Source organism: Zeus faber (genome assembly GCF_960531495.2).
Source record: "Zeus faber genome assembly, chromosome: 15".
Lineage (NCBI taxonomy): Eukaryota > Metazoa > Chordata > Actinopteri > Zeiformes > Zeidae > Zeus > Zeus faber.
In genome coordinates, this window is record NC_137194.1 from 21,587,946 (window position 1) to 21,690,445 (window position 102,500).

Consider the following 102,500-nt stretch of genomic DNA (forward strand, 5'->3'; position numbering starts at 1 on the left):
ATATATATATATATTAGGGCTGGGTATTGTTTTAAAAAATACGATACCAGCCCCAATACCAGTACCCTTAAAGTGATACCAACACCAATAGAGTACTTCATTCATATTTTTTCTACTATACACATCATTTCAATGGAAGCATTCAGTTGCGAAAAATGCCACCACTCCTCCTCATCCATATGATTTTTGCACCCGTAAATTTTGAATGAATTTTTTTTAGATCTGGGTACAAAAAAGATTGAATGCAGGTATTGACTAGAAAAGTTTCGATACTATTTGGTGTTGGGTTATTTCAATCGATACCTAAAAGCTATTGAGTACCAATACCTATATATATATATATATATATTTATACACGTGTAAAAAATAAAGTGGAAAAAACATCTCATTAAAAGAGAAAAAATAGCTTGGGCGAAAAAAACAAGCTGAGACTGAAACCCATGTTGTAACACTGTTTTTTGTTTTTTTCTTGAAGACATGATCACTTTAGTTAAAACACACACACACACACACACACACACACACACACACACACACACACACACACACACACAGATACACGTACACAACGCCGTGCGCTTCTTTCTCGGAGGGCTGCAAGACGAGGATGCTGGCTCCCAGTGGCTCCTGCCAATTACACCAGCCACTCCAGCCAGCCGCCCGTAATGAAGGCCCCGGCATGGGAGTGGAGGTGGGCGGGCAGGCATCGATTCCCCAACCCCGTGAGGGCACAGCTGGGGGCCCGACAGGGGGAAAGCCTGGAGACTTGAGGAACCAGACCTTTCTTTATTCTTTTTCTTTTTTTTTTCCCCACCACATATTATGTTGCTCAGGGAGGGAGGCCTCACCTCCCCCACGTCATCCTTTCAACCTCAGCTCCATTCGTTTCCTGTCAGTTGTCACCAAACGCTCACTCCCCCTCCATCTTCGAACTTCATTATTGTCACTTGCCAATACGCAGGCATGTCCACAAATAGTTCTGCAAAAAGAAAAGCCTGTTTAATTTAAGCTGCCTGATAATTATTGTCACATTTTACTAGAATACTAGTTTGCAAGGCTCAAAATGAGCATCCTGACCTGTGTTGTATCACTAATTGCATTTTAGAACTCATGTGAAGGTAGGCTCACTATCACCAAGCAGGCAATGCTAAAAAAATAATCAAATAATTGTAAATAATGTGATATAAGCTTCTATTTAAATTTGCAGTAAGCTGTGACGCATTCAAAAACTTCATTTAAGTGCACTCACCCAAACTCACTCAAAAGCCAATGCGCCCCCCCCCCCCCCCCCCCCACACACACACACAACTAAACAAACATCTGCTGAACTTTCTTCAGTTTTGCTTATTCATTTCATTTAAATGTCTTATTAGGTGGTATGGAGGGATCACATGAAATCTGATTTCATTTCAATGGGTTCAATGGTTAGAAGGAGGATTTTTTTTTTTCCTCAAAATTGCAAAGTATTACATTTAAAAAGAAACAGTGGATGACATATTTAGGTTAACCGTCTTAGATGCCTTTTCTCTTTATCTTTTTCCATTTATGTCATACATGCATGGTCCTCCTGCAGTGTCATGTTGACCATCAGCCATTGAGAAGGACTGCTCCTTTCTCTGTAAGTTACTTACATAATTTTAATATGTCGTAAAATACATTGTCAACATAACGCATCAGGAAGTCTTTGATATAAATGTAAACATTTGAGTTCTTTGTGTTATATTATATTATTATAATAATATATATTGCAACAAGTTATAAAAGCAATAAATACATATAGCCCCCCAGCCAGACATATAGCCAGATATCTTGTATGCCAAAGCCTTTTAGTAACAAACACACAGTACTTGCAGGTGTAAATGAGAAGTAAAAACTAAATGAACGACCCGAGGGCAAACACTTCAAAATGTACTTAAGTACATTCCTCTGGTAAAAGTTACACCGCGCCCCTGCGCTCCTGAGCACATTGTGCATTCTGAGCGTGCCCAGTAGCGCTAAACCTCTGATAAGGTCAGGACACCTCCGTCGTACGCAGCGTCCGGTCCTCCCCTGGTGATCTGCATGCTAATGCCACTAATTGCCATTTCTAGAGTGGGATTAGCATTCACCTCGATGGACTAGTCCAGAGACCAACACCAGGGCGGACAGATGTGAACAAGCGGTAATGGTAACACCCAAGATCCAAAGACAGATTTCAAGAACACCCTAAGTGTTTCTGTTAGATACAACGGCCATCATTCACTCCAGTAAATGAAGGTGGGATGGACTGGACTGAACATGGACCAAGACGAGTTCTTGGATCCACTGTATTCATAGTTAATCCCTATGAACAAGCTTTTATAATAAGTTTTAGTCAGTAGCTCACTGGAGGTTCATTACTTACTAAAACATTTTGATGTTTCAGTCGGCCATAGAATAAACCAAGTACAGTAGAGGCCACATGTTTCCGAAGACGTGTACATTTTGTTCGTACCATAGAACAAAAATAAATAAATGCCACTATGGGTGGAAATGAAAGAGGCCTACTATAGGTGTCTTTCCCATATGGAATCCGTAACATTGCTGGATGAAAAACATCCGGTAAAGGCAGTAGGTGGTCATTCCCACATTAGCCTTGTGGCAGGTTCGCCTACCACGGGCCACCCAAGTGACGTGTTCGGGGCCCTCCGGCACAGAGACACAGCAGACGGGTGTAAACGGGTGTAAGCACCAGTTTATTGTAGAGAGTGGGCCAGCTGGAACTAGCCCAGGAGCAGATAGACATCTGTCATGACACGGGCTCCTCTCCTGAGTGAGTGTGGGGATGGGGGTTTTACCCGCTAATCAACCAACGCTGCTCACCATTACGGAAAAGTCCCGTATGGAGTCTGTTCCCACATAGATGGACGAAATGATACGACATTGACATCAACATCAACGTCGGCGCCTTTTCCCACATGACACCAATACTTTGTGATCGTGATCATAATTACCGCTTCCCTTCCCCTGGCCGTGCCATCCTTTGACTTGCTCATCGGCAATAATATGCTGCAGCATGCAGAGTAAGCCACGTTCGGGTTGAAGGTGGTGTAGAACGCTTGCACTTTCTCTTTGTTGCTTTCTTATTCTCTGAGAATTTTTCTCACACCAGAATCATCTTTCACACCGAGTGACATTTCGAACTAAATCACATCACTGACACATACATACATAAGATTATTATGTTTGTAGAAAGGTAGGGGAAGGACGTATGTGTTTAGTCTTTGCCTTTTTTTTTTTTTTTGTGGCATTTGGGATTCAGATATTGAAAATCACGTACACCGGGAGCGAAGAGGTCAATTATAACTCAGAGCTCCCGTCCAGGCGGCCGGCGGAAGTTGTAAAGAACCACGGAGGGTTCGGGCGACAGCTTTCGAACGACCGTAAATCCAACATTGTAACTCGTTTCCTTCCATCTCCCCTTTCTAAACGGAGTGGACTCACCGTCGGCGTCTCACGCGGCGCGCCATTAGACGTGACGTCGCGCTGAAATATATTCCCGTCAGAGAAATATGACTGCCTCGGGTTGTACGATCGCGGCGCATAAAAATATTTGCATTATCACAGAAATATCACAGCGTCACTTTGCTTTTCGACCGTGATTAAATTTCTGTTTCCCTTTTCGGCTTGTACAGTAATTGGCTGTGAAATAGTCTGCCCAAACTGCGGAGTAACAATGACCATCGCAGCTGCTTGTAATGGTGAGCGGCCGACCTGCCATTGATCCGGCGTGATGTAATGAGACTGGATGGCCAGGGACAGAGATAATCCATATGGCATCAGGCCAATATAGTCAAGCTCTTGTCATTGCTAATGGTGAATTACAGAGCTGAGTCAATTCCCCCTCACATTACAACGCTTCCTTATTGTGCCATAGTGTCATTTTATTGAATCAAGTGACAAAGTCAGCATTTATGGATCACCCAGTCCATTGAAAGAGCTAGTTAACGTGGAGAAAGGAAAATTTCATTATATGCCCTTTATTTCTACAGTGTGGTCTGAGGAGTTGGAATTTTGCTGAAATACATTGAAGGGGGAGATAGCAGCAAAATAAGAACGCCTCAAAGTCTGTGAAAGATGGCATCAGACCGGATGGACGCACAGGAATATAAAGTAGATGAATGGAAAATAATGGAGATGGAAATTATGTAAAAAAGGGGTTTTCTCAGTGTCTTAACCGCACGTGGGCGTAATCTGTCTTTTCCGTGTCATGGATGAATGCAATGGCTGCTCATCAAAAAAAAATGAATTTGCTTGTTATTTGTCGTGGAGTGAGAATAATTAGGATAACGCTGTGTTGCATCTTTTTAAGTGACTTTAATTAGCTTAGCGCACCAGAGTGTATTTCAGAGGTCCCTTAACTGGGCGGGGCCACACATATACGCAAATACCTCAAGTAACTGCAAACAATGAATGCTAATAAAAGTATAAGTCAGCGCTGAGGAAGTGAGCGGGAAGTGGGAGTGGGATAGCACCTGCTCCGAGGGCCTTTCCAGTCATCGGTGATTGTCTCGGCAGGTTGACAGTCACTTAATGGATTTGAGGTCACCCCATTCTTTAAGTTGCTCTAATAGGACACGCCACCTTGGGTTTCGACTACATTCTGTCTAATTAAAGAGCTCCGTGGAAGTCTTCAAACTTTTGGTTCGGACATAATGGCCAGGGCAATTAAAAGCCACATCCAGTCGGTCGCAGGGAAGTTTTGTTCCCCGCATCAGCCACTGAGCTCAGCTGGCACCGTTGGGTTTGTTTATGGACGTATAGAGCAGGGAGGAGGAGGACGCTGCCGTGGAGGAGTATTTATACAGGTGTAAAATGTTAAATATGGATTGTTCTGACTCTACCTTAGAGCCTTGTTGACCCTTTAATGTGACAGTGGCCTCAAAATGAACAGTCAATCCCACCCCAACATGTATAAAAATACATAATTAAAAAACACTCATTATTTAGCATGAATTCTGCTTGCTCAATAGTAAAATGCTCAAAGTGTGGTGTGGCGTCTTTTGGATATACGGACCTTGATCAATTCACAGACGTCAGACGCAAGCATGTGTGGCACAACCACAGTCAGTTACACACGTGGGTCATGCATGCCTCACATGCACGCCTCAGGTCCACTCAAAACTAGTAGAAGTAATTAAGTGTACTATATATAAAGTAATTAAGTGTACTATATATACAGTATATATATAGTTCTGTTATATTCTGGTAGTTTTGTGAATGCTGTATAGATTTTTTATTTAATTTAAAATTTTAGTTTGATTTTCGATTAAATACAATTATTATTATTTTTTTTCATAATTTTCTATTTGTACCATGCCCAGCATGCAGTCTTTGGAGTTTGCCAAAAACATTTCCCTACATGCTGTACGGTGCAATATGTACAGTATGTGATAAATAAATTTTACATCTTACTTACAATCTTACTTGAATATAGTAACGAAAAAAAAAACATTCAGAGACACAATTAAACCAGACTTGCATCCGGTATTTCAATCAGCCCACGCACAAACGGACACACACATACACACACACACACACTTATCAACGATTGCGACAGCTCTGATTTTCCTACTGACGGGCGTATAGGACCTGTTCCATTCAATGCCAAATTACTTGTTCAACTGAGGGAGAAATGAGAAAGACGGCCACTAGAGGAGTTGTTGTGTTTGTGATTCTGTGCCTGTGCACATGGGTGTATCCGTGTGTGTGCGAGTGTGTGTGTGTGCATGTGTGTGCGTGCGTGTCAGTTTGTTGAAGTTCATCAATAGTTAGTTCCCCTCAGCCAATATGGGTTGACCTTTAACCTGTCGGAACATTCTCGGTTGTATCGACATCTGCTTGAATGCATTCCTTTCTCATAAGGAAAATGTAAAAAAAACAGAAGGAGAAAGTGGATCAATCGAAATAAAACCAGCGAGATTGAATTTAAAATTGAAACGTTGACATCGCCTATTCGGGCATCTTGGGCGCGCTCCGTCCGGCCTGCCGGAATCTCCTCTTGCTCTGAGATCCTTCCGAACAAAGAGCGACTCGGCCATAGCACCTTCCGTCCGTACATCACCGTCTTCGTCCCGTCTTTGGGTGGACACTGCTTCCACATTTCCACTGCTGTATTGTGGCTTTCGCCGCGGCGCTTCACACGTTCTCTTAATAACAGACATTCGCTCAAGGTCTCCTGTCTTTTTTTTTTTTTTTTTTTTTAATCATTTCTTGTTGATGTTTCTGGAGCAGTATATTTCTTTTTGTGACGGGTTGGGGTCACCGACCCCCGCGCTAAACACTCCTGCCTTTTTCGGACGGGCTGGGGATCGCCCCCGGTCCGGATAAAAAAGATGGCGACAGGATATTTCGGGGATTAGCAGCTAATAGGTGAATTGGTCCCTCTCTCTTTCTCTCTGCCTCCCTCGCAGACACACACTCACACAGAATGCAATAAACGAACTCTCTTCACCGTTTTACCCGTTTCACTCGTTTATCATGAGCTGGCCCCTTTAGGGAGCCAGCTCATCATAAGCGGAAGGCCCTCAGCACCGAAATAAGGCACTGTGAGGAAGACAACTCTGCAGAGAGAGATGGAGAGCCCGAGAGATGGAGAGCCCGAGAGATGGAGAGCCCGAGCGATGGGGACGGGAGGGATACTGAGAGGATGGTTTTCCGCTTGTTAAATCAGGTGGGGGCGCAGTGTGACGAAGGGGAAAAGATGATGCGTTTACTATACGCTGCGTGCTCTAAACACAAAGGCTTGTGAGGAATGAAGTGAAAGTAAAAAGAGTGATAGAATGACTTGGGCAGGGAATAGGGGGGATTGTTTGTGCGAGAGAAAAAGCTGTGACCGCTCCCTCGCTCTCCTGATTACAGACAAGGAGGACTCTGCAACTTCCTGTTCCTGATTCTTGTGTGTGCCTAATACTCTGTCACTTCTATTATAGCCCACCGCACTGCCAGAATCACATAAAGAGGCAAACACATATGCGCACGCACACACACGCCCGCACACACGCACACGCACACGCACACGCACACGCACACGCACACGCACGCACACACACACACACACACACACACACACACACACACACACACACACACACACACACACACACACACACACAGTATGTGACAAATAATCTCTTGAACTTGAATTTGAAGTTGAACACACACACACACACACACACACACACACACACACACACACACACACAGCCCACCCACACATACTGTACACAGACAAACTAAAAAAACAACCCCCTTTCTATCTTTATCGTCTAAATATTCAGCTGGAGACGTCACACAATTTGACGTCTTCAATAACAAGATCGGGCTGAAGATTTAGCCCCATCCCAGTTCCTGTCTCACTCGATCTTGGTCTCTGGTGAATATTATGGGATGAGGAGGCTGGTGCTGCTGTCAGGGAATCCTGATAATTAGTCCCTGCAATAAAAAGTATTTAATGGGTCGGTGAAGACCCTCAATTACCTCCCACATGATTGCGTTCCGAGACCTACCACAGAAACTTAAGCGCAAATTGATGAGTGTATCCATAGGTCGGTGTCATAGTATACATTTGATGGTACTTACAGAAAAAAACTATAATGTTTTTGTTATTTTTTTATATAATGGGACCAAAAAAATCTAAAATCTTCTCATGAGATATCTAATCTAGACATTAATTGATATTGAACTCTTGAGAAATTTTTTGTATACTATTTGTACATACTATTGTTGCAATAGTATTACTGTGGTGTTACTATACTGTAGGGTTTCTGCATTTTTTCTTCTGAATACACTTTAGGACAACTATAGCAACATTATAGTGATATTGCTGAAATTTCACTTACGATATCCATATTCATATTCATATTCATTTGTCATATGTAAAATTATTTCAAAATTTTCAATAGTGTGTTCAAAAAGACATAGTAACCCGATAACATCACAGTAATGCTCACTCTTTGTACGGTATTTCCACAGTTAGTATTATAGTGATACTACAACAGAATACATATAGCACTTTGATTGACGATACATTTAGAGGGATGTGAAATACAAACAAGAAAGATATTTCTGATATGACACACAGATACATATATACTGTACATGCATACTGTACATACATACATACATACATACATACATACATACATACATACATACATACATACACAGATACATACATACATACATACATACATACATACATACATACATACATACATACATACATACATACATACATACATACATACATAACCATGGGACACTTAGTCAAAGCTAAATTGATTCTATGTTATCACCACAGCTAATAACCACTTCACAACTACACGTGAACATTAATCTGTCAATATTTGATTGATAGAAATTCCTCATGAAACGTGTGTATCGATTTGGGGGTGTATATTCGGGGGCTGTCTTTTCCACTTGAAGTGTGAGTGTGTTTGGGTCCCTGGGCAGAAGCCAATGCTGGGCTGGTGAGTCACGATCACTGTCAGCATCACAGCTCCGCCGTTCAATCAATGTGGCAACAGACAGGCGTCCTGGCAGTGCTGTGACAGGGACACGAGTCCAGGGAGGAAGTCACCAATACAGGGAACTGTATCTTCGTAAATTATAGATAGTATTAAAGGCAAAAATTTGTTATTAAACATTTTTTTATTATTATTACGAGTGGAACAAGCCCTATAAATGTTCATGTAACATAACAGAGAAAAAATACTTTTTTAGTATTTTACTGGAAAGTTCAACAAAACTACCACACATGATGCAATTTATGTATTATAAATATCAGGAAAAGAGTTCAGAATCAGAACCAGAATCAGTTTATTTGGCCAGCTACATTTTCATATACAAGGATTTTGTTGTGGTGAGGATTGGTGCCTCACTGTACAAAGATGTACGGACCGTGGCCTCGGGAGCGTCTCTCCCATGGCCGTGCTCTTCCTGTGCAGCCGACCTGATCGCAAAGCTATTTTCTCAGGGTGATAAAAGTCAAGTCGCATACTTTGGAGAGATCTCGCTCGACCGCTGCCCTGTGTGTACTCACACCACCGGACTACGCTGGTGCAGTTCTCCTTGATGAACCATGCTATATTATATTTTAATAACAGAAATGAGGGTCTGACATAAATCTGCAAGGAACCAAGCAGAGGGAAGAGGGTATTTTAATAAAATAATCAACGCATACAACGGTAATTATTATTATTATAATTATTATTATTAGTAGTAGTAGTAGTAGTGGTATTATTATTATTATTATTATTATTATTATTATTATTATTAATAATAATAATAATAATAATAATAATAATAATAATAATAATAATAATAATAATAATAAGGAAATAGAAGAATGTGTCAAATTAAAAAAAATAATATAAATAGAGCAGTATAAGATGCTGCCACTGAATTAGAGTTCAAAGAGGTAATCCTGTTTCACCATTGATCTAGTGCAGTGATTCCCGACCTTTTTCATACCAAGGGCCGTCAATTTGATACGCATTGGGTCACGGACCCCATTTGATAAGATTTTTCCTCCTGGACCCCAATCAGAGACGATTTTTATTGTAAGACATGATTTAGTCCAAAACTACAATGCACAGCTATCTATACTTAAATTACGAAATGAATTAATCTCTCTAGGGCAAATTAGTTCTCTGCATTTGACCTATTCTACAGCTATGAGCAGTGGGCAGCTGCAGTGCAGCACGCGGGGATCAATTCCAGTTCTTTTTCCAGTGCCTTGGTCAGGGGCACCAACAGGAGTATTAACTCCTAACATACATGCCATTGATGGTGGGAGAAAACCGAAGCATCCGGAGCACACCCACACAGACTCCACACAGAAAGGACCCGAGACTCGAATCCACGAATCGAATCCATGACCTTCTTGCTGTGAGGCAACAGTGCTAACGACGGGAATACTGTGTCGCCATCGCTTGTGAAACTAAACTATGATCAAAACATTTGTTGCTGTAATTCTCTAGCGGTGATAATGCCTTGTAAATTCAATCATGGTGAAGCTTCACTATTCATCTGATTTTGCTGGGGGCCCCCTGGAATCTCTAGAAGGAACCTAAGGGGTCCTCCGACCCCACATTGAGAATCACTGACCTAGTGCGTATAGCTTTTTATCACTCCTATACCCACAGGCTGTTTCTCTATGTCAAATGACAGCTGATGGTCCATAAAAAAATAATTGGTAAAGTTGGCAAATGCCATTTGTCAGATTTAGGATCCTAAACATGATTTCTGAACTTATTCTATAAATGAATAAATGCATCATATACTGTATAGACAGGTGCATAGGTCAGCCAAACATAAACAAGGCACAGAAGACAGCAGAATTCATATATATGCCACTTAATTACATTATTTTGAGCCCAAATAGATATATTTGTCTTCTTTGGACTAGATGGTGAAGTATCAAAATCAAGGAAGGAGTTCTCTTTTACTGCATCAGTTTTATAAAATTGTAAGAAAATCTGATTTGTATTGTACATACAGTATAATGACACATAATATATGTGTGTGTGTGTGTGTGTGTGCGCGTGTTTTTTTGCGCATACAGTTTTTGAAAATATGCTGGACAGTGATTTTTCTTTTGCTGTTATATCTCTTTGACAGTGACCTTTTACCAAAATCAGCTTACTTTCTCCACAGCTCAATACTGCTGCAACTGCAACAAAAGCCCTAAGTGAAGTGATTTTATCATTTACTCGTCTCACACCCAGATGTGCTCCCATCTCTCCACATTGCTTTAAAAAATATATAAATTTTCCCATCTCTTGTAATCATATTGAACTAAAGACTGAATCAATCAGTATCCCAATTAGTCTGAGGTGCATGGTAAATTTCGGCTTTAGCTGATGTTTTTGTGCCCTTTTGATGAACTGTCTTGTGCGCTGTGTGTGAATGCACGGGTTGAAATGCTCCTCCAGTCTCGTAGTTGAATCTAAAATGAATAGAATCCTTCCCCGTCCATACAGCCTGACCTTCACAACCTCTCCGAGCGTAGCGTGAGAACGCCATGCATCTTCATCCGTGCCTGCGGACAATTAGGTTGGCAGAACAGACGATCCCGTCGGCCCTGCTTTTTACTGTAAACAATGGCCGTGTTATCAACCCGAGAGACCACAGACTTGTCTGATTGCGGGGTGATACGATAAAGTCCAAACTCGGGAGGCATGACAATAGCTCAGACATCTGAACACAACTTCATTAGCAAAGACAAAGCCGAAGTAACAATAGTGGTGATCTAATAGGCTGCGTCTTTATTTCATAACGTAACGAGTACAACGTTATTAGTACGGATACAGGTGCACGTCTCACAGAAGTGACATTGTATTGTCTATATGGGTTAGACTCATCAGGTGGGGAGTGGGGTGTGTCGGACCCACTTTCCTGCGGCGTCTTGGGAATAGGTTTAAGCAGAATCGCCACCTGCTGCGGGACACACATCCTTTCAATGGAGTCCCCGGTAAACAAGACACCCTGAATGGAACATAATAACAGCGCCTGCTGTTTTTTTTTTGTGTATGCATGTGCATTCTTTTGGACAATCGACAATCTGTCTTGCGGGCTCTCGGGTGGCACACCGGGAAGCGCTGTCGCTTCACAGCTGCGGAGGCCTGTGTTTGGTTCTTGTCTCCAGTGACGTCTGTGTTGAGTTTGTATTTTGTCCTTGGGTTTGCATGGCTCTAGTTTCAGTTCACCTCCAAAGATGTATTTGTCAGGGTTATTAGAGACCTAAATTGAGAGTTTCACCCTGTGATGAACTGGCATGGCATTCGGGGTGTCTCCCTCCCTCCCTACCTTACTGTTCATAGTAGTCCAGTGTCTGGAATAAGCGGGTAATACAAATAGCTCGATATTGGATGGGTAGATAGTGGATGGATGGACAGACAGATAAAGGGATGGATGGTGGATTGCTGGATAGGCGGCTGGATGCATGACGGATGGAAGATAGAGGGATGGATGAGTGGATGGATGGATTGATGGATAGGTGGATGGATGGACGAATGGCTGGATCGATGATGGACGATGGATGGATGGATGATAAATGGATGGATGGATGACGGATGACTGGATGGACAGATAGAGGTGGATGGATGGTTCAGTGGATTTCTGGATGGCTGGATGGATGGATAGACAGATTAACAAATGGACGAGCCGATGGATGGATGGATGGATGGACAGATAGAGGGGATGTATGGTGGATTGCTGGATGTATGGCTGGATGGATGAGGGATGGATGACGGATGACTGGCAGATGGCTGATAGAGGGATGGATGAATGAATGGACAAGTGGACGGGTGGATTGATGGATGGGTGGATAGATGATGGATGCATGGATGAATGGATGGAGGGATGGATAGATGGCATGCTGGATGAATGACAGATGGATGGGTAGATGGATGGATGGATGATGGATGGATGGATGATGGATGGATGGATACATGTATGGATGGACGAATGGATAGAAGGACGGGTGGGCGAATGGATGGATGACGGATGACTGGATAGACGGATAGAGGTGGTGGGTGGTTGGGTGGATTTCTGGATGGCTGGATGGATGGTCGGATGAACGAATGGACAAATGGATGGATGGATGGATGGATGAATGGATGGATGGAAAGCTCGATCATTGAAATAAACAAAGCCATTCCAGACAACACAGAGCGGTAGAGCTCCTCATGGACTTATATACGTGCCCTTCATCCAGACGGCTTCACTCTTTAAAAGGTGGTGTGTCGTTCGCTGAGCTCACCCTCCAGCTGTCAGCACCGGGGGGAAGCGTGTGTGTGTGTGTGTGTGTGTGTGTGTGTGTGTGTGTGTGTGTGTGTGTGTGTGTGTGTGTGTGTCTGTCTCCCCCTGGTGTGAGCAGCACACATCCCGGGCCCGTGTCTGACTCGTGAAGCTCACCAATCTGGCTCTTCTCCCTCTGATCAGAGACGGGGGGATAAGCAGCTGCTCCACAAAGGAACAATCAGTAAGACTCACCTCCACTTTGTGAATGCAGAGATGCTGCAAAGCGTGTGTGTGTGTGTGTTTGTGGGGGGGGGGGACACCAATGGAGACAGAAAGACAGAAAATGATGGGCAAAATGATGGGAGATGGAAGAGAGAGAAGCAGACAAAGCAAGGAGCAGGTTGAGCAGCAAGACAGGTACAAAGAATAAACGGTGGCGTTTTGCGTTGTCTTCTCATCCGCAGTTAATTCCATGTGGTGTGTGTTTTTAAAACGGTTGTGCAAGACGAAAGAAAGCCGCTGTGATACACAAATCCAAATCCCGGAGTCAAGAAACCACAGAGAAGCCGTCTCATTTTGTTGACACTTTTCATGCTTCCTCTTTGCAGTTTGAATAATCTTGAATAATTGAATAATCAATTGAATTATGCGTCATTTTTTTTCCTCTTCCGTTATTTCTTGCTTTTTTTTCTTGAACATAACTTGTCAAAGGCGAATTTCATTTTAATTGCAGCGTTTTCTTCCATTTCTAAATGCCACGTCAGCAATTCTGCAACTTATAGTGCCGTGGCTTTGTCTGTCATGGGGTCTTGATATGATTAAATTAATGACATTTATGAATTTAATATGTAAATATTTACTTATATAAAAATTGCAGTAGAGTTACACTTGTAATCTTAATTGTGATCTCCAATAGAACGGAGTCTATTCAAAGGTTATTTGTCTGATTACGCCCTGAACCACACCCACTGTTACATCTTTAACGCCACTTGAATCCCTTCAGAGTCCAAATTCTCAGGCAGAACAGGGTGTTTTCATCGCTCCTTGCTTCAGTGCTCTAACCGGCCAGAAGCTTTAAAAAAATGTCATTGGATGGTTCCTCAAAGAAAATCTTCAAACTTCAAGAACAGTGCTGTAAACTGTAGCACCGTAGATGACATCCATCGCTCTGTGCGCCATTCGGAAAAAATTTGATAAAAGCATTTTTTCGAGAGCGCATCACCTATATATGACATGTGGCATTGACATAAATGACAACTTTCAACCGCACAGGGATGAAGATGAGGATGGGGAAAATGAAGGGATTTGCATGATGTGGCATTCATATCTGGTGATAAATATGCTTCAAAGTGGCCACCGTCCATTCTGTTACGTGAGCTGCAGAGAGTTTATCATTGGATAATATAGGAGGCTGTTTGGGATCACGTCAAGATGGATCACGTTCAGTCCTCACGCGCTCCCACGCGGCCATGGAAACCACGAAGAGAAGAGAATACTATTTGGGGAGTTTGGTCATTAGTACTTACATTTTTGAGATGCAGGTGAAAGTTAGGATTAGAACTGGGGCCTGGACTCTAATCAATGAAAAGCAACAATTCCAGCCTTTTTTTTTTTTCAGACTTTTAAAATGACACAGCAAAGACAAGTGATGAATCCTAGAAGTATATAATTTAATTATATACAGAGAATCATTGCAAATGATTTACATATCTAACTGAAAAGCACACAATGAGGTAAGCACCAAGGATCTTAAATTTTAATGAACCTCAATTAAAGCCATGTGACTGTTGCGCCTGTTAAATCCAATCAAATCGCTTCACATATTTGACGGTCAGATATTTTCGGATGTGCTTAAGTGTCATTATGGGTAAGGGTTTGACACGGTATTGCGCAGCATTTAGCTTTGCATTTAAACCAATTTTCCACCTATAGGAAAAAGTTTTTGTCAAACTTTTCCCCCTGAAACGTCACCCCTTGCATTGCTTCGCAGAAATCAAATATTTAAAACATCGAATCTGCATTTCATCCAGGCGTTGAGACTGAAAGTTCAACTCAATCTACCTCTATTACACCCGGTCCCAGACACTACCTGGCTGTGATGGGGGGGTGGAAGGATGAAGGAGGACAGAGATAAAGGGATAAAGAGGGAGCACAATGATGAGTGAGCGGGAGCATGTGCTAGTAGTGCACTAATCATGGTCCCCGACTGAAGAAACACACCGGCGCCTTGCGGGTTATTGAGAGATAATGGGATTCTCAGGGCAACCAGACACACAGCCCAAGACAGAGATGAAATTTGAAAATAAATAATGCAAAATTCCCTCTCTCGCTCTCTCTCCCCTCCTGTGTGTGTGTGTGTGTGTGCGTGTGTGTGTGTGTGTGTGTGTGTGTGTGTGTGTGTGTGTGTGTGTGTGTGTGTGTGTGTGTGTGTGTTGGTGTGTTGGGACACTAGAAACCCTCCAGTATGATGAGAGATGAAGACACGAGGCTATTAATCGTCTGTGTATGGGAGAAAGAGACCATTCCAGCCTGCGTAGAGCCGACCCATTCCTCTCAAAGATTTCCCTCTAGGTAAATCACCAAATAAAGCTCCATGGGAGAGAAAAAAGAGGATATGGATTTCTACCAGGCTGGCACAAAAAAAAACAAAAAAAACAAAAAAACATGAAAAAAATTATAATAGTCACAACAATAATAATAAATAATATATTTTTTGTTAAAGTATAATTACGGTAAAAATATAAAAAATTCCCATGAAATATAAAAATATTTTATTTTCACTGTACATGTCATGTAACATGGAACATGGAAGAATTGTCAGCCGCAACATTGCTCCGATTTGAATCAACATTCTTTCTAATTCATGCCACACAAGAACAACCGCTATCAAATGTGTGAATGGGGCTGCTCTCTGTGAATAATTGAGTCAATGATGTTCGCGTTTGACGGCGGCATCATTTTAAAAATCACAGCATGGGGCTGTTTACATGTCTTCCACTGCGTTGGCCCTTTGAGAGTGTTTTTTGACATTTATCTGTAGTATCCTGCGAGTCAGATATGACTCACGTTGTCCCTGTCCCTCAACCCGTCTCTTCCTATGCCGCCTCGTGCCCCGAGTCTGGACACCCACTAAGCACTGTGGGTTTCAGAGATTACTCGCCACGGGTCTCGTCCCCGGAGAACCGGCGGACCCCGGGGTCCCGCCTCCGAGAAAATCAGCACGAAAGCATCTTCTTTTGACAGATAACCCGAACCGCTTAACTCTCACTCTCCTCGAGCAGCCGTGCGGGCGCCTCCATTTTCTAATTGACACATACAGTAGGGGACAGCGGAGCATTTTATACACAATCAAATTTTTCTCCAGGGTATGGGCCGGTTTCGTGTTTAAAATTGCGTCCGTGGTGTTGCGTACGCGCAGTTCTTTTTCCCAGAGCTCTCACGTGTTCCTTCAACTTTGCGTGCGGAGTTGAAAGGAAACGAGGTGGTTGGTAACGCCAAAAACCCTTAGTAACTCAACAACAACAGCCTCGTTCTCGGACTCGTGACCCCGGCGTCCAGAGGCTGCTCCCCCAGCAGGTCCTCTCCACGAGTGGGCTCTGTAAGCCGTCACTCACGCCGTGCCACCGTGACCCCTGTCAGGCCCGTGTCAGTACCCCGAGACAGGGCGATTGGAACCTCCCACACACACTCATCCCTCCGTTTGTTTATTTATTTAGTTAGTCGCTTGTTTGTTTGTTTTTTTATTTCCTGCGTCCCTGTGCCTCTTCCGCCCTGTCCTTCGCTCAGCATCACGTCATCGGTGCCTCCGCCCTGTCACTGTCACACGCCTGCACAGGAGTTGTTTTTCCTCCCTTTGATTCCCAAACTCTGAGTGCTCAACTTGGCCCTTTCTCGCCGCCGTGCGTTTTTCTTCTTGTTGTTTTTTTTGCCTTTCTTCAGTTTCACTCTTTTTGGCTGTCCTGTGAACTTTTGGGAACCTTGACATTTCACACAGACTCTTGTCAGGTAGAGATTTGGAAGTGTGTGATGGAGCCTTGGGGAGGGAATCATTTGGGCTAAAAGTTAGCTGGGGACAGCGTTCTCGCCTTTTTCAAAAAACGCTGCACTTGGCGTTCTGTCGGCTGATCCTTTCGACCATAACAATTTATTTGTGCGCGGCTCATGATTAGGGGTCATGCGTTGTACCTTGACAGACAACAGGCCCTGTGCTGAGTCAACCAGGATACGCTGCTGTAGCTATGCAACAATTTAAAATAGTCATCCATTTGGCCTGATGTCTCCCAACTTAGCAAATTACATTTGTACATTGGGGGAGTTTATCATGAGTAAATGAAATAAAAAAATAAAAAACAAGCCTCGGGTCAAGAAAAATCCAGGATGTATGCTCAAGATTCGTATCATTCTTTCACTGTGGCTTATTATGTGGCCCAAGTCTTCTTTCTAAAATCATACTGAACACGCCCGAACACACATTTTTAGGTGTGTGTTTCGGTTTGAGCCGCAAAGAAAGCATGTTTTAATTGTAGCCCCGCAGAGTAAGAACGTATCTGCTGCTACACCTGCTAGTGTCACGACATTGTCACTTCAAAATGTTGAAGTGTAGACACGCGCTGGGCATTTGAACGGCTTTGAAAAACAAAATACACATCTTTTTTCCATCGAATTATTATTTTGCCATTTCTCGAAGTCACTCATGATGCCTGTACTGAGGCTGATGCTGGTACAGACATGTTTGCTCTACCAAACTCACTGAATTCCTTTACTGTCTTAAATATTTAAGGCCTGGCCCAAGCCTTTACGGGGCCCTTCGCAGGTATGCGTTTCTCAAGACACAAGACACGAGACACAAGACAACTGCTACCTTTATATTCCTCAACATTGGCAAGCCAGGTTACCTAAAGCCCTGCATACAAGAGCAGAAATCTGGAAATAAAATCAAAACGATATCGCTATTATAACTGGTAGGCTTGACTGAACTTTAAATGTGTTTGAAGTATTAGACATGACAGTATATTGAAAGCAAGTAATTAAACCATTATACGGCCAATTTGACCCCCGCCGATACCGCCGGTGCCTGAAACCGCGGGATGTAAATCAAGGCTCTGAAGCAATTTGACTATGCTTATTGAATTGCGCTGTAGATAAACATGCTCGGATTTCGTCTTCTGACGAAGGGACCGAAGGGCTCGGGGAGGCGAGTAAGAATCGTTTTTATTTTTATCTGACACTTTCGGCGCTATCCTAAAATGAGAAGCTCTGAGCAAATGCAGGTATAGATAACACCCGAGTTGACTGAGTTGCAGACGACGTCACCGACAGAGCGCTGTTCACTTTGGGTTGATATTGCGGATATTGCACATTTCACACCTTTTTTTTCATATCCCTAATTGTACACTTGTACATGTTTACTTAATATATATATATATATACGGATATGCCATTTGACATATTTCTAAACATCCGTTTTTCGGGGGGTTTGTGAGAGTGCTGTGTTTTCCACGGGCTGGAGTCTAGGTGAGCTGGACATCGTCTGTTTTTCCTGCAGCATTCCTCACGGGTTCCTGATCTAGGACAGCTCAATGCTGTTGAGATGGGCCTACCGAGACCACTATCGCTAAATAACTTTGTTGTTGCGCGTGGAGACAGTGACTCTAGCCCACGTTGACACCTGTGTTGTAATAACGATAATAACTTATCTACATTCGGATCAGGTAGACAATTCCCGAAGCGTTTACATGTTGAATGGAGTGTTTCAGTATCAGGAGACAGGATTACACAGCTAAGTATCCCTATTTGAGGACCAATCTGTATGACTCACTCGCCATAAAGCACCCTTCCCCATGCCAAGCCCATATGGATCGCGTGTTTTTGTTGAATAAAGAACGGCGTCCCTCCGGTGATTATGCAGCGGCTTGTTGCGCACGACGTCGTGACATCAATGGAGACGCGGCATCGGTGGAAACTACACCAGCGGCGTTTGGTTGGTGTGACGCCGGTGAGCCGCGGGTATATATGGAGAGGCACAAATATCTGCTCATCCTCTACAGTTGGCCTTTACGGGTCACCGACCGCTCAGAGAAGCTGGGGGGAGAAAAAGAAACCCGTGCGTAAAGATCATCGCCATTGGTTTTGCGCAGCCCGTGCCAAGGAAGAAGAAGATATCTTAAGACTTCCCAAGTAAGTCTTCATCACTTTGGGTTGTAGGTTTATATTATTTTGTGTGCTTAAGATTCATCTTTATATTGTGTTTGTATTCATGTTTGTATACTGAATCGCCGTTGCAGATAGGCAGGTCCGTTCAACCGTTGCGCGCCGTCGTCTCCACACTCTCCGTCCAACATATTATTTCAGTTTTTTTCCACGTGTTTATTTTTATTTTTTTCTCGTCCTGTTCCTCTCCACGCAGGGGCAGTTTGATCATAACCATGAAGTCCGCGCACCTCCTCCTCCTGGCTTCTCTGGCGGTGTGTAAGTTGCAGAAGTCTGGGGGACAAGCGGTCCCCGGTGAGGACGGGACGGGGGAGCGCGGGACCATAGACGACATGATCCTGCGGAGAGCCGAGCGCATCCTGCTGAGCTCCATCCTGAAGAAGATGGAGGACCAGGACGGCGCGCGTGGTGAGCAAAGAAAACATTTTAGTACTTTGGTTAAAATGTGGTAACTTTGTTAGTAAATTGGAAGTAAACAGCATGTTTATTTTGGGGTTGTTTGTTTTTTCCACGGATCTTTGGAGGATTTCTAGAGTCGACGCTTTTTTTACGCATGCTCTTGCAATAATTTACAATTTCATACATTGAATTTAATGATGGTTAATCGTGTAATTAAAGTAAAGTATTTCCATCTTCATAATTGCAATTATATGGACACACGAGCAAGTTTGGAAATATAATTGCAATTATGGAAATGGAATGTTATATTGCAATGTTATATTACAAGCTTGCTTCACTTATTTGGAGGGTATAGGGTGTATAGGGGCTGTAATCTAACCAATGTGCAAGTCATTTTGAGACTTTTTTTCCCTTCTTCTTATCTCTTCGTATCTCAGAGGGGGTTTCCACTCAGGAGTGGGTGACCAAGCGGCAGCATCCCGGCAAGAGATTCGACGAGGAGTTCGAGAAGCGGCAGCACCCGGGGCGGAGAGAGGAGGAGGAAGAGGAGGACGAGGACGAAGAGGGATACGGGGCTCTCGAGAAGAGACAGCACCCCGGGAAGCGCTCCGCACTGCAGGGACACACCTCCGACAACAGCAACCCCGTCGACCTGCGGGACGAGCTGTCCAAGAGGCAGCACCCGGGGAAGAGGTACCTGATGCTCCCCAGCAAGAGGCAGCACCCAGGTAAGCGCCGGGTGCAGGGCGAGGATGAGGATGGGGATGCGGAGGATGAGGATGGGACCCCCCCGGAGGAGGAAGAGGAGGAGGGGGAGCCAGTGGAGAAGCGGCAGCATCCCGGGAAAAGGTTTTGGGATAGTTCCAGCCCGGATTTTGGCACGAACGGACCGTGTGGCCCTGTGGATCTGTCGGGGTGCAGCAGGACCGGCAGCCTGCTGCTTGACTTGTTGGACACCGTGAAGAGCCGCGCCGAGGAGAAGAGGCAGCACCCCGGGAAGAGACAGGCGCTCCAGGAGGCTCTGCTACAAGAAGAGTAAAATAAACAGGTTGATTGTGTAAAGTAAACAAGTAAATGTAGATTAATTGACCGTAATTAAATGTTTATTATTTCAGATTTTTTGTTTAATATAATTTCACATGTTTATGCCACTGTACTACTTTGTTTAGCAGATAGTTTGGAACATATTCGCCAAATATATAAATATATTGGACCACCTTTTAGCCCAGATGATAGATTTAGTATATTTCAATGCATTGCAAAATATGTAACTGCAGCTGATTTACTTGTCGGACTTGTGCGTAATTGCGCATTACAGCCTCGAATCAGTGAAGCAATTTGAAGAATAAATGTTTAAGAAAAATATCATAATAATAAAATATTGAGAGCAGGACGCAGCTAGTGTTGATTTCTAATAATTGTATGTGTGATAACTGGAAGGATTTGTCATATGGCGAAATGTTGGTGTTTTATTTGTTTTAATTTATCTTTTGTTGTAGCCTCTGTGAGGCTACTAAATTAGGCTCAAACCAGAGCAAACATTATTCATACAAAACAATCCCTAGTAGGTAGTTTCATTATTTTCTACATAGGTAAAATATAATTTTTTTGCCATTGCAAAATAAATTGTGCCACTAATTATTTTTCTACTCAAGTATTATTGCATGGGTTGTTATAGCCTGCTGCTTACATGCAAAATGTGTGTTCCCCTTGCCTTAAAGCTTATCACCAATAATTTTGTTGTACAATAAAATGCAATTGGTAAAGAATTTCTGGTGTGGGCAGTTCCACAAAGTGATAAGGCATCTGTACATTTAGTGTTGTTTTAATAAGTTTATAAGACCAAAGTCAAATCAAGTGAAGGAAGGGCATATAGGCCTATATCCCATGAGGATGAAGAACAGACCAGGTTCCCAAGGGGAAACATTGAAATCTCAAAACAAATACACATGTTGACGAAGAGACGTTACTTGCAGTCAATATACTGTTAACACATTAATATGTTAATTAATAATTGATTAAACAAAAATATTGCAATTGATGTATGAAAATAAACGTATGCATACATAGACGTGCATACATTAACTGTAATCACACCCGGCCACTATTTACTGGTAGTAATATAGCCGACCAAATTGTCAAATTGTACACTGTAACTTTCTTATTGACTGGTAGTAATCCAGTGTGATGATGTACACAAACAAGAGCATGAGGGAATGTTACATGTGACCCCGATCTCGGGTGACGACGAGGTGCGGGCAGCCGTGAAGCGCTTTTCAAATCGATAGGATTTTGGCGTTCTGCTCGGTTTGTCCCTTCGGGCCCGCCGTACGCGGGCTGGTCACGTTACCGGGCAGGGCTGCCGCCGCTGCCGCTGTGTGCAGCCGCTGTCACAATACGAAGAGCTGTCAGCGACGTGGCCGCTTGTCGTGGGGGACGGGTGAGTAAACGCGGTCGAATGCGTCGTTTTAAACGCGCCGAGACGCAGCTGTCATGGAGCCGAGCTCGCTGCGTCTCCGCGGCGTCCGCGGGGAAAGTTTCGCGGTTGGACCGGACCACCTGAAGCTAACGGGAGCGGTGACGCTAGCTTAGTTTTACAGCCGGCGGTGTAAGAGGCTCTCCCAACGGGGCGATAACAGTTATTCTGTCAATGAGTCACACACAACCAGGGGACGAGAAAGACGCTTTAATGGCTCGATTTATGGGGGTGGTGCGGTTGGTTGGGCTGGTTCCTCACGCCGGGGCTGCGGAGACCATTACGCCGTAGGAGGGAAAAAAAAGCCCCTGGAAACACAGAGAAACGGGCAGACAGTGACCAGCCCCGACCCAACGCACGGAAATTCCTTCGTCCTTTCTCACATTGACTAAACGTCGCACCCCCTAAGAAAATTGGCTGGAAACACGATAAGAGAATCTGGCGGTTTTACGGAAATGATCGCGATTAGCTGAAATAATTACGATAGGCGATTATGTAATAACCGTGACAGCTCTAACCGATATGACTATGTCACACCCTCTTTGTTGCATTCGTAAATGCGGCAAATCAATGGGAGCGTTGTTCCCAATGAATGTTGTTTATAATGTGCATTGTGTTCATAACTAACTGGTACAAGTTGATCTAACCTACAGTTAGTCCCATACGACTAGTAAGCCCTTATTTAAATCATTTCACAACAAGATCAGTTATATTAAGTGTAATAACCTAACAAGTAAGGTGTGTGTGTGTGTGTGTGTGTGTGTGTGTGTATACACACACACACACACACACACACATATATATATATATATATATTAGCATGAAGCTATGTGAAATGGGAAAGGGTAGTGGAGGCTAGGTTAAGAGGAGAGGTGGGGATCCAAGAGCGGCAGTATAGTTTCATGCCAGGAAAGAGTACTACAGATGCAATGTTTGATTTAAGAATGTTGATGGAAAAGTACAAGGGGGCCACAGAGCAGCTATGTTGTACGGTTTAGAGACGGTGGCACTGACAAAAAGGCAGGTGGCTGAACTGGAGGTGGCAGAGTTGAGGATGTTGAGATTTTCATTGGGAGTGACAAGGATGGACAGCATTAAGAATGAGTTCATTAGAGGGACGGCTCAGGTTGGACAGTTTGGTGGAAAAGTGAGAGAGACCAGATTGAGATGGTTTGGACACATGCGTAGGAGAGATAAGAGTTACATTGGGAGAAGGATGCTGAGGATGGAGCTGCCTGGGAAGAGGAAAAGAGGAAGGCCAAAGAGAAGGTTTATGGATGCGGTGAGGGAGGACACGCAGGCGGGTGGTGTAAGGGAGGAGGATGCGCAGAACAGAAGGTATTGGAGGCAGATGATCCGCTGTGGCGACCCCTAATGTGAGCTGCCGAAAGAAAAAGAAAGAAGATATATATATATATATATATATATATATATATATATATATATATATATATATATATATATATATATATATATACTGTATATGTGTGTGTGTGTGTATATATATATATATATATATATATATATATATATATATATATACTGTATACGTATACTGTATATTTATATATAAGGCAAGAAATGAAGAGAACAAAACAAACAAATATAGTTGACAGATATACAGAAAAATTAAGTACTTGTACCCAAGTGCATTTAAGATTAACAGCTTGCATATTTTAAGAAAAAAAAAACATTTTCAGGACTCATAACTTGCTTATTTGTGTGTAATGTAATGGCCAATAATAATGGTTAAAACCCACATTTGCTAGATATTTACTTTGCTTTGCTCTAACCTCCAGAGACAGGGTTTTCCTTTGGTGTGATGGGTCTGACATGGGGCGGAGTGCACACCCAGTGGCGGGTGGAATGAAGAGGAGTCCTCCCGTGTGCTTCACCGCTCTCTTCCTCATCGCCATCCAATCCCCGTCATGGCTTCCAGCTACCCTCCCCCCTTCGAGGCCACGGGGGACGTGAAGGAAGGCTTTCTCTGCCCGCTGTGCCTCAAGGACCTGCAGTCGTTCTACCAACTTCAAGGCCACTATGAAGAGGAGCACTCAGGAGATGACCGTCATGTTAGGGGACAGCTGAAAAGTGAGTACAACTCAATTATAGTCTATATTTATTGATTTCCAGCGTAGTCGATGTGCACCTTTTTGAAGGACAATAAAAATGTTTACATAAACAAAAGAAATCGGTGTTCCGAAGTCTTTCTAGTTGTATTCAGCGGGTATTGGCTGAGATTTGTTAGTTGATGGCAAGGTTTATTTATAGTGGGGTTTTTTTTATAATGGCCTGATAGAATTTTTTTATTCAGAAATATCATTATAACTGTATAGTACACATTCTGGAAATACCTCTTTCTCCATTCTGTTGAGTGACATAATTGTAGGTAGGAAATAGATAGTTAGCTCACTTTAAAAATACTGAATTGACTATTTCATATTACCAGGCCGCTTACCTGCAGTCCGGCATACTGTACTATGAATCGTACAAAATCCATTTGAGGGACACAATTGTTGACACATACTGTCTATGCTCTTTCTTCTGTACAGTACACACATTATTATAATGGGAATATTTGACAGTGATTATCTTTCATCATGTTATCATGTTTATGGGTAGCAATGACTAAGAGTTATCATCACATTCATGTATTGAGTGTGTTAAAAATGAATAATAAATACTTTTCCGCTTTACTTGTGCAGTTTAATAGGAAGATGAGTAATATTGGGTTTTTGTAGTTAATGTGTCTTACTCAGGCAGATAGTGAGAGTATGGTAGATTTACAAAGAAATTACCCTAAAAGGAAATGAAAGCTCATGATCTGCCAAATAGATGGGCTCTGGCTAAAATATAAAATAATTAATGGAAAAAATCGATTGAGCAGCTGTTGCACTGGAAAGTGAAGCACTTCATTAAGAGACAGTGGATTTGATTTGATTTGACCTAAGGATAAATTGTGCTTCTGAAGAGGCTGGGATGTACAGGGGATAGGAGAGTAGTTGGTAGGGGATAGTACAGTGTGTGCTAAATAATACTTTATAAATGGTAAGGTACCATGGTATGTCACATTAATGCATTGTAATATGCACCAACCACAACCCTAAACTGGACCAAGTGGACTGTTTGCTGATATCATTTTAATTACTGTATACCATTCTGCACCTTTGGGCAGGCATTATCAATTCAGATAGATGTGTTTAGTTTATGATTGTTTGTGATGTTTAGATTCTGAGCTGCTGAGTGGATTGCAATAAGCCAGGAGGAGTTTGAAGCTTCACCAATATACAGTACATGTTTTGGGAAAAATTAGCTCTTATAACTTAAGGGGCTTGTCAAAGTCTGGTCAAATAATGACGCTATGACACTTAAAAGACACGAGAGAGTCAGAAGTCAATAACTTGAATAAATAATCCCTGGCATATGTCAATCAATATACTGTATATGAACCACATATCCAATAATCCAATATCTGCATCAGATCAAAAAAACTGTGTGACAACACAACATATTGCATCTCTCAAACAGGTCCTGGTTATTACAAAACAAGTCCAAGCACTCACCCTGTACTGCCCCGGTAAATAAATCAAGTTTCTTTTTTAGGAAGACTGCTTCTTTTGGATGTTGCTAAATTGGCAGTTGGATCTAATACTATCAAGCGCTGAAGCATATTAATTATATCCCTACTTACTTGAATGAATAGGTTCACGTTTGACATCAAAATATGAGCACACTGCTGCTTAAATATTTTGCATTCCATATTTCTGGCTCATCTTGCCATAAAGTAAAAGTCTCCCATAAAGCCAGGCTTTTTACAAGCACATGTCTGGACATGTCAAATGAATAAATGTTCTAAGTGGCATCGACAAGACACTTGTCAATTATATTCAGTGCTGTCACTTAAAAAAAAAAAAAAAAAAAGAATTACACAATCGCACAAAAATAAATATTTGGCATAAAAAAACCTACAATTTAGAAAACACAAGGATAACTGCAGCGACAATTGCAATGTACAATCAGGCCGCCCAGGCTTTACCGGTGCAATAAAAAATGGGGGGGGGATTGCTCTTATGTCGAACAGTTTGATCAGCCAATGGAATCTTGGTCGACCAGTGTAGTAAAAAGTTTCATAACCAAAGATTCCATTGGATTAATTGTGTTGAGCCCTGCTGCTGAACCACCCTCTTTCTTGGTTGTCCCAGCCATGTGTCCAAGCCTAGAACATCAACTAGGGCTAATTGATAAATTGCCTAATATTTATTCCCCAGACTGCTACACTGCATCACAAGTTCATTTTTTTCCCCCTTGTTTATTTGCGTGCAGGTTTGGTGCAGAAGGCTAAGAAAGCCAAAGACAAGCTGCTGAAGAGGGATGGAGAAGACAGACTAGAGACCGGCAGCTATGAGTCCTTCTACTACGGCGGAGTGGATCCGTACATGTGGGAGCCTCAGGAGCTGGGTAAGATTGGACGGCTAGATCTGTAAGAGGGAAAACAGTTTCCCCATGTGTTAATACTCACAGGAAGTATTTTGTAGCTGATTGAATATTACATTTTTAAATTTGATCAAGAAATGAGTACAGTTTTTGCAAAATGTTATTAAAAATCAAAATCAATCCAAAGGATAAAGCGATTGCCATGATGTTAATGGTGGTGGAGATGGTTGACTTGTTTTTTAACTTCCACTTTGTCTTGTAGGGGCATCCAGAAGTCACCTGGACTCTTTCAAAAAGCACCGGGCAGCCAGGATAGACCACTATGTCATTGAAGTCAACAAGCTCATTATTAGACTTGAGAAGGTGTGTTAATTACAGAAACAAAAAGTACAATTTTCTTTTAACTACTGTAGAAATTGTTTTTCACAAACAAAACACTACCAACTTACTCTTTATTGCTGTACCTATTTCCTTTCAGCTGACATCTTTTGACAGGACAAACTCAGATGCAGCTAAAATTAGAGGTTTGTTCATTTTCACCAGATGTTTTAGTAGCCTTTGTGTACATATTTATTTGATATTACAAATATCGAATATGAATTATTGCACTTTTACAGCAATAGAGAAGTCTGTCGTGTCCTGGGTGAGCGACTCGGACGTACCATTCTGCCCCGACTGCGGGAACAAGTTCAACATCAGGAACCGGCGTCACCACTGTCGTCTCTGCGGCTCCATCATGTGCAGGAAGTGCATGGACTTTATTGCGCTGCCGTTGGCTTGTAAGTATAAGCAAAAAATATGCCCCGATGTTGGTTGAAGAAGCTTTCTCCCAAATACATTTTGTGCTGGTGTCGATGTTCAAGCCTTCTGTCGGCTGGCTATCCGCAGACAAGCTGACGAGCGGCACGAGGGAAGCTCTTTGCGTCCCCGGAAGCCCCGGTCAGTCGCAGTCCCCTCCGTCGGGGGGCAGTGGCGGTGGCATGGGCTCCAGGAGAGGCAGCATCAGCAGCCTGAGCAGCGTCACCTCCATGCTGGAGGAGAAGGACGATGAGAAGATCCGTTGCTGCCACCACTGCATGGACACACTGCTGAAGAGGCAGCAGAAGCTGGAGGAGAAAGACCACGTCCCCGACATAGTTAAACTCTACGAGGTACGTCGCCGAAAAGATGCAATGGATTCATATCATAGAACTTGTAAGTAAGTTGTATGTATGCCATTCAGGCCCAAATAAGGAGCTCCGGATCCAAAGTTATTTCTCTGTGGGGGAAATGAAAATGGCTTCCACATAATAGTCTCTGTCAACTGTCTGTGTTTATTGCAGGCTTTTCAAACACGGACATTCTTGCCTGTTGAAATCAGTCCCTATTGACAGATTGTGAAATGGGACAAACGGTGTGCTGCCATTCACTGTTTGTTTTCCTGTCAGAGGCTCAGGTTGTGCATGGACAAGGTTGATGAGAGGGCTCCAGAGTATATCCGCATGGCCGAATCGCTCAAGTAAGCTCCATCTTAAGATGCGGTCACCATTGAAATGGAGGAGAAATGACTTGTTCTTTGGTATGAGAGACAGTGGATCGCTCATGGTAATGTTTCTGGGGTTTTTTTCCCACAGTGCCGGGGAAACCACATACAACCTGGACACTGCTGGAGGACTGAGACTGGAAGTACAGAAATACTATGAGCTAATCGATGCACTAAGGTGAGGTTACCTTTATTATTTTGTTTATTATTATTTTATCTATTTATTTTATTATATAGTTTATTATTTTGTCATTTTAGTGAAATGTTTTATATTTAAAAAAAACATTTCCGTGTCTTACTATCAGTAAGAGAATTTTAACACTGGGAATGAAAGAGGAGCTGCCGCCTCATCCAAAGACACTTCAGCTACAGAGGATGGTCCGCTACACGGCAACACTGTTTGTGCAGGTAAAAAAATAATTCAATAGACAGAATGTTAATACGGTGAAATATAGTGAAAAAAACATATTACATATCCTGTATATATACAACAACATATTACACCGGTAATACATGAAATACTTGCTTGTTTTCCTTTTTAATGCTTACCTATCCGTCTCCGCCCGCCATCTCTGCCCTGCCATTTCCACAAATTCTTCCTGCATTATTAGGAGAAGCTTTTGGGTCTGATGTCTCTTCCCACTAAAGAGAAGTACGAGGAGCTTAAGGAAACCAGGAAACAGGAGCAGGAGAAGAGACTCCAACAGGAGAGGCTGGTAAGAAGGGGCACACGCACCGCGCCGCTTATTTCCCCCTCACCCCAACAGTTTCTGAATGTGTCCGTGTGCCGCCCAGGAGGCTCTGAAGAGAAGACAGGAGTCGGAGAGGAACCGTCCAGTCAGCGGCACCAACGGAGTGGTCCCCCAGGGCCCGAGGCCCCCGCGCATGACCAAGGCTGGCGGGTGGCTGCCCTCCGCAGACTCCCAGCACACACACAGCGAGCTGGAAGACCCCCTGCTGCAGCAAATAAACAACATTCAGTCATTTTTACGTCAGGCACGGGAGGCCCAGCGGGCGGATGAGGTCGCCATGCTGGAGGAGAACCTGCGTCAGCTACACGACGAGTATGACCAGCAGCAGACCAGCCTGGCCATCGCCCTCTCGCAGAAGCTGGCCCAGGAGGAAAACCTGCAGCAGGGTGAGCTCCATCGTCTTGAGGCCCGGGAGAAAGAGGAGAGGGAGCAGAGGACCCCGGGCCAGGGCTCCGGCCGGCCCCAGGCCACCTGGGAATGTTGTCTGGACCTCAGCCAGGCAGGGAGTTTCCACCGAGGAGAAGAAGACGAGGCCAAAGGTGAACCGACCCCCAAAGCCGAAAGGAGCCCGCTGTCGTTACGGGCTTTCCCCGCTCTGGCAGGCCAAGAAGAGTCGCCCCCCAGGCTAAGGAGCTTAGGAGGCCATGTCACTCCCCCTGGTGGCGACACACAAAACAGCACCTCTCTTAACCCCTTTGACGAGGAAGACTCCACTCCTGTTGAAGAGAGTCCATCCAATCCCTTCTCTGAGGAGATCCAGAAGGAGGGCCAGATGGCCAATGGAAAGAAGGAATACAATCCATTTGAAGAAGAGGAGGAGGAAGCGGCAGAGCGAGGTGAGGAGGACGGGCAGGCTGGGACTGTGTCTGGCAACCCCTTCGAAGAGGACGACGACAGCGAGGCAGGCAACCCCTTCATGGAGGCCTCTGGGAATTCCCCGGAGGCCTCCACCAACCCGTTTGACGGAGAGGAGGACGAGGGAGCTCTGCCGGACATCGAAATGATAGAGGAGGAGCTGCTGCTGCAGCAGATAGACAACATTAGGGCCTATATCTTCGATGCCAAAATAAACGGACGTCTGGACGAGGTGGAGCTGCTGTCCGAGAACCTGAGGGAGCTGCAGCGCACCCTGCAGGAGCAGAAGAAGAAAAAGCACTGACACCACCCTCCAATAACCTTCCCACTGATCTGCTATCGACAAGAAGGTTGACCATCTACATCACTAACGACTAATAAGCCTGATGAGGGTTAATTCAGCGTCATTTGTCTCAATTGTACAGAATGGATGGTTTGTTTAATCGGAAAGTGCTGCAAGTGGAGATCCTGAAGCGGAGGGAATATTAACAACCGCTCCCTTTAGCGATCCTGACCGTCCCCATTGATGTCAGATGAGTCAGAGTCGTCCATGATTGTGTGGAAACTCTCTTATGATTTGGTTCAACTGAGCTAGGAATTCTATAGTCTATCAGTCTATAGGCTTGAATGTTTCATTATTTGTAAATAATTCAAATCAGAATCAAACTTTTTGGCAAATTGCGCAGTAAGAGATTTGACTGGGTGCATCGCTGCAGGTCATGACTACATTAACATATTTCTGAGGAGCAGAGGACATATTGGCCAAGAGAACAAAATCAAATGAATTTCACTTTTTTTTTATTGCCCTGCTGATTGACACTAATTTAATGTGACTTTAAAGTAAAAATGCTTTATAATTTCATATTGGCCACAACTTCTGGACCGGTTGGCCTTCATACTGTAGGTGTCGTAAATTGAATTGTGATTGCCCCTGGATCGGCAGGAGTCTTGCACAAGGCATCGAGGATGAAATTCTTGAAATGGATATTTTAGCACATGTTTTTACTGAATAATCTGGTCACATTATTTGGAATGTTATTGAAAGATCTTCTGACTCTTTGAGTTTTAAGATATTGCCGTATTAAAAGCACAAGGCACACAGGATCAAGTCGTTGCTGTTCCGTCAGGAAACATTGGTGTTTGAGACGCTAGGGGCTTTCATTCACCTGCATTCGCGCTAAGTGGATAGGCCGCCATGTAGTCACGTTCCTATTTAACAAATACACAATATACAGCATCATATCTATAATGGGATCACCTGCAAAACAGCAACTCATATTTGTCATGAAACGTTTGGTCACTTTTAGCAATGTGCTGTAAGCTGTTGTGTTCAGTTTTTGAAGAGTTCACTTTACAACAAAAGGGAATGCAGAGTTTCACCTTTGAACGCCAACGTGTTGTCCGCTCAAATGCGCTTTGGCTCAAACAATTTCTTGATTTTATTATTTTAGTCGCCACTAGGTTTTGGTGCATTTGTCTCTGGTCGCTTTTCTTGATGAGGAAATGTGCACCGTTCGTGCCGCGGCGAGCCAAGTGAACTAAAAGGTTTTGAAAACCCTTGGCCTGCGTCGTGCATCAGCCAAGCTTCTAGAAACGCTGCACGACGCGGTGTCTGTTCCTGATGCTGATCTGTCCACGCAGTGTCGGCCTAGATGCTACTGGGACCTTTTTTGGTATTTTTCTTTTTTTTTTTTTATGCCAAATGCAGAGCATGTTATACATCTGGATTAACACTACTTTTATAAAACTGATACAGGTGGTCATTGCTCATTGCTTATTGCAGTTACATGCATGTTACTGTTGCCGGGTGAAATGAACACAACCATCTAGAACTCTACAGAATTTAAAATGGATTTTCACATATTTTTCTTTTTTATCTTATTGTGTCTAAATATTTACTACGTCATCGTCCTAGCGAAATGTTCTGCAGGTTTCAGGTTTTTTTTTTCCCTCCCCTTTCAAATCTTTCACTAAATCAGCTCAATGCCATGAAGTATTATCAGTAATGAAGCTGCTAATTTTCTAATACAATACTAACCACAACATCAAGTTTATTATGTAAAAGCTGGGCCGGCTCTTCTCCTTGTGCCACTGGCCGACGTTACATCCACATAACTGTGTTAATCAGCCAAGACAGCCTTTCCATGGCCACCGTTCACTTTGTTACACGTGAAAGCGGCATTGCTCTTCATTAAGAACGTCTTTTATCGCAAGAGTACAGTTGTAAATCACCGTTGGAAGGCTCCACCTCAGCACTAATAAAATGGTCTTTGTTTAAATGTTACTTTGTGGTTCTCATTTCCATTTTGGTACTCACACTCCATAGTTTACCAAGGGCCGTGATGGAGTGAAGGCGTGAGGGCAGGGGGTCGATATGAGAGAAAGATATATTTGATAGAAATCTGAGCCAAAGATGATCAAAAATCAATGTGTGACTGTACTTATTATATGAATATTATATGAGAAAACACATACTGTTCTGTTTAGAAATATGGCTCGTAACAAAAAAAAAGTCTCAATTAGACCAAGTGTCGCCCTTCCTCGTTGCCCACCACGGCACAAACATAGAGCCTAGAGCTGCCGTAACCAAATCCAACATCGCACGCTTCTGTGGAGACACAAATCTCACTGCAGGAGACAAGGAGGTCATTAGCGTACGGGAGGAGTTTTCCACCTCCAGGAAGCAGGAGGTCAGGAGGGCCATCCGCAGCACACACCGCGGGGCTTTGGGGAAAACCTCGTACTCTAGTCCATGTCCATGCACTCCCGAAGATCAGAAGTTAAAGCGAAGACGTAGCGAGAGTTCCCGGAGGAGAGGAGCAAAGACGCAGGCGGAGCAGAGGTCAGCGGCGGCGTAATGAGTCGAATTAGGAGAAGCGCAGGTGGAACAGCCGAGGTGCCGGGGACCGCCGGGCCAACGGGGAGTACGCAGGCATCGCCGGCTATCAGAACGGAGCGCTTTGAGAAGACCGGACAATTTGTGTACAAATGGATCCCGGCGTGTTCCAATAGAGTTAATAACCTTGAAAGGAATCTCGAAAAAGGAGACGTCTACCAGCTTGATAGAAAGGAGTCCTGCACCAGACTCGAGTACAACCTCAAGAGGCAACAAATAAACCTCTTGAATCTTGATTGTGCATCGCAGCAGAGGGTTCTCGTGGGCGGGAGGGGCGGACAACCCTGGAGAATGTCGAATTTCCCTCCACACGGACGTATGCAGGGGGAACGAGGTCGTCTGGGCCGCCAGACATCTTATCAGAGGTCAGAGGTCAAAGGCTGCGACTTAATAGCAACTGAGGCGGGAGACACAAGGTCGAGGAAACAACGTGCTGTGATCAGTTCCCAGCTCAACGCTGCGGTGGAGGGGAGACACTTCCCACACATTCTGAATCTGTCGGAGTAGTTGGAGTGGTTGGACTTGTGTTCAAATAAGCCGCCGTACAGCAGAGATATTGTAAATTACGATAAGGGAAACGGAGAATATCCAATTTAGGATCAGCGGTGGTCTTGCTTTGGTTTTCTCAGACATCATATATACATGTCACATGGTCGCATTTCTAGCCGTCGTTCAGTCTTCCCCGATCAGAACGTACCCAACTTTAAAATGGGAATGGCGAGCCCAGTGACGATGTTTCCGTCACTAAGATAACACTCAAAGCATAAATTTCCGCAACTGACACGTCCGAGTTCCAACCCACGCAATCTGACTCTTTCAGTAAAATCTCCCACCAACTCGTCTGGCTTTTCTTCACGATATGTGACATTGTGGAAGTTCGAATTAACCGCTCCAGTAAGGCTTAATGCATTGTCACATTAATTGAGCTGAGCTGTCACAGGAACACGTCTCAGGGCCGATCAATCACCAGCAGGGATGCCAAATTGATCTTGAAGCTTCGGCTGTTCAGTGGATGATCGCTGGCACAAGATGAGGAGCATCGGGGAGAGGAATCTGGTATAAATCTGTTGCATAAACCCTTTCATATCTTCTAGTGCGTTAGGGAGCACCATACAAATATCACAGAAAAAAAATTAACACACACAGTATATCCTATTTAAATTATATTTTTTTTAAACTTTAGACTGAGTAAAAGGGCAAGTTCTGTCAGTGTCATTTTCGGAGAACTGGACAATCCCCTGAAGACAGATTGAACATCAGTATCCACGCCTCTTATAAGACCCCGCATCTTCATTAGTTTCAATTTAGTTTTTTGCCGTCCCGGCCTCGACACCAAAGCAAGCCTTTCCTGACAACAAAACCATTTGCGATTTAGCTCGAACAGGTTTATGCACCCCGTGATGTGGGTTTATACGGACGACAGAAGCTTAACACTTCAATGAGTTTCAGCCTTTTTCGGGGAGGCGTCTCGGCTGACAAACTTGAAGTGTATTTCTAGTCGATTTACACGCCCGTCCTTCCAACTGTCAACAAGATAATTAACTTCTCTCTCGTCCATATGAACAAAACAAATCGTAATAGCCATTTGAGAAAAATATGTACCAAAGAGCCTTTCATTTCCAACCAAGGTCTTCCATGTATTGTAATATTCAATATATTCTAATATTCATTAGTCCATTTAAATAGTTATGACAGAATTATTCAGTTTCTTTCACCAGGATCCGCCCATAAGGCACAGAGCGAAGGCAGAGAAATGTCAAACAGTGGAATATTACCTTCATCATGTACCTGTAACTGCAGCCGATCTGTATGGAGCGGAGGAAGGACATAAAAGCTGGGAACTGTTCTCTGAAGAGAGCTATACAATGCTTTCTTTTTTTTTTTATACCGGCTCAAGAAGAGAATACAACAGTACCTTAAAGAAATACAAATAGGTTTTCTTTTTTCGAGGGCGGTAATCTGTGGAGCGCAAACGTTATTGCATTTCTGAGAAAGGACCTGCACCTGCTTTCTTCCACACTGGGAGGTTTTAATGGCTTTATTCAAACACATTTTTCATATTATTTTACAAAAGAAGATTACAAAAGACATTTTTCCCCCAAGCGCATTAAATTACAAACATATTCCGTCCATCTGTTCAACCGCTGTGAAGCGCTCAGTCCTGTGAGGCGGCCATCTGCGTGCGGTATTTGCCGGTCTGCTCTCTGGGCAGTGGCGTGGTGCCGGGGCAGGGGACCTGGCCCTCCACCTCGCAAATGCACTCCTTTAGACAGTACTTCTTGGGACCGAAGTTGGCCGGGTGGGACGCCTGCATCTTGGCCAGAGCCTCGGCGCGCAACACTTCTCTACAGGCAGAAAAAACATCCATAAATCATATCGTTGTGAATAATAAAATAAATTAAAAAAAAACACTCCAAATCCAATGGGTGTCAATAAATAAGACATCATTTTAGGTCATGGGCCAGACCAGATATGGACCAGACGGCCCACTTAGAAGTTGTGCTGGGCTAAAACATTTGGAATAAGAAAATAAAATATAAATTCAATTATTAGAAATAAATTTACATTTTTTTCTCTCTCAAAACAGCTCTCTGTGTCTGATATAACTACAAAGTGTTTCGTTTTCAAAATCCACACTTTCAAAGTTGAATTTCACTGTACTATGATTGAGCTGTATCAATAGTTGTACACACACATAAAATACCTGAATATGAATATTTTAATTCAAATATTGTTTTCCCCCAAATCATCCCATCGGCCGTATGTTTGACACCCACTAAATCTAAATGCATCTTGAACACTGTCGTGTCAAGTCATCAATTGTTTTATATTCCATGTTTAATTTCAACAACTCAATCCATGGAAGAAATGTTTACAATTCTATTTCTTACTCTGTTTTCCCGAGAATCTTCTTCACGTGTTGTGATATTTGTTTATGGTCCTTTCCTTCCACATCGACCAGGACCTGCTCCCCATCATCTGGAGGAAAAAGAGAGAGAAACAGAGATGATCAATCCATCACATGATCAATCCATCCGTTTATTAATTTGTAATATTATCAATCCATCGGATGATCAACCCGTCAGATGATTAATCCATCATATTATTCCACTTGATAAGAGCTAAATCAAACCACGCACTGAGGTAGAACTTGAGGAAGGGAGAGGGCGTCATGTTCTTAAACATCACTATCTGCACCCAGGGGTTTTTATACTGGATTTGCGGGACGTTGAAGAAAACAAACTTCCTGCGAAACAACAGAAACACGCGAAAACAACATGAACACGAAATCAACACCAACGCGCCGCAGCGCGACCTCAATCCGGTAACCGAACGGCACCGCAGCCGACGTCACCCGCTGACCTTGCTCCGTCGCTGAGCTCTCCGTGCGTGTTGTAATTCACCGACATGATTTTGACCCTGTTTTTCAATATCAAATCCCCCTTTTGCAGGTACTCCAGCGTCCTCCGGATGGGAAACCGTCCCTTCATGGGCATCTTTACAGCCGTAGTCGCGAAACACCGCGGGGACCTCCGCCGGAGCTCAGACTGGCAGGGGAACTGTGGCGCGCATTGATGACGTCAGAAAGTAAATAGTAAGACGTCAGTAAGTTAATGTAGTAAATACTAAGACAAACCAATATATTAAACAAAACATTCAATAGATCTTTTTTTTTTATCCTACGAAAAGTGATGACTTAGTTTAAAAAAAAAAAAAATGTACATTTTGATTTTAGGGATTAATTCAATTACTATTGTGTTTAGACATGGCTGTCAACATTGTTTATTGTTGTGAGCACTATATGTTTGCTGTTGATTTTCCACTCTGACATTTTATGATTTTGTTTTTGTAGTAAAAAAAAAAAAACCAAGTAATTTGTAGTTTTATTTACTGTCAATTGCTGTTGGAAACCATACACTGTCAATACTGCCCTCACTTGGGACAGTTAAGCTCATCTCTAAGGAGACTGACCAGTGTATTTTCGAAGCCTTCGGGTTCATATTGAAGATGTATGTTGTTATATTGGTGCCTTTGTTACCTTGATGACAAATTCACAGTCTGCAACACGTTTGCATCACATCTTGATGCATGGAAAGTTTATTTCTTTCATAATTTCAATTTTCGTGGCTTAAGTGATCCCAGTCTTGGGGAATGGAATGCTAATACATGACCTCAAAAATCAAATACACATTTTGTTGTCTTCCTTTTGTGGCGAGGTAGAAAATTGGCTAATGACAAACAAGCGGTGCGGTTGGGCATTGTTGAAATTATTGGTCAGTCACAATTCCAAAGAAATATTTTTTAAGTTTGTGAACAACACACATTTATATAAAAAAAGAAAGAAAAAAAACATAAAACATAGGACACGATCCACAAACGCATTTTAGGTTTTATATTCCCTAATATGGTGACTGTTCCTCATTAGTATTTTAAGTCACGACACATAAACCTACATTTCCATTCAGTATTATAAAAAGCATTAAGCACCTTCATGCACAGCATTGCAATAAAAGAACATGGTCTTTGTTTTTAGGGCAGACGGTGACAAGATTATAAAACCCCCTTTAAAAAACATGCATTCATTTTAATGACATTACATGTACATCGGTCAGTTCACATAAGTGCTTTACAAACCGTTTCCATGGACTTTTAACCCAGGAATTACAATACATTATTTTTGAGAACGTTGTCAACTTTTCATCCCCTTCATCATTAATGTTGCTGCAACTGAGCAGTAACATGCGACTGATCCCGAAGACACTGGTACAGCTGGGGCTGGGCTCGAGGATTTTCATTTTTTTTTTTTTTAATCTGAGAAACCTGCCCAAGTACTTTAAGTACACTTAGTATTCAACAGCATAATTTGTTTTCAACAAATGAAATTCTAAGATATATATATATATAAAAAAACAAAACAAAACTGTGCAACACACATTTTTAAATCAGAATGCAAAAGAGAACCACAAAAGCTGATTGGTATACAGTATTAATGACATCCCGTTATGTTTACAAAATTCCATGCATTGCTATACATAAGTAACCCTTTTAAAAACAAAACAGTAAAATATATCGGATTCCATTTAGGAAAAAATAAATCTACTTGATAAATATATACAAAAAAAAAGACAATACAGAAAGGCTGACACAAACCCACCACCACAGAATTTGACTGGAAAACAGCACAGAATTGATTGTCATAAAGGTAACATGAGACGGACGCTGGGCTGGGTATTAAAATTTGATCATAACAAATAGCATCGATACTACAGAGCAGGGTTTCCCCAACGCTTCCCTCAGAGACTCCCTAATCGAACCGGATTCCATCTTATTTAAAAGAAGCAATACTTTGTTTTGCGTGTATATATGAGCGCCTGTTTTGTTCACGGTAGAGAGGATAAGGTAGTGCATGTTATAACATATAGTAATGGATTTTGTTCAAATTTGTAATTGAACTTGTTCAATAACACAATTTTTGAACCCATATTTGAGTTGAGGAATAATATAGTGCTCATTGCTATTATCAAGACATTTGATGCCAAATCTCAAATTAGGTCATCTCCCGTGTCCATCAGAAAATAAATACGACTCAATGTCTGTACAGTAACAGTAGATTGATATTTCATTTTAAAGCTCTGAAGATTCTTTTTTAAAATTTAAAGCAGTATTCACCTCTAACTCAGTATTTTGGTTATGGCAAAAAGTAACCTGTTTCCACTGGCAAATTTCTGGTAACGTTATAGTCACATTTTAGGCAATACCCAACCCAACACATATAAAGACAAACATAAACAGAATCCAAATGTGCATCTCTTCACCAGAGATAATTGTACCAATTCATGTACTGTTCCACATACTTTTTCCATTTATATATAGATATTTGTTATAGTATTTATATATATATCTGTAGTCGTATAATTAAATAACGGTTTAATTGGCTGACCAATGTAGTTTAATTTGAGTATTCATTTAAGCAAATTCAAACAGAACTGATATTGAAACTAAATGAAGAAGAATTAGTTCATTGTTTGGTTGTGTTGTGTGGCAGAAGAAAATGTCAATTTAAATAAAGATTAAGGACTGAGGTTATTTGCCACCCAGAGTTAGTTCCTGTACCTGATTTGCAAGTTGATGTTCAATCAATATCTTGTTCATTTACAGTAAAAAAAAAAAAAAAAAGATTCAATCTAATTTCTGTTCAAGCTATAATAGTCCTAAACGCCTTTAGATTTCAAACAAACGGGTTTTACAGCAGAGTGCGTGTTGTATAACAACAGTAAAACAAACATTGTTTTGCCAATTCTATTTCAAAATGCCAGTCTATTCTGTATCAATGTTAATAATAATAATAATATAATAATAATAATAATAATAATAATAATAATAATAATAATAATAATAATAATAATAATAATAATAATACAAAGTTATTCCACTTAACAGCTTCAAAGTACATTTTACAGTCTGTACCAAGACTTCTTCTCTAACTTCATCACAACATATAAGCTCTGTCGTGACTCTTTGATTAGAGATTGCACTTGTAAGTACATGTATCTGAGATTAGATTGAAAAAACCCTAAAATTAAATACATTATCAGCATAAGAGTACAATAAGGCTTGGATAAGACTAAAACTGGTAAAGGCTGAAGCCAGACGTTATGGTTCATGTATGAGGAATTTGCTTGAAGTGCTAAAAAGGTAGAAAGAGAGAAGCTCCTCCGGCGGGCGCTCCCTCCCTCTCAAAGTCCCAACGCCAGGGCTCCAAGAGGCCCCAGAACGCCGATGAACGCCAAACATTCCACATCTTTCGCCGGGGTCCGCTCCACCAGATCGTCCCGCTGGACCAAGGATTCCTGAAAGGCTTTGTGTGATGCAACAAACCACGGCGCGGGGCCGCGGGCTGATGATGAAGACGAAGAGCGGGATTTAAAAAAAATAATAAAGTTGGGAGCAGTGGGAGAACACGGACTCATTTTAAAAAACTTGGGAGCTCCGGGGGGGGGGCGTCACTCGGCGGGTTGGGAATCTGGGCTGTTATACTCGGCCGTCTCCATCTTCAGGATGTAGGGAATGATGCTGTCTATGGACACGTTTCCTATCAAGCCCGTGAAGAAGAGCTCCTCTGTGATGCTTGAGTTCATGAGGCGCAGAGCAGGAAGGCGCATCAGGACCCGGGTCAACCTGCGGAACCAGCCACATGACATGCCTCAGAAACGACAGATTACTGTTTACACGCCAAAAACAAATGGAATGAGTTAAACATCTATGTGAGGTGTGCTGAATTCCTTCAAGGGGCCACTAAGGCCACAGGTTGAGACTTTTATATAACTACTTGAAAATGTGTACGCTCCATTAAGCTTCAATCTCTCCATAATACCGTTTTTGGAGGCTCATCAAAAAGGAGGCAAAGTGACTTTCAAAATCTGAACAGTGTGTGTTAGTTTTGTTTTTAAACTAACACTGTTCACCTGTAGGTGTCATCTGGATAAGTCTTCTGGACATAGTCCTGCAGCTCCATGAGGGCTTTCTCCTGGAATTTCTCGATCTGGCTGCTGCAGTCCAGGCCTGGGTGATCTGAAACACATGAGGGGCACATCTTTCACTGGATTTCTAACGGCTCTAATGACTGGCATTACCTTCATAACAATATGAGCCAAGAGACTATCCTGTGAAAAACAAAGGGAAATTCTCAGCAACACTTTGTGGTACAATAAGGAGGCCTTTAATTAATCACACATGACTCCATTAATCAGGGCCACGAGGACTGATGAGGATTGGGATAGCGACACATGTTGGTTTAAGTAAAGGACTCATTTGGGTCCTTAAAGGACTCACTCAAAAAGACAACCCAAGATGGCGCCTCGTACGGTCGCCTCGGTGCGGGTTGTTATATCTTATCTTGTTTGTTCATTTAGTTGTTTTTTTTACTTCTAATTTACTTTAACTTAAATTCTACTTATTTAGTTATTGTTTTACACTTATGTTTCATGTATGCACTGAACACCAAGACAAATTCCTTGTTTGTGTAAACTTACTTGGCAATAAAGACTATTCTGATTCTCATTCTCATTCTTCCGCCGAATGAAGCAACAACCATAGCGGCCATGTGTTGAAGCCAGTGTGCGTTTGAGGCACAGCTGGGCTCATGGACACTAGACACTGGATCCAGAAAACCTCAGACTGAACGGAAGTCAATGTCAAAAGAAACTTCCCAGAAAATGATGTACGTATGGAATATTTATTCCACAAGATTTTAGGTCCTAAGTTTACTTCTTCTAGTGAATCTCTTTGTCGTGTTTTGAAGGCATATTATATTTCTTTTCTGAGTTTCCGAGCTGGGTTGCTGCAGAAGTGTTTTCCCACCTGGGCTGAACAGCACGATAGCCTTTAGGTAGGCATATTCATAACTGTCTGTCTCCATCTTTGTCATGCTGTTACAGAACTCCTGCAGCTTCCAAATGTGCTCCATCACCAGCTTCACTCTTTCCCCAGAGACCTTGTCTGAGAGGGGGGGATCGCAACCATTGAACAATCACATTAATTTATTGACCATTATCTTTAAAACAGGCAGATCATATAAATGTGTTCCTGACATACAATCAGGTTTTAAAACTGTGCTAAAACGAATATATACAAAAAATAGTTTGTCATTTGTCTTTTTTTTTATTTTTATCGTAGCGTAAGTCAGAGCGCCGTACCATCCTGGATGCTGCTCTGGAGGTGGTTGATGATGGCGCCCAGGATGGTAGACAGATTCATCATATGAGCACATTGTGCCATACCCAGAGTAAACAACTCATTCCAGCAGGCACGCACCAAACTGGTGTTCATATCCTGACTGAGAGAGAGAGAGACAGAGAGAGAGAGAGAGAGAGATTGAGCTCAGGTATACAGGTACATCTCATAAAATTAGAATATCATGAAATAGTTCAATATTTTTTGTCACTCATTTCAGAAAGTGAAATTATTAGATTCATTACCCATAGAGTGAAATATTTCAACCCTTTATTTCTTGAAATTGTGATGATTGTGGCTATAGATAATGAAAACCCAAAATTCAGTGTCTCAGAAAATTAGAATATTACATAAGATCAATACAAAAAAGGATATTTTAAACAAAATGTCAGGCTTCTGAAAAGTGTGTTCATTTCTATGCACTCAATACTTGGTTGGGCCTCCTTTTGCATGAATTTCTGCATCAATGTAGCGCGGCATGAAGGCGATCAGCCTGTGGCACTGCTCAGGTGTAATGGAAGCCCAGGTTGCTTTGATAGCAGCCTTCAGGTCATCTGCATTGTTGGGTCTGGTGTCTCTCATCTTCCTCTTGACAATACCTCATAAGATTCTCTATGGGGTTCAGATCAGGCGAGTTTGCTGGCCAATCAAGCACAGTAACACCATGGTCATTGAACCAGCTTTTGGAACCTTTGGCAGTGTGGGCAGGTGCCAAGTCCTGTTGGAAAATGAAATCAGCATCTCCATCATGCTTGTCAGCAGAAGGAAGCATGAAGTGCTCTAAAATTTCCTGGTAGATGGGTGTGTTGACAGTGGACTTCAGAAAACACAGTGGACCAACACCAGCAGATGACAGGGCAGCCCAAATCATCACTGACTGTGGAAACTTCACACTGGACTTCAAGCAATGTGGATTCTGTGCCTCTCCACTTTTCCTCCAGACTCTGGGACCTTGATTTCCAAATGACATGGAAAATGTACTTCCATCCGAGGACTTGGGACCACTAAGCAACAGTCCAGTTCTTTTTCTCCACAGCCCAGGTAAGATGCTTCTGACGTTGTCTCTGGTTCAGGAGTGGGTTGACATGAAGAATGCGACAGTTGTAGCCCATGCCTAGGATTCGTCTGTGCTTAGTGGCTCTTGATGTGCTGACTCCAGCCTCAGTCCACTCCTTGGTAAGCTCCCCCAAATTCTTGAATGGATTTTGCTTGACAATCCTCTCAAGGCTGCGGTTATCCCTTTTGCTGGTGCACCTTTCCTACCACACTTTTTCCTTCCACTCAACTTTCTTTGAATGTGCTTGGATACAGCACTCTGTGAACAACCAGCTTCTTTAGCAATGACCTTTTGTGGCTTACCCTCCTTGTGGAGAGTGTCAATGTCTGGACTTCTGTCAAGTCAGCAGTCTTCCCCATGATTGTGTAGTCTACTGACCCAGACTGAAGGCCTTTTCTCAATCTGTGTTCTTGTCTGTACTTGTGTTCTTGTGGACTTGTGAAATGTCATCAGTCGCAGCCCAAGTACTGCTCCAATTCAAAGTCCGGATTAAGGCAAGTCCAGTGCAAATGCCCGGATGAGGACTTGCTCCGCCCATTTTATGGAGGATGCATCGGTGGTGACTTGTGTGGACTGGGACAGCCAAGTATCTCAGAATGCATTTCGCACCATGACCGTCCTGCGTCCTCCCGTCCCCGGGAGTCTGTACTCCCAAGTCGAACTTGCCAAGTCTGAACTACCAAGTCCGCATGTCCGGACTTCGCATACTTGGTATTGAGAAACGACCTGAGAGACCATTTCAAGGCTCAGGAAACCTTTGAAGGTGTTTGGAGTTAATTAGCTGACTAGCGTGTGACACCATCACTTTCCAATATTGTACTTTTTCACAATATTCTAATTTTCTGAGACACTGAATTTTGGGTTTTCTTTATCTATAGCCACAATCACCAAAATTTCAAGAAATAAAGGCCTGAAATATTTCACTCTGAAATGAGTGACAAAAAATATTGAACTTTATCATGATATTCTAATTTTATGAGATGTACCTGTATAATAGGCTGCTTTCTTTTAGCACTTACAACATTGTACAAACACAAAAGAGCTTGTGTTGTTTGAACCAAAAGTATCACTTAAGTACCATCGTGCCAAAAAGCGTTCTCACCCTAGAGCTGAGAAGGCAGGAATGGAGCGTGCCCAGTGCATGGAGAGAAAGAGGAGACGCGACGCAGACTCACAGATGTAGTGTACATTCAGATACTCTGGCAGTGGGCTTGGCATCGACAGCTGAAAGGAAAACAAGACACGCAGAGAAAAATAGAAATGAGGGTTGTCAACACTGACCTTGTATTGCTTTCAAGACCTTATCGAAAAAGGGGCTGCAAGTCATTTGAGCAGTCACCTTAAAGCCGATATGTGCATCCGTTAGCAGCGGCCCCTCCACCTCGATGATGGGAGTCTCCTGGTCTTGACTGATGAGCTGGATGGTGGCGCCAGCGACACACTGCACCTTCTCCACATGGCTGCGTCCCAGCCCTGCTTCCGGGGGGTTCAGGGCTTTGGCCAGGGTGTCAAAGGCACTGCACAAGAACAACAACAAAAACCTCCACTCATACACACACTGAACATGGATGCTGAAATGGAGTCGTTTTCCATGACTTCACACTTGACTGACCGTGTTATCTCGCTCGCAGACTGTTCCTCCTGTTGGTCGTCCGAAGCGCTATCTCCATTTATTGAATCGCTCAGGTTGGCTAGTGATGTCACCACATTGGCTAGCGTGCCCAGGTCGCCCTGCATGGACTCCATCTGATGAGGAAAAACCGCAAACAGGAAAGGCCGTCAACAGGGAAATTGAATACGGTACTTGAAGATATAAGTAGTGTGTTGTTTTTTAGTTACAGTGCAAAAGAAAGATAAACCTTTCAGAATATAGAAATAAAAGGTTTATAGGCATGCATTTTTTCATATATGTAATGTTTCAAATGCAGGCCTAAAATCTCTCGAGAGCAGTTTTGAAATCGTGCAACTCTATAACATAACATGTCAATGCCCAGACAGGTCACCAGTAAAGCAGACTACCACGTAGCAGTAGTGAGGACAGTGAAAGAAAGAAAATGTCTCCCTCTTGGTGTTAGATTCAGTGAGGACAATCTGTTGGCATTAAAGTGGTATTCAAGTGTCCTCCATTGGGCAGGACCCTTTACTGTGTCTCATTGGCTCAGAATTACACCAAAGAAAACATGATGTGTGTCATAAACAAAAAAATATGAATCAGTTCTCCAGTGAACTGTGATGTTGAATAAGTATTTGATTACCTTTGTATGCTTTGCTGTTTTCTTGCTAAATTGGGCTGCTTTGAAAATACCCGTGTGGGGTGTTGTATTGCTTACAACCCAGTTCAAACATTCCATAGTCCTTTTGTCAGGAATCACTCCTATATCCACAATAAAATCTACATGACATAATACTATGATCATTTTGTTTGTTTCATGCAATGCTTAGGAATGCAGTGGCCTTACACACCTCCACAATCGAGTAGACAGGGGGGCATTTGCTGACCTTCTGATGTGATTCTCACGTGTCACACCAAACACTAACATTTGCAGGACACGCCTTTTAGTACTTCAGTTTTTTCCATTTGTTGTGTTGAGAGGCCTATGAATAAGTTGAAACAGATAAAGCTAAAACCAATACCTTAGCGTCTGTGGCCAGCAACAATGCTCCATCTGTCTGGATGACAGGTTGCTGGATGTTAACTAGCATGCCTTGGTCCAACAGACTGGATCTGGACATGATCAAAAAAACAAACAAACATAAAAAAAAAAAAACAATAGGTTGACATGAACACAGTAACAGCCGATTTCAGGTAATAGGAGGGTGATTTACATACGTTGAAACTCTGCACAGCTTGGTACCAAAGTGCAAAACTTGCGCTTGTTTCAAGTTATAATGCCCTTTATTATATTTTTATAAGACATCTTATAGCCAACATAAAAGGGAAATAGTATCAGCCCTTATTATAATTATATATCATTATTATTAATTACTTATTATTATAATAACAATACACACCTGTGGTGTGTAAAAAAAGCAAACAAACAAAAAAGAACATTCCTACACAAACCCTGAATGCTTTATCTATGAAGTTTGTTTGGATGCCCGTCTGTCACTAACCTGGAGCCTTCAGTTTCATTGTCTGAGATGAAGGTCGGGGTGGCGATGAGCGGGCTGTTCAGGTCCTTGCGAATGTAGATCTTTTGAGTGGAGGCAGCGCAGTTCATGTGCTTCTCTCTAGGCGCCAAATCGATAGGCTTCCGCTCGCTCTGCACAGCTGAGGAATTAAAAAAACAGTATTTGACTTAAGTCCGTGAATTGACTAAGTTATTTTAGCTATTGTTTTAATAGGGAGCAAAGCACAGTGTGATACTTTAGGGGAATTGTAAATGAGCGTGGTCACTCTACCAAGTATGTCAACATTTTAATCAGCAATTCAAAAAAATTAAACAAGGATGTTGAGGACGATGGGATGGGGCCAAACTCACACTCCATCTTCATCCCCATTTCAAGGCACTTCCTTAGGCGACAGAACTGACAGCGGTTGCGGTGGTGTTTATTGATGACACAGTCCTGTTTACTGCGGCAACTGTAGGTCAGGCTCTTCCTCACGCTCCTCTTGAAGAAGCCTTTACAGCCCTCACAGCTGACCGCTCCGTAGTGACGCCCTGAAAAAAGAGAGAGCTAGTAGAGATGTGTCACTCTGTACATGCATGTGTGTGGGTGCATGCATGATGGTGCAATTTCTGCGGTACATATATGTTGTTGGCTACGTTATGGCTGGAATTAAATGATGATTAAATAAACAAATAATAAACTACTGAAAAGAGTCATGAAAAGTCTTGTTTTATTGCAAAAAACCTCTTTGGGGTAATCAGTGTTCCGAATTACATCTTAAAGAAAGTGTTATTAGGAGAAGACAATTACCATAAAAGAGGGGATTTGGAAATAGTGAGTTTTATAAGGAAGTACGAGTGAAATATGAAATATCTCTAATAATAATTATAATGTTGATTTATTGATTTCATCATTTTATTTTGAGTGATTTGGTCATGCATAGCCTTGTTGCTGTACTGTAGATTAAGTACCTGAGGCCTTGTCTCCACAAACCACACAGTATTCCACTGGCTGTGTTCGGCTCAGATCCCCTGCCTGCCCTAGTAACCGCTCCATTGACATGGCATCAGTGACAATCTGGAAAACAAAGGATACATTTACGCCCGACCTTCTCATTAATGTTACTCTGGATTTTAATCACATTATGATAGCACTGAAAGGAGATATCTATTACTACCAGGTGGTGGTGGGGGTCAGTGCATGACATTGTAGTTGGGTTTATTACAAAACAAAGTTGTGCTTTGTGGACAAAATTATTAACAACCAGGGAGCTTCAGATGGTATTACAGACCCACAAATATATATGGTAGGGGAAGGGGAATATTATGTTGTTAAAATAAAAAATAAAAAAATCACAAACAATTGCATCAAAATGTATTGTAACATTTTCTATGAAGGCTTGTTACTACGTAGAGACTTTTTTTTTCTGTCATGGCAGTCGTCGCTGTTTACAGACGTCGATGCTGTGTTCTCTTGAGCCTTCATACTGACTTAAACAAGACTACTATGATTAAAGCTGAGTTGATTATAAGGTGCCACGGAATAGTTTTCAGTTTTCACTGAGCCGGTGTGCAAACAAACCTGTATCCTGCCAGGCATCAGGTTGTCTGCTGCGGTAAAGATGAGTTGCTTAGTGTTGCGGCTGTCTGGGGAGGACAGGATCACCTTGCCTGCTCCAGAGCCATCAGCTGTGGTCAGGATGAACTGCTGCTTGGGAGCACTGGACGGGTTCATTGCTGTCACTAACTGGATCTTCTGACCAGTTTGCTGCTCTGTTACAATCTGATACCAGAGAAAAGACAGAGAGGTATTAAAGGTGAGGAAGAGATAATGATATAAAAAGAAAGAGACGCAGCAGTGAAGAAAAAATTTAAGATTAAAGACAGAATATCTGACATCTGTGTTACAATAAGCAACAAACTATTTCTTATGCAAATCTCTCATCTCTCCATGTATGAAAACAAGCTGTCTTCTGTCTACATCGATTACCTGTATTCGTGCAGGTGACGTACTGGACTCAGTAGAAATTACCTTAAAATATTTTGGGGACCTGCTCATCATTGAACCTGAAAAGAAAAAATTGCATCCACGCACGCACGCACACGCACACGCACACACACACACACACACACACAGGCTTTCTTTAATGTAAAACCCATTACACTGACACAAACACAAAGAAGAATATTTAATAACACAAAAAATATCAGAAAAAAAAAGTGGTAGGATCTGCACCATTGAATGACGGTACACCAAAATTCTACGTATTACATGGTGCCAGTCCAAGTGCATATCACTGTATTCTTGAGGAACAAAACATGCGACAGGTTAAATATTTTTTCCATTTTCTGCTTTTACCTCGGCCACTCACTCAAATGACACTGTCTGATGGGGAAGTAGCTTCAGTTTGGTCGTCATGGTTACTTAAGGTCGTGAGTGAGATCTGTTCGTAGGAATGGCAAAGACATATCAGCTTCAGAGGTGGAAATCTTGGAAAGATTCAAGAGGTTTATTCGTCACATACATATACACACTTTCATACATATTTGCAGTGAAACGCCTTAGATTAGAGGACTTGTAGAATATAGTATTTTTATGGTACTGCGTGGCACAACAGTTTTGTCGAGCCAGAATCTTAAAACATGTTCAACATTTGGGTAAAGAACAGTCACTCTTAAACATCCCGATCTCAAGGAAATAATTTAGCTTCAGAAGCTTAAATAAACCCCTGTACCAAATCATAAGGACTGTTTGATAACGCCTCGTCTCTTGATTGACAGTCAAAATATTCCTTAAATATACAGTAGTCGTGATCAAAATACCGATATTAAGGTTTAAGACCTAAGACTTTTTAGTGTTATAGCTCCATCTCTCTGTAACACTCTCCTTCAACATACCAGACGAACCAAATCTGAAGACGAATTTTCTATTCTTTTTATGTTTTTTATTTATTTGAGTTTATAGTATTTTTTGTGAAGTGCTACCGTAACTTCTACTGTACCGTAACTTTAACTCTTTTAATGCTTCGGTGTGTGTATGGCAGTTTATAAGTTTATAGCGGCATGCTAGATAAATGCTTTACCTACTTAGACTTGCAAATAATGTAGTTAGGAACTAGAACTGTGGTAACAAATAGCATGCAGGATGAGAGCAAAGCAAAAATGCATATTGTTGATATTTGAAGACCGTGAGCATTCGTTGAAATATTGCGATGTGTGGGATATTATTGGAATCAGGTTTCAAGTTGGCGCATTGGGCGGAATGAACAAAAGGCTTCTCCCTCCCTTGGCAAACGACAAATCTATAAAAAAAAAAAAAAACCTTCCAAATACAACAAAACACCACAAAATGGAGAACCTGGAAACCATCCAATAAAGAGTGTATTGCAATATTTTATTCAGAATCTCAGTAGACCCGTGACAGTGTACTTGCAGAACGTGAAATGAAGTAGTTAGAGTCATGGCGTTGTTGGTGGCGTTTCTCAAATCAGAAACCAAAGCCCCCAGAAGGCAAAGGTAAAAGGGTCCAGTTCATCTGAACTGCATCGCGCTGATGTTAGCTGCTGTGCTAACTCCGGCGTCTGTGCTGCTGTTGCCCGCTACGCGCGTGTTAGCTGCTGTGCTAACGCAAGGAGACGCCAACCCGGGCTTCGGTTGCTCTGCCCCGTCTCCAACCAATTGATTCTTTCCGCTAAGTATGGGGGCTTCGATACTGAACGGGTCGATAAAGGACAGCATTATACATTTTCGAGTGTATCCCCGAAAGCCCAATCGCGTGACCCGGGGCTTCAGGGAAGCGGGGGACGCAGAGCCTGCTCCCCGACCAGCAGCCACCTCCATCGGGGCTAAAAGCTAGCTGGGGAGGCTAACGAGCTAGCCGGGGAGGCTAACGAGCTATTTTATCGCCCGGTATCATAACGAGCTTTCAATTGTTTTGATTCCAGAAGGATCCGACTTACCTCTGCGACTTCGGCCGGGCTCACGTGTTAATAATTGTCGGTATTTTTATAAAATATCGTTTTGTTTTTCTCCTGTTAAAGGTCATAGTTCGTGACCCCGCTCCGCCAGGCGCGCGCTGAGGTCGGCTTTTTTCTTCTCCTCCTGCGCTCGCGCCCGGCGAGCCTCTCCACAGCACGAGCGCAAGCCAGACAGCATGACGTCACCGTGTCTGCCCGGCGGTGCACTGTTGAACCAGGTTATCACAACATGACAACACCACCACCACCACTGCCGCTCTTCTTCCACCTTAGTCCACATTTCAAGTCATTTCCAAACTGATTTTAAATCACTGATAAGACAAAATCCACGTCTTAAAACACCATAATACGCACGACGTCATGCACAACAAATAATAAGGTTTGATCAAGTCATTACTATTCAAGCAGTGTACCTGCTTGCTGTTGTTGTTGCTGTTGTTGTTGTTGCTGTTGTTGTTGTTGTATTGTTGTTGTGTTGTTATATTGTTGTTGCTATATTGTTGTATTGTTGTTGTTATATTGTTGTATTGTTGTTGTTATATTGTTGTATTGTTGTTGTTGTATTGTTGCTGTTGTATTGTTGTTGTAGTGTTGTTGTTGTATTGTTGTTGTTATATTGTTGTTATATTGTTGTGATATTGTAGCTATATTGTTGTATTATTGTATAGTTGTTGTCGTTGTATTGTTGCTGTTGTGTTTTTGTTGTATTGTTGTTGCGGTGTCGTTGTTGTATTGTTGTTGTTATATTGTGATGTTGTTGTATTGTTGTTGTTAAATTGGTGATGTTATATTGTTGTTGTTGTTGTTTTGTAGTGCCTCAATACAGTAAGCTGTGCACAGTGAGATATTATGAAAAGATGGTCCCATCATTTATTTGGTCTATTCTCTGGTATTTAAAAAGATGGTTTGTATTTGCACATATTCCTTGACAAATTCATTGATATTATGCCAAATGTTTTCTAACTTGGTAAAATGCGTTGATGTGCGTGAAGGAGAGATTGTGTGGAATACAATTCTCATTTTTAGAGTTGAGTCTGAACAGAAATGCTATTCAAGTAAAAAAAGGAGACAGTTGAGTGGAATGAAATGGGCTTTTATACAGGATTTTCCAAAATACACATATGTCAGCATCAAAAATCTTAAAATATTGTGATATAAATTAGTTTGCCATATTGACAATCTTTGGCTTCATTTTCAAATTCAGCAAATATGTACTTGATGTTGACTCAAGCTACTGAGGAAAGAAGCGTTGAAGCAGCGAAAACCACAGCAAAAATCAACAAAAAAAAGGAAAAACACGCACAATATGGTAAAATCAGGAGAAGACGGTCATTAAAAATATATGTAAAATTCTAGACATTTTTAATTCAGCCTAATAAAAAAAAAAAAATTTAAGGCTGGTCAAAAAAAAATCGTATGTTAGTATCACTAAGTCCAAATCCATTTCACAAAGCTCCCATGCAGAAGTAGTGACTGTCTTGATTGTGATGAATATTAATACATTTTCTACCATCTATAACTTGTTTTATATCCATGTTTAATACAACACAGTCAATTAATTCTATTATATAATTATAGGACCCAGAATCGCGATTGTGGCGCCTCCCCTTGCGGCTGCCTGCGCGAGCACCTTGTGTCGATTACGCACATTTTGGTATTTTTTAGTATTTATAGAGCTTATTGTGCGTAATCACCGGGTGTCATGACATTTCACTGCATATATGTATGAACGTATGTATATGTATGTGACAAATAATCTCTTGAACTTGAACTTGAACCAAAACCGTTATGTTTAAATGGGTAATAAAAGGTGCATTGGCGCAGAACGACCATCAGATGTCGGTGAAAGCCCTAAATCCCTCTTCAGACCGGCATTGACCGTCGATTATCGATCAATGTCTATTTTTTTTTTTTTTGTTTCTTTCTTTGTTTGATCAGAAATAGTTATTGTCTTTTCAAGCCCATTTAATTGAATAAAGCCCGAGCGCATTTTGCACATTTCGAGCATTTTGACGCACGATCTATCGAATTGGATGTGATCAGCGCAAATGTAAAGCAAAGACAAAGGGATATGCGCAGGTTTATAATATTATTATGGCTTCCTGACACAGGGCGTGTCCTTTTGCACCGCGGGGGGTGTGCGCGTTCCCCTTTGAGACTAGAGGTCATCTTTCTGTGCTTTGTCCCACTGCACCAACATTTGGTTTCAGCATCATCTGATCAACACCATTATAAAATTGGGCTCTGTAATTACAACATAGCATATATTATTATTATTATTATTATTATTATTATTATTATTATTATTATTGTTATTATTAGGGATGGTACAATATTGTTATTGTTCGGATTTCTATTATTTTTCTTCTCCTTGGCACATTTCAGGTTAAAGGTGGCTGGAACAGGACCACCACTGCAGCTACGGACACGGTTGAGGTGTTAGAACTGCGATGTCGCAGACATCTCCTGGTTCAAGTTTCATCCCAATCGATCCACATATGGAGCAGCATTTAGTGGGGGAAAATGATGAAATTTGACCAGATGTGGCCGAACGTTCGCACATCACCGACAAACCAATGTTTCTAAAACGTCCGATCGGGTGGTGAAGAGAGATGAATTGGTGAAGTAAATAACTTTGTGACATCATCTTTTCCCTTTTTGCAAATATAAACGCGTTCTGTTCATCGAACCCGGTGCCGTGTCTGTCCTTATTTTGCGGCATTTGAGCCGGTCCTTACACGCAAACTGTAGGAGTCAAAAACAGTTCAAAACCTACTCTGTGTTTGTAACCTCACACATGGAGTTTGCTTGCGGCTCATGAGCAAATGGTCTGAATCGTGTCTGTTTTATTTTAGTCCCAAAAGTTTAAAAAGTTCATGAAACGTTTCAGAGGGACAATGCAGTGTTTAATCCGTTTAAATTAAAAAGTGTTGTTGGGAATTTCCACAAGGAGTGATTTCCTTCCACAGAAACATCGTGAGGCAGACAAGTTGAGTCATAACAGGAAAAACCTGTATCAGCTTGTGTTGATAATTCTCTGTGTCGCCTGGACTCACCGCGTCATTACGTGAGTCGGTGCTGTGTTCAAAGGAAACTCTGAAAATGTAACTAATTTGAGATGTAATGGTGACGTATAGAGGCAAGACTACACAAACTGATACTACGTTCCATGGGAACTCGAGAATTTGTTGCAGCTATATTTATTATTATTATTATTATTATTATTATTATTATTATTATTATTATTATTGTTGTTGTTGTTGTAATTGTTATATTATATTATATTATATTATATTATATTATATTATATTATATTATATTATTGTATTGTATTGTATTCTATTCTATTACATTACATTATATTACATTACATTACATTACATTACATTATATTATATTATATCATATTATATTCCATTCCACTCCATCCCATCCAATTCCATTATATTATATTATATTATATTATATTATATTATATTATATTATATCATATTATATTCCATTCCATCCCATCCAATTCCATTATATTATATTATATTATATTATATTATATTATATTATATTATATTATATTATATTATATTATATTATATTATATTATATTATATTCCATTTCATCCCATCCAATTCCATTATATTATATTATATTATATTATATTATATTATATTATATTATATCATATTATATTATATTATATCATATTATATTATATTATATTATATTATATTATATTATATTATATTCCATTCCATCCCATCCAATTCCATTATATTATATTATATTATATTATATTATATTATATTATATTATATTATATTATATTATATTATATTCCATTTCATCCCATCCAATTCCATTATATTATATTATATTATATTATATTATATATATTATATTTCAGTGGCGATAGTGGCGCCGCCCCTAGCGGTCGCCTGCGCCGGCGCTCCGGTTATTCTATCTATTCCATTTTATTTCAATTCATTTTTATTGTATTTTTATTGTATTTTATTCTATATTTTTTTTTTTATCTTATTCTATAAGTATTCCACTTACTGTATTACGTTTTAGGAGTCAGTTAGTCGGTCTATTAGAAAGGAATTTTCTACTTGTTATTTTATTTTCTATTTTTTCCTAGGACATATTGTGTGCTATCACCGGGTGCGTTGCATTACATTTCACTGCATATATGTATGGAAGTATGTATATGTATGTGACAAATAAAAATCTTGAATCTTGAATCTATATTATATTATATTATATTATATTATATTATACAGTGGAATATGCATCTTCCCCGTTGTAAAGCATGTTCTATATATTAATCGCAGACGTTTGAGCATAGACCACACACACGTCTCCACGGGCATGTTTGCATCGCTTTATAAGGGAAGCGCTGCCCCAAAAAGCCGAAACTGCAAGCGTTTCTGCACGATCCGGTCCATCATCATTGTCGTCGTCCTGCTCGGAGGAGTCGCGCACATTTCTCTCTCGTATTTGGACATTTGCGCTTTGGGGAGAAGGGCAGATATCGTCGCGGTGGCGTGTGCGAAATGAAGCGCCACGAGCCTGGCACAGTGTGATGCGGCAGCACGGAGGACCACCGAACCAGCCTCCCCATCCCCATCATCACGGAGGGATCCGAATGAGGAGGGTTCCGCTTTGTGTCCCAAAATAAAGGGCAGAGAGACACAGGACAGACGCGGACATAATGGCAGGAGCTTCTTTATAGGCAAGGAGAGAAAAACAGAGACCGAGAACGAGGTGAGTCTCGCTTCCCTTCTTAAACCGCGATTGGCCCGGCAGCCATGGTGGGACGGGGGCTGTGGATGCTCAAGTCCTGCTTTGGGAAGCGGGGCGGCCGGGTTGCGGTCGCGCCTCTCCTCTGCCTGGTGACGCTGACCGCTGCGCTCCTGGCTCTGCTGTTTGTGGACTCCATTGAGTCCTGGGTCACCTCCATGAGCATGAACACCGTGGTCGAGCCCCACCCCGGGGTCATCCCTCCTCAGAGCGTCCCCCCCACCAGACCCGAGGAGTTCCTGCTCATGCCCAGCCCTCTGGTTTGCCAGCGGGCCAAGCCCTATCTCATCATCATGGTCATGTCAGCCCCTCCCAACCACAGGGCCCGCCAGGCCATAAGGGACACTTGGGGCGGGGAGGTGGAGGTGAGGGGTCTCCGGGTTATGACCCTGTTCATGGTCGGCGTGGTGTCGGACCCTGGACTGTCCAAGTTGTTGATAGAGGAGGCCCGGGAGAGAGGCGACCTGATCCAGGGGCGTTTTGTCGACACGTACTCCAACCTCACCTTGAAGACCCTGTCGTTGCTGGGGTGGGCCCGCCGGTTCTGCCCCCAGGCCCACTTCATGGCAAAAGTGGACGATGACGTCTTATTCAACCCAAGTGCCCTGCTGCACTTCCTGAACAGGAGCCGCAATCCCTACGAACAGGGCGACCTCTACCTGGGCCGGGTGCACCTCCACGTGGCCCCGGACCGCGACCCAGACAGCAAGCATTACCTCCCTGCAGGGGCCTACCCTCCTGCTGTCTTCCCAGACTATTGCAGCGGCACGGCCTATGTCCTCTCCCGCTCCGCTCAGCTCAAAATCTCTCTGGCGGCTGCCGCCTCACCTCTGTCCACCCCTCTGCCCCCCGAGGATGTATTTGTGGGTTTGTGTGCCCATTCGGCCGGGGTCCTGCCTTCACACTGTCCATTGTTCTCAGGTGGACCAGCTGTTCCCTATGGGCGATGCTGCTATCAGGCCATGGTCTCCATCCACCACATCCCACCCAGGGAGATGCTGCGCTACTGGGCTGATGTCCACTCCTCGCCCGCCTGCTCGTGGTTGGGCGTACGTGCTTCTCTGGGAGTTTGCAAAGTCAGGGCCATGCTTGGGACGGCTTTGGGGATGGAACTGGGACTTTGAGAGTCCCCCACCCTACCGGCTCGAAAGGAAGGTTGGACTGTTATGGCCTGTGCCTTGCTTTACTACTGTGAATAGCACAAGCAATTCTCTGGCTGTCCAGCAATACTGTGTGCACTAAGAAAATGTTACTATTTTTATAGCTTGTTTTCTTCTTTTTACATTTGAATGTACTAATGTTCATTTTCAAAATGCATTTTCTGTCAGTACCAAAATAATAATAAGCGTGTTTAGCAGGCGGCGTTTTAGGGACTGTTACAGTTTACTTTTTAATTGCACAAACACACACTGCAGCTACAATATAATGAGCAATGTGATCATTTGTCATATGGTCAGTGCACTGAAGATGAGCTAAAACTAAATGTTATTTAATTGTAACACCAAAGCAAAGGCTACAGCTAAGGCATACATAGTAAAATCCAGCCAGACTTGCTTCAAATGTAGATATTAACATATTAAGTACAAGTAATAAATGCATGTAGTGCTCACAAAGTATCACATGTATTATAGTAGGTTTCACTTCCTGATACATAGAAACACTCAGAAAGTAAACGAAAAACTAATTATTAACTTCAGTAACAAATACAAAATGGATGAAAAAACTTCCAAGTATTGTGCGTTTCGACACCCTGCTTCTGATCCACTTGAAAAATATGTGGCTGGTGGAGTTTGTACATTAAGTTGTCTTTTGTGCCAGAGGGAGATTAGCAGCTGAAGGGTTAAGAGGAGTGAGGGCTGCAGCACGAGAAACCAGATGTGTCTGAACACTCAGGAAACGTCTGAATAAATTCCATCACAATTCAACCACACATTTTCTTCATTATATATATCTGTATAATATCTATATATATCTGTTTCCCATTTGTACCGATAAAAGTCACCCAGATTTTAGCGCAAGTAATTTATGTGTGTTGTTTTCCTTTGGTTCTGTCATTCGGGATTCCCCACTCCACTGTGCGTCAAACAGAAAAAAATTACTTGTTCTAAACAAAAAGTGTCATCGTTCTTTCGTTCTCATGTTACTGTAACGTGGCGATACCAAGACTGTAGGAGTCCAACAGATGCTATCTGTGTGACATCGACATGTTGGATATTAGAGAAACACATCGACCCTAGAAACATGTTTGCTGGGTGAAACAATAACCCTCTAACTGATCCAGAGAATGAATCTAATTACATTTTAGTAATTGAATAGTCAGGGATTAAGGGACGGTCACGTGTATTATTTAACATTTACAAGTTGACCAAAATGTGAAAACCTCTCATTATGCCTCATTCTAAATGTGTTCTAGACAGCTGAGTAAACATATTAAGCAATTATGCCTAATATAATGACGGTTTGGCATCAGATAACTTGTGATGAGCACTTAATATAGATTACGGCCCAAATGAATTGAAGATTTTAATTATCCAAAATGTGATCTCAACAACTATAAAAAAAAAGTAGGCTTTAAATGCAACCTTTGTGACAGATTGAGAACATTTGATTATGGGCCATATATCATATTGTACCAAAACCAACATTCAAGTCTTAGATTTCAAGTATCAGCTTGGTTATCTGAATCAGCTTAAAATGTAGGATTCAAATACAAATGCATTCCAAATAGCCAGAGTGTATGTTTGGTTTATTGGCAGTTAATGTAATGTTTAAATTATTTTCTAATCAGCCAATTGCGAGATACTTACAAGACAAAGATGATGCAACATATCTTGTGGCCTGCTTCGAGACTAGTACTTCCACCTTCCTCTTATTTATCGTTAGCATCATCGCAGCTAACCTGCATAGATACATGATCGTTGGCAGTGACTGTGACCACAGACTACCCACAGGTGCTGCAGATTACTTTTGTGCTGGGGTAAAGATGAGCAAACTTTGCCATGTTTTGAAAATTTAACAATTTCCTTGATTGAAAAGTCTAATAAAAATACACAGAACATTGGATAATTAAATAGTTGCAAGTAATGAGCATGAGGAGATAATTTCCACTCGGTCATACAATAGTACTAAGCGCCACAATGGTCGATAAGAAAGCAAGAAGGCATGGAACACAATCAGGTCTGACTGCATTTTTTCCCCCCATTTCACCAAGGAGTACATTGTGCATTAGAGACTGCATCATGAAAATAGCATTTCGTTTGTAAAATATTTATTTTGTGCTGAAAGGATTTTATTTCTACACACTTATAAAAAAAAAAAAACCAAAACATTTGTATGTACTGAAGTTCAGCCAGGTCCTCTCCCCTAAAAAGCACAGGCATTGGCTGTAAGTACCTTCAATTAGTTAATCTGGCCATATAGATTGAAAATGCTTGCAGCAATGGGGAACAAATGCATTTGCCCAGATAAGACAGAACTGGTTATATAGCTGACATAGTTGGCCTCATTTCCAACCATCACAAATAAGGAACCATGTCTGGATGAGTTCACCAGGAAGCATTCTGCTGGGGAACAAGCTGCATTGCTGTACAGTCTGTTCTATCACCGGGGAAAAAAAAAAAAAAAAAAGGAGCTAGAAGAGGCCTTTTATGCAAAGTTCAAAGGCCACACACAAATAATCTCCCCACGTTTTTTAGCACAAGGGCTCTTTTCTATTTCTTGAATCTGTCTAGGGCAGATCTCTGATCAGACATTGTTTTTTTGTTCTTTTCCTTTCTTTCCATTTCCATTTTCTTCCTGTTCTCCACTGTTTCCCTGATCACATCCTGTGAAGGGGGGATAGTAGTAGAACATTAGTGTTCGCAGAAATTATCTGATCGCTTTTCATATTGGAGGGAAGAATGTTTTAAAATAAAACTGGCAACAAACTCCGGTTGTTATAAGCACTTACTCTCTGGTCCTCATGAGCCACTTTTTTCTTGCGCTTTTCAACGCGCCCAGCCGAACTTCGACCCTTTGTCTTCATCCTCGGCTTGAATTTATCCTTGGCAAGTGGGTCATAGCCCTAGAAAACAAAAAGACATAAAGCTATATGTTAGTTTTATGTTTAAATCAATGTCTCAAACAGATTAATTAAAAAATTACATAATCAGTTTCATGCCAACAATCCACTTACCAGAACTTGCACCTTGTCTTTATGTCTTTCCTCAAAAGTGGCCCGATCAACCTGGCCCAGCTGGCCGGGGTCAAGCGTTATCAGGTCGGGCTGAATCTTCTCTAACAGTGCTTTAACCTCCCATTCCTGCCTCTGCTTTACACTGCGATACGGATTTGCATCCAGCCCGTCAAAGTTGGGTTCACCAGCACCTAATCAGAGGCAGATGAAGGATAAAAAAAGATAAAAATCCATTAGTGAGATGCAACAAAGATAACAATATAATAAAGCTTGTGATAAATAAATCAAGGGTCTATTGTATTGAGTGACATTAAGACTTTTCAATCAATGTTTCAGTGTTAACTTGAAATGCTTATGTGGGTTCAGCATGAAAATGCATGTGGGCATGGTTAGGCAGAGTACCCCCCACCGGTCATTGAAAATTATATTGAGTAATGCCAGGTGTCTCCAACCTCAAAAATTGCTCATTAGATAAATGCATTACGGGTCAATAAACAAACCCTTTATGATTGAAATACAAAAAGGTCCGGTCACATGCACAGTGCCACTACATCACACGCACGGTGACACTCTGCGTCACTTGCAGTTCAGATGACGCAGGGTGCATTTGCAGTCCGGCGCGCGGCTGGTTGTGAGCAAGTCTCAATCAAAACGAGACAGGCTTTGCGACCCCAAATTAGGCCGAGGGGTGCCACAGATTTGTGAGCGAAAACAGAAGTAGCCATCAATCTATATGTATATTGCCGCTTAAGGTAAAATTTACTTGGGTGGCTATATAACTATGGAACTTGCCATTTGAAGCCCTAAAACCAATTTTTATTTTTTTTTTTTAAATGTGGTTATTTAATGGCCTATAAATAAATTCAAAATTCATGGATGTATTCATTATCATTCATCCTGTATTGTGACGACCACCGCAGAGGGCGGGAACAAAGTCCCCCCGGTTCAGCTCGTCTCTGGCCATCTTCTCCACAGCTCCCCGTACGTTCAATTTAATGACACTTCAATTCACATGACACTTGTCCGTGTGATTTCATACAAACAAGGCTATTATGTGGCAGGCAGTCATGCAGACATGTCGACAAGATGTAGGTGAGTCTATAAAGGATAGGAGTATTGCTTCCTAATGATTCAGACCTGGTACCAGCATGCTGGTGAAGCCGTCTCCATGGCCGACACCAAGGACGTCCTCGAAGGGACAGAAGTGGAGGCCCCACACCGCGCCACGCGCTCGGTTTGCCAAGTAAGGCTTGGTCACTGGAGTACTCAGCACATCTCTGTAGATCTACATGAAGATAAACAACAATACATTGTGACAAAATTATGAAAATGGCATTGCTTTCAAAAGGGGATAGTGGTTATTTTCATTTCTGTATCATATGGTTTAAGTATCAATTTATCCCTGCATCTGTACTTATGTCAATTATATCATGATATATGATATGTTAGAGATCATATAAAATACATCAGTAAGATATTTTGGCTGTGTGAATCAGACTGACATGAAAATTCCACTGTTTGCCACTTCCCTGTTTTTGCCAAGATGTCAATGCCTCATTTTGGATGCCAAAATCTTTGTCATGTAATGGTGCATCAGTTTATCGCTGAAATGTCATTCATTCATGATATGGTGCGGAGGGAAAAGTGACCTGGACAATGTCGCCCGTCGCCGCAGACAGCAGCCCCCTCTGGCTGAGTGACAGACAGGAGGCGCCAGCGGGCAGGAAGTAGGACTGCAAGGGCTTGAATGCTCTGATGTCATAAACCTTCAGCTTCTTGTCCATGCCAGACGTCACCATATACCTATGAAGACAGCACATTAAAGCATCACAGAACACTTCCCCCTTGTTCGCTCTAAGTGCAATAATTATCTCAAATCAACTGTTCTAAAACCAATTTAAATGTCACTATATAGCAACTCACGTTCCAGTCTTGTCAACAGTTAGAGAGCGTACGCCACCCTTATGACAGAGCATCTTGACGAGGGCTTCTTTCTGGTTGGGGGACCAGAGGCTGACGGTGCCGTTGGGATGTCCGAGGTGGACGATGGCGTTCTGAGGGTTGTGACACATGACATCAAGCCGGCCTGCTTTCGTGCCGATGGCTGCCACCTCCTTTCCAACAGAAATGTCAAGGTATTGCAAGAAACCTGTGGCACTCTGGTGGAAGAATAGAGTAAAAAGGGTCAAACGAAAAAGGACTCAACACATTACAAGAGCCAGATGAAAGAAAAAGGTGATGGAGGGAACACGCTACACAGATAGGGTTATAGAGCATGGCAATCATGAATATTTTAGATCATGTTTATTAAACCTTTGACAAGTACAGGTGTATCCCAGTGTATGACAAGTTGGCAGTGTCAGACCCCTTTCCACCTCTGAACAAGAGGTTTTAAGAATTGTGTCAAAAGGGGTCCACGAAAAAAAAAATTGTCTTATGGAGCTTTAATTTTTCCAGCAATGCATTTCCCACAAAATTTAGGGGGAAAAAAAATAATAAATAAATAAAATAAATAGGTGAACCTACCGCTGTGGCTAACAAAAAGTGGTAGGGGAGGAACTGCATGCGAAGGACATCGTTGAATTTGCGTATACAATGAAGCTCAGTTCCGTTGGAGTCATAGATATATAACCATTTCTTCTGAGCTACCGCATACATAGCTTCACTGTGGAGCCACCTAATAAGATGGAGATGTAATCAATTCAAAAAGGAGGAAGATATACATAGAGTTCAAAGAAGAGACTTGACTAACCTAAAAGAGATCAGAGGGCTTTGGGTACAAGATATTGGAGACTCACTTCACATCATTGATGGTTTCCATCACATTTATCTCACACATGAGCTGTTTAGTCTGCCAGTTCAGGCAGGCTAAGTGACCTCTCTTTCCACCGAGCAGCAGCTGGCTGTGGAAGACAACACACAGCAGGTACAAGAAATAGTTAAGATTCAAATATTGATCAAAAAATAAAATACACCCTAAATAAAACGGTGTGAAAATGATAACATAGCACCTATTAGACATTCTGCTAATTTCCAACAATTGACTGACTCACTGATAATTTGTGAGGTTCATTGATTACCACCTCCATACAAGTTTCCTGATTGATACAAACAAATTAAGTAAAATCAATGATGGCAAAAACAAAAGTATGAAATTTCCTGTTATTGAATATCCTATATGTCATTAGGGTACACTACTCAGGGAAAAGACAGGCACCAACCTACCGTCCCGTCTTGCTGTAATCAAGGCGATATGGTCCAAATTGGGGCAATTTAAGATCGAAATACTGAAAGAGCAGGAGAAGAAAAGGCAATGTTGACTAAAATAATGAGCCACAGCAGCATTAGTTTCTGCAATTTATTTTACCAAAATCGTGTAAATGCCGACAACCACAAGGATATGATTTGCGCAACCTTTGCCCCAGATGTTATATCCACCGCCGCCGAAATGTCTTCCTGAGAAATGGTACAAGTCTCTTCATCCTCATCACCTTCTAGGAAACTGAAGCAACGATAGAACAATATCGATAGCAGGCAGAGCCTTTCAATAGTCTATAATGAGACACAGCCTTTCAACTTTCCAAGTACAGAGTAAGATGGAAAGTGTGTGTAATAGAAGAATGAACTCACCCTGCCTCCTCTGGGAGAAGGAGTTCATGTCGTGCTGCTTGATTTGAGGCCATTTCCGACGCAGCCTCTGAGTGAGCTACGGCACGCCTCAGTTTGGGAAGACGTTTGGAAGGCTACAAAGGCAAACATACGGAAAAAGCAAAGTTAGACACTGACAATAGTTAAGGCCACTCCATGTGTAATATGGATCACATTGAACTATACTAATAAATTCCTGGTTAGAACCGGCAACACCAGGGAGAAATGCAGGTGTAACAGAAGCACAACAGCGCAGGACAATAAAAAGATTTGAAAAAATAAAATGAAATACCAATAACACATGTACAAACCTAGAAACAAAAGTTAACACAGAGCAGCACTATAGTTATAGTAGATAATATACTAGAGTTATGGTATAGCTCACTATAGTGAGCCCAATATGGACATACGGCAGATATGCTATAATAGCATAGAGTGGCAGTGCGTAGCAATGATCGTACTGATAATAAACTGATTTAGTAAATATGTGCATAGACATTGTATAAATATATTACAAATACTTTACAGAAATGTGGCATTACAGTTATGTCAGCAGTCCTAATAACAGTAAAAAGATAATAGCTCTAATGGTAGTAGTCGTACCACGAATAATATAATTATATCTTTGCAGTTATAATTATATATATAGCTGCAGGCAGTAATACACAGGATCCCGTGTATTTGTTTTAGGTAAGTATTACAGTTTTTGTACAATGCATCACAATTTACTTAACGTATAAACATCAAAGATGGTGGAGTTACGTCTTGTAGTTAGATACAGTGGTGGTCAAAAGTTTACATACACTTGTAAAGAACATATACTGTATGTCATGGCAATCTTGAGTTCCCAATAATTTATACAACTCTTATTTTTCTGTGATGGAATGATTGGAGCAAATACTTCTTTGTCATACAAAACATTCATGAATTTCAAGATTCAAGAGGTTTATTCGTCATATACATACTTTCATACATATATGCAGTGAAATGTCTTTGCAACACACCCAGAGATTATGCACAATCTGTGGCATTTACCACGAATACTGCCCACTGCTCCTGGCTGTGCCCCCGGAGGAAGGACAAGCCAGGATGGGTTAAACGCAGAGGCCTCATTTCACCGGCCACCATCCAAAGCATGTGCGTGCATGTGTGGTAGTGTGGTGTGCTGTGTGACAATTAAAGATTGTTCTCTTGTTCTTTATATTTTTCTCTCTCTCTCACACACACACACACACACACACACACACACACACACACCTTTACTGCACATATCTGTATATACATAAGTCTATTCCTTTTATTTCTATTTTGTATATTACCTTTTTTATCAGATTTATTCTACTTTCTAATTGAATTTCAGGAATCATTTAGTTTAGTTAGTCAGTTAGCTATTGTACATTAGCACATATTGTGCATAATTTCCGGGTGCGTTGCAATGTCACTTCACTACATATATGTACGCTCTTATGTTTATGTATTTGACAAATAAACATCTTGAATATAAAGATCTGAGGAACGACCACTCTCGCTCAACACGACACAAAGCTGTTGCAAAGGTGAGAGAAAAGGAAACGAGAATGAGGAACTTACCAGTTTATTTTTCATTTTCCAACGGAATTTCTTTAGCTTTTTCTTGGATACTGGCGCAGACCCTGGGAACGGGTCAAACCGCTAAAGGACGATGGACAATAAATGTGGCACACAACGTGAGGTGAGTAATCATAAAAGACGTCAGCGAAAAACTGACATAATTAATCATATAGCAGTATTTGTAGGTCAACCCGAATACGTGAGGGCGCCACCACCTTATGGCCACCGCGAAATAAACGCCTTTACCTTGGATGGTAACTTTTCTCCATCGCTTCGATTCCCTTTCTGTGTTCCTGTCGCTGGTGTTTTCTTCTCGCCCTGTCGAACAGATTCTCCGCTCTCTTGACCGTCAATCGCATGTTTGGTTTCAGCCTTGGCCGGTACACCTGAGCCCTTCCAGTAACGCTCCGAAGGCTGTCAGAAGAAAGAAAACAACGAAGGAAAAACCGGTGTCTCGTATACACACATAGACACACAAAAAGTCAACCACAAACGCTTTCGGACAAAAAAAAACGCAGGTTTTACTCAGTTTGATGGGGTGGTGCGTAGGGCTTCACGCTCACGTTAGCAGATTGGCTATCGCTGCTGAACGCCTTCTTTTAATATTATATAAACGCCGATACAAAAGTGACATGTCGCTACATCGACGCCATTGGCGCAACGTTATAGATTGTACTCTTGCTGAATTACCGCTTGCTTTTGTTCCACGTGTGCGTCGCACAACGCTGTTGATCCGGGCGCCGCCATCTTTGTTGTAGTAACTGGCTCAAGCGTTTTTTTATTGTTATGTAGTTACTGATTTTTACTTGATCTACAATATCGACCCACAATAGACCAGTCGTAAGGGGGTGGCAGGAAAACGATTAACATGTTCAAAAAAGCAACACGCAACAAATTAAATTTGATGGAACAATAATAAATATATACACAGGGGCCATTATCATTACCTACGGAAGCCCAAAGAGGCCAGCCATTCCGATTGTTTGGCTTTTTAGGGCTTCCGTACGACGTATCCCCGGTAAAAGCGCTTTGATATATGACGAGTATTTAAAATGCAAACTTTGTTTTATGCTTTTTAGCTGCACCGTACTTGTATGATCGTATGCAGCGAATAAACATATTTAATCCTGAATCAGCTTGTCATAATCAAGATTTATAAAACCTATATAAAAAAAAGGAAGAAGTTACTATTTTGGTAAAATCAATCTTGTTCCTGTTTTCACAAATAGAATATACGTTTCACAAAAACCGGAAATGTTTTTTGAACCGCAACATAAGCCTCTTATCATCATGTAGTCCCGGTTTGACAGGCGGGGCATGAACGCACAAAGAGATCTTACAGATTCTGTTTTTTTTGTTTTGTTTTTTTAAAATACAGTATTTATAGTGGTTGTTCATGATTTCAACCTATGCCCTACAACTGATTTACATTACAGTACATTTTCAAAGTCTTTTTCTTCTTGTTAATGCAAGAAGACGTGTAAATAAACTACACCCCACTCTTACTTCCCTTTTCTCCAACTTCAGCTGTGCTCAGCCGTTTTGCAGCCAAGGGCCCCTCAGTGTCCAATAGAATGGTTCACTGTCCAGATTGACACGATAAAATTTTACCCGCCTGTCTTTTATCTACAATGATAAGGCAGGTGTTTGCTCTAAAAATAAAGTTTATTTTAGTCAGTGGTTCCCAAACTTACTTTTTTTTGTAATGTACTGTACTCTGTAATGTCTAAGATCATTGTTTAGCTGGCATTGGGAGGAAAAAAAAGAAAGTTCACATGCATTGTGTTCTGTATATGCGCTGTATGTATGTTTTTATTTATTTTTTAACATTTTATATAACCAATATTTTTAACCCATTTTTGTAAATTTTCGGAGTAACCGTTGCAGTTCCCCAAAAGAACCCTAGGGTTACGAGTTTGAGTCTGAGACCGACACTGATTTATGTTACCATTTCTCCAAAAATAAGATATACATTTAAATTCAAAAAACAGAAATGTCATGAAAATAAAATTAAAAAAAAAAAAATAAGCACTATATTATAAAATGTATTTAGCTAACTTTGCTCGTAAGCCAGCAGCAGTGTTCGTGTGAGCACTTGCTCATAATACGGTCAATACCTGGGGGGATCAAGGGGTCACCCTCAAGGGTCATATAGTTTGTCTTCAGAGCTTTACGCAGATATGTGCTGTGAATGGTGTCTTAGCTGCTGGATCATGAGCTACTCATCGTCTGACCAGCGATGGACTATTATTATCACCTGGTCCCCGGGCGCATCCACGTATGCTGCCCACTGCTCCTGGCTGTGCCCCCAGAGGAAGGACAAGCCAGGATGGGTCAAAAGCAGAGGATCCATTTCACCGGCCACCATCAAAGCATGTGCGTGTGTGTGTGTGCAAGCATGTGTTGTAGTGTGGTGTGTTGCGTGACAAATAAAGACTCTTTCTTTCTTTCTTTCTTTTCTGCTCGTGGAAAAAATGCACAAATAAAAATGTGTTTACCCAATTTTAAATTAGGAAATTATTATTATTATTATTATTATTATGATTATTATGATTATTATTATTATTATTATTATTATTTCGTTAATTAGTTGTTTCCATTGTTTTAGTCATTTTCTATACTTATTATTTTCTATATTTATAGAGACATATTCCCAGCCATTTCAAGGCCCACCTGGCAACTCTCTGGGGCCCCCTTGTGGGTCCGGACCCTTGGAACTTGGGTCATTCAGTGATTATGTAACCACCAGGCAATGAAGGAAGATAACATGAAAATGGGAGGGAACACCATTCCTCACACACACACACACACACACACACACACACACACACACACACACACACACACACACACACACACACACACACACAGAGTAAGATACCAGAGCGAGAGGAGGACAGGGTTAACGAACTCTGAAGAAACTTTGGCGGAAGGACCTATTGTGGATCTATTAAACACTTCCCCTTAAAAAACAAGGTAATTTGTGCTTACTCAGGATTTATTATTTTTTTTTACATATTTTGTGCAACTACTGTATATACAAAAGTGTTTCGGAGCTGTTTCTGTCTATATGTTTCCTAACATTAGATACACTTTACTCCTAGAAACATTACATACGTACAAAGTTATGCAAGGACCTATCTTAGCTCCATCTATAATGCTTCATCCCACTGATATCCTGCAGATATATAGTATGTACTGAACATATGTTTTTGTTTTAACATTAGATGGACGCATTACTTCGGCCAGAGTTGTTTGATTTCCACGGAGTCTGTATGAGCCACATTTTTACAGACAACTGGGTGAAAATTCAAAACTTTCAGGCCAGACCAGATGATATCCTCATTGCAACATACCCTAAAGCAGGTCTGTCAAAAATCTTGTATTTTTTCTCTTCATGGAGAAAAGGTTAAGGGTTTGCGGTTATGCTGTTTCTGTCATGAATTCTCCTTAATCTCCCAGTATTTGTATTTGTTTTCATGGTCATTTCCTCATGCCATGTCACTAACCTCCATATCATTTCAGATCTGCCCACTCCCTTTTGCTTTGCTGTCACTTCTTTTCAACCTGGTTTCCACCATCTGCAGCTCATTCCCTTGTTAGTCCTTCAGTATAAATGCGAGTCCACTTCCCTTTCAGATTGTTGCTGAGCTTTCCCACACTACTTCCTGATTCCCGTACCTTCCATCCGAACCTTTGCCTCTTTCCCTGGATCCTTATTCTCTGCCTGTTCCCTGCCAGATATGTTTGCCTTCCCTAACCGATCTCCTGGTTTTGACCCCAGTCTGTTTTTTTCGAAAAAAGCTTGGGGACTTTGACTTCTTACCTAATTCTTTTGGTGTTGTGCTTGTGGGTACACATCCGTTCTGAGTCAGTCAGCGTAACAGTACAATCTGGCCAGAAATGAACCCAGCAAACTCAGAGACTCCCAGATGTGAGATGGCGGCACAGGCTAGTGCTCTATACCAACACAACCAACAACTAACCTCCATTGCGGGGGCTCCCCAGGAATCCTCAGCACACCATGATCATCTACCAGTACTCCTGTTTGTGCCGTTTGCAGTACAGAACCTCACCTCTCTGCTCCCGAAAGCGCTTCTGCAGAACCGCAGGTACCTGCCCGTCCTTCCTTGCTCTCTGCTCGTTACATTTTGAACTTCAACTCTTCACATAACCCACCAGAGGTCACGAGTGAGAGAAGCATTCAGACCTCTGCTCTTCGGTGACAGCCTTCTCAGACGGTCTCCGGGGGGTTTTCGACCACACTACACCTGGCCGTGAGACTGCTTGTGGACCTTTTAACCTGCCCCAGGGGAGTCAGCAAGTTATCGACGATTCCATTGAGTTCCGGACCCTCGGAGCAGAGAGTGATTGGAATTCCTCATCGCTGGCCGACAGCTTTTACGTTTTAAAATTGCACATTGGCATGACCGACACATTTTACAATGGGCTCCCTGTTATCAAGGACGAGCTGGTGGCTCGCAATCCTATGGCAGATCTGAACACTCTCATAACAACGGCCATCTGCATCGACGGATGTCTCCTGGAGCAGAGGCGAGAGAGGGCGCTGACCAGTCATTCCTGAGGTATTCCGCGACCACTGGCATTGCCTCCTCCTTACTTGTCAGTACCAACCTTGAGCACACCTAGTGACTCAGCAGAGCCAATGCAGCTTGCCAGGACCAGGTTGTTGTCCATGGAAGGACACCGCCACCGGAGGGAGAACTACGGTATATGGTGACCAGGGGAGTCATTAAATGTCATTAAACTGTCCATAAAAAGGAGGGGCTCGTCAGTCAACCAGAGGGTTCTGGTGAGCTTTGCAATCCACTCCGACACACCCTCCTGTCCCCTGTTACTTGCTCAGCTGGGATTGACCGGGCCATCTTACATGGTATCGGTTCTCATTGACTCTGGAGCTGAAGCTAATTTTAAGGACTCCCTCCTGGCTGAGCAACTGGGCATTTCCCTGAGAGCCTCTGTTGGGACCTCAATCTACTTCTCGTTTCTGGACTGAGTTTTGCAGTCTGCTGGGGGTCGCAGGTTTCCACGGTTTCCATCCCCAGTTCAATGGCCAGAGAGAGAGGATGAATCAAGAGATGAGACCACACTCATCATAGGGAATGGTAGCTCAGGCGGTAGAGCTGGTCGTCTAGTAATCTAAAGGTTGCTGGTTCAATCCCAGGCTCCTCCTGCTAGCATGCTGTAGTGTCCTTGAGCAAGACACTTAACCCCTAATTGCTCCTGATGGCTGCGTCCGTCGGTGTTTAAACAATTGTAAGTCGCTTTGGATAAAAGCGTCTGCTAAATGACTAAATGTAATGTAATGTAACCACACAACGCTGCATGGTTTCACAGAATCCTAAGTGATGGTCATGGGTAGAAACGCCCATAATTCCTTGCCCAGCTCTGGCCTGTCGCCATTCCAATGTTGCTGGCGCTATCAGCCTCCCCTGTTTCCTGAATAGGAATGCGAGGCCCTCATTTCATCTGTCCAAGCCTTCATCCAGCAGTGTCAACGCACCTGGCGGCTGGCCCGTGCCACTCTACTCCGCACCTCAGACCGCTATCAGAGATAAGCATACTGTCGCGAAGCCCCGCCTACACTCTGGGATTTCTACGCGGGTTTCACTCGTCGGGGTTGAGTCCAGAAAGCTGGTCCCACGCTTTGTAGGGGCCACTCCCCATATCCAAGATCATCAACCCAGCAGCTTTTCATCTGGGTCTTCCCTGGTCTCTCCGCATCCATTCCATCTTCCATGTCTCTCGACTCAGGGTGCTTAAAGAGAGCCTGCTTCATTTCTTACCTGATTGCTTTGGTGTTGTGCTTGTGGGTTCACATTCGTTCTGAGTCAGTGAGCGTAACAGTTTCCATTTTTTCTTCATTCTTCTTTACTCTCTCTCTCTCTCTCTCTCTCTCTCTCTCTCTTAGAACCCGATCCCGATCAAGTGGGGTCTATTTAATCAAAGGGTCTGATTTAAACACATCCTTTCCATCCCCTCTCTCTCTCTGTCTCTCTCTCCCTCTCTCTTTCTCAGGAACCACATGGGTCTCTTATATCCTTGATCTTCTGTATTTTGGAGAGACTCATCCTGAACGTCAGACATCGCTCCCGATCTTCGAGAGAGTTCCTTTCCTAGAGATCACCATCCCTCAATTAGCTGCTGGTTAGACAGTTTAATGGTCATGATGAAATTATTTTGACAGAAATGCTCTTTGATTTTATTTCTCTAGATTTTTTATAAATTCACAGTGAAAATGAAAACCTACATTTTTGTGTTGTGTTCTGTATGTGACTATGTGCACGCTCCTACATTTGTATTAAGATTTAAGATAGAGATTCAAGATTCAAGATTCAAGAAAGTGATTATTATAATAATACTGTCAGATCCAATATGCCTTTTGTTATAACGGTATTGTTATTATTGTTCAAAAGAAAATGCGTGTCAGACAAACAGCATTTTTAACTCATAAAAATATAAATAACATAAATAACTTTAAAATATCTACAAGAGCAGGTCCATGCAGAGATGTTAAGAGGGGCAGATGCTCAAACAAAAAAATGAGGCACACAGATCCACATAGCTCGAAAAGTGTAAAAAAGTTTATCGCCTGCTAAGTCTAATTTCCTTTCCACATAGGAACGGACCTGGTTGATAATCTACCTACTTCTCCACGCCTAATCAAAACTCATCTTCCAGTCCAGTTACTGCCCAAGTCTTTTTGGGAACAAAACTGCAGGGTACAGTATGCTTACGTTAATTGTTGTAAAACATACACACTAATGATGAAGCAATTGACCAAAACCAGCGAAAAATATACTGCAGAGTTTTGCCTTAAATGGACAAATCAACACCAGATTGAAGTGAGAGTCTTGCAGCTCTGCCACCTGCACAGCCCTCGACTAAATGGTTTACAAATCGTCCATGAAGTGTGAAGAAAATGCACATGTTCACATAAAACAGTAACATATCAATGTCTTTTATTCCCCCTTCACTAGATAGTGTATGTGGCTCGTAATGCAAAGGACAACGCTGTATCATATTTCCACTTTGACCGCATGAACCAGATCCAGCCAGAGCCTGGAGACTGGAGCAGCTACCTGGAGAGATTCATGGAGGGAAGGAGTGAGTCTAAAGACGAAACAGGAGTCCAAATTAGAAGGCTTACGAACAAATTGAACATATATAACAAGATGTACACAATTCTGTAAATGTTAACTATTTTTCAACCCTTCTCAAATGTTGGTTCCCATCATTTATGACTGTTTATAACTGCTTAAATGCAGTCCACCGGGGCAAATGTTTAACTCCCATGCCCTGTTCTGTGCTTTTAGCCGTGTTTGGATCCTGGTACGATCATGTGAATGGCTGGTGGGAGAAGAAACAGAGTGTTTCCAAACTCCACTACATGTTCTTTGAAGATATGGTTGAGGTGAGAAGGTTTTGTATTTGTTGTTGATTATTTTAGTCCTATCACTAATGTATATATAATATTATGAGCTGTGGTTCAAGATTCAAGATTCAAGAGGTTTATTCGTCACATCCATATACATACTTTCATACATATATGCAGTGAAATGTCAATGCAACGCACCCGGTGTTTACGCACAATATGTTCTAGACTGAACACAATAGGTACCACAATAGGACCCATTATGCAAGCTTTGTGGCAGGAGGGGCACCATGGCACATATCTCGTCAGGGGGTAAAGTGGCACTCACCCAAGGAAGGTACAGGTGGCGCCATGACAAGGTGCTCATAACACTCGTTAACACCCTGGAGCAGGAGAGATGCAAGAAATGCCAACCACATGGGAAAACGACACCATCAATTAAGTTTGTAAAGGAAGGAGAAAAGCCACCAACCACAGCAACAACAAGAAACAGCCTGCTACAAAAGGCCTGATTGTGGGAAATGAAGGTGGACCTGGGAGGGAGACTGCAGTTTCCCCAGGTTGTCCAGACACCCCTGAGGCCGGATGTGGTACTGTGGTCTGAAGAGGCAAAGAAGATCATCCTCATAGAACTTACAGTCCCATGGGAAGAGGGGTGCGACCAGGCCTTTGAAAGAAAACGCCATATACCAGGATCTCTTGCATGACTGCAGGGGGAAAGGATAGCAGGCATGGCTGTTCCCAGTTGAAGTTGGCTGTAGAGGATTCCCTGCCCAGTCAGTGTGGCGAATGCTCACAGCCATTGGGATGACAGGGAGGGAGAGAAAGACAGCAGCTGGTAGGATGGGGGAGGCAGCAGAAAGAGCCTCTTGCTGGTTATGAAACAGGAGGGAGGGACTTAGCTGGAAGCCAGGAGGAGTAGATGGGCAGTGACTTGGCCACAACTGCCGACCCACCATCAGGAGGGTGTTGCGGTTCAGGGTCCTAACACCCAGTGAACGATGGATACCGTCTGAGTTGATGACGACAGCAACTCCTCCTGGCCAAGGCTACATTTACCAAAAGTGAATGAAGGGGAAGCATCTCTAGATGTAATTGTAATCAGTGAATACGCACAATATGTTCTAGACTGAACACAATAGCTACCTAAAAACTGCTACTTGACTAACTAACTGATTCCTAAAATGTAATGCAGTAAGTCGAATAATATAGAATTAAATAAAATAAAGAACTCAAAGGCAATCCAGAGTGGGGGTACAAAATAGAAATAAAGGGAATAGACTTATGTATATGGGATAAGCTATTATGTATATACAGATACGTGCATTAAAGTGGCATGTGAATAAAGTGAGGTAGTGTGTGTAGAGATATACAGTACCGTATGCAACAGTACGGCGCAGCAATACAGCACAGTATACAGTAACCCAGAACAGTGATACAGTATGCAGTACAGTATGCTACATACAGTACAGTAAGGTAGTGCAGCCTATGTGAGTGTCTCAGTGAGGAACCCTGGTGAGTTCAGCGTTCCTTTGTGTTCCTAGAATACAGGGCGGGAGATAGACAAACTGTGCTCCTTTCTGGGTGTGACCCCGAGAGCAGAGAAGAAGGAACAAATCAGGGGTGCAGTGCAGTTTGATAACATGAAGAAAGACAACATGGCCAACTACACGATGGTGCAGTTCATGGACTCTAAGGTGTCTCCCTTCATGAGAAAAGGTAAAAAACAAAGTTAATGATCTGCTCAGATTTGATTTGTCATTTCAGTCAGCATTTATGGTTTATAAATATTCTTTCTTCTTCTTCTTTTTCTTTCGGCTGCTAAATTGGACTTTACTCATCCCTGATTTCTAGGGAAGGTTGGAGACTGGAAGAATCACTTCACTGTTGCTCAGAGTGAACGCTTTGACAAAGATTACTTGAAAAAGATGAAGAACCCCACGCTGCGGTTTCGTACTGAACTTTGAGGTCATGCAACCCTGCCCACAAATGTAACTGGTCTATAATTTATCTGTGTGACGGGGATCACGGTGTCAAGCTTAACTTTTTTTTAACCAACACACGAGTGGCATCTAATGTAAAATGACTTCAAATGACCGCATACTGGTGCTATCAATGTTTATCAATGTGTGTCTCGTGTTATCTCACTCATTTATGTTCACCCAGGATTCAGATAAATCAAATTGTAAAAATCATATAAATCATATAAATCTATCAAGTGTGGCTTTCAATTCATACATGAGCTATAACTATTGGAAAATCAGGATGTGGGCTCATCAGGTGAAGGTGTGGAATGTGCCATGTCTCAGTGTTGATGGACTAATAAGGTAAAAGCAATGTACTGTATGTGTTTAATGAATCAAATTACGTTCTCACAAAGCACTGGACACGCTCCATTAAATATTAAAGAACGAATTGGCCACCAAATGAATCTTCAAATGGTTACACTTTTTATTTCAATTTCTAAAAAAGACCATATTTAATGTTTCCTCATAGCCATCACCATAAGACTAAACCTTTCACTCATGATTTCTATTTACGCTTTACATTTGAACATGGTAACCCTTTCATTTACATGCAGTATTGTGATAGTTATAATAAACACATTGTATCTAACACCAATTGACTTTCTAAAAATAAATAAATATATAAATAAATATGGTTTCACATTGTTCCATTGTTGATTACATTGATTACAGACTATTCATTTGGTTATATCTCATCTTAAATTGCAGTTAGTAAGAACATTTAACCTTAAGAAATTCTTCTCTGTCTTTTATGTAAAACAAAAACATTGTATTTCATTGCTTGAAAGTCGATTTGGTTGGATGGAGCACTGGTCACATTCCAAAGGCTGCTGGACAGAGTACTGAAACCTTACAGTGAGTATGCCGCAGCATTTTTGGATGATGTTATTATTTACAGTGAGAGCAGGGAGGGCCACATGGGGAAAACTAAGGTAGGTTTAACAGCAAACTCAAAGAAGTGCAAGCTTGGTTTGGAGTAGGCAGAATACCTGGGCCTCACAATCTAGGAGGAAATCACAGGACAGGAAGTCACAGAAGCGCAAGATCCAGACAGTTCAGGAGTGGACCTGATCCGTGGCAAAATCACAGATAAAAACTGTGGCAGTGTCGTCTACCACATGTCACCCCAGTGGTGTTTTCAGGGCCCTCGGCCACAGAGACACAGAAGACGGGGGGTTGTAAACACCAGTTTATTGTAGAGAGTTGGCCAGTTGGAATTAGCCAGGAGCAGAAAGACATAATGTCATGACAGGGCTCCCATCCTGAGTGTGTGTGTGTGGGGATGGGGGTTTGAACATGTTAGACCAACTAACGAGCAACAGCTATGCAGCCACTCTGATCCCAATTACCTGCACTACTTTTCCATAGCTGCTCACCTCACAGACTTCCCGTCGCTGATGGAAGACATCTTGGAGCTTTTTGACCACCTCAGCGACCTCTGCCAAGCATAAGGACGAGACTTCCTCCAAGTCTTCAGACTCTGCCTCTTCCCCTGAGGACGCATTGATCAGGTTCAGGAGTTCCTCAAAGTGCTCCTTCCATCGCCGACAATATACCTAGTGCGGGTCAGCAATTCTCCTCCCCAGCTGAACACAGCCTGAGCCAAGCCCTGCTTTCCCTTTCTGAGTCGCCAAACAGTTTTCCAGAACTTCCTTGAGGCCAACCGAAAGTCCTTCTCCATAGCCTTCCCGAACTCCTCCCACACCCGGGTTTTTGCTTCAGTGACCGTCAAAGCCGCAGCCCTTTTAGACTGCCGGTACCTGTCTGCTGCCTCGGGAGACCCCTGGGCCAGCCAAGCCCAAAATGCCTCCTTCTTCAGCTTGACGGCTTTCTTCACCGCGGGTGTCCACCAAAGGGTTCTTGGCTCACCGCCACGACAGGCCCGACTACCTTCCGACCACAGCTCCTAGCAGCCACCTCTGCAACGGAGGTTTTGAACATGACCCACTCGGATTCCATGTCCCCAACCTCCCCCGGGATGCGTGAAAAATTCTTCCGGAGGTGGGAGTTGAAGACCTCCGGGCATCCACCAGGCATTCCCAGTTCACCCTCACTACACGTTTGGGTTTACCAGGTCTGTCTCGCAGCCTCCCCCGCCATCTGATCCAACTCACCACCAGACGGTGATCAGTTGACAATTCTGCTCCTCTCTTCACCCGAGTGTCCAAGACATACGGCGGCAGATCTGATGACATGACCACAAAGTCGATCATCGATCATTGACCTAAGGTGGTCTGGTACCACGTACACTTATGAGTCACCCTATGCTCGAACATGGTGTTCATTAAGGCCAATCCATGACTAGCACAGAAGTCCAATAACAAAGCACCACTCGGATTCAGATCAGGGAGGCTGTTCCTCCCAATCACCACCTTCCAGGTTTCTCCATCGTTGCCCAAGTGAACGTTGAAGTCTCCCAGTAGAACCATAGAGTCTCTAGACGGAGCCCCTTCCAGGACGCCACCCAGAGACTCCAAGAAGGACGAATACTCTGAACTGGTTTTCGGTGCATAAGCACACGCAACAATCAGGGGTACCATATTGCCTTGATTGTCATTGCATTAGGGTCCTTTGAGGGTCGTGGGTCCACTCTGCCTTGGGAGACCCTACCAGGGGCTAATGCCACAGGAACACACAAACCCCTCCACTGCGGTAAGGTGGCGATTCCTCGGGGGGGCTGATGTTGTAGTTCGTAATAATCCCCAGCCCCTGCCACAAGCGTCTGGTGTCCCGGTGCTCTATCTGTCATATCACTCTGTCCTTATACACCGTTTAGCGGTGTCACTGCCCTCCGCAGATTGTACGACGCCACTTTGTAACTGTCCATATTTCCAGATACAGCTGACAAGACCATCGTTGTAAGTGGCCGTGCAAGCATTGTGAGCGCCGTGGATGGATTTATTGACCCACGGTTTCTGGTTAGGAAATATCCGACTTGCACTTGTGGGAACGATGCTATTCGCTAACATAGCTATGAAGCACGTAGCTACTTCCGTAAACTCGGTGACGTCACTGGAACTTGATTGGAACATGTCCCAGTCTACTTCAGTAAGAGCGTCCTGCAAATTGGCCTCTGATTGGTCCAATCATCGCTTTACGTCCCTCGTCACTACTGTTCCACGCACGATGCACGGCTTGTAAACAAAAATTTAAGCAATAGTGGCGTGGGCCGATTTCCTGGAAGCAGGGAGTGAGACGGTCTTGTATCCGTTCTTGTAAGGTGTGTAACAGTGGTCCAAAGTTCTATCTCCCCTGGTGGCACACATGATGTGTTGATCGAAATTAGGCAGAACATTTTTAAGGGTCGCTTTGTTAAAGTCCCCGGTCGCCACCACAGCTGCGTCAGGATGTTTGTTTTGAAGTCCACACAACACATCATATAAGTCCAATAGTGCTGTGTCGGTGTCCGCTTGCGATGGAATATAAACGACTGTAATGATGACTGTGCTGAATGAGTAAAATGGACGGCATGAGATGATCAGCTGTTTCAGGTTCGGTGAGCAGGAGCAGGAGAGATTCATGATGTTGTTGGAGTTACACCAGCAGCTGTTTATCATGAGGCAGACGTCTCCACCCTTGGATTTCCCCGACTCTTCCAACCTGTCGGTGCAGAACACGGAGAAGGACTCGGTTGGACGAATGGCTTCATCCGCACCAGTGGGTTCAGCCATGTCTCCGTCAGGCAGAATATGCAACAGTTTCTCGTATCCCATTGGAATGTAATCCTTGCTCGAATGTCATCCATCTTCTTCTCCAGGGACTGGACATTAGCAAGAATGATGCTTGGCAGAGGTGGACGGTAAGGTTGCGTCCTCATTCTGACCCGAATGCCGCCTCGTGCCGAATGCCACAGCGGTTCCATTATTGTTGTTGCTGTTATTGGTGTTGCTGTTGAGATGCTGATCTCAGATCTCAGTACTGGTGCGTAAAATCTCCGGGGGCCACTCTGGATCCCCAGATAAAAAGTCCCAAAGTTGATCTTCCAGGGAAATTTTTATATCCACGAGTGCATCGCGGGCGTAGGAGATCACTGCCGATGAGTTTTGACATAGTGATATAAAACGGATAAAAATACTAAAATATGCATCAACGAGGAGCGCCTGTGCAGGCTGCCGCTAATGGGTGGCGCCACATCACAATGTGTCGATACTACATATAAACATATAAATATAGTTGTATAAATATAGGAGTAAATATATGATGTAGAAATAGTGAACAACTTCAGACTTGGGGATGAGGCCGTCAGTTCAGATCTGTCACGCCCACAGCCTCCTAGTCCTAGTCCTAGCCTCCTAGAGCATCAAGCACAGGTAGCCAGGTGCTAATCCCTTCTAGGTCCCCACTGCCACTCATTCCTCCTGTGCCGTTCCACACACCTGAGGTCCATCATTCATCAAGCCTTCCCCAGCCTTCCCTCCACTCATCACCAGATCTATATAAATGCAGTGAAATGTAATGCAAAACGCGGTACGCGGTGATTACACACAATATGTCCTAGACAGAATACATTAGCTACCTAGGAAAATTTCTTTCTAATAAACGAACGAACTGATTCCTAAAACGTAATAGTCGAATATTTATAGAATAAAATAAAAATATATAGAATAAAATAAAGTAAATTAAATAAAATGGAATAGATAAAGGGAATAGGCTTACGTATATGGGATAGACTTATGTATATGGGATAGGCAATTATGTAAATACAGATATGTGCATTAAAGTGGCATGTGAATATAGTGAGGTAGTGTTTGTGGGATAATCCAGCAGTATACAACAGTATGGCGCAGCAATACGGTAACACCGAACAACCCAGAGCAGTGACACAGTATGTGGTACAGTATGCTACATACAGTACAGAAGGTAGTGGAGCCGATGTGTGTGGCTCAGTGAGAACCCCTGGTGAGGTCAGCATTGACAGTTCTTATGGCTTGCGGGAAAAACTCCATCTCAGTCTCTCTGTTCTCGCTGTGTGACTGCAGAGGCGCTTGCCTGACCGCAGCAGCTGGACCAGTTCGTTGTTGGGGTGGTGAGGATCCTTCATGATCCTACGGGCTCTGCTACTACACCTCCTGGTGTATAAGTCCTGCAGGGAGCGGAGGGTAGTTCCAGTGGTACATTCAGCTGAACGCACCACCTGCAGGGCCCGCCTGTCCTGAGCAGTACAGTTCCCAAACCAGGCAGTGACGTTGCCTGTCAGAATGCTCTCCACCGCTCCACAGTAGAAGGACTTGAGGATCCTCACCGAGACCCGGAATTTACTCAGCTGCCCGAGGTGGTAAAGACACTGCCTCGCCTTTCTCAACAGAGTGTCTGTTTGTAAAGTCCATGTTTAATCCTCTGTGATGTGGACTCCCAGGTACTTGAAGCTGCTCACCCTATCAACAGAAGTCCCATTAATCACCAAGGGCGTGTGCGTCCTCGATTGTAATCCTCGCCTAAAGTCCACAATCAGCTCCTTCATTTTGCTGACGTTCACGTGTAGGCTGTTGTCCCTGCACCAGAGTGACAGGTCAGCCACCTCCTCGCGGTAGGCCTTCTCATCGCAGTCGGTGATCAGGCCCACGACAACGGTGTCGTCAGCAAACTTGATGATGGTGTTGGAGCTGGACCTGGCCACACAGTCATGTGTGTACAGGGAGTACAGTAGGGGGCTGAGGATGCAGCTCTGTGGGGATCCTGTATTCAGGGTGAGGGAGCTGGACGTGCTTCCCCACCCTAACCACCTGGGGCCGGGCTGTGAGGAAGTCCAGGATCCAGGCACACAGCGAAGTATTCAGTCCAAGCTTCTTTAGCTTGACAGCCAGTCTGGTGGGGACTATGGTGTTGAAAGCTGAACTGTAATCAATGAACAGCATTCTTACATAGGTCCCCTTCCGGCCATCCAGGTGCGTGAGCGTGGTGTGCAGTACCTGGGAGACCGCGTCATCCGTGGATCTGTTCTGCCGGTACGCAAACTGCAAAGGGTCCATGGTGCGGGGGAGGGAGGCGCAGATATAATCCTTAATCAGCCTCTCAAAACACTTCATGACCACCGAGGTGAGGGCCACCAGATGGTAGTCATTCAGGCAGGTAGGAGAGGCGATCTTCGGGACAGGAATGACGGTGGACCTCTTGAAGCAGGGCGGCACCACTGATTCAGCCAGGGAGATGTTGAATATTGTAGTGAACACCGGAGCTAGCTTGTTAGCACAGGTTTCAGTACTCGCCCGGATATGCCGTCTGGGCCCGCAGCTTTCCTGGTGTTCACCCGCATCAGAGCCTTTCTGACATCGTGCACGGACACTGAGAGTGCACGCTCATCCCCAGCGGTGTAACTCCAATTAGCCGGCGAGCTAGGGGGGCTGTTGCCAGACTCAAACCGCGCATAAAAGGAGTTCAGTTCGTTGGCCAGGGAGGCGTCCACACTCGTGGCTGGGGAGGAGCTGCTCTTGTAGTTTGTTATCGTCCGCAGCCCCTCCCACAAGCGTCTTGTGTCCCCCTGCTCCATCTGTAGCTCCACAGTCTCCCTGTACGTCTGTTTAGCGTCCTTCACAGCCCTCCGCAGATTATACGACGCCGCTTTGTAATTGTCCATATTTCCGGATACAGGACCGTCGTTGTAAGCGGCCGTGCGAGCATTCAGAGTGCAGCTGATGGATTTGTCAACCCACGGCTTCTGGTTTGGAAATATCTGAACATTCACCGTGGGAACAATGCTATCTGCTACTGTAGCCACAAAGCTCACCGCTACGTCCGTAAACTCGCTGACGTCACTTGAACTTGATTGGAACATGTCCCAGTCTACTCCAGCGAGTGCGTCCTGAAGCGCAGCCTCTGATTGGTCCGTCTACCGCTTCACTTCCCTCGTCACCACCAGTTCTCGCACGATCAGAGGCCTGTAAACGGGAACCAGAGAGATCGTGGCGTGGTCAGATTTCCCGAAAGCAGGGAGCGAGACAGTCTTGTATCCGCTCTTGTACGGTGTGTAACAATGGTCCAAAGTTCTATCTCCCCTGGTGGCACACTTGATGTGTTGGTGGAAATTAGGCGGAACTTTTTTAAGGTTCGCCCTGTTAAAGTCCCCAGTCACCACCACAGCCGCGTCAGGATGGCACAACTGGACGGTATATTTTCTCTTAAAAGCTTTTGTTGTAAGAAAGATGTGTTTGCCGTACTTCCGACAGGATTTGGTAAAAGTTTAATTTACCAACTCACTAGCTGAGCGCTAAGTTTCATTGTTCTGATTATTTTGGTCTGCACCCGTTGAAATCAAAAATGAACTGAAAACCAGAAAGAAAGAACATACTATAACGCCTGTTTTAGTTACATTGCATTGGCTCCCGCTGTCTCTTAGAATTGATTTCAATGACCTTATAATTGTTTATAAAGCTATGAATGGAGTAGGACCTCCCTATATTTCAGACTCCTTGTCATATGCTGCCAGTCCTTTAAATGTCCCACAGTGCTCCGTAAGAAAAGTTGGGAGGCAGATTTTACTCACTATGCTCCAAAGTTGTGGAACACCATCCCACAAAATATCAGAGGCAGGCTCTGCGGACATCTTTAAAAAGCAACTGAAAACATTAACTTTGGCATTTAAAGCAACACTATGTGACTTTTTTTTACCTAAAAATAACAGCTTCAAAATCAAAACCACAGGAAATGTGTGTTGCGCTTCACGGCACTCTCACTTCCCTGATGTTTGCCTCTGGTAATTCTTTTTTTTTGCCTGGTAAAATTGATATAAAAAAAAAAAGGATACATTTTAACTTGCCGGTCCAAATTTCCAGTAATAATGCTCACACAAAACGTAGCCGCTCCTTCTCTCCAACGGCGCGGACAGGACAGGCCGGTGGCGTGCCCGGCACCCGCAGGGCCGGGATCCCACCTCACCTCAGCTGACGCGCAGACTTTCGTTGCGCCACGGGGATTATTTCACCCTCTGAGCATGCAAGGCGATCCGCCGGGCCGAGCACATCTAGTACCTACATCGTCAGCAGGGGTCGATTCCAGCGCCCTCTCTCCCCACGGCTCCAGGGGAGCCATGGACTGGGTGATCGCTGAAGCTGTGAGGTTCATGCAAGGGCCGCTGTAACCTAGCTGAACATTTCGGACACCGGACAGAGTTTTATGACAGTGGTGTAAAAGTGCAATTGCACTCAAACTGTCACCAAATACCAAAAGTTATATAGTGCTGCTTTAACTAGTATGATTTTCTTACCGTTGTTTATTTTATTCGGGATTCAAGCATTTAGGGCTGAAACCCTGTAGTTCTTGTTTAATTTCTGTATTTCATTTATTTTTGTCTGTTTGTTTTTTTCCTCAAATGTTCATTCATTTTAAACAATAAATTATCATCACCATAAATTCCTAAATGCCTGTAAAGCACTTTGAGCTTCATATTTTTTTATGAAAGGTGCTATATAAATAAAGATTATTGTTGTTATTACTATTATTATTATATAAAGATTATTAGAATGTATTAGTTTGAAGGGCAAGTGTGAATCAGCATATTGCAGTCATACTACTATAAGAAAAATATGATGGCTGTTATCCACCTACCCAATTTGACAAACAGCTGTAGCAAGGAGGAACTTGGGTCATTAAGTGATTATGTAACAGGAAAAGAGGGAATATGGGAGGGGAAACCCATCACACACACACCCACACACCAAGGGGGAACTTGGGTCATTCAGTGATTATGTAACAGGAAAGTGTTAGGAGGTGTGCTGAGTGAACCCAGGTGCAGAGAACAAGGCAGAGGCGAGGTGGCAAAAATAGAGGTTTACTCAAAACAAGTACAAAAACTGGGCAAAAACAAATAAGACGTCTCGGGAGCTTGGAACAAGAGCGTTGTCATGAGGTTAGACAAACTCAAGACTGAGCGCCCGAGGACACAAACGACAGGGTCTAAATAGGGACGACCAAACGAGACACAGGTCAAACATATCATCTAATGAGGCAGGGTAATCAGGAACAGAAATAGGTGAAGCAGAGCAACCTTGAAAAGGCAGTACTGGCGGCATCTAGTGGCTGATGCTGGTAGGACCCGGGCGAACCCTGACAGGAAAGAATATCTGAATATGGGAGGGGAAACCCATTCCACACACACACACACACACACACACACACACACACACACACACACATACACACACACACACACACACACACACACACAGTTAGAGACCAGAGCGGGGGGAGGACAGGTTTAAAACACTCTAAAGAAACTTTGACAGAAGACATATTGTGGATCTATTCCCCTCAAAAAAACAAGGTAATTTGTGCTTACTCGTGGATTTTTTTTTTTTACATATTTTGTACAACTATTGTATATACAAAAGTGTTGCAGAGATGTTTCTGTCTATATGTTTCCTAACATTAGATACACTTTACTCCTAGAAACATTAATCTTAGAAGCAGTTTATACAAAGTTATGCAAGGACCTATCTTAGCTCCATCTATAATGCTTCATCCCACTGATATCCTCATGCAGCTATATAGTATGTACTGAACATATGTTTTTTGTTTATCATTAGATGGACGCATCACTTCGGCCGGAGTTGTTTGATTTCCATGGAGTATGTATGAGCCACCTTTTTAAAGACAACTGGTGAAAGTTCAAAACTTCCAGGCCAAACCAGATATCCTCATTGCAACGTACCCTAAAGCAGTTCTGTCAAAGATCTTGCATTTTTTCTCTTTGTGGAGAAAAGGTTAAGGGTTTGTGGTTATGCTGTTTCTGTCATGAATCCTCCCCAATCTCCCAGTATTTATATTTGTTTTCATGGTCTTTTCCTCATGCCATGTCTCTCTCTCTCTCTCTCTCAGGAACCACATGGGTCTCTTATATCCTTGATCATCTGTATTTTGGAGAGACCTGAATGTCAGAAATTGCTCCTGATGTTTGAGAGAGTTCCTTTCCTCAAGATCATCTGCCCTCCATTCAATGCTGGTTAGAGAGTTTGATCATGATCAGAAATGATTTTGACAGAAATGCCGTGGGGGTTTGTTTTCGCCAGATTTTTCATATATTCATAGTGAAAATTAAAACCTATCAAATATCTACAAAAGCAGTTCATATTAAGTCTTATTTCCATGTAGGAACCGTCAAGGCTGATTATCTACCTACCCCCCCAAGCCTAATCAAAACTCATCTTCCAGTCCAGTTTGTGCCCAAGTCTTTTTGGGAACAGAACTGCAGGGTACAGTATGCTTAAGTTAATTGTTGGAACACATATAAACTAGAGACTAAGCAATTGCTCAAAATCAGCAAAAAAAAATATACTGCGGAATTAGAAATGATTTAAAGGTTGTTAATTATTTTGTTTTCAAAGCTATGATGTTTTGCCTAAAAGGACAAATCAACACCAGATTGAAGTGAGAGTCTTGCAGCTCTGCCACCTGCACAGCCCTCAACTCAATGGTTTACAAATCGTCCATGAAGTGTGAAGGAAATGCACATGTTCACATAGAGTAAAACAGTAACATATCAATGTCTTTTATTCCCCCTTCACGTAGATAGTGTATGTGGCTTGTAATGCAAAGGACAACGCTGTATCATATTTCCACTTTGACCGTTAACTATTTTTCAACCCTTTTCAAATGTTGGTTCCCATCATTTGACTAATTATAACAGTTTAAATGAAGTCCAACGGGGCAAATGTTTAACTCCCATGCCCTGTTCTCTGCTTTTAGCCGTGTTTGGATCCTGGTACGATCATGTGAGTGGCTGGTGGGAGAAGAAACAGAGTGTTTCCAAACTCCACTACATGTTCTTTGAAGATTTGGTTGAGGTGAGAAGGTTTTGTATTTGTTGTTGATTATTTTAGTCCTATCACTAAAGTATATATTATATTATGAGCTGTGGTTCAAGATTCAAGAGGTTTATTCGTCACATACATATACATACTTTCATACATATATGCAGTGAAATGTCAATGCAACACACCCGCTGTTTACGCACAATATGTTCTCGACTGAACACAATAGGTACCACAATAGGACCCATTATGCAAGCTTTGCGGCAGGAGGGGCACCATGGCACACATCCTGTCGGGGTGTAAATTGGCACTCACCCAAGGAAGGTACATGTGGCCGCCATGACAAGGTGCTCATGACACCCGCTAACACCCTGGAGCAGGAGAGATGCAAGAAATGCAACAATTTCGGTGACTCAGTCACTCAGTAATGAGCTGTGGTTCTTTTGTGTTCCTAGAATACAGGGCGGGAGGTGGACAGACTGTGCTCCTTTCTGGGTGTGACCCTGAGAGCAGAGAAGAAGGAACAAATCAGGGGTGCAGTGCAGTGAGTGATGGGGATCACACTGTCAAGCTAAACTTTGTTTGACCAACACACGAGTGTAAAATGAAAAATAAAAAGAATATAAAATGAATGCGCAAAGAATTTCAGTCGCATGTTAAGGGTGTTCCTGATTGGTCGGAAGTGAAGCGCCGTCCACCACGCGGTGCTCTGTGGGTGGGTGGGGGGTGAGTGGCGGGGACAACACCACTCAAATGAGCGGGTTGACCCGGGTTTTATTTAGTGACAGTATGACTCAGATGGGCAAAAGGGGCCTAATTTTTATTTTATTATTTGTCATATTATTATGTTTAATTTATTTTAACTTCCATGCAACTATTTAAGTTCTTAGTTGTAAATGTTATATTCTGAGTATGAAGAATGGGTTGTTTACAGACAAATCTGATTCCAGCACTGCAAAGTAGAGAAGCATATTTGAAGAAGAGGTTTTTGGATATTGTGAACCTGCCTGGAGAATGTTGACATGAAACCACTTATTATACAGCGCTTAAGGGAAAATGAAGTTGTTTTTCTGGTGTCACCAGTTCAAACCGATTGTCTCCATGGTAGACACCTTGCGGATGAAAGATGTCACGATTAAAGAGCACTTGTTGCACATAAACATTGAACTTGTGGCAGTTAAAATCCCTTATTTAAGGAAGTAATAATATAAATAATATATGGACATGCTTCCATGAAACAATTGGGAGTTCTATGAACTCACGGTGCGCATATTTTGGTCACTTGGTGCTTATGTAACTAGAACGTGTAGTTTCTTGATGAATTTGATGTGTTGATAAAGAAGGAGTGACCACTGACGCTGACTTGAGTAAAATAATAGATTTATTACAAAAGAACAGCATCAGACCAGACTTGCCATGGACGTCCGGGAGAGAACCGAGCCGGATGGATTCTCTGTCGAATGAAACTCAGGTGCTTATATGCTTAACCAGAGACAACGTTGACCATCTGATTCCCCTACATAGGTCACCATTCACATTTTCACCTCCCTTATCACCGGGACCCCTGACAATGGGCTCTGTCTCTCTCTCTTGAGACCCCTGGCACCGTCTGTTAATAATTATCATATACGATGGGTATTGTCTTGGGACGCCACATATTCCAAGACACCTCAAATGAAAGGAGGAAAATAATTAGACTGTAAGGAAAAGAGCATCCGCAAAAAACATTTTAGATCTACCGCCATCTCTTATCCCACAAAAGGTCATTCGTGCTCACTGCTGCCGTTTCGTGTATAATGTGCAACTTTTTACAAAGCTGTCACAGAAATGTTTCTGTTTTCCCAAATGGGCCATCTTTTGTTCGATTTCTTTATGTTTCCATATTTATTAATGTACACCAACACGGCGCTATCAATACTTTTTATTTTATTTTTTTAAATCTCATTATTATTTCCAGAAAGTAAGTAAATGTACTATATAACACACTTAATTGTTTGATTTTAATGCAGCCTGTGTGATCCGCCGTCGTGCAGAGAACCGGGTGAAAGTTGGAAACTTTATCACCTCTTTGCAACATTCTGTAAAGCGGGTCTGTCAACAGTCTATCTGATCTAGTTTCAGTGATGTGCTACGCTGTGTTAGTGGAAAACAAAATGCCTTTAGGTGTGGGATATTCCTCGTGGCCGTAGTGTTGATCGACTGATTGTTGTGTACGTTGAATCAAATCCCTCAAAATAATTTATTTACACAATCATTTACAAAAATAAACATGATCTCCTAACCATGACAAAATGTGATTTGTGATCATCGAGCTTTAATACCTGTTTAATAACCTCACAAGTCTAAAACTGTGTATATGTTTGACATATCTCCATACTCCATTCTTTTTACACATTCTAATTGGGTTCTCTCTGCATCCTTTCGGTGAAAAAGGGATTAAAACATAAACAATCTTTGTGTAAATAACAATTATTTACAAATGTATTCAGGGCAAAGAACACTTCATGCTAAACAAAAAATAAAACTAACACCAAGGCTCCAGAATAAATGAAGTAAATACGAGGGGGATCTCCCTCAGGAAGACATTTCGTTTCAGGGACCTTTATTCCTGCGTTGTGGTCAGTTTTTATGCAAGTAAATCACAAAATAACGAGCCAATAAAATACATTTAGAAAACGAATCCTTAAGTAAAGCAACAACAGCAACAACTTTACATCTTTTTAATCTTTTCATTTTACCTTGTTTGTTATCCATTTTTAATGTGAACGAAACATACCAATCAGTTTTCCAGTTTAGTTTTTTTTTTGTCTGTATTTGAGTATTGTAACGCTGTGTGTGTGTGTGTGTGTGTGTGTGTGGGAGGGGGCTGTGTGGCGTTATTTGCCTCAGTTCATCTTATTGGGGCGAGGCGTCCAGAAAAGAGGGATGATTTGGATGGGAATTGGGGGTCAGCCAAAAACATAATTTTTTCTTAAAACATAAAAAAATAACATCCAGGGGCGCCCAACATCTTTATAATCTGTATTCTAAAAATATATTAAAAACTTCTTCAATCATTTTATTTTCTTTCATTTTTTATTTCCCATTCTTGGCCTCGCGTCCCCATGGGTGATTGGCGACCGCCGACTCGGCCGATCCTCACATGGCTCCACATGAGGTGAAATGACGTGTGCAGGTCGTTCAGTGTATACAACGCTGGGTGCCGATGCGTGAGAGACAGTGAAAGGTATGAAAAAAAAAAAAAAAAAAGATGAAAAAGATGAGATCCTTATTTTATTTCCCTTTGGGAACGTTCAGCGATTACAGCGGTCATTTTCCTGTGGCTCGGTCTCATGGCGACGACGAAACACATTTCACGCGAGTCTGCTGCGGCCGCCGCTTGAATGAACACAGAATCTTTTAACAGGACGCCGTGATGAAGGAATGTTGGTCTCCCGCGTTTATTTAAAACCAGATGTGAAGTTGCAGCACAAAATATACAAGAACAAAAAAGGTTCAATGCGTAGATCAAAACAGGATTAAAACCGTACCTCTGTACGGGAAAAGGATGACAGTATTAACTATGGCACATACCGACTTAATGAAACTACTGGAGGTACAACCCTGGTCATAAAGTACAATGATCAACAGCAAGTACTGATATAATAAAAATGGATTGGGTCACTGGAATGCAGACGGCAATACAAGGCCATTGTACTGTAATTTACTGAACAAATTTGAACAATCTTACATCACTAGGAAGGGCTCAAAATCACGCTGAGGAAAACAGGGAACAACTTAGTCTCCGATACACGAATTTGCACGGATCGGGAGCACGAGGATACGCCGATAAGTCGCACTATAATGCTCATGACCTTTTAAAAGCAAACCGAAAAGCTGTCGAAATTCCAAAGCTACAGAAAAAAATAAAATAATTATGCTTGTGGGCAATTGTCTTTTCTTGAGCCCTCCAATAAACAGTGCCTCCGAAAAAAAAAGAAAAATACAATGAAATGAAACCTTGCAGACCTTAGCCACCATTGGTAAAAAACTGGTGGAGTGTACCACGCCCCCTTCCGTGTTAAAATCCCACGCGGTGCCACGATAGTCCATGGGGTCGAGGATCCACGGTCCGTTGATCCCAAATAAACAAAATAGGCCGAGCTCTGATGCCATTTTCTAGATGGATATAAATTCTTCATAGTACTCATCAGGAATGTTGTCTGCACTACTCGATTGTCTTTCACTGTATATACCCTTACCTCTCATATACACGTTTATCAATGAACATCAAAAATAATGTCTTTAGCTTGTTTCATATACATTGTATATTTAAAAGATAGTTCCTTCTTAAGTAGTAAAATACTTTAGTGCTCAATCTTAGAGTGCTCTGTTATAGCGTAATGTCTATTATAGGATGTCTAAGTTCATGCCAAGCCAGTCACGTGCAGTGCAGCACAGCAACCTTTTCTTACAGCACGTACTGTAAGAGATAAGGTGGACTGCTTGTATTGATTTAATGAAAGCCAGAGGAAGCACATGTAGTGACCCAAGTCATATTGTATACGGTTGTAGAAATGCAGTCGTAGGCTTCAGTTGTACACACAAGCATTCTCCTATAGGAAAGTCAAATATGTATTACTCCCAATCTTCACTGTTTTAGAATTTGCTTTGAGCTACAGGTAAAGGCTGCAGCAGCAGTTCCAGGCGTCCACATGCTTCCCGTGTGTAGTCAGTGTCTCCGGCTGATGCTTTCTCTGCATCCTCGTGTATTCAGCTTGATATTAATATGAGGCAGACTAGACCACCGCCCTCAGTGTGTGGATTGGAATAAGCAATTCCCAACAGAATGAGTCACTAGGTGATCAGGATTTTTATGACCAGGTAATGGCTTTGTAGATCTATGAACATTGAACAAGACCTTTAGCTGTTATGTATGTGTATATACTGTATATACTGTATATACACACACACACACACATATATGTATACTGTGTATATACAGTATATCTATGTGTATATATACTTTGTGTATATATATATATATATATATATATATATATATATATATATATACATATATATATACACACACTGTATGTATATATACTGTATATCACAAACATATGCATGGAGAATTACAATGACAACAGCCAATGAAGACCACTACTGTGACTTTACTGTGTCACACTATATGCTGTTATTCTCAGGAATCATCAAGAAAAATTCACTTAATCGTTTCCTGCTTTAAAGCTCGGCTCAGCTAAGGCCTCCAGTATAATAAAGAGATGGGGAGTATTTATATTAACTGTGTTTTAAATATTTATTTGAAATACTTTTGAGTATCTTGTCATTTTTTTTATTGATATCATATATTTACATTATTTATGTTTGATCATATCCAGATACATTTTGCAACATTTTTGCACAAACGTTAAACCAATTATAAGGAGGACCAACTGGAGAGCCATTCTTATACCAGGAAATGTACAGTATATCTGGCTGCAGTGACACTGGAATGACATCATTTGATCAAACAAATGGCTGTCATCGGCAAACAAAATATGCATGGAAAATAAATGAAAGCCATGTCTGTTTGCATTTCAAAAAAATATGTTCTGTAACTTTATCACCCAGGGACCTTTTGTGTTTTTCCTCGGCTTTCCAAAAGGCTCCACTGATAAAAATCCTTTGCAGTGTGAGTTGAATTGTATATGTCCGACTGGCTCTAGGGTACGCTGGCTCTGGTCTACGTTCAAAACAGTGGAGTTGGATGGACACCCACTAATGTGTGGCGGCTGCTGTTTATGTCCTAGGCTGTAGGATGAAGTTTAGAGGTCAATAATTTCGCTGCTGACGCTGACTGAGTCATCCTGGCGGCTAACTTCCAAGTAACTCCGTGACCCCCCCTTCTTTCCCGGTCTCCCGCGCACCCTCTCAGAGTCTGGCGTAATAAATGGCCGGGTGTCATCTCCAGCTTCTTCCGCCAGGTGCCCCGTGGACGTTCTGGCAGGACGAAGTGACACAGGGCAAGACACAGAGGAAGGGACACTCCCAACCCGATCCCCATCCCATCTATGACCCTGGTGGGACGGCGTGGGCGGGGCAGTCACCTGCCTGCTTGGGACACTGCTGATAACACTGCCCTCAAGTGGCATGGAAGACTCTGTCTGGGCGTCGCTGCTCTCTGACAACAGCTGGGGATCACTGTTCCTGCGGAGCCAGGGGCCAGGGCTTACCCCCGAACCCTGGGAGGGTGATGGAGATTGCGGAGACAAGTGCTGGAAAAGGCTGCCTCCTACCAGCAGATGTTCCCTGTGCAGGGCGTTATCAATGCTGCGGCTCAAATCAATGGGAGAAGGAGGGCGCAGATCAAACTCATACAGCGACAGCCCCGTGTCCCTATCTGGTTCTAGAGTGCCACTTAGCGAGCGTTGGGGGGGCCGGCCCAATGCCTGCAACCTCAGGAGAGAGCCTGTGGAGCCATCAGAAACGCCTCGCTCCGCTGAACGACCCCTCTGGTTGCGTCCCCGGTTACTGTCTTTCACGCAGCGTTGCTGGTCACTGGCTTGCTCGTGGTTCTGGTTCCTGATCAGACTCTTGCTTATGTCGGCTCCAGGACGCTCCTGCCCGGGCCAGTTGTTCGGAAATTCCCCTTGGGCGCCCCCTCCCCCTCCACCTCTGCTGCCTCCTCCTCCACCGCCACATCCTCCTCCCCCAACCCCATTACTCTCAGATTTCCTATAGGGCTTCCCCTTCAGGCTCTGGACAATCTTGGACCAGCAGGTATGTCTATGTGTGGAAACAGAAGATTGACAGGGAGACGGCGGGTCTCCTCCTGCTCTGCCATCTCCAGCTGCCCCTTCATCCCTTCCCCGACTATTCTGAGGCCTCCAGAACACCCAGGAACCCAGCAGCAAGAGGAAGAAACCCCAGGCCAGCTCCAACAGGCGAGCCCAGAAGTGCACCAGCCACCAACTCCAGCTGAAGTGCTTCCAGTTCCCAAGGAGCCCATAGAGCCACAGGGTGGCATGGATGTGGAGACCACAACACAGTGTCCCCAGTAGGCCACATACAGCGAGCACTCTCCCCAGGATAACCCCTGTCCTCCTGCTCCCAGTCCAGGGTTTCCGTCTCGCTTCCTCTGGAACACCAGGATGGGGGATACTTGGACAGCGGATCCGTGGGAAGACATAGCAGAGGAAGCCTAGACATAGAGTTAGGCCCCAGCAAATGGACAGAACCTGCAGGGTCACAGGGACGGCAGGGGACAGGGCTGGTGAGAGCAGATCAGCAGCCAGCAACAGGGTGCACTGCAGAACTGCCAGGACAGCTACAAGAGGAGGGCGCTCCAGGGTTGTAGGTAACACACTCACTCCTGCCACTCTCAAGGACAGCAGTGTCAGGGCAGCTTGTGACCACAGTAACATGTGCAGAGGGAGGTTGTACAAGGCGATCACCGCTGGGCGGGGGAGGAAGAGGCGTGTACCATAGGGATCGATGACAAATAGTGCTGACCGGATACCTCCTGCCAGAAACAGGAGGGCATTGGCGAGGGCAAGTGCACCACGGTGAGGACAGTTTGTGCCAGGGGAGAGGGTGAGACCCAGTGCAGCTCCGGCAAAAAGCAGGATGAAGAGGCTGGCTGAGCCGTAGACGTGGAGCTCCCAGGCAAAAGCCAATGTGCGACTCAGATCGTCCCAGTGGAGCAGTGTCCCATTAGTGGAGGAAATTAGGCTTGGGGAGGGCGTCGGGTTAGAGGGCGGAAAGGTGGGAGCTATGTGCGGGTGCCCCAGTAGAACAGAGAGGTTTTTCTGACCAATAATAGACTGGTGGGTGGAGCCTAACCGTCTTTGGCCACCAGGCAAAACAGCAGTGGTCAAGATGGGACTTCTGCCTAGAAGAGAAAAAAAACTGTATTTAATTTTTAAGTATAAAGTTTACAGTATAATGAAAGAACTTTATTTCAAAGCTGACATTTTCTACAGTGCTTTTATTTTTTTATTTTTTTATTTTTTCAAAAGAAGCAGCAAGATCCAAATGCGGGTGTTATTTGTAGCCACTAGAGGGAAGTATTTCACTACACAGTAATGTCAGTTTCTGTCAACTCTTCAAAGCAAGGGTCAAAACAAATAAACCAGCATTTAAGGTGTACCCGTAACATTTTTAAATCATGTCCATTTGAATTCCCCCTATTAATCCTGTGTCTGTATCCCCTGTACTCACCCTAACAGGTAAGATACTAGATAATTAGACAATTTGGTATTCATTAACATTTAGCTTGTAAGAAAACTACCAAAGCAATACCCAGCATGTGAGCGACCGACAAAACAGATACACACACTATACTGGTGGTACTACATGCTGCTCTGTTTTCATCGTTCAACTGCGTTATAAACATCCCTATAAGATGTTGTCAGGTAAGGAAAAAAAAACGTTATAAAGTTGCTAGCTGCAGAAATCTTTCATCACATTCAGCATATTCATAATTGATAATTCCTGTTTTATGTGTCTGGACACTTAACCACACGCAATGTTCCACATTAATAGACTGTGCTTCCAGTCACGCCAAGTGTTCAAGTACAAAAATAAAATCGAAGATAATTGGGGAAAATCTCTCCCTGTATCATTTAAAATAATATTTGGCTCTAACAATAATAAAGAATCCGTATCATTTACTTGATATTGTAGACATGGTAGAATTTACCGTCCAATTCATAATGACATAATGTCTGTGATTAGGTTCACTTCTGTGTCTCGTGTATGTCAAATGCACAAGACCCATAAGGATAACCTCCTAATAATAATTGTGTGGTATAATTGGCTCGTATTACGTAATTTATGAGGTCAACTGTATTATATATAATCCCATGCGTGTCATAAGTATATGAAGATGCTATAAACACGTGACATAGCGCTTGACAACGCACGGTGCCGCCGCTGGAAGTCAGCCACTTAGAAAAGGATGAGTCATTTAAATTGAACATGGGTTCACAGTGTTGACAATCTCGCTCTTTTTCACTCCTCTTTCTCCCATTTCTCTTTCCCTCTCACTCCTCTGCTGTAAATGAGTAAATGTCCGGAACATTCCACCTGCTCAAACAAAGCTCAGGAAACACTCGACGGGTTATAATCACAAGAACATTCATCACCAAGTGCCCTTCAAGCCAGTCCAATACTAATATGACATAGAGGGCGGAGAACTGTAAACACACTGAAAACTACCACCATGACACGAGGACAAATGGACTTGTGCAAGCTCACGCATACACAGGTGGTCAAAAAGGAGAGGTAGTGGAAAAATATTATCAGCGACTGGTAAACCATTTGACAGAGATCACTGGCGCTGTCAACGTCTTGGAGCCCTTTGAGGCCCTTTGAGGCATTAGTGTGAAGAAAGGCCCATAAGGCTGACACATTGACTGATGGTTCATTCCAACACGGGGGACACTTCCTGGCTACATCCCTCACTGCAAATAAATATCCATCTGAGCTGGTCCTTTCATGTATACGTATATGTCCATTTCCAAAAATGTTTTCCCCCTGTCTCTCCCAACACCTTATCGCATGTGTTTTCCTGCAATAACTCTCAACGCCGGCATAGGCCCGCAGAGTACACACAGGACACACACCCACACACTCTCTAACCTTGCAGAGTAACGACAAACACAGAAATAGTCCAGATGCTGATCACATTTCACAGCTGGACACACTCAAACCTACCTCTACCCTTGAGCTTTTACTCAACTCAGATGCATATTATGCCTGTGTGGGTGCACCCACCCTAATATGTTCATATTGAGACCAAACACACGTACACACATAATGGGATAAATGCAGAAACCATATGTAATTAATACGGGCTATAAACAGGAAAAACTTCCCAACCTTCAGTGGAGTCTGCTTGTAGAACATTACTGCGCTCATGGGACAAGAGAATCTATCAGACAGGCGGTTAAAGCCATTAAGATGTCCTGACAGGCTCGTCTGACTGTGTGTCAACTTTTCCTCAGCTTGCTCCTACCGTCTTTTTTTTTTTTTTTTTTTTTTTCGAAATCCAGCTGCTTTTCATTATCCTCTCCATTGTCCACACTTTCTCTGCTCCAACCTCTGTTTTACCACACTCTCCTTCTCCCGCTCCTCACCTCTCTCCCGTCTCTTTTTGGATTGGTTCTTTTTATTGTAGTCCAGCTCTTTGCTCGGATGAGATTGAATTTTTTCACTTCCCAACCTTTCCTCTCATCTCTGGAAATATTTATTTATTTAATATAAATATTTTTACCCCTGTCTACACATTCCACCTCACTTTCACCCACTCAGTCTGCCTTTCCTCAGCTTTGAGATTTACCTGGTTCTTCTCCAAAAAAACCTAAAAAATAAAATAAAAAATTGCAGCTGCGCAAATAATTCCATTCTAAATTATCAAAGGAGAAGGAAATTCTCCAACCAGTTCGCAACTACTAAAACACCCCAAGGCTCTTACCTGTCTTGACTGTTGCCAGAATGGTTGTAGTTGTTGCAGTTACTCCTGTGTCTGTAGCTTTTGTAGGTGGATTGGTTGTTTGGGAGGATGGCCTCGCACCTTCCTGAACAGTAGTGATAGTATTTGTTGTAATTCTTGTCTTCCCTTCCTGAGTGAAAATTTTTGGCTGTGCATTGGTCGGGCTGTTGGTGGTACCGAGCTGTCCTGCTATCAGTAGCTGTTTAACGGTTGTGCCTAGAGTGGTGGTTGCTGCTGGCAGGGATGCAATAGTGCTTGGAACTTGTCTTGGTGTAGTTCTGTCGGTGCCATGGGTGTTCGCTGTCGGATCACACGGAAAAGAGATGAAAGTGACAGGGTTAAGGCACTGTACATAAGCAACAACACCAAAACCACATTATTATGACAGTTATTTCAAAGTCTTCTACATGAAATACATGAATATCTTTTCACCCGTTAATACTGTGGCGTCGTCCTGCATTGCGGGCGAGAGAGTGACTCTTGTCGCAGGCGAAGCAGTGGTGGATGTTCTCTTCACTGTCGTCAGGGCAGAGAGCAGGGGTTTCTCGGTCTGGTTGGCTGCCTGCAACGCCTCGACAACAGTACTTTTAGACGACGGACCTTCAGAAACCATCATCGCTGCCTGTTGCCTAAACTGGGCCATTTCATTGCCAACAGTGGCCAAAGAGTCGGGTGACTCCCCCCTCATATACATCTCTGTCGGAAAGCTACCCGAACCCACCTCCTGCTGATCACCATCCTCTTCCTGTGCCCTCGGTGCCTTCTCATCGCTTCTTTCCTGGACTAGCTCAAACCCTGCAGAGTCAATGACGTCAGTGGAGGGTGTGGCGTTTGGACGAGGGTTCAGCCCTTTCGTAGGAGCTTCACCTCTCGCAGAAGCGCTCATCGAGGCGAGGCTAGCGGTGTCGGTCCTCGGCCTGGAGGCAGTGGGGTGAGTGAGGACCAGTCCACTGCTGAGGTTCCGAGTAGAGAGCACAGATATGAAGGACGCATCAGACTGCGGCGTAGGAGGGGCGCGTCTTTGTCCCTGTTGCACCTTATTGGAGCCGTCCTCTATCACCACTGTGGGGGGTCTTTTGATGGTCGTGGGCCTGTCCCGGAATATAACTTTGATGGGCACATCAGTGCGTCCCCTGGGAGGATGAGAGGTCCAAACAGTCTGATTGGTTGGCTGAGGTGAAGGGTGGAAAGGCAGGTCTAGACGACGGGTGGAGGAAGAGGAGGACCGGATGATAACTTGGGCGAGTAAAGGATTTACAAAGAAGAGGAGGCTGAAACAGGAGAAGGTAACAGAAGCCATGGTCTGCCTCTGCGGGGTGATCCTGTCAACGGTCCCTGAGGCTGTCTCTCTGTCACACCATTTTCACCCTTGCCTCCTGTTGATAAGAAAACACAACACATGCAACGTGTAAGTTCATTGAAAAAGATTTTTACAGAAAGAAAAATGACAAGAACAATCAAAAGCAGCATTGTGAATAATTCAGTTGAGCCAAAGGACACTGCTTATGCATTGTTTAGAAGTCAAAATTACTCTCCATTCCCAATCTCCATATGTTGGATAAATGATATTTAAGACAATTTAGGGCATAGTGAGCAGTAAGAAATGGTGATGGTGCTTATATTGGGGAGTGTTTATTGCAGACCTGCAATGCTGACTCAGAGGGCAGGTCACTGAAACTCCCAGAGGTCTTAGCAGCACTGTTCCGGCAGACACACAGGGTGTGGTGGGGTGTATGGTTACAGAGTATGGCACACATACACATGCGGGCGTGCACGTGCATTGTGCACACATACGCACACAGACACATACACACGCACACACATTCACAGACACTCTCTCTCTCTCTCTCTCTCACACACACACACACACACACACACACACACACACACACACACACACACACACACACACACACACACACACACACACACACACACACACACACACACACACACACACTCTCTCTCTCTCTCTCTCACACACACACACACATTCACAGACACTCTCTCTCTCTCTCACACACACACACACACTGGCCTGACTTTCATCTAAGTTGAATAACACAGGGCTCCTAAACTGACCATGGCAAAAAGCAAAAGGACTCACAGATGGTTTCAATCTGCAACGGCAGATGGTTGTGCACACGTCGTCCTTTACCGCCGCTGTAATAAAATGCTCTTTCGATGAATATCAGCCTTTCGTTCCTTCTATATCTTTAACCACTTTCTTCCGAGAGGTAGGATTTAAATATTTTTGTTATCTTTCCACTGAGCCACACGAGTCTGACAGATGTAACAGTAAGTGAGGCTGAAACCGGGAAGCCCAGTGACACAGAGCAACCCACGGTCCCTTAGGAATTGCACAACCCCATAAGTCAGCGAGCAAAACAGCTGTCACTAATACACATTCACCGTGCATGTATTTCCTATTAAAAAAAGACCCCCCCTGCTTTAACTACCTCATCGTCAGACTATGGCAACATTCTCCCGACCACAAAAGGTTCTGCCTGTGACTCACAAAAGGTGAAAGAAGCCCCTGAGCAGAAGGTTCAAGCTCCCCCCGCACAGTGAAACCACAGCTTGAAACATGAGGGCAGGGAGCCAGGAACAAAACTTTAAATCGCTGCCTATGGGAGAATTCACTCATTCATTCAGAATTCATTTGCTTCTGACTCACCTGGACTCCACCCAAAGACGTAATGCCTTCTCTTCCTCATATGAGGCCTATGCTGAGAATCATGCAGCCTATTGCCACAAACATCTGTGATCTGTGTCTGACCATAAATGCGTGTTTCGCACTCGTGAACATGAGTGATTTGGTTTTATGGGTGCCTTGTGTGAGTTTGCATATGGAAAGAATGTATGTCTGTGTGTGTGTGTGTGTGCGTGCGTGCGTGCGTGTGTGTGGGTATATGTATGTTTGTATGTTTGTATGTTTGTAGTGGGGGAGAACAGGTGTGATCCCACAATACACTACTCACTAAAAGTTAGGGATATCCGGCTTTCGGGTGAAATTTCAGGATGAAACTAAAAAGCACTATAACCTTTACAGGTGAACTTAATTTGACCTTTTCTAAACTTTTGAATGCACATGTCCAACTGTTCAGTGTTTCAGTTATTTTTTGCACAACTTGCTGTTCTCTAACAAGGAGCTGAACAGCAAAATTCACAACAGGGCAGGTGTGTCTAGTCAATACAGAACTGCCCTACACTTTGTGAATGGTACAGTGACAAGCCCATACTACCTGAATAACATCATTAATCCAGTCATTGTGCCCCTGCATGAACAACACAGGCCTAATTTCATCTTCATGGACAACAATGCTCCAGCTCATCGAGGTCGCATCATTAGGGAACGGCTGCTGGAGACTGAGGTACCTCCATTGGAGTGGCCTGCACTTTCTCCAGACCTGAATCCCATAGAAAACCTATGGGATCAGCTGAGTCGCCGTGTAGAGGCTCGTAACTCTGTGCCCCAGAACCTCAATGACCTGAGGGCCGCCCTTCAAGAAGAGTGGGGGGCCACGCCTCAGCAGACAATAAGTCGACTTGTGAACAGCATGAGACGTCGTTGTCAAGCTGTAATTGATGCTCAAGGGCACATGACAAGTTATTGAGACATTGACATTTTTTGTTGTTGGCTTTTGTTTCAATAAATTGTTTGAGATGAGGAAATCACCATTGCATGCTTCTACTTAAATGCCCTACTTTCATGATATATCACTGTAGCGTGAACTTTTTACATTTTCCATAAATTTCACCCGAAAGCCAAATATCCCTTACTTTTTGTGAGTAGTGTATGAATACAGTGGCATTAAAGGTTTTTCAAATGGTTTTGTCTTGCATTTCATCATAATCATTTAGTTTCATTTGATTCCCTTTTCTTTACAATAACAGCTTAAAAGGTTCTATAAGTAAGATATCATAAGTAAGAATACCATATTCCAAACTCAAACTAATCGTAGATTCAACGTTGGATTTTCCTCCTGTTCTTTACCATCTTTTCGATTTAGCTAATCCACCTTGGAAAATCTGAGTTTTCCAAATGTTGTGACGCCATACTCCTTTACACAGCTGCTTCAACACCGCTATGTATGACACACAAAGGTGTGGTCGACTGAGGTGCGAGAGAGATAGCTGAAGCCAAGGAGGAGGGGGATGTCAGAACAAGTAGATAACAGTGATGAAAAGCTCCTGGCAATTTTTGAGGAGGAGCGTATCAGAGAAATATGGACGGAAAGAAGGAGAAGGTGAGGGAGGGTGTGATAATGAAGCTGACAGTGAAAGGCACAGTTGGGAAGGGCAGAGAACTAAACACGAGGGATAAAATGGGCTAGAAGTGGGATGGTGAAGAGCTTGATGAGCTTGATGACGCAGCGACAAATGAGAGTTCTCGAAAAAGGAAGGAGCAAACTATCAGTTGTAAACCGTCTGAAACATTTAGTTCATTATTATTGTATAATATTGTAAATTATTGTCACCCAAGGCAGACACGGAACCTCCGCTTCATCTCTCAACAAAATAACTGCATTGCATTTCATTGATCATTAATAGAAATGTCCCTTTACCACATCTCAATTCAGCAGCAAGTCAAGCGTAAGCCATATAAGTCAAATGATCGGGGGTCAGGAGGCAGTCGCCACATCAGCCTTGCACCTATGATGAAAATGAAAGCAAGAATGGTTCAGCGCCATCTTTTCCTTTGCCGCTGCGTCCGTTGTGATTCTCTGGGGCAGGGGGAAAGAGCAGATGGGTACGCGCCGAATATTTTTATCGTGTTCTGTCCCGAGGGGCAGAGGGACACATCATTCTGTGTGATTCACTTGTCTTGCTCTGTGCGTGTGCGTGTGTGTGTGTGTGTGTGTGTGTGTGTGTGTGTGTGTGTGTGTGTGTGTGTGTGTAGGTGCGTGCATGCACGTGCGTGTGTGCGTGCCTGCCTGCGTGTGTCTGCTCGCTGGGCACATGTCGTCACTCTCACACTCACAATAAGTCTTTTCTCCACAGCAGGAAATGCTTGAGGAACACATCCAATAGTGCAGCGGGCAACACTCTGAAGATTACTATAAACTCATCGCCTTCTGTATAGACTTGTTATACAATCACATGACTCATTATTACAATGGCGGCTGCTAAACCGTGGTGATGTCATGTCTTTGCCAGTGTAATAATATGACCAGCTTAATCACATTCCCATGCACGGAGCGAGGTAAAGGGGGGGGGGGGGGGGGGGGGGAGTCTCCCATTAAAAACACGCTCCCTCTCTGTCAGATTCAGGAGAGTTTGGCGCTCTGAAGTTTCCGTTCATTTGAGAAAACTTTTCCAGGGACAGACACAAGCCTGTTCGAGGACAGAGGGATCTGTGAGCTCCTTCTTCAGCGACAACCGTTTCAGAAACTATGGTGAAGAGAGAGAGAGAAGACGCAGAGAGAGAGAGAGAGAGAGAGAGAGAGAGAGAGAGAGAGAACAGGGGGGGGGGGGGGATTGAAATAGACCAGAACAGAACTGTGTGTCATGATGCAGCACTGCACCGCACAGGTCCACGGTCCATCAAGGCCGTTGGGCATTACTGCATTCCCTTCAGCACAGCGCACAGATGTATAGGTTGTTTGTACTTGACCACTTAGAGGAGGGTTGACACTGAGGTAGTGTGTGTCCAGTACCTGAGTGTGTGTGTGTGTGTGTGTGTGTGTGTGTGTGTGTGTGTGTGTGTGTGTGTGTGTGTGTGTGTGTGTGTGTGTGTGTGTGTGTGTGTGTGTGACGGAGAGGGGGGAGAAAGACAGAGGAAAAGGGAGGGGGGACTGTGTGCATGTGTGTGGTTTGGTTGGTATGTGTGCAGACCGGGGAAGGGGGTAGTCCGTTTTAACCGTTGAACATTCCACACCTTTTAAAAAAAACGAGTCCAATAATGTTCATTGGCTCATTTCTGGTGATGTGCACTGCATTGAAACAACTGAGTTAAAGGAGCAATTTGCTTCCCTTGACAAAATCAGACAATTTCTAAATTTGGGACCACCTATAGCACGCACACGACAGAAAGTTAAGTCATTTCAGAACCTGTCATAGATCCCTTTCCAAGGGACGCCTGCCACCCAGGGGGTCGTAAACCAGAGAGAGCAGTGCAATGGACGACCACACAAGAAGGACCCCTCACATCAAGCCAATCATGGGCATCCCTCCAACAGAGGTAGATGTCCAACTTAGAAGTGCTGAGTCCGACACCTTCCTCCAATACTCCTCGGAACAGGTCATAGATCAAAAGCCAAGGGTCGCCCTGAGAGAGTGAGGCATCTGGGCTCCACCATATAAAGACAAATACACGCGTGCAGCCCCGTGCTCACGAAAGGTGAAGCACAGGTTGCCCACGCAACACATATCGAGATAGTGGAGGAAACGTTTGGGTGATACGCAGAGTGTCGCTTCGACCACGTACACAAATATTCAGACATGTTTCAACCTTCCTACCAACCCTTATCTATTCCATGCCTCACCACTGTGAAGGAAGTACAGACATCACCTACGTATTCATGTCGCACTCGCGTAGGCTGTTCTGAAATTCCAAAAAAGGTGTTTAGCACTCAGGCACCTTAGTTCTCCTACAAATGACAATGCAGTGTTACATCGATCGGTAATTAAACAGAAAATGTTTTATTGTTTTTTTCTATGGTAAATGGATACATGATATAGTGTTTCCATACATGTATCTATTATGTATTGATAGGTGGCTCTTTATAATAAAGCAGTTTCCGTTCTTTAGAACTCTAGCTTTATGTCCACGGCCTTCTTGTGGATGGAATAACGGCCAGTTATTTTCCATATTTTGGGGCTTCGAGGGGGTGATCTGGCGAGAAGATTGCTACCATGGTAAACCATGCGATCGGGTGAAATAAAGTCTACCCTACCGGACCCCTCAGACCTCCAGGCATTACATCTCTATATTAGAGGATTCGTTTTACAAATTTCCCCAAATATGTCCCTCCCAGCTATGCCCAAGTCCAGCAGCACAGTCTTCCCTCCGGGGTAACGGGGCAGAGGGGTGGATTGGCATCCCTCTTTCTTTCATTTTCTTTTTTTTTTTCCTCCCTTCTCTGGAATCTAGACAGGCTGTGTGGTTAAAGCCCTGATGGGAAACAGGTGAATCCGCCTGCTTGGTTGACTGCGTGTCGAGGTTAGACCATATAGTAAATAAACACTCTGTAAACACGCACGCACGCACACGCGCACGCGCGCTCACACGCGCACGCACACGCGCGCGCGCACACACACACACACACACACACACACACACACACACACACACACACACACACGGACCACGCCAAAGAAGCGTAACACTGGGGTCCGTCACGAAAAACGCCTTTGAACCTGTTGCGCCTTCTACCGAACCGTGACGCACGGACCTTCCAGAATGACGTCACCGCCGGGTCTCGCGGGTTCGCGATGAAAGGATTTGGGTACCGGGTACGAACCGCAACGACCGACGAAATAACCGAAAACATTTGGGAAGCCGTGGCCTGCGCGACGGTGCCACCGTCGCAGTAGCCGCGATTGACGAAAAGCGCGTTTTCTCTCTTGATTGCCTCACTCGCAGTGAAAACGCACGCAGTGTAAAGCCAAAAGCCGCCAATGCGTAGAATCGCGTTCTTTACAGTGTAGCTGATGTCGAGTGTGTTTTAATAATATGTCACGCTTAAGGGTCTGTCCTAAGACGTGCTTACGGCTGTCCGCGGTGTAGTGCCGTGGCTATTACCATCCATTCCTTTTCGCCCTACCTGCGGTTATCTCGGCTCAGATGGCGTCCTCCTCTGCGTCACGGCACGACCATGTCCGCGGTGGAGGTGGGAACGCGTCCGTCCGTCCGTCCAGATACCGGCGCCGCGGGTTACAACTGCTGCAGACCGACGCAATAGCCAGATCCCAGTCCACGGTGCGTGGAACAGTCCTCCCCCTCCGCCGCCAGGAGCACGTCAGAGGAGGCACAACGCGTGTCCCGCTGCTGCTCCATCTCACTTTCTATCCCTCCCTCCCTCCCCACTCCTGATCTGCACGACTCCCTACAGCCTGGTACCCTATTACACAACTGCAGTCTGCACGGATCCACATCCAGATAGGGAGAACGGCTTTGGACTTGGAAAGTGACTCATAATTGCAGCGACTGACATCTAACATTCCAGCCTGTGTTGGAGTGGAGGTTGAGGTTACGAAACCTCTGCTTACTTTTTCTATAGGGAGGAGATCACCTCCATTTAAAAAAAAAAAAACCTTAAAAGCGAGCAAAACAGAGCTGTCAGTCATAAGGAGGAACTCACCTTAACACATTTCTGTGGCAGCAAATTAATGCTCCATTGATTTTTTTTTTTTTTTTCAATGGGGTGGTCAGATGGGGCCATAAAAAATCCTGATGTTGCAGTTCCCACTATAGTTAAGACCGAGAGATAAAATGTATGCAGAGAGCGGGATTC

At 43.1% G+C, this 102,500-nt stretch overlaps 8 protein-coding genes and 1 long non-coding RNA gene across 9 annotated transcripts; 5 read left to right on the forward strand and 4 right to left on the reverse strand.

Annotated features, from left to right (window-relative positions):
* Positions 1-19,190: 19,190 nt before the first annotated feature.
* On the forward strand, positions 19,191-20,413 carry trh (thyrotropin-releasing hormone; the record flags this gene model as incomplete). The annotated part of the gene is made up of 2 exons (XM_080015300.1): positions 19,191-19,383; positions 19,812-20,413. The coding sequence occupies 2 exons, from the start codon at positions 19,191-19,193 to the stop codon at positions 20,411-20,413; spliced, it is 795 nt and encodes a 264-aa protein (XP_079871426.1).
* A 3,242-nt stretch (positions 20,414-23,655) lies between these two features.
* rbsn (rabenosyn, RAB effector) lies at positions 23,656-31,697 on the forward strand. The gene is made up of 11 exons (XM_080015093.1): positions 23,656-23,941; positions 26,174-26,308; positions 26,547-26,647; positions 26,763-26,808; positions 26,902-27,063; positions 27,173-27,435; positions 27,712-27,782; positions 27,898-27,984; positions 28,112-28,214; positions 28,418-28,522; positions 28,602-31,697. Exons 1-11 carry the CDS (start codon positions 23,779-23,781, stop codon positions 29,715-29,717), a joined length of 2,352 nt encoding a protein of 783 aa, XP_079871219.1. The 5' UTR covers positions 23,656-23,778; the 3' UTR covers positions 29,718-31,697.
* Positions 31,698-34,336: 2,639 nt separating this feature from the next.
* mrps25 (mitochondrial ribosomal protein S25) lies at positions 34,337-35,870 on the reverse strand. Its single transcript, XM_080015108.1, has 4 exons — positions 35,673-35,870; positions 35,450-35,556; positions 35,201-35,288; positions 34,337-34,654 (listed from the first exon to the last, which is right to left on the reverse strand). The coding sequence occupies exons 1-4, from the start codon at positions 35,804-35,806 to the stop codon at positions 34,465-34,467; spliced, it is 519 nt and encodes a 172-aa protein (XP_079871234.1). The 5' UTR covers positions 35,807-35,870; the 3' UTR covers positions 34,337-34,464.
* A 568-nt stretch (positions 35,871-36,438) lies between these two features.
* Positions 36,439-49,276, reverse strand: nr2c2 (nuclear receptor subfamily 2, group C, member 2). The gene is made up of 15 exons (XM_080015100.1): positions 49,169-49,276; positions 47,569-47,653; positions 47,200-47,276; positions 46,792-46,992; positions 46,182-46,287; positions 45,582-45,761; positions 45,214-45,370; positions 44,734-44,824; positions 43,712-43,845; positions 43,439-43,616; positions 43,202-43,323; positions 41,006-41,145; positions 40,671-40,808; positions 39,776-39,881; positions 36,439-39,488 (listed from the first exon to the last, which is right to left on the reverse strand). Exons 3-15 carry the CDS (start codon positions 47,269-47,271, stop codon positions 39,314-39,316), a joined length of 1,800 nt encoding a protein of 599 aa, XP_079871226.1. The 5' UTR covers positions 47,272-47,276; positions 47,569-47,653; positions 49,169-49,276; the 3' UTR covers positions 36,439-39,313.
* Positions 49,277-53,704: 4,428 nt separating this feature from the next.
* Positions 53,705-55,247, forward strand: b3galt4 (UDP-Gal:betaGlcNAc beta 1,3-galactosyltransferase, polypeptide 4). The gene has a single exon (XM_080015103.1). It carries the CDS (start codon positions 53,993-53,995, stop codon positions 55,106-55,108), a length of 1,116 nt encoding a protein of 371 aa, XP_079871229.1. The 5' UTR covers positions 53,705-53,992; the 3' UTR covers positions 55,109-55,247.
* A 1,882-nt stretch (positions 55,248-57,129) lies between these two features.
* wdr46 (WD repeat domain 46) lies at positions 57,130-64,213 on the reverse strand. Its single transcript, XM_080015099.1, has 14 exons — positions 64,087-64,213; positions 63,643-63,810; positions 63,397-63,477; positions 61,789-61,901; positions 61,573-61,660; positions 61,384-61,445; positions 60,957-61,061; positions 60,685-60,835; positions 60,082-60,317; positions 59,808-59,961; positions 59,296-59,443; positions 58,159-58,349; positions 57,934-58,047; positions 57,130-57,808 (listed from the first exon to the last, which is right to left on the reverse strand). The coding sequence occupies exons 1-14, from the start codon at positions 64,141-64,143 to the stop codon at positions 57,695-57,697; spliced, it is 1,782 nt and encodes a 593-aa protein (XP_079871225.1). The 5' UTR covers positions 64,144-64,213; the 3' UTR covers positions 57,130-57,694.
* A 2,055-nt stretch (positions 64,214-66,268) lies between these two features.
* LOC307241104 (cytosolic sulfotransferase 3-like) lies at positions 66,269-73,418 on the forward strand. The gene is made up of 8 exons (XM_080015107.1): positions 66,269-66,372; positions 66,624-66,762; positions 69,436-69,564; positions 70,039-70,139; positions 70,398-70,524; positions 70,734-70,831; positions 72,337-72,511; positions 72,647-73,418. The coding sequence occupies exons 2-8, from the start codon at positions 66,624-66,626 to the stop codon at positions 72,757-72,759; spliced, it is 882 nt and encodes a 293-aa protein (XP_079871233.1). The 5' UTR covers positions 66,269-66,372; the 3' UTR covers positions 72,760-73,418.
* An 8,584-nt stretch (positions 73,419-82,002) lies between these two features.
* LOC307241106 lies at positions 82,003-82,705 on the forward strand. Its single transcript, XR_013844545.1, has 3 exons — positions 82,003-82,075; positions 82,338-82,514; positions 82,630-82,705. It is a non-coding gene; the product is annotated as an uncharacterized lncRNA (long non-coding RNA).
* A 2,832-nt stretch (positions 82,706-85,537) lies between these two features.
* On the reverse strand, positions 85,538-101,890 carry LOC307241090 (uncharacterized protein). The gene is made up of 5 exons (XM_080015091.1): positions 101,811-101,890; positions 94,763-95,417; positions 94,474-94,603; positions 94,024-94,341; positions 85,538-91,437 (listed from the first exon to the last, which is right to left on the reverse strand). The coding sequence occupies exons 2-5, from the start codon at positions 95,339-95,341 to the stop codon at positions 89,372-89,374; spliced, it is 3,093 nt and encodes a 1,030-aa protein (XP_079871217.1). The 5' UTR covers positions 95,342-95,417; positions 101,811-101,890; the 3' UTR covers positions 85,538-89,371.
* Between the last annotated feature and the right edge of the window lie 610 nt (positions 101,891-102,500).

What these genes read in the sequence shown, in the direction of transcription:
- LOC307241104 (XM_080015107.1), top strand. Translation starts at nt 66,624, where the DNA reads ATGGACGCATTACTTCGGCCAGAGTTGTTTGATTTCCACGGAGTCTGT. An exon ending in CATCCCTCAATTAGCTGCTG is followed by an intron (nt 69,565 to 70,038) that starts GTTAGACAGTTT and finishes CTTTCCACATAG; the next exon opens with GAACGGACCTGGTTGATAAT. An exon ending in GAGATTCATGGAGGGAAGGA is followed by an intron (nt 70,525 to 70,733) that starts GTGAGTCTAAAG and finishes CTGTGCTTTTAG; the next exon opens with CCGTGTTTGGATCCTGGTAC.
- LOC307241090 (XM_080015091.1), bottom strand. Translation starts at nt 95,341, where the DNA reads ATGGCTTCTGTTACCTTCTCCTGTTTCAGCCTCCTCTTCTTTGTAAAT. An exon ending in AGGATGGTGATCAGCAGGAG is followed by an intron (nt 94,604 to 94,762) that starts GTGGGTTCGGGT and finishes GAGGCGTTGCAG; the next exon opens with GCAGCCAACCAGACCGAGAA. An exon ending in CGACGCCACAGTATTAACGG is followed by an intron (nt 94,342 to 94,473) that starts GTGAAAAGATAT and finishes GTGATCCGACAG; the next exon opens with CGAACACCCATGGCACCGAC.
- wdr46 (XM_080015099.1), bottom strand. Translation starts at nt 64,143, where the DNA reads ATGGCGGCGCCCGGATCAACAGCGTTGTGCGACGCACACGTGGAACAA. An exon ending in GGAAAATGAAAAATAAACTG is followed by an intron (nt 61,902 to 63,396) that starts GTAAGTTCCTCA and finishes TTGCCTTTGTAG; the next exon opens with CCTTCCAAACGTCTTCCCAA. An exon ending in TGGCTCATGAGGACCAGAGA is followed by an intron (nt 57,809 to 57,933) that starts GTAAGTGCTTAT and finishes CCCCCTTCACAG; the next exon opens with GATGTGATCAGGGAAACAGT.
- nr2c2 (XM_080015100.1), bottom strand. Translation starts at nt 47,271, where the DNA reads ATGATGAGCAGGTCCCCAAAATATTTTAAGGTAATTTCTACTGAGTCC. An exon ending in TTGTGGAGACAAGGCCTCAG is followed by an intron (nt 45,762 to 46,181) that starts GTACTTAATCTA and finishes CTCTTTTTTCAG; the next exon opens with GGCGTCACTACGGAGCGGTC. An exon ending in ATGCACATATCGGCTTTAAG is followed by an intron (nt 43,324 to 43,438) that starts GTGACTGCTCAA and finishes TTTTCCTTTCAG; the next exon opens with CTGTCGATGCCAAGCCCACT.
- b3galt4 (XM_080015103.1), top strand. Translation starts at nt 53,993, where the DNA reads ATGGTGGGACGGGGGCTGTGGATGCTCAAGTCCTGCTTTGGGAAGCGG.
- rbsn (XM_080015093.1), top strand. Translation starts at nt 23,779, where the DNA reads ATGGCTTCCAGCTACCCTCCCCCCTTCGAGGCCACGGGGGACGTGAAG. An exon ending in TCATTATTAGACTTGAGAAG is followed by an intron (nt 26,648 to 26,762) that starts GTGTGTTAATTA and finishes ATTTCCTTTCAG; the next exon opens with CTGACATCTTTTGACAGGAC. An exon ending in CGCATGGCCGAATCGCTCAA is followed by an intron (nt 27,783 to 27,897) that starts GTAAGCTCCATC and finishes TTTTTCCCACAG; the next exon opens with TGCCGGGGAAACCACATACA.
- mrps25 (XM_080015108.1), bottom strand. Translation starts at nt 35,806, where the DNA reads ATGCCCATGAAGGGACGGTTTCCCATCCGGAGGACGCTGGAGTACCTG. An exon ending in CTTCCTCAAGTTCTACCTCA is followed by an intron (nt 35,289 to 35,449) that starts GTGCGTGGTTTG and finishes TTTTTCCTCCAG; the next exon opens with ATGATGGGGAGCAGGTCCTG. An exon ending in AAGATTCTCGGGAAAACAGA is followed by an intron (nt 34,655 to 35,200) that starts GTAAGAAATAGA and finishes TTCTGCCTGTAG; the next exon opens with AGAAGTGTTGCGCGCCGAGG.